The sequence below is a fragment of the Gorilla gorilla genome, chromosome 22 (genome assembly GCF_029281585.2).
Source record: "Gorilla gorilla gorilla isolate KB3781 chromosome 22, NHGRI_mGorGor1-v2.1_pri, whole genome shotgun sequence".
Taxonomy (NCBI): Eukaryota; Metazoa; Chordata; class Mammalia; order Primates; family Hominidae; genus Gorilla; species Gorilla gorilla.
Genome location: NC_073246.2, coordinates 16,246,001 through 16,390,179, shown reverse-complemented (window position 1 = coordinate 16,390,179; position 144,179 = coordinate 16,246,001). Strand labels below are relative to the sequence as shown.

General features: G+C 36.1%; 1 protein-coding gene and 1 pseudogene across 2 annotated transcripts; one reads left to right on the top strand and one right to left on the bottom strand.

Moving 5' to 3' along the window:
* Positions 1-29,828: 29,828 nt before the first annotated feature.
* On the top strand, positions 29,829-42,224 carry HSPA13 (heat shock protein family A (Hsp70) member 13). Its single transcript, XM_031005233.2, has 5 exons — positions 29,829-30,171; positions 31,752-32,092; positions 34,895-35,108; positions 37,497-37,664; positions 39,034-42,224. The coding sequence occupies exons 1-5, from the start codon at positions 30,069-30,071 to the stop codon at positions 39,699-39,701; spliced, it is 1,494 nt and encodes a 497-aa protein (XP_030861093.2). The 5' UTR covers positions 29,829-30,068; the 3' UTR covers positions 39,702-42,224.
* A 3,771-nt stretch (positions 42,225-45,995) lies between these two features.
* Positions 45,996-143,393, bottom strand: ABCC13 (ATP binding cassette subfamily C member 13 (pseudogene); annotated as a pseudogene). Its single transcript, XR_008674886.2, has 29 exons — positions 143,328-143,393; positions 137,856-137,917; positions 129,835-129,982; positions 128,986-129,128; positions 121,596-121,773; positions 113,737-113,980; positions 111,274-111,339; positions 109,080-109,217; positions 107,599-107,745; positions 104,959-105,043; positions 104,795-104,861; positions 104,304-104,430; positions 100,287-100,463; positions 97,061-97,228; positions 95,753-95,915; positions 89,793-89,868; positions 76,084-76,144; positions 75,324-75,543; positions 68,007-68,161; positions 65,137-65,298; positions 60,495-60,694; positions 59,643-59,769; positions 58,182-58,283; positions 55,476-55,619; positions 54,042-54,200; positions 52,344-52,506; positions 51,121-51,315; positions 50,555-50,695; positions 45,996-46,092 (listed from the first exon to the last, which is right to left on the bottom strand). The product of XR_008674886.2 is annotated as an ATP binding cassette subfamily C member 13 (pseudogene) (transcript).
* Positions 143,394-144,179: the final 786 nt, after the last annotated feature.

Below are 144,179 nucleotides of genomic sequence, written 5' to 3'. Positions count from 1 at the left end.
CAATACTGCCTTCACGTACAAAGTGGTACAAAAGTTGGATTCTTTATTTTCATGCATCTACATATATATTAATTGATGCACATTGACTAGAAAATTTGCACATTATTGGTTCAGTACTCCTGATTATTTAATTGTTTTCAAGTATATAATACAATGTATAGGCTGGGTGTGGTGGCTCACGCCTATAATCCCAACACTTTGGGAGGCCGAGGTGAGTGGATCACCAGCCTGGCCAACATGGCAAAACCCTGTCTCCACTAAAAACACAAAAACTAGCTGAGCGTGGTCGCACATGCCTGAAGTTCCAACTACTCGGGAGGCTGAGGCATGAGAATCTCTTGAATCTGAGAGGCAGAGGTTTCAGTGAGCTGAAGTCGTGCCACTGCACTCCAGCTTGGGCAACAGAGTGAGACCCTGTCTCAAAATATATACATATAAAATATATAATATATATATATACACAATGTGTTGTCTATGATTTTCTAGAACATGCCTTCTGTAAAATAAAATAAAAATAGTACAGGAAATATGACTTTCAAAAAGGAATAGAAACTGGTATCTTTTTTTTCATGATTTGATTTACAATATTTCAAAACATTCACATGATTGCATCCTCCTGAAATGTGTGATTAGGGAGGGTGTGAAAATAAAAAAAAAAAAAGAGGAGAGAACAATTTTTTTCTTGGAAGGTTGACTTTCTGTCTTGCTTCCAGGCTGATAAAATGACATACGACCCAAATGAGATCTCAGAGTCACTCCTGGATTTTTTGTTCTTTGCTACTTAAATCTTTTCAAGTATGTTCTAACAACTTACTACACTGTTTAAGCTGACATGTCTTAGCCCATATTGCACTCTGCACAATAGGAATTTTTTTCAAATTTTCGTGAAATGCTCTGATGGTCACAAGACAAATGTGATATTAGTCTTGATTCCTTTTTCTAGAACTAGATTCCTTTTTCTAGGTAGTTCATTTCACTGACCCAAAGGCAAATTTTGACCTAGTTCTCTTGCTGTATGTGTCTGACAAGTGATTAAATGAATTTAATTGTATGGAGCTTGTATGAAGCCAGGAACTCAAGGAAGCTGACTGGCCTGTAAAGCCCACCTCCCTGATCTCATTAACATTATACTCAAACTCAAAATATGCTAAGCTGTGACTTCCTGCACAACTTACGGTGCACTAAGGGAGTTTGTGTGAATTAAATCAATCTCAGCAGACCAGGGAGAGCAGGAAAGCTCAAAATTACATCTGTTCTAAACAAACGTTCTTTACACTAATAAGACACTTAGACAACTACAAGTTACATGTCAGCACAGGTGAGGGTAATATCTAGATGATGAGGCATTGCAATAGTTAGTAGTTTGGACTGCCTTAGAAGAATCATTTAACCAACATCAGCATGATCCTACATGTATTTTCAGGTTGTGTTTCAAACTCTTTTCTGATATATTTTCAAGACCACTCTTTTCTGATATATTTTCAAGACAAGGTGATATTTCAAAAAAGTTGGCTTTAAATTAGATGCAAAAATTAGAGACATTTATAAAAAGGAATTTATCAGTACTACCTAATGCTTTTATAATAAAAGTTGCCTAAAACACACATTCCACAAATGTTATTTTCTCAGTGCTACTCTAAGTTTAATAAGCAATATGACCACTCTTCCCTCATAGAGAAAGTAATTTAATTTATGAAGTAAGCAAAGAGATTAGAACCAACTAAAATTTCCAATTTTTTTCAAATCTAATGATGATCATCTTACTCAATGTTTCTCCATGGTTTTCACAGCACACTCCACAAGACCTAAATAAGCCTATGCATCTATTCACAGAAGCAGGCACATGTACACAGAAAACAAGTGCTAAAGGGAAAAGAAAAGTTATATTTCTGGAAGATCTCCTACTCTACACACTTATACACACACATGCAAATGATTCCTCTCTGCCCAAAAATAAACCTGGGAGTGATAAGTGATAGAAGATCTAATAAGAGAGTAGTGAGAAAAAAGAAGAGCAAACAGTTAAGAAGAAAACTGTCTGGAAATTTCAGAGTTATTTCATTCCACCAAGAATTAGTATGTCTCATCAAAAAGCTAATCTACCATGATCAAGTAGGCTTTATTCCTGGGATGCAAGGTTGGTTCAACATACACAAGGGAAGAAATGTAATTCATTACATCAATAGAACTAAAAATAAATTCTACCTGATCATCTCAATAGATGCATAAAATTCAACATCTCTTCATGTTAAAAACTCTCAACAAACTATGCATTGAAGGACCATATCTCAAACTAATAAGGGTCATCTATGACAAGCCCACAGCCAACATCCCATGGAATAGGCAAGCTGGAAGCATTTCTTTGAGAACCAGAACAAGATAAGGATGCCCACTCTCACTACTCCTATTCAACATAGCACTGGAAGTCCTAGCCAGAGGAATCAGAAAAGAGAAGAAATAAAAGGCATTCAAATAGAAAGAGAGAAAGTCAAACTCTCTTAGCAGATAACATGATTCTATGCCTAGAAAACCCTACAGTCTCTGCCCAGAGGCTCCTAGACCTCATAAGCAACTTTAGCCAAGTTTCAGGATACAAAATCAATGTATAAAAATCAGTAGCATTTCTATATAACAATAATGCTCAAGCTGAGAACCAAATCAAGAACATAATTCCATTCATGATAGCCACAAAAAGAATAAAATACCTAGGAATACAGCTAATTAGGTAGGTGCGAAAAATCTCTACAATGAGAATTACAAAGCACTGCTGAAAGAAATCAGAGAAGACACAAACAAATGGAAAAACATTCCATGCTCATGGATAGGGAGAATTGATATTGTTAAAATGGCCATACTACCCAAAGCAATTTACAGATTCAATGCTATTCTTATCAAACTACCAACAACATTTTTCACAGAATTACACAAAACTATTCTAAAATTTATATGGAACCAAAAAGAGCCCAAATAGCCAAAGCAATCCTAAGTAAAAATAACAAAACCAGAGGCATCACACTACCCAACTTCAAACTGTATTACAAGGCTATAGTAACCAAAACAGCATGGTACTAGTACAGAAACAGGCACATAGACCAATAGAATAGAGTAGAGAACCAAGAGAAAAAGCCACACACCTACAACCATCTGATCTTTGACAAAGCTGACAATAACAAGCAATGGGAAAATGATTGCCTATTCAATAAATGGTACTGGGATAACTGGCTAACCATATGCAGAAGATTGAAACTAGACCCCTTCCTTTCACCATATGCAAACATCAACTCAAGATAGATTAAATAATTAACTGTAAAACCTAAAACTACAAAAACCCTACTAGAAAATCCTAGGAAATACCATTCCGGACACTGGACTTGCCAAAGATTTCATGACAAAGACTCCAAAAGCAATGGTAACAAAAATAGAAATTGACAAGTGGGATCTAATTAAACTAAAGAGCTCCTGCATAGCAAAAGAAACTATCAACAGAGTAAACAGACAACCTATAGAATGGGGGCAAATATTTGCAAACTATTTGAGAAAGGTCTAATATTCAGAATCTATAAGTAACTTAAACAAATCTACAAGCAAAGAAACCGAATAACTCCATTGAAAAAGCAAAGGGCATGAGCAGACACTTCTTAAAAGAAGACATACACAGAGCCAACAAGCATATGAAAAAAATGCTCAATATAACTAATCAATAGAGAAATGCAATTCAAGACCACAATGAGATACCATCTCACACCAGTCAGAATGGCTATTATTAAATGGCCAAAAATTAACAGATTTTGGAAGGTTGCAAAGAAAGGGGAAGACTTATAAATGCTGGTAGTAATATAAATTAGTTCAGCCACTGTGGAAAGCAGTTTGGAGAGTTCTCAAAGAACTTAAAACAGAACTACCATTCAATCCAGCAATCCTATTATTTGGAATACACTCAAAGGAATATAAATTATTCTACCATGAAGACACATGCACATGAATGTTCGTTGCAATGCTATTCACAATAGCGAAGACATGGAATCAACCTAGATGCCCATTAATGGTGGACTGGCTAAAGAAAACGTGGTATATATACACTGTGGAATACTAGGTAGCTATAAAAAAGAACAAAATATTGTCCTTTGAAGCAACATAAATGGAGCTGAAGGCCATTATCCTGAGCAAATTAATCCAGAAACAGAAAGCTAAATACTGTCCTCACTTATAAGTGGGAGCTAAAACTTGAGTACAGATTGACACAAATAAGAGAACAGTAGAAAACAGGGCCTACTTGAGGGTGGAAGATGGGAGGTGAGTGAGGATAAAAAAAAAAAAACTACCAATCAGGTACTATGCTTATTACCTGAGTGACAAAATAATCTGTATACTAAACCTCTGCAACACACTGTTTGCCCATGTAACAAACCTCCACATGTACCTCTTGAACCTAAAATAAAAGCAGAAATAAAAAAAAGAAAGAATTAGTGCCTCCTAATTCCCCATAAAGAAATGCATATTTGAAACTATAGGTATGCAACTACATATATGTATATTTCTAAAAAAGATTCACACATTACATTTGCTTTTTATTTTAACTTAATGTTATTTTAATTTTTCAATGATCATTTTTCAATGTCAGGAAATACTCTCCTGGAAATCCTAACTAGAGCAATCAGACAAGAGAAAGAAATAAAGGGTATCTAAATTAGAAAGGAAAAAGTCAAATTATCCTTGTTTGCCTATGATATAATCTCATATTTAGAAAAACCTAAAGACTCAACCAAAAACTATTAGGACTAGTAAATTCAGTGAAGTTGCTGGATACAGAATACATATGCAAAAATCAGTATCTTTTTCTATATGCCAACAGCAAACAATTTGAAAGCCAACAGCAAACAATTTGAAAATAAGGAAAGTAATTATATTTACTATAGCTACTAATAAAGTAAAATATCTAGAAATCAACCAATAAGTGAAAAACCTCTACAATAAAAACTATTAAAAAATTGATACAAAAAATTGAAGAGGACACCAAAAAATGAAAAGATGTTCCATGTTCATGGATTGGAAGAATCAAAATTGTTAAAATGTCCATACTACCCAAAACGATCTACAGACTAAATGAATCCCAATCAAAATATCAATGACATTCTTCACTGAAATAAAAAAATCCTAAAATTTATATGGAATCACAAAAGACCCAGAATAGCCACAGCTATCCTAAGCAAAAAGAACAAAGCTAGAGAAATTGCATTAGCTGAGTTCAAATCATATTACAGAGCTATAGTAACCAAAACAGAAGGATATGGGCATAAAAACACATAGACCAATGGAACAGAATAGAGATTCCAGAAATAAACCCATACATCTACAGAGAACTCATTTTCAACAAAGGTTCCAAGAATGTACATTGGGGAAGGACAGTCTCTTCAATAAATGGTGATGGGAAAACTGGTTATCCATAAGCAGAAGAATGAAACTAGATCCTTATCTCTAGCCATATACAAAAATCAAATTAAAATGGATAAAGACTTAACTCAAAGACCTCAATCTATGAAACTACTACAAGAAAACATTGGGGAAACTCTTTAAGACGTTGGACCACGAAGAAAAGATAAATGCTTGAGATGACTGTGCTAGGCTGTTCTTGCATTGCTATAAAGAAATACCTGGGACTGAGTAATTTATAAGAAAAGAGGTTTAATTGGCTTAGGGTTCTGCAGGCTGCTTGCTCAGGAAGCATAACAGTATCTGCTTCGAGGGAGGCTTCCAATCATGGAGGAAGGCACAGAGGGAGCAGGCAAAGATTTTTTGAGTAGTAGTCCACAAGCACAGACAACCAAAGCAAAAATGCATAAATGGGAGTTTAAAAGCAAGTTAAAAAGTTTCTGCACAGCAAAAGAAACAATCAACAAAGTAAAGAGACAACCCATAGAATAGGTAAAAGTATTTGGAAACTATCCATCTGACAGAAGATTAATAATCAGAATATATAAGGAGCTCAAACAACTCAATAGGAAAAAATAATAATTTAATAAAAAATTGGCAAAAGATTTAAAGAGACATTTCTCAAAAAAGGACATGCAAATGGAAAACAGGTATATGAAGAGGTACTCAATATCATTGACCATCACAGAAATGCAAATCAAAATTACAATGGGATATCGTCTCACCCCAGTTAAAATGGCTTTTATCTAAAAGACAGGCAATTACAAATGCTGGTGAGGACATGGAGAAAAGGGAACCCTCATACACTGTTGGTGAGAATGTAAATCAGTACAACCCTTGTACACCGTTAGTTGGAAGATATATTAGTGCGACCACTATGGAGAACAGTTTGGAGAATTTTTGAAAAACTAAAAATAGAACTAACATATATTTCAGCAATCCCACTGCTAGATATATACCAAAAAGAAAGGAAATCATTATATCAGAGATATATCTAGACTCCCATGTTTATTGCAACACTATTCAGAATATCCAAGATTTGGAAGCAACCTAAGTGTCTATCAACAGATGAATGGATAAAGAAAATATGATACATATACACAGTAGAGTACTAGTCAACTATAAAAAAAAGTTAAATCCTGTTATTTGCAACAGCATGGGTGGAACTGGAAGTCATTACATTAAGTGAAATCAGCCAGGCACAGAAAGACGAACTTTGCATGTTCTCATTTATTTGTGGGAGCTAGAAAATTAAATTTTCTAAAAATTGAACAATTGGAGATATAGAGTATAATAATGGTCACCAGAGACTGGCAAGGTTAGTGGGTAGAGAAGTGGGGATGGTTAATGGGTATAAAAACATAATTAGATATAACGACTAAGATCTAGTATGATCTTAGTGTGCGATAGCACAACAGGTTAACTACAGTCAACAATAAGTTGTACATTTTAAAGTAACTAAAAGAGTATATTTGGAATGTTTGTAACACAAAACATATAAATGCTTGAGATGATTGTGCTAGGCTGTTCTTGCTTTGCTATAAAGAAATGCCTGAGACTGAGTAATTTATAAAAAAAGAGGTTTAACTGGCTCATGGTTCTGCAAGCTATACATACAGGAAGCATAACAGCATCTGCTTCCTGGAGGAAGGCACAGAGGAGCAGGCATATCACCCGGCAAAAGCAGGAGCAAGAGAGAGTGAGTGGGTTGAGGGAGGTGCCACACACTTTTAAACGACTAGATCTTGTGTGAACTCAGAGCAAGAGCACACTTGTCACCAAGGGGTTGGCCCAAGCCACTCATGGGGGATCCACCCCCACGATCCCAATATCTCCCACCAGGCCCCACTTCTAACATTGGGAATTACATTTCAACATGAGATTTGGGCAGAGACAAATATCCAAACTATATTACTGATGGATACCTTATTTGCCCTGGAGTGATTATTATGCGTTGTATGCCTGAATCAAAATATTTCATGCTCCCTATAAATATATGCACCTACTATGTACCCACAAAATTTTAAAATAAAAATAAATAAGTAAATAGTTTTCTATAATTTCATTTGTAGTTGCTTATTTGTATTTTATTATATTGATGTTACATGATTTAATTAGTTCTCAATTGTAGGATGCTTCAATTTTATACTGTTAAAGTGGTGTAGTGGTCATTTGTCACCTCACTTAACCCCTAACTTTTTTTTGTCTGCCCAGCTTCATTGTCCAGGCCCCATAAAACCTTAATTTTCAACAAAGGAAGCAGTTCTTTCTCACTGTTTTAAGTATTAGTAGAGAAGAATTCTGGGTGATCGCCTGCTACTACAGAAGCCAGTGGAAAGAAATTCTCTCTCCTCATTACTGTACATCCCGGTGTTAGCATGTGACCTAAATTTGGCCAGTTGGAGTCCCTCTCCTGGGACTTAGAACCTTGAGCTTTGAATCAAGTACTGGAGGGAAATGTTAGAGGTTGTTCATCCCAACAGGGGTGGAGTTCTGAGGGCATCCCAACCAGCTCTGCTGGCTACAAGCCTGTAACTGTACTTCTTGCCTCTTCCTCCTTGATAACTTGAGTCCCACTGAATCTGTTTCCCATTCTTCTGGAGACTTCCAGGGAGCCTCTTACCAAATACATTTTTGTAAGAGTTAGTCAGTCCGGTTCCGTAGCATTAATCAGGAATTTCAATGTAATGAAAGTCTATAATAAAAACTCTAAAGATCTCTTTTGCACTTTCCACTATTATTTCTTTAGTAAAAATCTTACAAATGCTAAGCCAAACATATGCAAAATTTTAGTTGAAAAGCAAATATTGTGTCGAACTACCTTCTCAAAATACAACATAGAGATTAAAAATGTTAGCAGATTTCTGACTGTATAACCTTTTGGAACTAATCTCTCAGCCTCAGTTTATTCATTTTACTACGGGATTAATCACAGCAACAATTTAACAGGGCCATTGTGAGGAAAAAATAAGAGAGTATATACAAAGTTTAGCACATAATAAACTGTGAGTAAGTGTTAGATTTCATTTTTATTAGAAAGAACGTAGAAATTATATGCCCACTGGCAGTGTCTAGATGTACTCTTTCACTCCTCTGCTTTCCTTTGGCTCTCTCTTGTCCCCCTTCATCCATTCATACATGCCTGGTCTGTGACTTAAATTCTTGGCAGGGGTATTTTGCATAATTCTTGGTTCTGTCTAGGCTTTTCATTTTATACAGTCATAGATTATACAAAATACAAACTAAATTTAGAAATTCCCTAAAAATAGGATTATCAGATTTTTCCCCAAACTTCTAAGAAAAATACATTTAATATATTAAGAAAACACTGCTGTAGTTGTTATTTAACTTTTAGTTATCTTAAAAAAAACTTCGTCAAACTTCCTGACAATTTCTTTATAGTTTACTATTTTTGATTTAATTAACATACGAGGAGATGTGATATTGCAAACTTTTCAGTGCTTAGGGCTTCTAAATAAAGATCTTAATCCAGCTCTCATTCTATAAAATGGTGCAAAATAAACTTAGACAAAGTGGGTAGAGGCCGGGAATAGTGGCTCATACCTATAATGTCAGAACTTTGGAAGGATGAGGCGGGTGAATCCCTTGAGTCCAGGAGTTTGAGACCAACCTGGGCAACAAGGTGAAAACCTGTCTCTATTATATTTTTTAAAACTATTTTTAAAGAAAAAATTAAAATAAACATTTAAAAAGAGGGTAGAAGTTAGATACTAAGAAATAATCTTGGATACAGCATTTTAAGAAAATAAAAACAGCCCTGATTAAACATATGAGAGAGGTAAGAGTTTCTTTATATGTTGTTGAAGAAGAAAGCAAATGTAAATGTTAAAATTGAAAAGTGAATTCAGTTAGATGGAGAAGGTAGGATTAATATTAGAAAAGCTTTGAGAATCTCATCTGCATTGTGTAACAGAGACACCTGCTGGTCATTGTATATTTCACTGTTCAAACACTCAAAATACATTTGCTCATTCACTTTTTACCTCCTACTCCCACAGACAGTCTCTAATCTCTTGAAAATTCACAGCATAAACATGACGGGAGATTCATACCAAAATGATAATAATTAAATCAACAGAGTGTATTTGTCACATTGAATCTGGAGAAAAACTTCTTCCAGCAAGACAACTTTGATAATGTCATTTTAATATATATTAAATCAAATCTGCTTTGTATAATAAACCACTAAAAGTTAGATTAAAGTCTATCAAACAACTCCTTAACCAGAAAAAAGAAACAGTTTTGTTTTCTGAAAGTACAGAATAATATTATGGTAATTGAAAAGATGAGGCTGGGTGTGGTGGCTTATGTCTGTAATCCTAGCACTTTGGGAGGCTGAGGCAGGCAGATCACTTGAGCCCAGGAGTTTGAGATCAGCCTGTGCAACATGGTGAAACCCCATCTCTACAAAAAAATACAAAAAAAAAAAAAAAAAGAAAGAAAGAAAAGAAAAACTTAGCTGCGCCTGTCGAGAGGATGAGATGGGAGGATTACTTAAGCCCAGGAGGCAAAGGCTGCAGTGAGCCCAGATCACGCCACTGCACTCCAGCCTGGGTGATAGAGCCAGCTCCTGTCTCAAAACAAAAAAAAAAAAAAAAAAGAAAGAAAAGAAATAAAAGAAAAAATAGACAAAAAAATTATAAAACAAATATATCTAAGATGCCAGATTAGGATATTTGTTTTAGAAAAGAAATGCAAATGATATTATCTAGAAATATTAAAAGTTTATCTTATAATAAACCATTAATAAATATGGGTTTGTTTTCTCTTAATGTTATAAAATTATCAAGATTGATGGGGTGTGTCCATAGCGACCAGAATAGTACTTAAGAGGGGTCAAACATGAAGACTAATCGGGTGATTATGTAGGATAAGTTGGGTCTCCTATCCCTAAGAGAATCTTGACTTAGTGAGAATACAGCCCTTTTCCTTAAATAATTCAAGTTAATTAAGACATTATGGATAATATACTTTTGGCAAGAAAAATATAATTTGGGTTTTATTTAGCACCCTCAAATTTCATATTTTGAAAACAAAGATTTTAAAAATATTCCAGAGACCAATAATCACAATCAGAATCTAAAATGGCATGTAGTATAAATTAACTTAGTAAGTTAAATATTGTACATGGCTAAATTCACAATGGGGGCAAATGTAAAAAGTGTTTACCATAATCAGTTAGCTCAGTAATTAACAGGTAGTTATTAACACTCTGTGCTCAATACTGTGCTTAGAATTATAAGAGATACAGAACTGTAAGATAATCTATTTTCAAGGCACCCACATTCTAATTGTATAGACCACTTTATTTCACATAAATAATAATGTATGAGAAAAGTCAGCACTTAGTTATGAACTACATAACATGAAGACCCAAAGTCATGTAAAAGTTTCTACATGATAGTTGGGATATCTAGAAACTAGTTAGGGAAATGTTCATGGTGGAAATGAGTACTGAATGGGCATGTGAATCCCAGGCTGGACCTGAGTACATGGAAATCTCAGTGAAAGTTATTTCAGGAAAAGGGAAGAACACAAGCAATAGGAAAGAAGCAAAGCCTGGTGACAACTGGTTTCTGGGAAGAGAATATATGTCATTAAAGGCAGAGATCGGACTGAGGGAATAGCAAAAAATATTTTGCTAAAAAGAACGAGATCAGTGTAGGGAAATTCTTGAAAGCCTGGCAGAAGAGTTTAGATTTGATGCATCAGGACATTAAAAAGATGAGTTTTTATAAATTCAAAGAGAGAGATTTGATAAATCCACTATTTAAAAAAGATTAGTTTGGCAGCAGCCTTTAGCATAAGTGGTCTAATATGGATTGGCTCCACTCGGGTAACTTTGCTAATAATATTTGGATTCAAACTTCAGCTACAAGGAAAATGGTTCATATATAACTTCGTACATTCAATATGATAATTAAATTATATACTTGGTGTCTACGCCAACAATAAATGAGAAAGAAAGCTAAGCAATACATTTAATTTCTATGGATAACCAACAAAGTAAATGAGACCCCATACCTACCCATCTACCTCTTTTGCTCCACTCCCTGATCAAAGGAAAAATATTGCTCAAGGCAAATGAATGGTTATTGTTCTCTTTTTATTATCTAACCCTGCTTAGGAAAAGGTGAAGAATTTGTCCTGAATTACACAAGAATCTAAAGTAGACACTAATAATGATAAGAGTTATAATAATAACTATGCTACTATTAATGAGTGCCTATTAGTTGCTAAGCATAAAAAAAGTTTTCTCTTATGTCATTCTTGCAACAGCCCTGCAAAGAAGGGATTGTGATCCCAATTTTTGTAGCTGAGTTGCCTGAGGCTCACAAGACCTGGAGAATGTTCTCTCAGATTGTGTATTGGCATGTGAAGGCAGGTCTGTCTGGCTCCAAAGATTCTGCTTTTTGCATGATCCCACCTGGCCTCTCCGGTGAGGACACCTGTCCCTGTTTCATTCTTAAGAAGCTAAATGTCAACATTGAAGGCCACTTCAAACTACATCCAAATTATTGCATGCCAAAATGTTAGTGGACTACTATGGTGAAAATGATAAGGATTGATAGAAAGATCTTGCTAAAAATTCAAATGGCAGAGTTTCAATTAATAATTTCAAAATTCATTCTCAGTATCCTAGAGTCATTATGAAGCCTGACATTGAATAATAGTTAACAACATAATAATCCTCCTGCTAGGTTTTTGTTTTATTTGTGTTTGCTTTAATTACTTCTTTGAAGGATATAATTCAAGCTACTCTACATTCTGGCCTACTTTTTAAATGCTCTTGACATAAATAACTGACATAGAGATTTTACTAGGCTGCCTCTCTCATTTTGGCATGGCTTTTCGCTACTATTGATTAGTATATCCTTATCTGGAAAACAAATCATCTCTGGTTTATAGTTTTTAAATAAGAGAGAAGGAAAGTTAGGGGCTGTTCACTATTTAGCTGTAAAGTTCTTTCCAATTCTGCAACAATGTACAGTAGAGAGGAAATGGGTCTGGGTCAATTGACTTTAATGGCAGAAGTTAAGGTGTTCAGTCACTTTCACTTACCCTAACTCACAAGTAAAAACTGTCATTTCTGAGGTCAACAGTTAATTCAAAATATGATGTTTTTGGCTCAGAGTTTTAAGGTTACAACATAAGAAATCTGGAGAACCTCCAGAATTGTATATTACATATGCAAAGCTCCCTCTCACTAGGGAAAAAAAAAAGAGCTTCCATGAAACATTGTTTTTATTGCATGCTGGGCTACTGAGAATTTCAGGCAAACCTGTAAGGGACAAAAAATAAAATAAGTTTGCTAAAACTCAAGAAGAAAAAACAAAAGAATCTCCAAGAGACAGTGATGCCTTTGGAGCAAATGCCAAGATCATCACTCCAAATCCTGGGCCAGTAATGAAACAGCGAAGATAAACTCGAAAATCACAGATGTAGCCAGGGGCCTATGACAGGCTTAATATAAAGCCAGGTTGGTTGCTCAGAATCAAGTTGAATCATCTTAAAAATTTTTTTCTAAAACTGACATAAATAATAAAAGGAAGAAAAATAGTCAACACACTCATGAAGAAGAGAGAAAAAGTGAAGATCTTTGTCCTGATTAACAGTATAAACTATTATAAAAATATAATAATTAAAACAGTATTAGATCAATTGGACAGTAAAACAAAATAGAGAGTTCAAAAACAGACTTGTGAGTATTAAAATTTAATATGTGATAGAGATAGCCATGCAAAACATTGAAGAAATTACAGACTATTCACTAATAGTGTTGGCTCATAGTTATAAATATGGGGGAAAAATAGGATCCTTACAGCACACTACATGCACAAATCAATTCCAGGTTGATTAAAGGCCCAAATATGAAAGTTAAAAAAGATAAAATAGAAGAATGTAGTAATGACTCATGGTAGGTTAGGAGATTTTAAATGATACAAAAGTTACTAATCATAAAATTGACCACATTATATAATTAAAAACTTATGTCGTTTAAGATATTATAAAGATATTTAAAAATAAGCCATAGAGACATTTGCAACATGTATAACTTGCAAAACATTAGTAACCAAAATATATAAAGAATTCCTAAAATTGGAAGGAAAAAAATTAGAAAAATGAGAAAATTTACATGAACAAGTATTTATAGAAAATAAAAAATGGAGAGTAAACTTATGAAAAATTAATTTCATTAACAATTAGAAAAATGCAAATAAATATCACAAACAGATGTCATTTTACTTTCATCAGACTAGAAAATATTGACCAGCATGATAAATGCTAAGTGTTGGCAAGTATGTAGCTCAATTAAAAGTCTATGTGGCTATTGTGAATAGTGCCAATATAAAACATAGGGGTGCAGGTATTCTTTTGATGACTGATTTCCTGTCTGCTGGATAAGTACCCACTAGTGGAATTGCTGGAGCATATGATAGTTCTTTTTTTAGTTTTTTGAGAATCTTTCATACTGTTTTCCATAATGGTTATACTAATTTATATTTCCACCAACAGTATAAAAGTTCCACCTTCTCCTCATCTTCACCGGCACTTGTCATTTTTTGTCTTTCTAATAACGGCCATTTTACCTGAGGTGAGATGATATCTCATTGTCTTTTATTTGCATTTCCCTGATGATTAGTGATGTTGAGTATCGTTTCATATACCTGTTGTCATTTGTATGTCTTCTTTTAAGAAATGTCTATTAAGATCCTTTGCCCACTTTTTGATGGGATTATTTGTTTTTTTGACATTGAGCTGTTTGAGTTACTTACATATTCTGGATATTAGTACATTGTTCAATGAATAATTTGCAAATAGTTTCCCAATTGTACAGGATGAATGGAATACTATTCAGCCATAAAAAATAAAATCCTATTTGCAGCAACATCAATGGAACTGGAGGTCGCTATGTTATGTGAAATAAACCAGGCACAGAAAGACACATATCACTGTTAGCACTCATCTGTGGGAGCTAAAATAGTTGATCTTACGGAGGTAGAGAGTAGAATGATGGTTACTAGAGGCTGGGAAGGGAATGGGGATGAAGAGAGGTTGGTTAAGGGGTACAAACATGGGATAGAAGGAATAAATTCTAGTGTTTGATAGCACAGTTGATTGACTACAATTAATAGTAATCTATTGTGTATTTCAAAATAGCTAGAGGGGAAGATTTGAAATGTTCTGGACATAAAGAAATGATAAATGGTTGAGGTGATGGATAGCCTAGAAACCCTGGTTTGATCATTAAACATTGCATGCATCAAAATATCACAAGTACTCCATAAACATTTACTACTATTATGTATCAATCAAAAGTCTACATGGCATTGGTGGAAGTATAAATTTCATAAAAAGAACTTTGGAAAACAATTTGGTACCATTTTGTAAAGTTGGACATCAGTTCTCCTATTTCTAAGCCATAGAGAAATGCTTGCACAATTACAGCACGAGAAATATAGAAGAATATCCACAGTAGCATTCTTCATAATAGCAAAACACTAAAAGCAATTGAAATGTCCATAAACAAGATAATGGAAAAATACATTTGAGATTTTTCACATAATGGACTATAATAGACTAATGAAAATTAAAGACATATAGCTACAAAACACAACTTGCAATGTAAATATTGAGAGAAAAAGTCACAGAACTCTATAAAGAGTGGATACCTTGCCACTTTGTCAATATAACTAATTTGGAATTACACGGCCCAGAAGTGCTTTCTCAGCGTGATTTCGAAATAACATTACTACAAAAGAAATCTGTCTAAGATTTAGAAGGTGAAAATTTTAAGTCTCGGAAGGTTGGTAACATTCATGTGCAGTTGCAGCTCACACACGTTGTCACTGATCTTGGCAGAGGACAGCAGCCAGCCCCGCAGCCTCCCCAAATCCCTCCAGATCTCCTCCTTCACCTTCCCTGATTCTGGCCAGGTGTGGCTCAGCTCTGTGGTGAAGAGAATCATCTTCTCTGTCAAGTTACCTACATCATCAAGATTGGAGGTCATGAGAGACAGGTGTGTCTCCTCGGTCTCTCCACCTTTACTCCAGCTTTAACTCCAGACTCAGGGACAGCTGGCTGTGAGCTGAGACAGGCAAAAACAAACAAACAAACAAAAAGACTACATATACTGGCTAATCAGCTCCATAACTGCCTAAATTCTAGTCCCTTTGTCTATATCACTCACATACTTTCTGCTTTTCTGAGCAAACCCTAACTGTATGATGCCAGTGTGGGGCCTTTTAGATAACTCAGAACTAAAAGTAAATAACGAATTGTTTAGGAATGCATCATATATGATAAAACTTTTTTAATAAAGAAAATGGTAGACATAAAATTCTCCTCTAAGAGGGAGGCAGGAATAGAAAAGGATAGAAAAGAAACACATTGGTAGGCTCAGTGGTATTCAGAATTGTGTTGACAGACTTCTCAATATGGGAGGAGGGATTCACTAGTGTTCATTTTATTATTTTGCTTCACAACTTAAATATATATTATATATTATGTTTTATTCTTTTTATTATTTATACATTTATAATTTTGTATGTATAAAACATAAGAAGGGCATGAAAACAAAATTAAGAAATCAGTAATTCAGCAGGAAAAGAAGGTAGTGTCCAGAGCAGAAGTTGCACCAATTTTCTGAATCTCCCCTAGAGAAAAAAGATCTTCAAGGACAGCAGAGTTTGAAAATGTGAGCAGGCCCAGAAGCAAACCACAGAGTAATTAGAATAATTTAGGAGTGGAGCATGCTCTTATAGTACCCTGGGTGCAAAACAGCTTCTCTGTCCTATGTGCTAGTAAGTGATACACAGAAATAATGGTAGAAAAAGGAAGGACAGACATAGAAGGATTTTATTGCATAAGAATAATACTAAGAAACTGGAAATAACCCTAGTCTCCAATAAGAGATATTGTTTAAACAAATTACAGTACATTAGTGTAATGGGAAATTATGTAGGTATTAGACTGAAACAAGATTATGTACAACTATATGGAAAGATATCCATGACATATTGTTAACGGAGGTGAGCAAATTATAGAATATATACAATTTTAACAAATTTCTGTTAATAAAAATGCATAGCTATGTTATATATGTCTATGCAGGAAAAAAAAGTCAAGAAAACACCACATGGGGAAGTTGGATTGTTTGAAAGGAGTTGTTTTCTAACTTTACATACTGCTGTGTTTACATTGTTTACAATGAGCTATATAAAGAAAATGTTTTTAGCTGGCCTAAAATTCAGGGGAAAAAATCACTTTACAAAAAGGAGAAACCTAGGGCATCATATATTTCACCTAGTCCTCTGAGCTCATCATCTTCATAAATAAGTCGTTGCTAACATTTGAAATTCTTAAAGTAGATGGCACTGAAATAAGCTTATGCCTATCCCTAGAATCTGGCAAAAGAATTTTTTTAGGAAAAGAGAAAATGAATTTTACTAAAAATATATTTAAAACATTAGCTGTAGACTGCATTACAAGTATTATTTTCTTTATTAAAATTTTGGCCCATTACCAATTAAATCTCTCTCTCTTTACAGGAAAAAACAAAAAAGATGGAAGTACTTCCCTTTAATACATGAGAGTAAAGGTGTATACACAAAAACATAAAATGATACACAAAAGCCCCCTTTCCACCAATGTAAATCTTTTCTTTGCAGCAGTTATCATACTTAAAATCACATCATTATTTTAGCAACTAGTTGTTAAAGGTCTGGGCTCCTCTGATTGGGCTATAAGCTCCCTGAGCTCAGGAATCCTATCGTTCTGGTTCCTTACTGTATTCACAGTGCCTAAGAAACGGTAGTTGTACAACTATTTGTGGAGGAAAGGAAGGCAGGAAAAGGAAGAGGGAGAAAGGAGGGAGGGAAGAATGAAATCACATTTTCAAAGAAAGAAAGGAATATCCAAGGCCATATCTGCTAAAGAGATGTTATCAGTGTCATGTTATCAATATTTACATGTAAGAGTCATGTAATCAATGTCACACAACTGACCCTGGAACTCTTTTCTAATAACTCACTCAGAATTCTTTCTGCTCTACTAGGCAACAGATCCTATTCTGTTTCAAGTTCGTGGGTTTCCTCCCAATTTGAATCAAAAGAATATTGCTGTATATAGTATAGTTAATTTGATCTAAATTTAGGCAAGCACTTCAACACCTATTACCAAAATGTCAGATATGTTACTGTAAAAACATTTGAATCAGATCATTTGATTAGGACAAAAAGACTGTGAACATCTTGACATAATTTCCCTTCTTTCCTTTGTCTCCAACCTGTGTGGAGGTGAGTCTAGAAAACTCTTTTATTTTGTGATGTTATTGAATTTCATCATATCAGGCAAAAATGTAAGGCCATAGCATTGTGTTCAGAAAAACTAAGTAAGTTCTTTGAAAATACCATTTTTATTAAGGCTTTCTTTGTTGAAAAGAGAAAACCACCTGAAAGCTGATACCTTTCCATATTCTATAATCCATTGTAATTCCGTACTAGTCCAGCTTTGAAAAATAATTTTAGCCATTGGGATAGTATTATTTATATATTCTAAAGTCATATCCAAAATCTAAAGATCTTGCTGAGGCTAAATATTGTTTTGGTGGACTGAGAAACAATGAAGATGAAAAGAGAATTAGACTACTGAAGTCTCATATTTAAGACATAATTAAGTCTAGGAAACCAAAGCTGAGTTTAGGCTTATTCTTCGAATTCTAGAGTTGCTAGAAAGAAAACTTAAAGGGTATCATTTGCATTGGAAATAGTGCATAATATATACTTTGGAGACCAAAAAAAAAAATGAAAATCATACAAGAACACACATCTGCATTATCATAACTTGTTCTTTTTAGGGATGGGATTCACTCCTTAATTCAACAGATATTATGTGTCAGAGAGTTTTTCAGGGAGTTAGTATTATATATAAGTCACAATGTAAATCACACCCAGAAGGCAACTGAAAGATAACATATTAAATAATTCCATCTTTATTTAAAAATTAAAAGAGTATATTATAGTGCTTAAGAATTGCTATGGACTGAATTGTGTCCCACAGAATTTATATGTTGAAGCCCAAACCTTCGATGTGGAATGTGACTGTATCTGGTGATAAAGGCTCTAGGAGGTAATTAAGGTTAAATGAGGTCATAAAAATGAGGTACTAATACCACAAGACTGTGACCTTATAAAAAGTGTAAGATCTCTCTCTGTCTCTCTCTCTCTCTAACATAAACACACACAGAGACACACACACAAACACACACTTTGCTCTCTCTCCCTCTCCCCCTCTGTATCAAGTCATCAATGACAAGGAAAGCAGCCATTTGTTAGCCAGGAAGAGAATCCTCAAAAACAAAAAAAAAAAAAAAAAAAAAAAAAACACATTTGGCCAACACCTTGATCTCTGACCCACCAGCCACCAAAACTGTGAGAAAATAAGTTTCAGTTTTTGAAGCCAACAGTCCATTGTATTTTGTTATGGAGGCCCAAGCTGACTAAGACAAGAACATAGATTGTTTTTTTAATAAGACAGATCTAGTTTTAAATTCTTCCCTAGCTAACCCTCTAAATCTCAGTTTTCTGTTTGTAGAAAGTTATGAAGCCACCTCCAAACTCTGCTTTCAGAAAGAAAGCTTATAATACATACAAATCAGTTATTATGGAATTAAATAAATGGTAACTTATTATTTTGTTTTATTCATTATTTACATAAACTGTTCAGCAAATCAAAGACTTTATAACTTAAAAAGAACTTAAATAATACATGTTTAAATGCTAATTAATTATTAATAATCACCTGTCCAGAAAGAAGTGATTTGTCTTTTATGAGTCTAATCATTTGTCTTGATCTTCAACTTCAAGGTACTGTGACCTTTGAATGGCTAGCAGCATGTCAGAAGGCACAAATGGCCATTAAGCAAGAAAAAAGATTGTAAAATTATTCTATTGTTGTTGAATACACTCTTTATGCAGCTTTTAGTGAAAACATTTTAAAGATATAGTCTCACTGTTTGCATAAATTTGAATGGTGCTATTAGTTTGAGTAAACATTGCCCTCAGTTACGGTATTTGATACAATATAAGCAATCAGTATAAACTCTCAGAATGAATGGATAAATCCAGTCATTTTAGCAATAATAGAAATATTTATGATTAGCTGCCCTAGTACACATTTACTCAATCACTCATTCAACAATATATAATTTCCATGTACCATATATAATCAGAAACATGTATCTCCATGGCATGCTGTGGAAATACTAAAAGGAGCTAGTTATGGTCTTAGTCCTTAAGCAGCTGGATCCCCAAGGCTTAGTGAAGAATTTTATCTACATACTTTCATATACACTCTTTATTTACTCTTTTCATTTATGCAGTTAATATATTTAAGCATCCACAAGGTATTTAGCACTGTTGTAGGAAGTGAATATATAGCAAAGAACAAGACAACAAAGCTCCTTCTTCCATGATGCCCCAATCCAGAGTCTGTGTTGTACTTCCCTGTTTACTTCTTTTTCTTCCCTGTGTCTTGGGCACATCCACCACCTACCAAAGATTTTTGCACACAGAAACAAATAGTGTAATTAGACAGAAGTAGGAATAGTATGAGTGCCATACTCTTGCATCCAATCTCATGGCAGATATTGTTAATTAATTGTGGCTCTCATTCCCCAAAAGTATGAATGTGATCTTAAAATCCTTTTTATCAGTATTTGTACCAGTCAGGACCAATAAAAGGTAATAAACTCATTAAAATTTTGGTCTATTTTAACCACTGAGTGGAATGAAGAAGGCAGGGTACAAGTTACAACTCCCACTTCAACAAATAGAAAAAAATGCATACATCCCAAAGTCAAGTTTGTAAGACATCGAAGTAGGGAGGATACAAAGAGGACTAAATGAACTGTTTCCAGAGATGGAATATTTCTTGGGAAAGATGAGACCAACAGTTTTCTTCATGGCAGCATTTGCCAAATCTGTGCACATAGTAAAGATTAAGCTTGACTTAAGCAAAGAACTCCTCTAGGAGAAACAGAAGCCCTCAGAGCTTTCGGTGGACACTGGAAGGGGAATCTAAAGGAGCCCCAGACATGAGTGCTAAGGTGGTGCAAAGCAGAGAAGGAACTCCTGTTTCTTGCAATGCTTAAGAGATAAAGTCCCTCTAGAGGGAGGGGTCTGCAGCAAACACAGGGCATGTCTGTACTTTAGAGAAGGACGAACTTTTTACTTGCGGTGGAATCCAACCCCTATGTGGCTAAATTCCCAGTTGTACTGAGATGATTCGTTCTCAGTCTACCTGCATAAGAGAAAAGGGAAAATCTTGTTTGAGAGGAAAGTAACATCAACCTCTCTCTCTCTATAGTTCTAACATGTATAGAAACGAGACATCTGAATAAACTGGAAAACGTAACGAAAGAAAATGAAAAAAAATTAGATGATATAAGGACACTTCCTCTTCTCCCTGGCTATGGATATCATTGGACTAAACAGACAAAAGCTTTAAAATAACGAACGAATAAATAAATAAAAGAGAATAAATGATGAGCAGAATGAAAGAAAAGACAGAATTTTAACATACAATTAGAATCAATATAAAAATCAAATGAAACATTCTAGAACTGAAAAATATAAAATACATGAATTAAAAACTCTAGAATGTGTTTAATAGCTGACTAGACACAGTAAAGAAATTATTAGTGAACATAAAGACAGAAAAAAATTCAACTTGAAGACAGAAGAGAAATGGAAAGAAAAGAACTAAGTATTAACAAATATAGGGCAAAAATTAATATAGTACATGGGCGAATATATACGCAATTGAAATCTCAGAAAAAAAGAAAAGGGACAGAGACAATATTTGAAGAGCTATGGATGAGGATTTTTCCAAATCTGATGAAGGCAACAACCAGAGATCCAAGAATCCCAGTCAGCCTCAAGAGAGACACATACAAATTAACCATATTTGGCACAACGTACTTAAACTTCTCAAAAAAAAAAAAGGGGGGAGCGGAGAAACAGATTTTTAAACCAGGCATAGAAAAAAGGCACATCTTCTTCAAAAAGCACGAATGAGATTTATGGATAATTTTACCAGACAAAAGCAATGGAATGGCATCTTTAAAGTGATAAAAGAAAAAGAGGGAAGAAATTAAAACTGCCAACGCAGATTCTGTATCTAAAGAAAATATTTTTCAAAACTGAAGATGATATAAAGATATTTTAGCCCCTCCTCAAAAAATGTTGCTGCCAACAAACCAGCACTACAAAAAATATTAATGAAATTTTTCAAGCTGACGGAAAATGGTCAAAAATGAAAACATGAAAGAAATGAAGAACACTAGAAAAGTTAAATATGTGAGAAAATTTGGAAAATATTGATGTCTTTAAAACAACAGTTGGCCGGGTGCGGTGGCTCAAGCCTGTAATCCCAGCACTTTGGGAGGCCGAGGCGGGCGGATCACGAGGTCAGGAGATAGAGGCTATCCTGGCTAACACGATGAAACCTCATCTCTACCAAAAATACAAAAAATTAGCTGGGCGTGGTGGCGGGCACCTGTAGTCCCAGCTACTCGAGAGGCTGAGGCAGAAGAATGGCGTGAACACGGGGGGCGGAGCTTGCAGTGAGCCGAGATCACGCCACTGCACTCCAGTCTGGGCGACAGAGCAAGACTCCATCTCAAAAAAAACAAAGCAAACAAACAAACAAACAAATAGTAATAATTATTACTTGTAGGGTGTAAAACGTAGTACATGTACAACATATAACAATAAATATTCAAGGTAGGGAGTGATAAGTAAAAGTGCTGTGAGAGTTTTGCATCCTTCAAGACATGATAAAAGGACTAAATGTAATTAGTCAAAGATATATGTTAAAATCACTACGATAACCACTAAACAATGAAAGAAAAAGATTTTTAACTGAAAAAATAAAAAATATAATGGAATAAAAAATACTGAGTGATCTAAAAGACAGCAGGAAAGAAGTAAAAAAAAGATACTTTTTAAATAAAGGAAGATGATAGACTTAAATCCGTGCATTGATCTATATCCATAGCTATAGTTAATGTAAATTGACTAAAGACCATAAATAAAAGACATATTATCCAACTGCATTAAAACATAAGCCCAACTATATACTATTTACAAGAGACACTATTTTAAAAAAATCTGTATAAATGTAAGGGGTACAAGTGTAACTTCGTTACATCGATATATTGCATAGTGGTAAAGTCTAGGCTTTTAGTGTAACCATCATTCAATATCGTACATTGTACCCATTAAGTGATTTCTCACCGCTCACATACCCCACCCTCTCACCCTTTCGAGTTTCCAGTGTCTATTATTCCACACTCTATGTGTATGTGTACACATCATTTAGCTTCCATACAATAAACATGTTAAATATAAGGAGACAAATGGGTGAAGAGATATAGGATAGGGAAAATGTACTTAGGATATACTAACAAAAGAAAGCTGGAGTTACTCTGTTAATATCAGACAAATCAGGACTGGAACAAGGGCAAGGAAAGCAAGTGCAACTGCCATAAGAGTGAATGCCTCTTACAGGATGAGGCATTTGGGCACAAAATTTAAGGGGGAGCTTACTCTCAGGGTCCTACAACTGCAGAGTCGGTATCAGAGAGTAGGCATCACCTTAAATTTTGCTATGTAGTTCTGTTCTGATCCTGGGACAAAGTAGTCTCTAAAACAAAATGTATTATTAAATATAAAAAGGAATATTTCATGCTAATAAAATAATTATAATCTTAAATTTGTACTTGCCTAAAAACAGAGCGCACACACACACACACACACACACATCAATTGGGAAAATCCACAATCATAGATGGATGTTTTAACCTACAACTCTCAATGACAGATAAAGCATTTAGAACAACAATAATAAGAACAAAACTAGGATACAGAAGCCGTAAAATACATCTAAATGATAGTTCCAAAATACTACACCCAGAAATGGCAGAACACACATTTTTCACATAGATATGGAATATTCACCAAAACAGAATATATTCTAGACAATAAAGCAAGTGTGAATATATTTCAAAGGATTAAAATCATACAGAATATGCTGTCCAACCACAGTATAATTATACTAGAAATCATAACAAAAACGTAATTAGAAAATCACCAAATGTTTGGAAATCGGGAAGCACACTTCTAAATAACCAATGGTTCAAAGATGAAAAGATAATAGAAATAAGAAAATATAGTAAAGACAGTAATAAGTTAAAGTTTAAATTAAATTACAGTGGACATAAAATGTTTATGCTATTAGCACATAGTTTAGGCTATCCACTCAAAGTAGTATTAATGTGTAATTAATTAATATGTGCTCCAAACCTTGATTGATTTTACTTAACAACACGGTTTAGAAACACTTTTTAGAAATACAACAATACAAATGAATTTCATTTTTTGTTATAACTCCACTGTTTGACAGAGCCATAAATGGTTGATTAGGTCATTTCCAATTATTTTTTGGGAAAGAGTCCTGCCATGAGCAATTAAGATGTGTACTTTCATAAGAATATTTATAAATTCCTAGCAGTAGAATACTTAGAATTTCTGGTGTTCTTCTTCACAGTTTTCAGGTATAGAAAATTTTATTTTTCAAAATAACTTTAAGTATAATTTACATAAAATAAAATTCATCCATTTTAACTGTGCAATCCAATGAGTTTGACAGAGATATATTTATATACATAAGTATTTACACAAGGAGATATCTATATAGAGAGATATAGATCTATATCCATGTAACCACTACCACAGTTAAGATGTAGAACATTTGCATCATTGTAAAAACTTCCCTTGTGCCCCTTCCCAGTCAATCACCTCCTTGCATCTCAGCTATCACTGCCCTGCTTTCTTTCACTGTGTATTAGGTATTTCTTTTCTAGAATTTCCTATACATTTAATCACAGAGTAGAAATTCTTCTGTGCCTGGGTTCTTTTGCTTAGCTCATCATAATGTTATTGTATTCATCAACGATTCCTTTCTGTTGCTGAGTAGTATTCTGTTATATGGATATACCATAATTGGCATCTCCATTTACCTGCTGAATTTGTATTGCTTCTGTTTGGAGGCCATTATGAACACAGATTCCCAAATCATTCATGTATAAGTCACTGTGTGGACATATTTTAATACTTCTTATGCACAATTGTACAGTAAAACTATTCACTCAACTGTTAATGGATCTATGATTTAGTTTGTGGCTATTGCAAGAAAAACTGCACATACATCCTTGCACAATTTTTTTTGATATAGTTTTATTTTTGTTGGTTAAATACCAAGTGAAATTGCTGAGTCATATGGTAAGGATATGTTTAACGACATAAGAAACTGTCAAACTGTTTTTACAAAGTTAAGGTACCATTTTATAATATTGCTGGTGATGTATAAGAATTCCAGTTTTTCCCTATCTATGTCAACACTTAGTGTAGTGAATCAACCTTTAAATTTTAGCCATTGTAGTGGACGTGTAGTGATTTTGTTTGTCCCCAGTGTTAAGTATCTTACCATGTGTTTATTGGCTATTAGTATATTTTCTTTTATGAAATCTCTATTACAATCTTACAACCAAATTTTAACTAGGTATTTTCTGTTATATTATTATTTAGTTGTAAGAGTTACTCATAAACTCTAGATACAAGTCTTTTGTTAGATATATGTACTATATTTTCTCAGTTCGTGAGTTGACTTTTCATTTCTTGATGGCATGTAAGGATAGAAATTTTTAATGTTAATGACATTCTATTTATCAACTTTTTTATGATTCATGCTTTCTATTTCACATGTAGGGAATCTTTACCTACAAGAAGATCACAAATATCTTCTCCCATGCTTTTTCCTACAAATTTGTAGTTTGAGTTTTGAGGTCTTACATTTCGATCTATGACTAATTTCAAGTTAATTTTTGTGTATGGTGTGAAGTAAAGGTATCCCAATATCTTGGGGATTTCTGGTATTCTATATAGCGCTTACCTCTTCAGAGACCTTTGCTGCAACTTCAGCCTCCTTCCAAAACGCCTGAACTCTGGTATGTGTCTTCTATACAAGGCAAGGCCATATACTCGGGACTTTCGTCTACACTGTGGTCTTGCATGTGTGTCTCTCAGTAAAAATACAGGATGACTATAGACTCTACATGGTTTATCTCTTTTTTCTCAGGGAACATAGTGTTTCTCTGTCTATTCTCCAAAGTCTGAAACTATTATTTCATCTAATTTTGTGCTGTTTTCCATCTCTTTCTCTGTGGAGAAAGGATAATTCTATTCATTATAATAATGGCTGTAAATGTAAGTCTATGTGCCCTGCATTTTAATCAATACTACCCTTTCAAAATGTACTCCACAAACAGGCCTATCATGAGCAACGGACACATTCACTAGCACTGCTTATCATTATTTAAATATTTTTCCAGTAAGATAGTATATAGTTTCCTAGGGGTGCCGTAACAAATTATCACAAACTGCATGGCTTTAAAACAACAAAATGTTATTGTCTCATAGTTTTGGAGATTAGAAATCCAAAATCAAAATATGAGTTGGGCATGTTCCCTCTAAAACATGCAGGGGAATCCTTTATTGACTCTTCGTAGCTCTGCTGGTTTGTTGACAATCTTTGACGTTCATTGGCTTGTAGCTACATAACTCTAATCACTGCCTTGGTCATCCCATAGCATTCTCCTTGTGTTTCTGTGCCTTTATACGGCCCTTTTCTTATAAGGATACCAGTAACACTGGATTAACAGACCACGCTATTTCTGTGTGACCTCATATTATCTGATTATATGTCCAACAACTTTATTTCCAAATAAGGTCACATTCTGAGGTACAGGGGTTTAGCACTCCAGCATACCTTTTTTGGAGGGGGCCACAATTCAACTGATAGGTAGAATGACATGTTATTATTCTGATTTATGTTTATTTAAATGTGACTAAGGTAGAATATATTTTCATGTTTGTTGGTTATTTGTATTTTCTATTGTCTATGTCCTTTCTTATTTTTCAATTGAGTTGTACACCTTTATACTCTGAAGGAATTCTCCATAAAGTAAGGAATTAAATCTCTTATAGATCATGATGTATATTTAGTATTTCTTCAGTTTGTCATTTGTCTGTTGACTTCATATAAATTCACATAGGTAATTCTGCCTGCTAGATAATCTTAAATTCTACATTATCAGATTTATCTGTTAAGTTTAGTTTTGCCTTATTTGTTTCTAGGTTTTAAGTCTTAATTTCAAAGACTTCTCCTACCCCTAAGTTAATGAATAAAACTACTTGTAGTTATTTAATTAAACATTTTATCTATTTATATTTATTTTGATGTTAAGGTATAACATCCCTTTTTACATTCAAAGTTATAAATAGCCAATTGCCCTGTTACATTTGTTGAATAATATAGCTTTCACTTATTTTGAAGAGATTGCCACTTTCTTCTTAGGTCTGTTTTATTTTTATTTCTTTTATTTAGCTTTTTGCAATAGGGTTCTTGCTATGCTGCCTAGGCTGGATTCGAAATCCTGGGCTCAGGTGTTCCTTCCACCTCAGTCTCCCGAGTAGCTGGGACTACAAGCATGTGCTGCTGCTGAGCCTAAAGTCCATTTTCTGTTTCCTCTGTAGTATTAAGTTTGTAGTTTTGTCACTTAACATGTGCAAGGACTATATACCCATTAAATTCTTATCTTAAATATTCCAAATAAATTTTATTGTCATTTTATCAAGTCATAAAATATCCTGCTGGCTTTTTATTTGATATTTCACTGAATTCAAAGATATAAAAAGAACTGGCACCCTTAAAATAATAACCCCCTGACATACAAATTATGGTCTCCAGATACCACGCTTTCTTAATAAAAGAAAGCAGGGTTCCTTAGACATACAGTTAATTATAAGTATGAAACAAAACAAAACAAACAAAAAAAAAAGAGGATTCTAGATATCTTTTTAGAGCAGGTAGCAAGGCAATAAGTAAAGCGATTGTGTCAAAAGCATTCATGAGTGAATTTTGAAGAGGCTGCCATCGTCCAAAATTAAAGCAATCTAAGTATCAAGAAGGATAATAATTGCAATGGATTGTAACATAAAACACCAAACAATAACTATAAAAACAACGAATTAATTGGTCACTATTGGAGACTGATAACAATGATTACTTCCCAACCCCAGTGCCTTGACTTTTCTGTTCTTTATAACATTACTGGAATAGTCTCACCAGCATTCTTATCTAAGTATTTCATTGTTCCTCTGATTGTAAACAAACAAGAAGGGATAAGTGGTATCAGTTACTACCCCATTTAGTTGATTTAGATAATGAGATGCGAGACTTTTGAACTGATGAAGTATAGATGAACTTTCTGGACTTTGAGTTCATGCTATAATGGGATGGGACTTTGGCGGATGTTGCATTTTGTATGTGGACAGATGTGAATCTGAGGGGCCACAGAACCATTTTAGTAGGCATAATAAAGGCCTCCTCAAACTGTTAGAACTTGTGAATAGTTACCTTACATGGCAAAACGGACTTTGCAGATATGATAAGTTTACAGGGTTTGAAATGGAGATTACGTTGAGTTGTCCAGATAGGTCCAATGTAAACACATGACATCTAAAATTTGGAAGAGCGATGCAAAAAGATGTCCTCTGTAAAGGACCTGACCCACTGTTGCTGGCTTTGAAGATGGAGAAAGAGGGTCTCTGAGCTAAGATATATGTATGGCCTCAGAAACTGGAAACAGCTCTCAGGTTACAGCCAGCAAGAAAATGAAGACCTGAACCCTACAACTGCAAGAAAATGAATTCTGCCAATAACTCAAATTAGCAGGAAACTGATTCTCCCCTAGAACATCCAGAAAGGAATGCAGCTTTGCTAACAACTTGCTTTTAGTTAAGTGAGACCCATACCAAATTTCTGATATACCGAACTGTAAAAATAATAGATTTGAGTTGGTTTAAGACACTAAATTTGTGGTAATTTGTAAAGGCAGAAATAGAAAATGAATACAACCTATTTAGTTCAATCTTAATTCTAAAGGCCTTCTACTCTGAGATCACATAATCTTTACCTGCTTCTTGAACAAATCAGGATCTTTTTAGCAAGGAGAAAGGAGTGAGTGGCAGGGAGAATCCCAATGACCAGTGCTTGCCACAGACGGCTAATCTTAATCTGGTTTAAGTCTCTAGTTCTGTCTCTCAGAATTCTACCTCATGCTTTATGATCCACCACTTTCTAATCTATGGAATAGATGATCTCTTGCTTCTGTGCTCTTGGTAATTCAGTTCCGTCTGCCTGGAACACCTCCAGCCCACTGCCCATTACAAGTAATACTTAAGAACTAAGTGCTTGAATTCTTCACTCCTTATAAGAATCTTATTGAACAGCACTCACTATAGACACACACTTTTTATATTTCGCATTATGAAATACTTAAAAATGCGCAAAAGTAGAGAGAACATTACAATGGATCCCTATCAACCAGAATTCAGCTTCCATAATCAAAATTCACATTGATAAGTCAGAAATAACCAGCGATGTATTTCCACAGCAGGCTGACGTGTTGTCAACAGGGATGGTTTGATTTCTATCTAAGCTGAGAAAATGGATTCAATTCTCCAGGATCTTAGTTATCGTGAACTCTAACAGCAAAAATGACAAAACCACTCTCAGAGGAGCCATTAAGTGCTACCAGTGACCAAGATGAGAGAAAAATCCTACTTCAGACTAGAACCTGAACAGCATGTCACAAGCGTCCTAAAATGGCTGTCACGTTGCAGGACTTGCCCATAAGGTCAATTTTGGCCACTTAAGACTTACTTGAAGAGAGAGGTAAGGGTTTTCTTTTTAATTTCGTTTTTTTGTTTTTGTTTTTAATGGCCCACGTCAGTGCTAGCAATAGAGAAAATGAGTCCCTGGTCCCTTGTAAATCGAACTGACTGAAGAATGCTTGAATTCATTTATCCCAAAACAAAGGCAGAGGGCTGAGGGTCACTGGAGTTTCAGGGCTGCTCCCAGCGTTGCGAGCACGGACGCCAGAGCCGACTTCCCTCAGGCCCCGCACTGCGGCAGGAACCCTTCTACGGAGGATGGCTGGGGCTCCGGGAGACTATACGAACGCCATCTAGAAGCTAGATCTCAGGCAAACGAACGCGCTTTAAAAGGAATTAAAACGAAAGAACACAAACTCGAATCCTGGACCTGATTAGGGGCACGACCAAAGAAAGAACTAACTAACGGTTCTCACCCTCCCTTTCATTCCCTCCCGCGGAAAGAGAAAGGCTGGAACTCCGCTTCCCAGAATGCAAAGCGCGGGGCGGGGCTAAAGAGATAGCCTGTTTTCCCTCAAGTAGGATCGCGGGACCACAGGTTTGATTATAAACGCCAGTCTCTCGCCACGGCGCTCCTCCCCCTCAGTCTCACTGGTCCTGCCGGCCGTTGCGTGGAAGGGGGACTCAGTCGTCACTGGCAGCGGTTGAATGGAGGCTCTTTGCCCCGCGCCATCACGGTAGATGAAGTCCTTGCTTTGGTCAGAGCGATAGCTTCTCCGATTGCCTCAGAGCAAGCGGACTACATTTCCCAGGGAGATGCGGGACTGCCGGGCGGAGTGGGGGCGGTGCCTCACGTCTGGTACAGTCATCACAAGCCTGTTCGGCGGGACTGTGATGGCCAGAGAGATGACGATCTTAGGTGGGTTCCCGGGGGTCCTTGTTGCTCTTGCGGGCGTAGAGGCGATCTGAGGATGCCAGAGTGGGCGGGGGTGGTTGACTCACCTCCTGGATCTAGCTGGAGCAGCGGAAGGGGAGTCAGAAAGGTGACTTAGAGACGGTTTTCGGCTGTTCGGAGTGGATGGGGGCGGGGACGCCTCTAGGAGGGCCCCGGCCCCTGCAGGCCAAGGTAGGATAGACGGCGACCAGCTGTGTCCATCCCAGGGACATCAGGCTTAGGGAGGTGTTCCTTTCAACAGCACCTAGGTTTTTGAATTGCCTGTTGAATTGGGGCAAGCTATGGAAGGCTGCGAGAACGTGCACCTCCAGGACCCCTTTGTGGAGGAAGGGGGAGGAGCTACATCCGGATCTGTCGGCTCAGGGATGCTGAATTTGGAGGGATTCAGGACTCTGATGTATAGCTCTATCGATGCTTTTTCCATCAAATCGGGTTTGGAATTACCTATCCCCCACCCACACACACACCCACCCCGCGTCTCCAAGGTGATGAAATGCTTCTGAAATGTTGCCTGTAGCTGGAAGTGGAAAGTGGGATTCGCACTTGGTTTTATTTCTTTGAGTTATGTGTTGATGAGGATGAGCTAACAATTAGTAACACAGAGCCCTGAAAATTCATGTTTTGGGTCATATGTAATATGAGCGGACACAGGTGTATAACACAGCCTCCTGATACCAAATACGAGATTCATTAAAAACTAAAGGGGCATCTTTCTTCGCTTATGTTTACAATCTGCGTCGCATTTGTTCCTACTCTTTTTTCTTTTTTTTTTTAAATTAGTATTTGCTGGGCATCTGCTATTCCTGGTCTGGGGGATACAACAGTGAACGAAACTTGTCTTCAAGAAGCTTTCATAGATGTTGCCGTCAGGGTTGCCCACCTTTATGCTTCTTCTCCCCTAAATATTACCACTGCAAGAAGGATGTCCCTAGTTCATACTTAAATACATAAAAAGTTAACTATGTTCTATTTTGAAGTGACAGTTTCATATCTAAGGAACTTTCAAAATCATTTTATCCCACTTATTCATTTCATCCTTTTGAAAGGGAAAAGGAGGTGAGATACGAGGAGAGAATTTTAGACTTATAAAATAATAAAGTTTTTCTTGTGAGAATTTTAATAATGGAGCTTTTAAAAAAAGATAATCGAAGCTTTTTATAAAGCTGTAAAATCTAAATATCAATTGATCAAGAATATTAGATTATATCTGGCTTTTGCTCCAGATAAATGTTGTTTCTTGTCAGCATCTGCACAAATATTATTGAAATATTTTTACATTTTATTACATTTATTAGAGAATGACACAAACATACAGTTATAGGGTTTTTTGTTGTTTTACTTCATTTTAAATTTTATTATAACCAGTTTACATTTTGAAAAACTTGCTGTCTGAGAGGAGTGCTATCAGCAGTCCTATAAAAAATTTTGAAATTTGTCTTTTTTAGCCTTGTTTCAACGAGTGATATTAAAGGGACTTTGCTACAGTAATTTAGTACATTGTACTAGTTTGATAAAATACATCTTTTAATTTTCCTTTATTTCAGGATCGGCTGTTTTGACTCTCCTGTTGGCCGGCTATTTGGCACAACAGTATTTACCATTGCCTACTCCTAAAGTGATTGGTATTGATCTTGGCACCACCTATTGTTCTGTTGGGGTGTTTTTTCCTGGCACAGGAAAAGTAAAGGTGATTCCAGATGAAAATGGGCATATCAGCATACCCAGCATGGTGTCTTTTACTGACAATGATGTATATGTGGGATATGAAAGTGTAGAGCTGGCAGATTCAAATCCTCAAAACACAATATATGATGCCAAAAGATTCATAGGCAAGATTTTTACCCCAGAAGAGTTGGAGGCTGAAATTGGCAGATACCCATTTAAGGTAAGTGATTAATCTAAAATCTATATTAATTTTAGTGTACTGTTTTAGTTAATGCTTTGGCTTCATGTCACAAAACATTCTATCTCATCTAGTTTTATCTATTAATACATGAAAGTTCTGTTATCTCACATAACAAGAAATTCCACAGCAGCTATAGGATCAGTTAATCACTGACTCCATAATGCTAACAGGTACTTAAGGCCTTGCCATTTTCTTGCTGTCCCATCCTCAGCATGTCTTGCTTAGCTCTTTCAAGGTAGCAGGAATGTTGATGAAGCCCTGTGTACCATAGATAGATATTCTGTGTGTGTATGTGTACATATTTGTATACATATAAAGAGAACATACCAGGTGTGCTATTTTTTGCTATTTAATATGTCATGGATAATTAATAGGGTCATGTCATTATCTTTAATGATTTTGTGGAATGACTATTCCATTATTAATTAGACTAGTCTCTATCAGTGTACTTTTTTGTGGTTTTTCACTAATGTTGGAGATTCAGGTAATATCCTTACACACTTATCTTTGTACACTTCTCTGAAAGTTTCCTAACTTGAATGCTAGAAGTCGAATTGATAGGTCAAATGTGTACGTTTTTAAGGCTTTTGATTTATTTTTCCGGTTTGCTCACCAGAAACGTTATATGCTCTTAACCATACTTTTTTAGAGTGGCTGTATCTTTACTAGTTATTTTTTTAAATCTTTAACAGTCAGATAAGTGAAAAATAGTATCCTGTATTAATTTTTATTTCTTTTGATTTTTTTAAGTGAGATCAGAATTTTTAGAATTTTATTGATATTTTAATTTTCTTTTGTGGTCCATTTTTCTTTGTCCTTTTTTGTTTTGGTGTGTTTTCCTTAGTGAGCTATAAAAGACCTTCATTATATGTTTTTGTTATCTTTTCCTTACCTTTTTTTTTCACTGATGTTTTTGAGCTGGATGTCAAAGTTTTAAATTTTTGATTTTAGACTCTTATCATGTTTACTGTAGCCTATCCCATCCTATCCACTGCTACTTTTTTTCCCTCTTAATATGTTTATGTATTTGTTGGTTTGGATTTTGCTGCTTTTTTTTTTCTTTTAAACATTTAAAGCTTTTTTCCATGTGGAGTTTTTCTTGGAAGTTATGAAGTGAAATTCTAAATGAAGTGAAATTCTAAATGAATTAGTTGTTTTTTTTTTTTTTTTTTTTTTTTTCGACAGTCTCATTCTATCTCTCAGGCTGGAATGCAATGGCATGATCTCGGCTCACTGCAACCTCTGCCTCCCAGGTTCAAGTGATTCTCCTCCCTCAGCCTCCCAAGCTGGCATTACAGGCATGTGCCACCACGCCTGGCTAATTTTTGTATTTTTAGTAGAGACGGGATTTCACCATGCCAGCCATTAATTAGTTTCAAAATAGATAGTTGTATCAGTGCTGCTTATTGAATAAACCTAGCCATAAAAATTTTCAAATTTTTCATCCGTTTTCAAAGAAAAAAAAATTGCTCCCTGCATTTCTTAGGTTTATTACTTTGTTGTTTCTTGACTTCTTTTTTGGGATTCTTTATTGACTTACAATCTTTAATGAAAAAATCATCTAAAGCTATATATGCCCTCTGAATTACAGCTTTGGGTACGTTACTTATTGACCCAAAAACTACTTAATGTTTCTAAGTGATCTGATTTTTTTGTTGTTGCTTTTGTTTCATGTGGGCACTGATGGTTCTGGTATATTTGTATCTTAGTTTAATATTGTCCATGTAGCTTCTTTATGTTTTCCCCAGACTAATGAAGTACTTTTTGGAAGGTCAGTTTTTCATGATGGAAACCTAACTATGAGGCCTAAAGTGAGAAAGCATTCTTATAATTTCTTAGATTAATTCTGTTTTTTATTTATATTAATAGAATCTTGGTAAAACTAGGATAGTATTTTTTATAGTTAAAATAGTTTTTTAAATGTACACCCACATTATCGGGGATAATGAGCTAGTGCACAATACATGTTTTCATGGGAAATAAGAATGTAAATGAGATTTGACTCTTGGATAAGTACATAATGATGTACTAAAATTATTCTTGTTAATATGTACTAGAAAACTCTTTCAGCTATCCATTACTCTTAGAAACAAGAAATTTGGGAAAAAAAAGGGAAAAGATTCTGAGTTACATACTTGAATGAGCAACTTTTATTTCTTACATTTCATCATTTATTCTTTCTTTATTCAGCAAAAATATATTGAGAATGTTTTGTGTTCTAGTAATGTGCTTGGTGATGAATTTTATTCTGCTGTTATTAAAAACTAGTGTGGGCCAAGCACGGTGGCTTTCACCTGTAATCCCAGAACTTTGGGAGGCTGAGGTGAGCGGATCACAAGGTCAGGAGTTCAAGACCAACCTGGCCAACATAGTGAAACCCCGTCTCTACTAAAAATACAAAAATTAACTGGGCATGGTGGCACGCACCTGTAGTCCCAGCCACTTGGGAAGCTGAGGCAGGAGAATCACTTGAACCCAGGAGGCGGAGGTTGTGGTGAGCCAAGATCATGCCACCGTACTCCAGCGTGGGCAACAGAGCAAGACTCCATCTCAAAAAAAAAAAAAAAAAGTAAAACTAATATGGATTCATTGTACAGATTTTAATTTATAACATTTAACAAGTTCTAATCTTGGTGAATGTACTAGATAGATTTCAAATGCATTTTTTGATTTTGTAAAGATAAGGGTAAGTTCTCATGAAGTCTAGTATTTATGTATATATGTATATCTGTATGCTTTTACTCTTTTATTTATTTACTTATTTGCAAATCCTATTCACAGGTTTTAAACAAAAATGGAATGGTTGAGTTTTCTGTGACAAGTAATGAGACCATCACGGTGTCCCCAGAATATGTTGGCTCTCGACTATTGTTGAAGTTAAAGGAAATGGCAGAGGCATATCTTGGAATGCCAGTTGCCAATGCTGTCATTTCTGTACCAGCAGAATTTGATCTAAAACAGAGAAATTCAACAATTGAAGCTGCTAACCTTGCAGGTAACAGTACCCTTGACTGAGATGCATTTTTCTCAAAATTGTGTTGGGTTGAAAACCTTCCGTAGTAAAGTTTACCACTTCCCAAACCACACAACCATAGTCAAAATAAACAAACTATATGGTAGGTGTAGTAGGGTTCTCTAGAGGGACAGGACTGATAGTATATATGTGTATATGAAAGGGATTTTATTAAGGTGTATTGACTCACACTATCACAGGGTGAAGTCCCACAGTAGGCTGGCTGCAAGCTGAGGAGCAAGGAAGCCAGTCTGAGTCCCAAAACCTGAAAAGTAGGGAAGCCAACTGTGCAGCTTTTAGTCTGTGGCCGAAGGCCCGAGAGCCCTTGGCAAACCACTGGTGTAGGTCCAAGAGTCCAAAAGCTAAAGAACTTAGAGTCCGATGTTCAAGGGCAGGAAGCATCCAGCACAGGAGAAAGATGGAGGCCAGAAGACTCAGGCAGTCTAATCCTCCCACATTCTTCTGCCTGCTTTTATTCCAGGCACGCTCTGGCAGCTGATTAGATGGTGCCCACCCAGATTGAGGGTGGATATGCCTCTGCCAGTCCACTGACTCAAATGTTACTCTCCTTTGGCAATACCCTCACAGACACACCCAGGAACAATACTTTGCATCCATCAATCCAATCAAGATGATAATATTAACCATCAATGTAGGTAGATAGATTTTTATACAGGTTTATAATTTTGAAAGCTCTATAGCACAATATAAAATGTGTATGTAACAAGAACCAATCAGATGCTACAGGACAAAGGCTCAAAGAGAAAATGGACACATGTTAGCAGTGAGGAGTTCTTTCTTCTAAATTCCATTAATGTTAAGGTGAATATAATTTTTTAAGTAAAATCTGAGATAGATCATTTAATGATTTAACATTTAACGCCATTGAACCAATATTGAGGGCCTTACTAAAAAAAGAAAGAAATCTTTGTTCTCATGGAACTTATGTTCTACCAGAGGGAAACACAGAATGAGCATAAAAGGTAAATTTAATAATATTTTCAGCCTCTACATTACTGATATTTTGGGCCAGATAATTCTTTATTGTGGAGGACTGTCCTGTAAACTACAAAATATTTAACAGCATCCCTAGCCTCTATTCACCAGATGCTAGCAGCACCCTCCTCCACCAAGTGGTGACAATGAAAAATGTCTCCATATGTTGCCAGATTTCTTCTGGAGGTAAAATCCTGCCTTGTTGAGAGCCACTGATACAATGTATATCAGAAAGTAACCACTATGAAGAAAAGAGCAGGCTAATGGGTCAAGGTTGCTTTTGGTGGTCAGGGGATGGATGACTTGTAGAATTTAAGTAGGGTGATCAGGCAAACCTCATTGAGAAAGTAACATTTAAGCACGTTTGAAGAAAGCAAAATAGTTAATCATGCAGACGCATGGAGAAAGTGTGTTGTAGGAAGAAGAGATGGCCACTGCAACAGCCATAAGCTGGGAATTTGCTGGTACATAGAGGATAGGAAGTTGGTCAGTGTGGCCAGAGTAGAATAAGTGGTAAAATCAGAGAGCTGAAGTGAAGGGTGTTATGATCTCTGGAATAATTCTTTAGAGTTTGAATGTTGTCATAGCTCCTGATACATAATGCCATACTACTTTGCATACCGCTCATAAGTATGGCATTTAGTTTAAAGCAGGAATTTCATTCAAAGAAACCTGATCTTCTACCTGCTCAACATAAGCCTCTTTAATTTCCATAGCACTTACTGATAGTATATAATGATTAAATTTTTTATTTTTTATTTTTTATTTTTTTTTATTTTTTGAGACGGAGTGTCGCTCTGCTGCCCAGGCTGGAGTACAGTGGCGCGATCTCGGCTCACTGCAAGCTCCGCCTCCCGGGTTCACGCCATTCTCCCGCCTCAGCCTCCCGAGTGGCTGGGACTAGGGGCGCCCGCCACCACGCCCGGCTCATTTTTTATATTTTTAGTAGAGACGGGGTTTCACCGTGTTAGCCAGGATGGTCTCTTGATCTCCTGACCTCGTGATCTGCCCACCTCGGCATAATGATTAAATTTTTATCGCTCATATATTCCAAAGTAGAATATGAATGTTAGAAAAGGCTGGGAGACTTTTTGAAAATTAAGTGTTAATTAATAAAGAGTAGAATGACTTATTCCACTGAACCTTGGATTTTATTTCTTTATATTGTAATCTTTCAGAATAATTTTAAAGATAGCATTTAGAAGAGCCTATGTTTATTGTTCCCATTTCATGCTTCTGTTCGGTTTGTGACTGCTCTCATTATTACTCAGTGGTGGAGTTCATGTCACAGAAGACACAAACATGCTGTAAGTGGGAAGAGATTACTTTATCACATCCTCTCATGAATTTTTCTTCCCTTAACCAATCTTACAGGACTGAAGATTTTGAGGGTAATAAATGAACCCACAGCAGCAGCTATGGCCTATGGTCTCCACAAGGCTGACGTCTTCCACGTCTTGGTGATAGACTTGGGCGGAGGAACTCTAGATGTGTCTTTACTGAATAAACAAGGAGGGATGTTTCTAACCCGAGCAATGTCTGGTAAGAAAAATGCAGGGAGAGGCCGGGCGCAGTGGCTCACGCCTGTAATCCCAGCACTTTGGGAGGCCGAGGCGGGTGGATCACGAGATGGGGAGATCGAGACCATCCTGGCTAACACGGTGAAACCCCGTCTCCACTAAAAAAAAAAAAAAAATACAGAAAAATGCAGGGAGAGTTGAAGAGGTTTGGGCAGTGCTTTCTTTCACATATCCAATGTGTAGTGCATCCTTTTTTTCCCCCAGAATTCTTTGACTTCATTTTGATAGTTTTCTGTATATGTAATTTTATACCACCATTTGTATATATTTACAGCAAAAAGTTAAATCTCAAAAAATGCTGGGCATCCTATTAGTCGCATAAATACATTGCCAGTTACCCAGTTTACGGCTCACAGAGCCAGTAGGACTGTTCATGGTGATGGTGAAGAAAGGGAACAAAGGGAAGAAAAATTTCTTTAAAATGAAGGGTGATCAGTATATTTCATTTAATATGTTTTATAAAGTAGATGTCTTTAGAAAGTCTAATTGTATTTTTCCCTAGGAAATGATAGGATTATGCATTCTAAACCCTTTTTTAAACATTTTTATTTTGTCGAATTTAGCTTAAGGGATTCAACCTGTTTGACACTTTGAGTTGTAAGTTACAGGTATTCTAACCTCTGCATTTTTTTTTCTCTTTTTCTAATCAAGTTAAATACCAGGAAATTATATTACATTACTCTTTTCCTTTGAAATTATTTATCTAGTTTTCAGGTAGAAAAGTAGAAAGACCTTTTCAGGTCCTAATCAGGCAAGAAAAAATGAAAGGAAAAAAAGAGATTGAATACCTACTTTTTCATTATAAGAAGCACTTTCTTCTGTTGAGAATGACATTCAGTGTTTTTAAATAGCTACTTATAAGCCAATCTGTATTCTTAATCTCTATTTACTGAAAAATTATTTGATATTGTGAAGAGATACTTCCTTTTATATAATTTAAAATTTTGACCCTGATGTGCACTACTAGTTTTTAAATAGTACTTATTTGGGTTAAGATAGCTTTAACCCAGTCATTATTTTTTTAATTTTTATTGATTGATTTATTTTATAGAGGCAGGGTCTTGCTATGTTACCCAGTCTGGTCTCCAACTCCTGGCCTCAAGCAATCCTCCCACCTCAGCCTTCCAAAGTTCTAGGATTACAGGTGTGAGACACCATGCCCAGCAACACAGTTATTTTTAACCAGTCTCTGTATGAATAAAATTGTAATGATACATGAAACAGGGATTTGTTATTCCCAGAATATAATTTTTACATATACATAATAACATACGTGTATACATACACACATATGTGCATAACTATATTAAACTTTTTTATTTTTCACTCAGGAAACAATAAACTTGGAGGACAGGACTTCAATCAGAGATTGCTTCAGTACTTATATAAACAGATCTATCAAACGTATGGCTTCGTGCCCTCTAGGAAAGAGGAAATCCACAGATTGAGACAAGCTGTGGAAATGGTCAAATTAAATCTGACTCTTCATCAATCTGCTCAGTTGTCAGTATTACTAACGGTGGAGGAGCAGGACAGGAAGGAACCTCACAGTAGTGACACTGAACTGCCAAAAGACAAACTTTCCTCAGCAGATGACCATCGTGTGAACAGTGGGTTTGGACGTGGCCTTTCTGATAAGAAAAGTGGAGAAAGTCAGGTTTTATTTGAAACAGAAATATCACGGAAACTCTTTGATACCCTTAATGAAGACCTCTTTCAGAAAATACTAGTACCCATTCAGCAAGTATTGAAAGAAGGCCACCTGGAAAAGACTGAGATTGATGAGGTGGTTTTAGTTGGGGGCTCCACTCGTATTCCTCGGATCCGTCAAGTCATTCAAGAATTCTTTGGAAAAGATCCCAACACATCTGTAGACCCTGACCTAGCAGTGGTAACGGGAGTGGCTATCCAAGCAGGGATTGATGGAGGCTCTTGGCCTCTCCAAGTCAGTGCTTTAGAAATTCCCAATAAGCATTTACAAAAAACCAACTTCAACTGAATTCTGTAGAAATAATGGTTATTTGTGATCTTGTCTGATGATCTCTTCCCATTTATCAGATTACCTTTTCCACAAAAGAAAGTCTCTAAAATATCACAGATTTACCTAGAGGGCAACATTTAGATACAGGAAAATTTTACATAGTGTTTTGTCTTAGGATTAGACATGACCAGATTGATCCTATTTGATTTTGGAGAGATGCTATTCTAACAAATACTCTAAAATGATAAAATTGAGGTACAACTCTCTTACAAGAGTATGGATAACTATATTTTCTGGATTCTGGAGGTTGATAACCATATGCACTTAACATTATATTCTATAAACATTAAGTAGTGCCAATTATGAGATTCCCAGTTCTTACTAAATTGTATTAGCAGGAGCTGGTAATTACTTGTATTATCACATGTAACTAATAATTTGAACTATACTTGAAGGACCGTGTTGATGTCAGGTATTTACAGTGGTTGGAAGATAGCAGTATTATTAGCATAAGCTGCATACATAATATTCAGTAACTGCCATATTATATAACAAATTTACATTCACAAATTCAGTATCCTGTTAAGTGTCATATTCTTGTAATCTGCATTCTCCAGGAGTTTTATGTGTTTAATAGATGAATTTATTTTATTTCTAAAGGTATTCAAATGTTTCAGCACCATATAGTAGAAATACCCAATTATGTTCTAGTTCCTTTATGTCCTGTACATCATTCTCTGCTTGGATTTCCATTATTCTGTTTGGTTAGAGAATAAAATTGGTAATTGTATTTGAAGAATGTGTTAATGTCATAATAAAGCCATGATTGCTATCTTATTTTTGTTATCCAAGACCTTTGCAAACATTGGCAAATAGCATCAATTACCTACTGTATTTGTTTCTTTGTTTATATTTTCAGTAAGCCCTGGAGAATATAGCATGGAATTGAGCTTACTAAATGGTTTTGGTTCCGTTTTACTGAGATTTTTCCTCATATTTAGTTTTGAATGAGGAAAATGTGCTCAATTATAAAAGCTGTGTTATTGTTTTCTATTATTATTTTTAAATAAACACACTTGGACTCTTTTCAAACATTAGGTTAGTTTGTGATGAGAGCAAAAAATTTGTGAATACTGGAAGTAACGTGGAAATCTAATGTGGAAGCCACTGTGGCAAGGTTTCTACAAATCGGCATTTGTAGCAGAGTTGTTTGTTTTTGTTGTTTGTTTCCTTTAAGAAAAACCACAGGGACCAAGAAAGAAAATATAACAGTTTGATTTCTGTCATACCCATTGTATTTGAAGATATATGGATACAGATTTTATATATATATATATATATATATATATATACATATTTTCCTTAATAGAGGAACGCTTCATATTATTCAAAAATTATATCCTGGTCACCTTTTTTTGTTTTTTACTGTAAAGTATCTCTGCTTTATCCATTGCTGAATTTGATAGGATGTTGAATTGCCGGTCACCAAAAAAGGAAACTGAGCAAATTCATTTCAACAACATCAAAACATTTCAGCTTCTCATAGTAAAAAGCTGAATGTTACTAATATTTTTCATATCTAAAAAAAAAATTCTTAGCAGCGAAATTGCTGTTAAAACACAAATTTCAATCAAATACTTTTGTGTGTAGAAAATATCTGTAGTAGGTAGATAGAAAAGTATAAAATGTTTGTTGAAGTATCTTATTTTAGAATGAATGGAGAAATGCCAAAGATGAATCCTTCACTGCATTATGAAAATATTTCACATGTTCTCTTGGACTTTATATAAATCTGTAATAGATTTTAGAATTGAAAAATTCTTTGTGCAGGTCTTCTAAAAGTGTTCCAATTTATCTCAAAATCTCCATATATAGGATCAGCTTAAAACCTAAAGAAAACCTTGAATTTCTCAAATGTTTGAGATGTTCAAGACAGTCTCTTAATCCGTTAATGCTTTTGGAAACAATTGACAAAATAGGGCAGGCAGCTAATCTCATGTCCTGAAGTTGGAATTTAAATAATTCCTATTTGCAAATTAGAATGACAGTGTTGGAATTTGGAGGCAGTAGTTGAGCATATTCTCTAGTATATAGCTACACCTTTAATAAAATGAAGGAATGTCTTCAATCATATTTTAGTGGGCTATTTATAAATAGTCTTGAAGTCAATTTAGTTTATTTATTTAAAAGATAATGCATCCTGAAAGGGATCATTTATGAATAACAATCTGAAGTCTTTTCATAAAAAAATTAATAAACTTTAGTTGTACATTTAGCCAGTGTTATTTGAAGTATGTAACTTTTAAAATATTAAGTGTCTTGTATGATTAGAATATGTGAATGAGTAACTTATTTTGTATCAGGAATGTTTTGGTACTGTGTTTTCACCCAAACCACTGACTTAACAGATACTGCTGTGTATAACATGTACTAAATATTACAGTTATTGTGCATAACAGATTGTTCCTCTTATATTTGTGTGTATACAGGCAATTCATGTTTTAATGTAAATAAATACCATTTTGCAGTTTGTTTTTTAAACTGTGTTCTTTTTCATTCAGGACTAGTCTGGAGTATACTTTTCAGGCATATAAATAAGAAAGTGAGGATGGAACTGATTTGATGCCAAGGCACTCAATCTCAGTAGCTGTTGCCTAGTTGTTCCCGAAATGTACATTTCTCTATATCCTTTCTATTGCTTATATGCTTTCCACTTACTTCTCTAATTTAGAAAAGACAACTTGTAGCATATGAACAGTATCTTCAGAATTCTAAATACTAATTCATGGCTTCTGACCACGATGGAGCCAGAAACTAAGCTAACCTAATCTAGCTAGTTAGTAAATAATCCTGCATAACAGGATTCCTTTGGTTGATGGTTAATAAATATTTCTCTAACAAAGTTTATATTAGTCTTTGGACAAAAAAATATATTAATTATGTTTTGCTTCTTTAAGAAACTCATTTGATTAATGTAATCTTCTAAGATGATCCTTTAGGTAATGACAGTAGACTTGACCTTGGAGAGACTCAAATATATGAGGAAATACAGCAATACTTCATATTTATCTTAATTAACAGATAGTGCCTCACTGAGGTAGGCAGCCTCTGATGTGGGACCCAATGATCCCACCTTGTGGAATTAACATCCTTGGGTAATCCTATTCTCTTGAATTTGGGCAAGAGATAATGACTCATTGCTAATGAATAATACGGCAGAAGTGCTGGGATGTCATTTCTGAAATTAGGTTTAAAAAAGATCAGCTTCCGTCTTGGATGCACCCTCTTGCTGGCTTTCTCTTTTGGATCCCAGCTGCCACGTAAAGAAGACCATGTGAAGAAGGCTGTTCTGGTGAATACAGGTGTAGAAAGACACCCTAGAAGATGAGAGGCCACATGGAGGCAGACAGGTACCCCCCACTGACAGGAGGCACGAATTTCCAGCTATGTGAGACAGGCTTCTTGAAATGAACCCTCCAGCCTTAGTAAGTCTTGAGATGATGCAGCCACAGTTGACTAGTTGAATCCACCTCATGAGAGACCTTAATTCTTGTTTTGGCAAGAATTATAAACAGTTTGCCTTCCATAATTCTTGTTTTGGCAAAGAATTATCATTCATTTCTGTTATTTTAAAGTTCTGTTATTTTAAAGTACTTTGGATTAATTTGTTACACAACAGCAGATAATAGAGTTCTTACTATGGCACTGCTCTAAAAACTTTACTAATACTAATCAATTTAGTTTAGTTCTAGCCACCATTTGAGTAGGTACTATTATCTGCATTTTCAAATAGGGAAATTAAGGCATAGATGTGTTAGGCAGTTTTCCCAGGATTACAACTATTAAGTGAGAAAGTCGGGATTCAAATCCAGTCTATGCTTGTAATCCCAGTGCTGTGCTGCCTTATCCATTACAGAATACAATCCCATAGTACCTTTTCTGTTCTGTTACCAAACCTGGATAGTATCCATGTAAGACCTCTTATTTACCAGCTAATATTAACATTGGAGATTTATGCTTGTTATTCCTTTATGTTTTCAACAACCAGGTTTAGAATGTACAGATTTCTTAAATACAAAATGAAATCAATAGCACCTATTTCACCTGGTTTTTGTAAGTGTCTGGCACATAGAAAGTGATAACGATTAATACATATGGTAGATACAGAAATGAACAAAGTTCAGTGACTGTCAATTTTATGTGGGTTTTTTAATTGATTGATTGAGATGCAGTATTGCTCTGTCTCCCAGGCTGGAGTGCAGTGGTGCAATCTCAGTTCACTGACGCCTCCACCTCCCAGGTTACAGCAATTCTCCTGCCTCAGCCTCCTGAGTAGCTGGGATTACAGCACGTGCCACCACATCCAGCTAATTTTTGTATTTTTAGTAGAAACAGGGTTTTGCCATGTTGGCCGGGCTGGTCTTGAACTCCTGACCTCAGGTGATCCACCTGCCTCGGCCTCCCAAATTCTAGGATTACAGGCATAAGCCACTGCACATGGCCTTATGTGGGTTTATTAAGGATGCCACGAATAGGTTAGATTCCCCAATATCATCAGAACCTAATTCAATGGGTCTAAAATTTCTGTAAATTATTGAGAGTTCTTCTGACGAACTATGAAAAGAAAATTTCTTTGGTAAAGCGTTTGCTTTGTTTTGACAAGAATTATAAACGATTTGCCTCACATTAAGTTATATGGATTTTAAAGCAGGAATAAATGCAGTTTGTTTGATACCTCATTGAATTACCTATTAATTGGCCTACCTAAAATACCTAAAAAATTTCAAATGCTCTAACACTTGTAACTCTGTAACTTATTTTATATATATTTTATGTATACATATATATGTGTGTATGTGTATGTGTATGTATGTAAAGCTAATATGATAAAAACACATTTTTTTTCTGTTAAGAGTTCATTCACCTTAAATTATTTAACATGGACTGTTGGAAACTGGAAACTGGGTCTCAATTATTAGGTGTAATCAATACCCTTCCTCTGTCTCCCAAGTTGCTAAACTAATAAGATAATTTTGACATGATTGAAAAGTTCTTTGAGTAGTTGTTGCAGATCCTGCTAAATGCTATCACAATATTTATTCTATTCATGCTTACTTCTGGACCCCACTTTTATTTGGAGCAGCAATATCCCTACTTCAAAAACTATATTTTCCAATTTCCCTTGCAGCTAGGGATGGCTGTATGACATAATTCTGGCCAATGAGATATAAGCATAAATCACTAGGTATAAACTCGGGCTTTTTTTAAATTTATACATCTGGATTGTACAAACATCTGCTCACCATTCATTTCTCCTTCTTGGAATGCAGACATGATACTGGAGATAGCAAGGGGTTTGCAACTACTAAGCAACAAACATGCTGTGGATGTTTGAAACAAAGATAGGTACAGCCCAGGTGATATGGAGCCACCTTAACCAACTTTGTACTCTCTATTTTGGGACTTCCTTCTACCTGAGAACAATAAGCCGTGTGGTTGTTTACGCTTCTTGTTTTACTTCTTTTCATACTTGTACTTTTCAATTTATGACCCTTACGTAGTTAACATTTGGTCACATTGTCCTTTGTTGGACTTCTGCTTCTGCCCAAGATGGAATAAAAGAAAACTGATTTTCCTCCTGCCTGTATTAACTAAAAAGTCAAACAGAATATATGAGACAACACTTTTTAAGACCTTATGTATCACGACTAATAATACTTGTTTGTTACCTCTCCAATATCATAGACAAGTATGGTAATATAGGTCAAGCAGTAAGATGTTCTGTAAAATCTGGAAATTGTTGCACAACTGCTCACGACAGAAAGCCAGAAGCAGATGTTCACAGGGCATTAGTGGTGACTGAAGCTGTACTCATATTTATGCCTAGTTCCTTTTGCCGTCCATAGTCTTGCATTGTAAATCATTCATCTTAGTCTTCATCTTGATCACCACATTATTTCTACTGTGTACATCAGAGTTTAAAAAGGCCATAAACCAGTCACCACAAGCGCATTAATGAAGATCTGAGTTGTTTAAACATGAATTCAAAAACTGATCCTATGTCACTTTCCTTGGCACACAAAAAAATGCATATGTGTTATTTTCTTTCTAAATGTTTGAAGCAAATTTATCAAAAATAATTTTCTATTTATGATCTATTTTACGTTTTCCTCATACGCCTATTCCTTTTCTCTTTTTGCAGCATTATTGAGATAAACAAAAGGTTACTACCTTTGGGCAACAATGATAACTAAGCTCAGACTGGGCATTCTGAAAATAACTAGTGAGAAACCTGGGTTACCTGGATAGCAATCATCCAGAAGCCAGTAACTCTTTATATGGTTCAGACCCATTACCTCGGCCCATTAACTCAGCAGCATAGCAGACACTTGAACTACCAATAGCCTTCCTTTTCATAAGAAGATTTAGCGACATGTCGATAACCGTACAGCCAGAAGTTCTTACTTCCTGTATTTAAAAATGATCTGCTTGCATCCAGGAAAGTAGGAAAGGAGAACTAGAAGGAGCTAGAAGAAGCTCCTAACTGCTGCCTCCTCATATTTGCTTGATCTCACTGAGATAATATTAGGCATCACGGAGGCCTATATCTTCTTTGAGTCTCCAGTTATCCCAAGGTTGCTGTGTATAAAATAGGCTTTTATAAACTTTTTGCAGTTTTTATTTACTAAAGAGTGTGTCCTGGGATGGGCGCGGTGGCTCACGCCTGTAATCCCAACACTCTGGGAGGCCAAGGCCAGCGGATCACGAGGTCAGGAGATCGAGACCATCCTGGCTACCACAGTGAAACTCCGTCTCTACTAAAAATATAAAAAATTAGCTGGGTGTGGTGGCACACAGATGAGGCAAGAGAATCACTTGAACCCAGGAGGCAGAGGTTGCAGTGAGCCGAGATTGCATCACTGCACTCCAGCCTAGGCAACAAAGCAAGACTCTGTCTGGAAAAAAAAAAAAAAAAAAGGAGTGTGTCCTGGCATGGTGGCTTATGCCTGTAATCCCAGAACTTTGGGAGGCCTAGGTGGGCAGATTACCTGAGGTCAGGAGTTCAAGACCAGCTTGGCCAACAGGGTAAAACCCCGTCTCTACTAAAAATACAAAAATTAGCCAGGCATGGTGCCACATGCCTGTAATCCCAGCTACAAGGGAGGCTGAGGCAAGAGAATTGCTTGAGCCCGGAAGACAGAGGTTACATTGAGCCGAGATCATGCCACTGCCCTCCAGTCTGGCCGGCAGAGCAAGACTCTGTCTCAAAAAAAAAAAAAAAAAAAGTGTGTCCTATGATGTGATTTTGTAAATATGAGACTACGGTTATAAGGAACAATGAGTGTTGGTGTTTAAATAATAGCCAATATGTTATTCAATGTTTTCTATATGCTAGACACTGTCTTAAGTGATAATATGTATTACATGATTTAATTTCCAAAGCATACTTAGGAGGTAAATAGAATTATGACTCCCAAATAAACACAGAGAAATATGTTAACTTACTCAAGTTTATACAACTATTAAGTGGTTGAGTTGGGATTTCACATAGGTATCCTGTCTTGAGATCCTGAACTCTTATCTACTATGTTTTTGCATTCTAGCTTTTAAATTTTCTTTTAAAAGAAAGTCCCTTTAGATCAGGTAGAACAATTCATTATTTATATGCATATTAAAATGCAACATTAAGTTTTCTAAACCCTTCTGTATCAAGGCTATGTTTAGAAGTAAATGAAATTGCCATTATTCAGCCATTTTTTGACCTACAGAAATGACTATTTTATATGGTCCAACCTAATACTATATTTAAAGAGGCATGGATCCCACCCCCACCACAAGCTTTGATTTTATTTAATATGCTTACAAAGATACTGGTTTAAAATCCTGTTTTTTAAAAGATTTTGAAACTTTTTCGAACTACAGACTATTTTTTAGTGATTCCTCTGGAATGAGACATCTTGGTAGAGAAGTAGAAAGAGCATCATCAGCTATGTAGTCACGTAAACCTGGATTCCAGCTCCTCTTGGAATCTTAGTATTATATTTGGTAAAATAGAGCAGATAATTCCTTTCTTATATTATTTAGTGAGAATTGAAAGTGACACATGTTCCAAATATATTGCACATTACCTGGCACATTGTGGGCTTTCAATAATGAACATTCTCATTATCCTCAAAGAAAGCAACTTAATGTTACATAGGATTTTTCTCTATCAGCTATGGTAAATATTTTGTCTATTGAAATTTATCATTATTTTATGAATCTATTTTGAAGTTATAATCTTTAAACAAATCATACAATCATGGAATAACCTTTTTTATTACAAACGTGCTACCTCTCTGTAATCCAATCATTTTGAGTGCTTTGTACTTTGCTTCTAGTGTACATCAACAATTGAACAAGCTTGATGTACATAATTGAAATAAGAATAAAATATTAATTTCTTAAAACAATAAAATTATCTTTGAATAACTTTGATTTAGTCACCTTTTGTGTTTTTTACTTTTGCTTTTCTTTTACTCTGTATTACATATGAAGATAATGTATATCTGTATATATATGCAGAAAACTACACATATTCTAAATATGCAGATTGATGAACATTCACAAACTGAATGAGTGCTCAGATTCACTTCAAGAAACAAAATGCTACCATTATCCCAGAAGTCTACCTTGTGTACCTTATTATAACCCTCCCCACCAAGGATAACCAGTATCCCAACTTCTAATAGTATAAATTAATTTTTCTTTTAAAAAAATTATATAATTAGAATCATGGAGTCATATAGCAATGTTCTTTTGTGGCTATTTCACTCAACATTCTTTGTGAGATTCATCAGATTGCCTAATGTACACAGTAGCTATTGTACATTCATTCTCATAGCTAGATAGTATTCTATTATGTGAATATACCACAATTTATCCAGGTTACTGTTGATTTCCCATTAGATTTTAAAATTATTCAGCTTCTCTGATTTACTAAAATTATAGGAGTAGGGAGCTAAAACATCTTTTAGCTCATATGAATGAAATATTTTGATTCCTTTCTTAATAGAATTCAACAGCTATTTATTCAATGTTTACAAAGCACTTCAGGGATTGTAAAGACAGGACAACACTTCGAGTAGCTTACATCCTTAAGGGAGGAGACTTTAGATAATACAAGTTTTCTAGTTTAAGGCAACTTTTCATAAATACCCTTAGGAAATAAAGCAAGGTTGTACAGGGCTGCATACAGAGGAAGAAATGAGGACAAAAGAAATGGTTGATGGGCTTTAAAGAACATGTTAAACTATTTTATTAAAATCTTCTTGAAAGAAAATCCTATTGAAGTTTAAAGACTTTAAATTTGAAGGGCAATTCAGAGACATAATGTTGCTTCCTTTAAATAAAGTTACTAAAGAAAAAGCCCTTCAAAATCTGATTAGGACTACAAAGCAACAATCCTCTCATAAATGTAATAAAATATCTCACTGAGGTTGATATATTAACCAAAAAATAATGTTCCAAAGAAAATATTAGGTTTTTTCTTCACTCAAAGGTAAATAGTAAAAATATAAAACATTATAAACAATTATAAAATTCTGTTAATATATAATTACTCTTTCCAAAAAGCAGCTGACTAGCTTATTTTTTTCTGTGATTCCTTCATCATTTCATAAATTATACAATAGCTCAAAATATATTTTTAAAACTTATTTGTTTTCATTTTTTTTTAAAGATGGGGTGTCTCTCTGTCACCCAAGCTGGAGTGCTATCGTGTATCATACCTCACTGCAAACTTGAACTCCTGGGCTCAAGCAATATTCCCACCTCAGCCTCCTGAGTACCTGGGATTACAGGTGTGCACTCATTTTTTTCATTATATTTACTTATATTTTTGTAGAGACAGGATCTTGCTCTGTTGCCCAGGTTGGTCTCAAGTTCCTGACTTCAAGCTATCCTTTCACCTCGGCCTCCCTAAATGCTGGGATTATGAGTGGGTGCCACAGTGCCCAGCCCACATCTATTTATATATAAATAAGTACTTATAGTACTCTAAAATGTCTAGCTATTCATTCTGCAAACATTTGTTGGGTATCAGTTATGTGAAAGGAACTATGCTAGGAACATAACATACAAAGATGATTAAAACTGGGCACTTGCCTTCAAGGGGAAAGCAGACTTAAAAATTAAAATGGAGTATGAGCCCTGCCATGATAAAGGTATGCACATGGGGCTAATGAAAGCCCAGAAAAGGGGCGTCTAGATCACACTGGAGGGCAGAGGGGAAGATCGGGGGACACGTTGAGAAGGGAACTCCCAAGAGAAGTCGGGGACTTAAAGGACAAGTGGCACTTGGCATTTTGGCCAATGTGAATAAGGTAAGCATGAACGGAAGAGGGAAATCTAGGTACAGCCCAGGATGGTTAGAAACTGTGGTGCTGGCCGGGGGCAGTGGCTCACACCTGTAATCACAGCACTTTTGGAGGCCGAGGCGGGCAGATCACCTGAGGTCAGGAGTTCAAGACCAGCCTGGCCAACATGGCCAAACCCCAGCTCTACTAAAAATACAAAAATTAGCTGGGCATGGTGGCAGGTGCCTGTAATCCCAGCTACTCGGGAGGCTGAGGCATGAGAATCACTTGAACCCGGGAGGCGGAGGTTGCAGTGAGCTGAGATCAAGCCATCGCACTCCAGCCTGGGCAACAAGAGCAAAACTCCATCTCGAACAAATAAACAAACAAAAACAAACAAACAAAGAAACTCTGGTGCCTATGAGTGTGTGTGCCAACTCATAGCAGGGGCCTGCCCTTGTGCATTTCTCTTCTGTCTTTGCTTTTTAAATACTAATGCACTGTAGTGTTTTTTTATTATGCAAATTAACATACAGCTGAAGTAATTTATTTTTTGTCCCTGAGTCTTGTATTATTCCAGCGTTCGTTGTCATTTCATAGAAAAGTCCTTTCTGACATATCAAATTCTGAGGCGCTTCGAGTTCCACAATGCTTCCTGAGTCTAGAACATGCACCCTGAAATGTGAAAAGAATAGTGTCAGGTAACATACAGTCTTCCACCTCACATTTTACTGGTCCTGCTAATATAAAGTTTAAACTATTCTATGAGTTATTTCAGTACAAAATATAGGTGCTAGTTAATTCAGGAACTATATCAAGTTCTCTAATAATTATTCTTTTACCTTTAACTTTTTCTTCCAATTATTTTGGAAAATACCTTCTATATATATCATTATCTGTATCAAGTTTTCTAATATTCTTTTAGCTTGAACTTTTTCTTCCAGTGATTTTGGAAAATATCTTTTATATCATTAGGGAAAATTTTGTATCTCTCAGCACAGATATAATTATTTATGACCGGCATGTAATCAGTGTGTTTCATATGCCCAATATTTATCTTGGCAGAAATGATTTTATTTCTGAAAAGAAAGAAAGCACACTTGTCTGAATCAATGATAGATTGCAGTCTGTGAGCAATGGTCAGGATGATGCAATCAGAAAACTCCTTCCTGATTGTGGTCTGCACCAACTTGTCCATCTCAAAGTCAATGGAGGCTATTGCTTCATCCAAGATGAGAATTTTTGTTTTTCGAAGCAAAGCATGAGCTAGACAGACCAGCTGCCGTTGTCCCATGCTGTTAAAATAATAATAATAATAATTTCAACAACGGACTTTATGGTAACACACTTCATGGTTTAAAATTCTGATGATACTGCTATTCATTTTTTTCTCACCCACAACTTCATTTGTTCTTTTATTCAAAAAATATCTCTTGAGGGAGTGCCAGACTTTAGACCAATGAGCAAAACAGACAAAAATCTCTGTGTAGCAGATACATTCTCATGGGGACACAGAAAACAATAAGCAAGATAATTGAGTAAAAAGCATAGTAGGAGGGGTATATGAGTACGGCGCAACATTATATGCAGTAATTCCATGGATAATATGTATATAATAAGTGTTAAGAATTCAAACACACAGAAGTGGGGTATAAAGTGTAGATGTGGGATGGGCATGTTAGATGGGTGTGCCAAAGAAATCCTCTGGAGAAGTTTCAAGGCAAGAACTGAAGGACATGGAGAGTGAGGCATACAGATTTCCAGTAAAAACTTGTTCCAGGTAAAGGAAATAGCAGATGTAAAATCCCTGTGGTAGGCGTGAATTGGCCTGGCAAACTCATGACACAGCATGGAGGCCAATGTCGCAGAAACACAGAGGGGTAGGGAGAAAGTGATCAGAGAAGGGGTGGTGGGAGTCTTGCCACGCAGGCCATTACAGGGATCTAGCTCACTTTTCTGGGGTCTCTGATCACATGAAGGGGGCTATCGTAAGGCAACAAACAATGGTGAAGGCAAAGTAGCCTCTTACATTTTTTAGGAACAAGGCTTTTAGAGTAGCAGTCTTGACAAAAGAAGATTCAATTAAATAGTGACTTTTCATAGGGCATTGCTCTTTTTTTTTCTTTCCTTTCTCTTAGTCAGTGGTTTCCCAGCCTAGAGCTACCAATTTATTTTTCCTTCCTCTTCCCTAGAAAGAATCAGCCATGGTGTACTTTAAACAGGCCCTGGTGGCTCAGGAGCTGTATTTCTCTTGGATGCCAATTCGAGTTTCTAAAGAGCTTGGAATGAATAACGTGGACAAGCTCTGCTCTTAGCAGCTTACCTGAGGTTCTCGCCACCCTCTGAAATCTCAGTAGCTTCTCAGGAAGGGACTGCACAAATTGTTTCAAGTGTCACAATTCCAGCACTTCCCACAGCTTGCTATCAGAATATTTGTTTAGGGGATCCAGGGTCATTTGAAGGGTTCCAGAAAATAAAACAGGGTGCTAAAGCAGGAAATAGTCCCGCATAATCTTACTGTCATGAGGCATAAATACATTTTAAAAAATCAGACTCAGAAAACAAAGCAGGAGAAAGCAAAATTATCAGACCTAATACAGTCATCAAATTCATTTTATATTTACAACAAAAACAGAAGACAGTCAGAATAAACTATAATTCATATTAAGTCATCATAAGTCTCCTGATTTTCTTTCTCCTCTTCCTATTATTGAAAATAATAATGAGCACTGAAATAATGATGATAATTAATGCCATGTAGTCAAGGATATACTATAACATATAATAAATATGAAATATAGTATGTATATAATATTATCAATCAGTATACCAACTCAGAAAGATAGAAGTTAGTATTCTTATTTTACAGAAAGTGAGCTGGAGGTTCCAAAGAGTTCTTGTCTACACCACACGAAGGTAAGTTAGTGGTTGAAGAGAATTCGAAGAGGATTGAGTTCATTTTCTTTATGCTACACCAAGATGCCTAGTGAAACTATATTTTACTCTATCTATAAGAGAGGAACAACTGATGTCTCTTTTTTTCCACTAATTTTTTTCCCTTCCAGAATTCCAGATTTTACTCAAATTTGTTTTGAAGTAAATGCATGAATACAAGTATACGTCTAAACAATATGACATTTTAATATATTAAAATTAGTATTTTAATAGATTTTTAGAAGACAGTACAATTATTATTTTTTTTTTTGAGATGGAGTCTAGCTCTATTGCCCAGGCTAGAGGGCAGTGGTGCAATCTCAGCTCACTGAAACCTCCGCCTCCCAGGTTCAAGCAATTCTCCTGTCTCAGCCTCCTGAGTACCTGGGATTACAGGTGTGCACCACCATGGCCGGATAATTTATGTACTTTTAGTTGAGACAGGGTTTCACCATGTTGGCCAGGCTGGTCTCAAACTCCTGACCTCAGATGATCCACCCGCCTCGGCTTCCCAAAGTTCTGGGATTACAGGCGTGAGCCACTGCACCCAGTTTCAGCTGAGTATTTCATCTTTGACTTAAGAGGCGTATTTTTAAGCTAGTTTGCATGCCCCTTAATGATCAAGTTCCTTTGGTTCCACGGATGGAAAAATCAAAGAACTTGAGAAAAGAGAACTAACTGAATTACTGTTCTTTTTTTAATGTTTCTAAACTTCAAGTGAAAAAGAGTCAAAATTCTACACTCTAACAACTAAGCAAAAACTTCAGTAATATTTCCTTCAAAAAAAATCAATGTGTTTCAGTCTGATCTATTTATTTGAATTTTATTTGCACTTACTATTATGAAGGAAATTTTATCAAAAAGATGTACTGGTTTTTCAAATAGATAAATGCTCTTAGGAAGAATGCTTTATGATAAGGGTGTTTAAAGAGGATTCAATTACATAGCAGTTTTTCATATATTCCATTTAAAATGATATGGCTTCAAACAATGAATTTATAGACTTGGAAGGAACAGATTTTTAAAAAGAAAGACAACAGATTTACTTGGAGTGGGTTAAGAAAGCCTATGGCAACATAGGCTTTACCTGTGGAATAATATTAAGTTTGCCACGAAGGTCATGAAGTCCAGTAGTTGATATATCAATTCCGTCAATAATAATTTTGCCTCCTGCTCTCTCCACAATTCTAAATAAGCAATTTGATAGTGTGGATTTGCCTGCTCCAGTCCTGCCCACAATTCCAATCTGTAATGAAATAATCATAAACTCTACTTTTTGTAAGGAAACAAGGCCTTTGCACTGGCAACAAATGTATTAGGTGTCAGGTCAGTGGGATCCAATTTTGTCAGCAAGACTAACCTTGATGGGCGTGGAAGATGTCAGGTGACTTCTAAGGACCAGTCTTTATCCAAATACTCTTTACTTGCTGGAAAGGCTCTGACTAATCTGTGTTTTTCCTTTAGTTCTGAGTAATTTAGTTGCTTCCTCACCAAAGATCCCCAGCAGACCCAGGAAAAACAGATCATTCCTGAACCACCCCTGAACTACCCATTAAAGGTTAGGGCAAAAGAAGCAATGATAATGAATGGTTTCATTGAGATTTTCAGAAAACAGATTTTCTCTGTCTTCCCTTCATTGAAACAAGCAAAGAAACAAATAGGGCACTGGAATCTTTTGCCAGATAGACTAGAAAATCCAAAGGAATGTCTGTAAATTTCCCTGGTGTATCAAAGGAACTCTGCATTAAAACTATTATGGGCAGCCAAAAATAGTGTTTAAGGATTTTGACTCCTGGCCAAAATAATCATTTTGTCATAAACATTCCAGTGATTAAACGTTTCCCTATGACCATGAGAACTAAAGAGCAATATCTTCTGGTTGCTGATTTGTGTCTTGGTATTAATAGGAATGTTAGGCAGATAGAATATTAAAGTGGTTGGTTTACCCTAATATAAAATCTTAAGTCTAACAAAATACATCAGAAAAAAACAGAAATCTGTTGAATTCATTGGGGTAATGAAAATTTCAGAATGATTTGTCTGTTCCAAAAATATTTCTGCTCCAAAAATATTTTTGCTAATGTGTCTGTTTGCTTTTTAAAACATAAAACTAATATCATATACTATCGATAGTTTTGTAGGTTGCTTGTGTTAACTAAAGTGCATTTCAAGCATTTTCCCATCTCTTTAACGGTTTTGGAAAACATGATGTCTTTGAGTATACAAATAGTCAAACATATGGATTTATTGTGTTTGGGGTAACGATTTACTTATTGTTGCAATTCATTTCATAGAGGAAGTAAAAACTAAGTACACCAAAGTTATGTTTCACAGTAGTACATGGGCAATTTAATTAAGAAATGTATTTTTTATAGAGGGAAAACTTATTCAGTACACACCAACCACGTCTTTATTACTTTTGTGTAACAAAAGGCCACCTTATATTCAATATCATATTATACTCAACAATGAATGCATTCAGATAAAAGGGAAACCAAAACATATGAAATATATATGATACCTTCTCTTCCCCATGAGTCTGGAAAGTGATATCTTGCAACGCTAAACCAAGATCATCTCGGTATCAAGGCTGATAATTAATAAATTCCACTATACATTTATTGGGCCATTGTAATGGAGGTCTTCTAGACATTATCCAAGGTGACTTAAAACAAAAACAAACAAAAAATAAATACTTTAAACAACAATTATAATTTAAAAATCCCTACCCCCAAAATAATTCTTATGCAGGTAACAAAAGTAAATATAAATGATGAAAGACATTTGTGGATATTATGATTTTCTGAAAATAGTTTTAAATGTTACCAACATGAAACTTATCCAGCTATAAGAAAATATTAGAAATAAATATTTTGAGGTAGCAAGACTTCTCATCTCTTATCAAGTTATTAAGAAAAAATAACTTGAAATTTTAGCTGAGATAAGGACAGCTTGTCATTCATTCATTCCTCAAAGGTTTGCTGTGTCAGTCACTATTTTAGTCGCTGGAGGTTCTGTGGTGAGAAAAACAGATAAAAATTATTTCCCTTATGGGGTGTAGTGGGGACAGACAAAAAGAACCATATAACATATGCAGCCATGTTGGATGATAATAAAGCTTTGTAAGACAAGAAACAGCCAGGGTTGGGAAAAGCAGGAGGTGTCATTTAAAGAAGGGTAGTTAGGAAAGGCTTTGCTGACTGTGGTCAGAGAAAATGCTAGGTGGATACCAATGGAAGAACATTCTAGGCAAAGGGTTTAATAACTAATTGGATCTAATTAGTTGTGCCCAAGACCTAAGACAGGGGCCTGTGTGAATACTGGAGGAAGCACGAGGTAAAAGAACACACAAGACTGTGTGATGCCTGGGCAGTGAGGTAAAGTGTTTCATGGGAGAGAGAGTGATGGTTAACATCAAATGATAGATCAGGTAAAGTGAGGACTGAGAAAGAACCCGTTGTGATTTTCATGAGTCAAGGTTTAGTGGAATAGTGGGATCAAAAGCCTGTTTGGCGAGGGTCCAAAAATGAATCAGAGAAAATGAAATAGAAAAGCAAGTATAGGCAACTTTGCAAAAGAATTTTTCTGTAATGGAAAGCAGAGAAACAGGTGTAGAGGGCTGAATAAGGTTATTTGAACACGTTTATCCTTCCACATCAAGAGTTTTTGTAGCAGTATTTGTCACAACTTGTGTCAAAGTACACAAAGGTTTTTGTTTGTTTGTTTAAATGTGTGTACACACATATTTTTGTCATCTTTTTCTAATGTGAAAGAAATATATTTTATGATCAAAAATTTAGAAAATATAGAAAAATAATATTTGATATTAGCCATGAGATGACAGACTGAACAAGTTGAATATTGGTAACTACAGATTGTGAAGGTAGACTAATCTTTCATGAAATTTCTTTGTGAAGGAAAGACAAGACCTGGGGAAAAATCCAGAGGAAAATTCAAAGTTCAGGTAGGAGTTGGAGAATGTAGAAAATATTTTGGCTCAGTTACAGGCTGAGAGGAATTGCAAGGGAGTGGGAATTAGAAGAGGTGGTTAATGGAGTAAGATCTGAGAGAAGACAGGAAGAAATATTACCAAAAATGCAATGGGAAATGTTAGATTTTTCTTTGGAGGAGGTACCTGTTCCTCAGATTCATGAGCAAAAGAGGAAGAGTTACAAGATAAAAAAGAAAGATAGCTTCCTAGGTGGATTGAAGAAGGAACAGAAATTCAAGTCATCTTTGTTATCGGCCCTGTTAATTAATAGAATTTGGAAGCAGAAGTAATCCAGATGAGTAAAATATTTTAGAAACTTAAATATTATACTCTGTCGATAGTTGAAATAACTCTTCACCCTCCCAAATTACAGTTAGAGGGAACAAAACAGACTGATTTATTCTCCTCTCCCTTCCCATTCACAGAGATATTAATGATGAGTAAATACAGCAAAAGGCATAAGCAATAAAATGTAATTAATTTAGAATTGTGCAGAATCTAAATAATTATGAGTTGACTATATTAAGACACTTTTATCACTGTAAAATCCCCACAAAGTTATAATTGCAAGTTGAATATTTTACTCTATACATCAGTAGAGGACAAATCACTGTGCGTTTTAGAAACAAGATATCATCTTGCATTTTTATAACTCATTGAAGTAGGGATATATCTTATAATTTAGGGTGTATCCTAATTTAATTAGAAGTATTTTTATTTCTATTTTGATGATATATAAAATAATAGGCCACTTTGTAACAATTTTGGTTTTAATTTCATTGAAACACTGAATGTCATATGAATTTGGAAATGCAGGTTTGCTTAACATTTTTTTTAATGTCAATTTATGGTACATTACAATGTCTTACTCCTGCATCCAATCCATTTATTGATTATTTAGGAGTGCTTACCTCTTTTTTTTCTCATACTTTTTTTTTTTATTAGACAGGATCTTGCTCTATCATTCAAGCTAGAGTGCAGTGGTGTGATCATAGCTCACTGCAACCTTGAACTCCCAAGCAGAAGGGATTCTCCTACTTCACCCTCCCAAGTAGCTTGAACTAAAGGCATAAGCCACCATACCCAGCTTACTTACTTACTTTATTTATTTATTTATTTATTTATTTTTGTAGAGACAGAATCTCACTATGTTGACCAGGCTGGTCTTGAACTCTTGAACTTAAGTGATCCTCCCATGACTCCCAAAGTACTGGAGATTACAGGAGGCGTGCTTACCTCTTTATCCATATTTTCATATTCACAAACTCTTTCAACAGCAACTGCATTGGTTTCAATTTCACATGCTTTCTTCACCCAAAAATTCAGAGAATGAGTTATCTGGGGGGTATGGGGGAGGAAACAAGAGCTTAATGGATGTTCTTTAGTTTTTTATGTAATATAAATAATACTTTATTTTTTATAGAGTTTCACTTTTCATTTCTTGAATCTGCTGAGAGCTCGTCACATACTATCTCATATACTTTATATCTTTTGATTATTATTTAGCAGCTCTAGAAATAAGCATATTTCTTCATATGCATATTTGTGTTTAAGGATACAAACTCATTAATATCATAAATAATGGAGTTACTTGGGATAAGATAGACCATAATTCAGCATATATGCAAGAAGTGCATAGTGGGTATAAGGAATGATGAATACCAAGACTGATGGGATATGCCTCAAAAAAATGTGCATCCTAAATGAGAAAAAAAATAGTGTGCAAACACTTTGGCATTCTTCACTACCTTCCATCAGAAGGAAGATTCTCCTAGCTTTCTAACTATTCCTGCTCCCTTATTAAAAAAAAAAAACCTATATTTTCTTCTCACTCCATTCCCAAATGTAGATTCTCTAAGGGTGTAACTTTGAACAGAATTCTAAAAGTCAAAAAACTTGTACAATCCAATTTTTTTCTTGAGTTTGGTGCCAACTCATTTGATAGACCACCTGACTTGAAGTGATGTGGGGCTTTTCAAAGCGTTTACTTAATCCAGTTAGGGTGTACATGCAGTAGTGTTTGATTATGGGCTTCTGAACGAGGCCCTGGATATGGCTATGTACATATTTCCTTTCTAGAAGCCTAAATTCTGAATTCTGAAATGCAACTGGCTCAAGGTTTTTGGATATGGGACCAAGAGTATATAACACAATCACCTAGACTTATCTTCTACATAATGTGGAAGCAGTTTAGGGCATTTGCTATTTTACAAAGGGGGCATGCATCCTACCACTAGTGCATTGCAGTGTAATATCAAATAGGGTTTATTAGGGAAAAACTTACAAGCCGAAGAGAAACAGCAAATATATTCTCCCTAGAGAATTATCTTCTTGCTTAGGCTGAGCAAATGAGATACACCAGCTGTGTTGGAGAGGGACCCTACCCTTGTAATACTCTATAAATCCACCAGGACAGAAGAGCAGGAAACTTCTGAGTAACTACAGAATATCAGGAGTTTCCTGGTCTTTTAACACTCAGCCTTGAGTATCAGCCTATTCTTCCTATAAGTTAACTTAGAATTGCTGAGCTAGCTTCCTGCTACTAACAACATAGAGAAGGAAATGAGCCTCCAGGGCAATCCAGATTTGTCTCTCATTACTTAGTTAATATAATATATAATTCAGACAAGCAAAGAAGAGTGTTTAATTAATTGGATTATAAACATACCATATACCACAAAAATCATTATTACTTACATTTAGGGCATAGGATACAGACAAACCAACTATTGCTGAATCTATAGAATTGCCAGCCAGCACAGCAAGCAGTGCAGCAAAAAGCACCATTAAGTTGCCAAGAAATTCAAGTCTAACAGACAGCCACCTGTGATAGATGGAATATATTCCTGAGTAACTGAGATGAAAAAGCTTTGGTGCATTTGGTACTAACCCTCTCCTCCGGGAAATTGAGACATAAACAGCAATAGCTGCTTTCTTTTTTCTCCCCGACTTACTTGGAACTCAATCAAACATAGGATCATCACATGATAACTTAAAGAATTCATCTGCATGAAAATGCATTTTACTTTTGCAGAACTTTGCTTTAAAACTTGATCCGAATTTAAAAGCAAAATAACACCAGCTATAATGATGTATTGCATTTTTTAAATCCTATTGGAAAATCAATTCCCTTTCCAATTGTATATACTTTTTAATATGATAAAATTAGTCTTTAAAAATTGAAACGTGCTCTACTGCTATTTAACTCATTTTTCTCCTTTATGTGAGATTATAACTTCAAATTCAAAAATTTTACAAAACAGTGTATACAAATAAAATATATTCTAAAAATATAAAACACAATGTAGAATTATGTCATGAGTAATTCTAAAAGCACCTTTTTCATATTAAATAGTATGTACCTTTCATGTGAATATAAATAGATATAATTTAATTTAAATGTACATTAAATACTGGAAAATATTTGTCTTATTAATACATACTTCTAAAACTTGGATGAAATGCCATTTCAAAACCCTCTGTTTAGAAGTCAGTGAGCAAGATGTCTAAGAAGAGATTGATCCTAGGCTAGGTCTTAACGGGACTTACAGGTTGGAAATTACATTATTGTAGAAACAGACCAAGTTTTCATTCACCACCTCTTTGTATTGCTGGATAAACCTCTGTTCATGTCCAAATGCTCTGATGGTGGACACTCCTGATAAAGTCTCACTAAAGTGGGAAATGACAAGAGAACGGGACCCTCCTGTCAACCTCCGGATTTGCCGAGAGCTTGCCACATAGTATCTCTAATCAGAAGACAGAAAGAAGCAGTTGGAAAAATGTAGCAGAAATTGCTTCAATAGTTCAAAAACCACAAGACCCTTGTGTTGTGATTTAAAGAGTGACCCCCCCAAAAGTCAGATACAAGTCCTAACCCCCCGTATCTGTGAATGTGACCTTATTCAGAAATAGCATCTTTACACATGTAATTAAGTTAAGGATCTCAAGATGACATCACCCTGGATGTAGGGTGGACCCTAAATCCAATGTTGAGTATCCTTATAAAAGACAAAAAAGAAGACATAGACACAGGGAAAACACCATCTCTGCCAGTGGCAGAGATTGAAGTGATGTGTTTAGAAGCCAATGAAAATATCAGGATTGTTGACAGCCAGCAGAAGGTAGGAGAGGAGCATGAAAGAGATTTTCCCTCAAAGCCTCCAGAAGGAATCAACTCTGCCTATATATTGACTTTAGACTTCTGGCCTTTAGAACTGTGAGACAGGCCAAGTGTGGTGCCCACGCTTATAATGCCAACACTTTGGGAGGCCAAGACAGGAGGGTTGCTAGAGCCCAGGAGTTTGAAACGAGCCTGGGCAATGTAGGAATACCTTGTTTTTACAAAAAGTTATATATATATATTATATATTTATATGAAGACTTCGTTTTTACAAAAAGCAAAACATATATATATTATCCAGATGTGGTGGTGCATGCTTGTTGGCCTAGCTACTCGAGAGGCTGAGGCAGGAGGATCACTTGACACTTGAGCCCAGGAGGTTGGGACTGCAGTGAGCTATGATCATGCCACTACACTACAGCTTGGGTGACAGAGCCAGGCCCTGTCTCATAAAAATAAAATAAAATAAAACAAACAGATTTTTAAAAATTGTGAGAGAATACATTTCTGTTGTCTTAAGCCACCCAGTTGGTAGCACTTTGTTACAGAAGCCTTAGGAAACTCATGTGCCCTTGTAATGGTAAAAAGCCCAAATTCTGAGGCTGGGAGCAGTGGTTCACGCCTGTAATCCCAGCACTTCAGGAAGCTGAGGCAGGCAGATCACTGGAGCTCAGGCGTTCAAGACCAGCCTGGGTGACATGGTGAATCCCCATTTCTACCAAAAATTCAAAAATTAGCCTGCTGCGGTGGTGACTGCCGGTGGTATCAGCTACTCAGGAGGCTGAGGCAGGAGAATCGCTTGAACCTGGGAGGCAGAGGTTGCAGTGAGCTGAGATCATATCATGCCACTGCACTCCAGCTTGGGTAACAGAGTGAGACCCTGTCAAAAAAAAAAACAAAAAAGCGCCAATTCTGGACAGCACAGCAAGAACATAATTGGGCAAAATTTCACTTCGACAATGCTCTCAAATGACCATTATTGAGTCCCTTCTATGAAGAAAGCTCTATGTTACATGTTGAATATGTGACCGAACAGTTAACTCATTGAATGAGGGAAGCAGACCAAATGCACAATGATATTTTGTACTTAAACATAATTATAGAAAAATAATATTTTTTATTTTTTTCTTCAAATATTTCCACGACAGTCACAATTATAAGTTATCTATTTCCCCTTGGCTTGAAGTTGAGGACAATTAGGATAGGTAAGACTGTTGGGAGCTGGATGGAGCATGCCCTGTATTAACCGGATTATTAATCAGCCCGGGAAAATTGCTACCAACTGGAAATGAAAATCAAGAGCTATGCGGTCTTGCACAATTTTCAGGAAAATTTTAAATCTGGAATTTTATGTAAAATCCCAGATTTTAAAATGTCTACATTTGGTAAAAACACTGAGCAAGCTAAACAAAACCATATCTCAGGTTACATACAGCCTGGTGGTCTACAACTGAACTCTATGCTAAGTGCTCTGCAGAATACAGAGGACTATGGCATTCTGAGGCTGTAAAGGATTTAAGAGATTGCCTAGATTAGGGAATATGTTATTGGGGTCACAGACCATGTGAGTAGAAAAATAAGGGTAAAATGCTTTCCCTAGACAAATGTAAATACGCATACACACTTGGAGCTTCTGATAAATTTTCAGTGAATTGTAGTTCTTTCATGCAACTCTCTGGGGAATCTGGTTTAAGAAATTTTATCTAGATCAATGCTTCTCATACTTTAGTAAGAATCATCTGCCTGAAGGGTTTGCTGAAAGGCAGGTTTCTGGGCTCTACCTTGGGATATTCTGACCCAATAGGTCTGGGCTATGGCCCATGGGTCCAGGAACTACACTTTACACAGCACACATCCAAACCAAACCTTTTATTTCACAGGGGAAAGAAATAGAGCCTAGAACGGGAAATGATGTCCCAGGCAGGTAAGTAAGGAAGATGACTAGAACCCCAAGTTCCTGCATCCAAATTCAGACCTCATCCTATATTACTGCCCCTAATGAGACACGATTTCTAGACTCCTTTTTACTCCTGATAACTCTGTTATAGTTTACCAGACAGGAGACCAACACATAAAATTTCATTTGCCACATGAGTGCTTTTTTTCTAGACTTTTACAATATATATAAAACATAGTCTCTGCCCCCAGAGCACTTACATTTTCATATATTCTGGATTTATTATACCATCAGTATATGCCAGCAGTGTAATAAATCCATAATAGTAGATATTAGAATAGTAGATAAGGAGTCAGTTCTTTTTGCACTATTGTGATAGAGAATGCTCCACACAGAAAATGGAAAATGACCTAGGCCATCAACGTCAAGTAAGATCGGGACAGACAGAACAGGGAAAAGATGTGAAGTAGGAACAATAATGGAGTATAGGTATGGAAATGAGAAAATCATTTGTAGTCTGGCTTGAGCAGACTAAACTCTAACATGAATTTTAAAACTTGGGTTTTTGAAAAGCATTAAATTCTAAGAATCTTTTTGTGAAAAGAGCCTCAGATACTTCTATATTTAAAATATGCTTCAGCATTGATTTTACCTTGTATGTTATCAGTTGAAACTGACTATCAGGATAAAGAAATCATGCTTTGGAATAAATATTATTTCAATATAGGAATTTCACTGAAAATTTAGAAATAATGGGTAATTTTCTCTGCATTTTATACTTCATTTAAAATCTCCAACAAATGTAAGGATTACGTTTTCATAGTAGATTGCATATTTGAGGATAATCAACTAAAATACGGAGTGGAAAAATATACATTCATTATTTTGGATTCAGTCTGAGCTCCATTTACACCTATAATCTACTTTTGTTTTTCTGTTTACTTAAACCAATTTCATCTTTTACTGAAGTCCTTATTGCCAAGACAAATAAAATAAATGGGAAATAGTTATTTCTGCAACTGTCTTTAAATTTCACTCTTTATTTGTGGATTAAGCCTGTAATAAAAAATTGCACATACTTCGATAAAGGCAATGTAAAAAGATGTTTAAAATGTTTTATAATAATAATCTCTTGATATCATACATTTGAAAAATTCATCTATTTATAGTTCTTGCATGTTTGACTAGTACCTTGGTATAAGTGTCAAAAAAAGTTGTGGGAACAGAAATAAGGTGTATAAATCTGTGAATATGAAAAGAACTTTTATGTCACAGTGTAGGAGCGAGCTGGAGAAATTTCTTTTATGTGAGTCATTTCTGTATGAATCTATAAACTTTTTTTAAACCAAAAGCTGTCATGGTTTCTTGTAAAATAATAAAGATAATAAAGACATCCATTTTAATTGATTCTTTTCATTGTTTAATAAAATTGCTTTGTTTGATTGCTGAAGAAAAAATGCTAAGAAATTTTGTTTTCCACTGAAGCCTTACAGTAACATAATTTTGCAAATGATATAATATGAAGATATCATGTAAGTATCATGAGAAACATATTTAGCTCTTCCAGCAATTGTTTGTCTGGAAGAGACAGGTGATGTCTGAAAAAATAGGACAAAAAGGCAGTATCTGTTTCTCTCTTGGATATGCAGGGAAATTAATCTTCTGCTAAAATTACAACATACAGGTTTTGTGGCGGGCATAAAAATGCAGGCCCCAGCTCTCCTGCTGCAGGAGCGTAGCTGACTGACAGCCCCTGCGACTGCACTGATGGATCCACTGCTGTATTAGCATAGAGGCCAACCAATGACTGAGTACTGGCACAAAGTGCACATGAGACCCTCCAATGGGCAACTGTGATTGAGAACTTCCTGTTGAACCTGTTGTAGAACTGTCCTGTAGTCCAAGACCCTTGTTACCCAATCCGTCTTCTTTCCTTTTCTCCCTCACAGGGATTCAGGCTGAGTCGCTGTCTGAGGGCTTGCTCAGCCCAGCCTTCTTCTGCTCCCTCTCCTTTATCTTTTACAGGCATTTCCCCCAGTAAAATCTCTAGTACATGTATTTCTTTCTTCGACTCTGCTTCTTAAGAACCTGGACAAAGAGGAGGTTTAAGTGGGTCTGAAACATATTTGATTGTGAACTTATAAGTTATTAATACAAATAAAAATGTATGCACTTATTTGTATAGAGAAATAGAAGAACACTAAGGGAATAATCCCCAGAATGAAGAGGGGCAAAGCTCCCACAATGACCAAAACTGTTCCAATAACATCCAATGTACAATTCACCCACAGCCATAAATAGTAATGCAAACGCATATCAATTATAAATACGTCCTGAAAAATTTGATATTAGGTCACTTTATTTTTAACTTTTTACAGTTTAAAATGAGAGAAAGAAGAAATATATTATTCAATGGCAAAATTAAAAATGTTTACCCAGGTATGACAATCTATTGATTTCATAAATAAATCTAACTACATGATCTTTGCTCATCCCCATATATTTTTCCCCTGTAGTCAACTATAACAATTAAAAGGCTGTTCTGATTTCAAGATACTTATCATCAAGCAATTTATATTTCCCAGTGACCACTACATGGCAATTAACTATACAATTAAAGTCAGACTTTGATCAAAAAGCAAAAACAAAAACAAAAAAGCAGTCCATAATTCAATAGCTGTTTTTTTTTTAATTCCAGTATTTGGGGCATTGGGCTACCATTATTTATGACTCAAAATTTGTAAATCACTCCTGGGGCATTGTTATCAACTAAGAACATGTTCAGTGGCCTTCCTGGGTAACTGGATCCTACTCATATCAGAAGAGACAGGAAAACAAGATAATCTTCATTTATAAAATTATGAACTGAAAGATGAAGTGGCAAATAGGAACGAGAGAAGGACAAAGGGAAGGTCATGCATTGATATATACTTTTTTTTTTTTTGAGAGAAAGTCTCGCTGTGTCACCCAAGCTGGAGTACAGTGGTGCGATATCGGCTCACTGCAAACCTCTGCCTCCCAGGTTCAAGCAATTCTTGTGCCTCAGCATCCCATGTAGCCAGGATTGCAGTCATGAGCCACCATGCCCAGCGAGTTTTTATATTTTTAGTAGAGGAGGGGTTTCGTCATGTTGACCAGGCTGGTCTCGGTGATCCACCTGCCTTGGCCTCCCAAAGTGTTGGGATTACAGGCGTAAGCCACCGCACCCAGCCTGTTTTACACTTTGTTGCATATAACTTAATCTGTTTGTGGCACAAGGTATGACCTGAGAGATGCCAGGGAATACTAAGACACTGAACCTTGACTGGATGAACTACTCAGTTCAGGACAAAACTGATATGAAAAATAGAGATGAAATTTTGTTAATTCTACCCTCTTTTGGGAGTTCCCTGGTTATTTCATATACCAAACAATGTAACAGTATTGTATTCACATGGAATTTCCTGTTTTGAATTTACCTGCCCATACTCCCATCTGCTTAAGACTCAATCATTTGAAATTTTACTATATAAAAATGATAATAAATCAGTAGGGTTGTAGTCAGAAATGTCCTCTGGGAGAAACAGAATGGTGGTGATCAAATTCTTCTATAATTTTTCAAAAGACAGTATGTACTTTGGTACAATTAAGCTTGATTTAATATTACGTTAGAAATTTATTATGTTAGGTACTTTCATTTATGTTTTTGTGTTTTATCTTCACTTCCCTTTATACACCCACCATGTTTTTACATATACATAGAAATGTGTTTATACACTTTGAGGTTATGGACTTGCGCATCTTAATATAGGGACCACTAGCAATATGTCACTACTGAACACTTGGAATGTGGCTATTGCGAATTGAGATATGCTATAAGCACACGATAAAAACCAGATTTAAAACACTTTGTACAAAAAAGTATAAAGTTTAATCCATAATTTTATATTAATTACAGTTGGGAATAATGTTTTGGATATACTGTGTTAAATAAAATGTATTATCACAATTAATTCTCTCCATTGTGTTTTATTTTACTTCTTTATTATGGCTACCAGGAAATTTAAAATCACATACGTGGTTTGCATTTTATCTTTATTGGACAGTTCTGTTAGAAACATTTTATAGTAGACACAATGAGAAAACTCCTACAGATAAGCAGAGACACTCTGAAAATCTCAACTCATTCCACATTCACCATAAGTGACGTTATGTTTTCTTAAAGGCAGGATGTTTTTAAAGTCTGGATATCTCCACATTGACTTACATTTTTTCTTTCTTTCTTTCTTTCCTTTTCTTTCTTTCTCTCCCTCTTTCTTTCTTTTTTCTTTCTTTCTTTCTCTCCTTCCTTCCTCCTTCCCTCCCTCCCTCTCTCTTTCTTTTTCTTTCTTTCTTCTTTCTCTCTCCTTCCTTTCTCTCCCTCCCTTCCTCCCTCCCTCCCTCCCTTCCTTCCTTCCTTCCTTCCTTTCTTTTAGATGGAGTTTCGCTCTTGATGCCCAGGCTGGAGTGCAGTGGCGCAATCTCGGCTCACCACAACCTCCGCCTCCCAGGTTTAAGTGATTCTCCTGCCACAGCCTACCGAGTAGCTGGGATTACAGGCATGCACCACCACGCCTGGCTAATTTTGTATTTTTAGTAGAGACAGGGTTTCTCCATGTTGGTCAGGCTGGTCTCGAACTTCCAACCTCGCGTGATCCGCCCGCCTCGGCATCCCAAAGTGCTGGGATTATAGACGTGAGCCACCGTGCCTGACTGACTTACATTTTCTTTCCCTTCTTAGCCTAAAGCAGTGATTCTCAAACTCGATGTGTGTAAAGAATTAGAGTGGTACATCTCAAAGCATGTGTTTCTTGGATTCTTAAGTAATTTTTCAGTGTTATTTTAATTATATGTACAAAATGTGACTCTGTTGTACATCAATTATATACGTCCTAACGCTTAGAAATATACTTAACAATGAAATCTACAGAAAACACATAATATTTTGTACAAGTGAGCATATAAGGTACTAAATATGGGTCACTTTTATGTATGCTATTTAATAACGTGTGTCTTTGCTTACCTTGGTGAAACGACTGATGATCTGGCCTGTGGAATTTGTTTCAAAAAACTGGATGGGGAGGTGCAGTACATTATTTAACAGCTGAACATACATGGTTCGAGAGGCAGCCAGGGATCCTCTAGTGATTACGTAGGCTCCAGAGCAGACAAAAAGACCTAAACACACATAGTTATCACAGTTACATTAACAATATAAGGAAATTTGTGTTTTAGCTTTCAAAAGATTGCTGGAAAAAGACTAATTATAAAAGCTATTTATATTATTTTAACTGAAAACTCAAATATTATACCTAAAATGTGTAATTGTAGACTAAAATAAATATAAACATAATATATGATGTATGTGAAATAAATACACATTTCTGATGTTTTGCCATGCTGCTGCTACAGCAGAACGCTCCCATTTGTGGTCATAGGTTCCACACAGAAATGTACAGAAGATAAAAAGTCGATCTAATGCACAGAAGTTTAGCAACCTATTACCTTTATGATGTTCTGTGGGACAATATGTTAGTTACCAGTGCTTTTAGCCAAATATTTCCATTCTCCCAGGTTCTTGGTACATAGTAGAGTTGAACTTTCTGGCCCCCTTTTGGTTGATAGACCCAAATGAATAGTTTTGAACCATGAATTATAAGAGAAATGATATATGACACTTCCGAGTTAGAACATTTAATTGCTGGTGTCAGTCCTATTCCCTTTGCACAGTGCCTGCCAGCATTTAAAATGGTGCTTGGCTTGTTTCCTCAGCTGGAGTCCGTAGGATAAGCAGAGTCCCTTTCCTGACCCACAGTGGACACATAAAATGAGTGAGGGCTACAATTTTTTTGGTGTCCTAAGCTCCTGAGAAGTGGTTGATGGGAGGGTTGTTCTTGCATTAGCTACTTAGCAGGTAAACTTGCAGCTTTAGTGGAAGAAGCTGAAAAACAGTTATTAGCACACATAGAAACAGAAGAAAGTTCTTTGAAAGACACATTTCCATCAATATGTGAAGCCTGGGAACAAAACCAACCAGCACAAAATAAGTAGATCTGCAAAATTAAGAGAGTTGTGAACACTTTATTTGAACCTCTGGATCAAGTGTGTTTAAAAATCGATGCCTGGGCACTTTACCTTTGGGTGTCAATACACTTCCATGTTACTTAAGCCAGTTTGCTCTTGAGTCTTAACAGATACACAACTGTTCCATTGCACTCTAGCACACAAAACTGCTAATAAAAGTGTGTTGCCAATATGATCCTTGTTCCTTTGCAGGTATCATGTTTAAAACAAAACAAAACAAAACAAAACAAAACAAACTAGTTGCTTCTCACGATCTTATATTCTTTTAGCTAATTTCCTTATATTTTTGAATAATATATCATATGGCTATTAGCTTTCTCAGTCTTGTGTGTTCTATTATTTTCCTCCATTCCTCCCATACTTCCCTATTTCCCTTCCAACAGATTACCCATTTTTTCTCAAATATTCAATAAACACATATTGCTCATGAAGGTCACCAAATATGTAGCTTGTGTCACTATTTTTCTGTATGCTTAATTTTCTGTATAACTAGGGCTAATTTATTCCCAAACACTTCAATAGCCAAAAGTCTCTTCTGAATACACTCAAACTCATCAAATATCCTACTGTTTCTTTAATCTTATTTAGCACCAGCCCTCTGCAACATAAACTACTGCCTTGGGACTCTCGGTCTTCCTGCTCTAAACTAGAATGGTTGCTGGAACAGGCATTTCTATTCTTCAGTGTGGGAAGTTTTTCGTTTTTTATTTTTTATTTTATTTTATTATTATTATTGTTTTTTTGAGACGGAGTCTCGCTCTGTCGCCCAGGCTGGAGTGCAGTGGCGCGATCTCAGCTCACTGCAAGCTCTGCCTCCCAGGTTCACGCCATTCTCCTGCCTCAGCCTCCCGAGTACCTGGGACTACAGGCGCCCGTCACCACGCCCAGCTAATTTTTTGTATATTTAGTAGAGACGGGGTTTCACCATGTTGGCTAGGCTGGTCTCGATCTCCTGACCTCGGGATCCACCTGCCTTGGCCTCCCAAAGTGCTGGGATTACAGGCGTGAGCCACCACGCCCAGCCAGGAAGTATTTTTTAAAAATATTATGTATTTAGTATTTTTTCCCCATTTACTGAAACTCTTTTTATATACATGTTAAACTTCTTGAACTGTACCTGTAATTTTTTCTTATCTTTCATTTTCCATCTCTGTTTATAATGTTGTACATTTGGGATAATTTCTTCTAACTTATGTTACATTTGTACAACCTTTTAAAATGTTTTCAAGAGCTTTCTTGTTCTCAGGCTGAACTTATTTTAGCACATTCCACATTGACTTCATGGATGCAATATTTTGAATCTCTGAAAGCAGTAATTAGACATTTTGAAGGTCTAATTATATTCCATATATGGTTGTTTTACTTCTGGGCCTGACTGCTGTATTTGTTGACTTTTATTTACGCTGTTGGTTTGAGTGAAATGTATTCCCTGGATGAGCATTATCAGTTTAAAAATATGAGACAAAGACATGGTTAATTAATATAGGTACCTGATGTGACTTTCTTCTGCCGTTGCATATGTTAATTTCCCCCAACATTTCTCTCCCCTGAATGGAAGAGTTTGCTTCAAGTTCTGCTTAAGTGGGAAGGTATGACCCTGAAAGGCTTCATACTGGGATGCAAGTCATGTTGGCTGAGCCTTCTCCAAAAGCCGCAATAAGGAGGCTTCCTTCTATCTGTGTCACACATGCTAGAAACCCTAATTTCCTCTTTAAACATCAGCTTTCTAGTTTTCATCATACTGTTACTATCACAGTGGCTGTATACGTTGGTGGTGGTAGCAGTGTTGTTCTAAAAGAGGCTGATGGGCCATCAGAACAATGTTCTAATGAATTACTTTGATTACTTCCATGAAACTCAATTCTTCTCTCTGTACCTGTGAACATAAGTTTAGTCTTTTTCCATGGCTGAACTGAACATCTCCCTCTTCTGTTCCAGCTTCTCCAGTATCTGTTCCTGGCTACAGGTTTTCTTCTACCCTTCATTTTCTGTCGTGTATATATTCCCGTATATAGAAATGTATTACTCTGAAGTCTCCTGACACCTTTCCTTTTATATTTATTCACTGTCCTTTCAGTGGAATTTAGTGAGGTAAGTAAAGTAAATGAACCACTTAGCCCTCTTAAACTGGAAGCAGCAGTGTGCTCCTTAATCATCACACTTTGAAAATAAGGTGCCTATATTTTACACATTGGATCGGAGAAAGGAAGTTCCCAACAGTGAGACATAAAACACGATACATTAGAGATTTGCCAAGTATCCTAGAAATTTGAAGCAAATAGCTGAGACTCAGGGAAAAAAACTATTCAGGGCAATTTCTTTTTTAAAAAATGAGGTAAGATCTTTATTAGTGTCATAAAATATGGATGTAGCATTTTCAGTTTCAGTTCTCCAGTTTTGTTTGAATGCTAGCCTTCTATATTTTTTGTAGTGGGCTTCTAGTATTAACATGTGAAAGTTCTGTTTATGCTTTAAAGTTCCAAAAAATAAAAAATATAAATGAGCTATGATGATGTCAGTGAATATAGCCTGCCCTCAATTAAATCAGGTTCCATAAGAGAGCTGAGTTCTGCTAAAAAAAAAAAAAAAAAAAAAAAAAAAAAACAGAAATTATAGACTTTTATTTCTAGGCTCACCTTACTTATGGAAACATAATGTGCAATTGCACTTAATAAGCCTTAAAAATTAAAAAAATTTTAAATGTAAAAAATGTGAAGAAGCAATAAATCAGGGAAGATTAATATTCTAACAACTGCAGACCACTCTAAACAAAAGCCAATCAGGAAAAAAATCTTTATGATAATACTGTTCATAATCTGTTTCTTTGGTTATAAAATCTTTCTATATTTACTGACAGTTAACTAAAATTAAGACTTTACATAAGTAATATTATGGACACTAAAATTGCATACTTTATATGTTATAGAAATGCTATTTACTCACTTAAAATGTTCTTCAAAGGTTATTGCATCTACTCTGAAGCTGTAACATAATTTCACTGAATTGGTGTGAATTTAGCCTTCATATGTACATGTGACTTGCAGAGATATGGAGATTCATGTATATATGGATGTTTCTCTCGCTATAATTTGAGACCTCTACATCTATACCTTCCTCACTGAGTTGCAAACTGCAAGTCAATAAATCTGACTCTCACTGACTCAAAAGCAAAGAAATTGTAAAGTCCTGCTCTTCCATACTCCAGATAATTCTTATATTTCATTCGTTATGAACATCTCTTTTCCCAGTGAATGTTAACAAAATGACAGAACAAACATAAATCTGTCTCATAATATCTGCCTATTTTTAAACGGAGACAGTTACAAGCAGTACTATGGCCAGACAGTAAAAATAAGGTAAGAGAGGAGAAAGGAGAAGCAAGATTCTAAGTTTCATAGTTTTTGTTTTATCTGACTTTTCCATTACCAAAATCATGCATCTCTCTCTGTTTTCCCATATGGATATGAATATGAAGATATAACAACTTCCACATAGATGGCTCTATTATTTTCTTATTTGCATTACTACCAGTCTCACTCTAGGTGCGCCTGTTTCACTTGATACAAACACAAGAAATTACCTCTAAAAAAACTTCCCTTTAGTTATACTATACTTTTGAATTTTCCAAACAGTTATTTAATTAACTACAATCTATATTCTTTTTCCATTTCTCTCTTGATCATGTTTCCTTGACTATAATCAGGAATCATTTCTTAATTTTCTTTGTTTTTAATAGATATGTAACATTTCGGAACTACTGAGAATTTACTTCAAACAGTATTTTTTTTTTTTGCCTTTGTTACATCATACTTTTCTGTTTCTTGGAAGGCAATGCTCACAGTTTGGAATTTCTCAAAGTATATTCTGTGGAACACAAGTTGCTCCAAGATATTAATGAGCAACACAAGGAAAAAAAAATCATGGTCAAATAAATTTGAGGAGCATTGTGTTAGAATTAAACAGGTCATTTTATTGTAGAATATCTCAAAACCTTTAATGAAGGAAAGAAAAAAGATTTCAGATTCATGGAGGAACTCAGTTTCCCAAACCTATTGAAATAGAACCTGGTGTTTGTAGAATATCTCATTACTGTCCATGTAAATGCCAATTTAGTTTTTAAGAACATTGGCTTGGGAGTAAGCTGGACATGGATGCAAATCCGGCTCCAAAACTTACCAGTCATAGGGCTTTGTCATAATTATTTATCTTTTCTATTGTTAAATAATAGCTAACATTTGTTGCACTCTTGAGGTATGCACTACACATATTTGATGTAATCAAGGAAACAATATCTATCCTTTACAAGTGATAAAACTGAAACCATAAGCAACAAAGTTTAAGTAAAGAGTGTCAGAGCTCCCTCATTAGGATACATGCTAAATAAACTACTGTGTCAGCTTAAGCCATATGAAATTGCCATTTTTGTGGGTCAGAACAAGTCAAATACAGGCATTTTCATTTGTTTCAACTTCAACAATGAAAACATGCCTGGGTTTCCAGACATGGAGCAGGCATTCACATCATTGTGGCTGTTGTTCTGTCTCCTTCTCTCCCTCTGATCATCTGACAAGGAACTTATCTCTGTTCAATTTCTGTGAAGTTAGTCCACTAATCAGCTCTATGCGGACACCCCTCAAGAATCTGTCATTCACTCTCATGGCTCTTATTCCTCATTCATGGTGATCCTATCTACTCCTATGGGTTCACTGATTATCTCTACAGAATAATTCCAAGAGTAAGTAGAACTAAGAGCTCTAGAATGTTAGAATTTGACAGAAATGTAGAAATCATCTAGTTTAAGCCCCTCATTTTACAGATAAAGAAGCCAAATTTCCAGACTTACAGATGTGCATTTTTAGTCTGCCAACTGGAGAAAAAAAAATGGAAGAATTCATCAACACTTCCCATTAAATGTGTCCAACAATGAACTCACCATTTCTGTCCTTCACTAATTAAGGCTCTGGTTTAATTAGTGGTTTCCTATTTTTTTTCCTGGTTTCCTTATTTTTGTCATCATTGCTATCCCAGTTACCCAACCTAAACCTCAAAAGCATGATTGACTAATGAATGCCCTTTCCTGACTCACCCTCAAATGGACAATTCTTAGGTTTTTCACTGTAATGTCTTTCCTATTCATCCCTTTTAATCCAATTCCATTGTAGCTCTCTGGCCATTCATTCACTCTTTCATTCGGTATTTATTCAATTCTCTTCTGCTTCTTACCTATTGGTTATTTTGGGTGACACAGCCATGGATCAGATAGGAGATCTTTCTGTACTAGACTACCTTTCATCTGGACTCCCAAATACACTTGATTATTCTTTTTCTACCAACCCCTGCTTCATTCTAGTCTCTCTGACTTTAGTCCCTCCAATAAAAACCCATCTTTCTATTATCACTGCTAATTTATTGTTTGAAATACAAATCCAACTATGTCACTTCCTTCATCAATTTCCCAAAATCCTCCACTTGCCTTCCCAATGATCATCTCTGACATATCTCCAATCTTCCTTCTCACCTTTAGCTCCCCTACTTTTCTCTACCAATAACCTGAAGACCACTCAAACTGGCACCCTCACTCTTGCCAAATCCCTTCTTACCTCCCCATCCCTGTCTTTACTCACACCTGTCTATCTGCCTCTATGACTTTCTCTCCTTCTCTGTGATCTCAAGCTGATAAACTTCTATTCATCCTTTTAGTCTCCCCTCAATTGTCAAGTACTCCTTAGAAATCACATTAATATGGCAACCCAATACAGCCTCCCCTTGCTCTGAATTCTCACAGTGTTTTCTTTCACTATCTTTATAGTGTTTAATGCTGATCATGTAGTTTGATTGTATACCTGACCTAGGCTCACTAGGCTTTAAACCCCTTAATAGACACCTATTTATCTTCACATCACCCACAACCTTCACATATACAGAGTGGCCATTTTTGAATCTTTCATGACTTTACATAAAAGCCTCAGTTTCCTCAGCTGTAAAATGAGGACAACAACACCTTTTTAAATAATTATTTTCAAGATTAAGTAACTATGTGTAATATAATATTTAATGTGAGCCATGTAGATGACACCATAAGTTTTGGATTATTCTCTCAAATATGGTAAAGTTGAAACATATGCATTTGAGTTATCCCCAGCTATTTGAAAATTATGGCCCAGATTTTACTTGAAATAACATGGTGCCATAAGTTTGTGTTTGAATCAATTGGGTCAGAAAAAGAAAAGAGAAGCAGCTATACATTTTCTTTTACCTTTTATTAATCCCAATAATCCATAGATATTAAGTTTACTGCTTCTTATTTGCTTCCATTCTGTGAACTCATTCATGTTTTTTGCTTCTTTTGCCCGTGAACTAAGCCATAGATTCTGTCCAATGCTTACCAAATTCTGCCCTAAGTAAGTGACCACAGTCAGCCACACCCAGAGCCAGCCAAAGGCTTGGAGGTACTGCAGAATGATGGAGAACTTCAACTAAAGGCAAAATTGATATAAAATTAGATTACCAAGAGATACCGGAACATGACATGCCATTTCTGAATAAGTTCCCTTATTGATAGCTTCTGATTAGCATCAATTAAATACGTAGTAAGATATAGCATTTCAAAGATGTACTTTAAAGTCACACCTCGATTTAAACCCTATTCTGACGTTTCCTAAGCTTTGGGATCTTGGTCAAGTCACTAACACCTGTAATCCTCAGATGAATCACCTGTTAATTAGAAGGACAGTAGTCCCCATATAAGTATATGTAGAGTGTCAAGCACAGTACTGAACCCTTAAAATCTCAATTAATGTTAGTTGCTCTCATCAGTGAAAAAGAATATACATAACTAAATAACAGGTAATCCTAACTAATCACCAACAATTCCATTTCATTCAACTTCCTCAAACTATTATATAGCAATTCTCCTTAAATTAAATGAGAAATCTATAGTATTTATCAATAAGGCAAGGTAAACTTTTATGTTTAGGTGGTTAATAGCAAATAACATTAGTTCTTCTGGTGCTTACCCCACCAACAGGGATCTTTTCTTTTTTCATTGAGAGCTGTTTTCCTTGATCCAACGAGGGCCTGATAAAGCAAGACAATGTTTGCTTTTTAGGTTTTGCATGAAACTAACATAAAAAAAATTATACATCCTTAACCATTTTGTTGCATCTTTCTCTACTCCCTTACTCTAACAGCAACTTGGTTTTCCCTGATAATAACTTTGCATCTTTTTGGTCTTATCAGAGGGAGACTCTTCATTCTACCATATCCCACATAATTTAGGGCCAGGGCTTGTGGTCTATTTTTAACTGCTTCTTCTAAATAATTATCCCTTAAACTCGAATCAAGTCTTTAGAGCATTTAAACTAATGCCATCTGGCTGTACCATACTCTGTCCCTTCTCATCCTGGCCTAGACTGGCATCTACTCACTTCTTGGTATGTCAGAAGATGAACTAACATCACGGTTACTCTTCTCATTTTGTTCTGCCACCACCCTGGGTAATGTCATAGATTACATGAAAAACTGTATTAAACTTAAATCTCTTTTCCAGCTTCATGATCTTCATAGCTCCATGTCCTGCATGTGCACCACACTTTGACCATCAACTTTCATGACCTTAAACCATGAATCTTATTACTTACAACTAACCCATCTCTGAAAACCCAACTCTAAGTATTTCAATCTCTGATCACAACCTCTTCTATTTATAACTTTTAAATTCAGTTATTCTCACTACATTTGGTTTTTATTTTACTTAGATTCCCAAATCTAGCCTTCTATCATCTTTGCTCTCTTGGATAATCAATGATCCTGCTTTACCTGAGATTTACCTGGTTTTAGCATTGACTATCCAACTTCTAGAGAATTCCTTAGTCCCAGGCAAACCTATATTCGCTCTCTTTTCCCTGCATTCTCCATGATTATCATTTCATGCAAACTTTGGTAATATTTTTGAACCCCCATTCCCTGCTTTTCTTCCATGAAGAAAAGGTGAGTTCTAACCTGTCTCTTAGAACTTGCATGTCAATCCTGGTCACCTCGACTTCTGTGAAGTGCTGCTTCAAAAAATCAGGCAACCCTGAAAACTGGTTCTACCATCACTTAACATCTTCTTTCTACATGGGTTCTTAATAGTGCCTAGAAATCCTTGCATAACTCTCAGAAGGGGACTCATATCCCACTTCATGGAGGAAACAGAAGACAAGGAAGTCAGTCACCAAACCTTTACGTTTATTGCATTCCACCCAGTCTTTCCCAATTCTCTCCTGTAACAAACACAGACAGTTAAAAATACAGGTTATAAGACTTCTCTTCTAGAAATCTATCTTTTAAACAAATGATAGAAAGGGATCTTATCTTATGGCAAGTCTGAAAAACACTGAGTTGTTCTCTTTTCTTATCTTCACCTTCTTCCTTTCTACCGACTCCTTCTCATCAGCTGACAAAGAACAACACATTCTTCTCATTTTAAAACCATCATAAAATGACAACAATAACAACAACAACAGTTATTATCCTTATTCAGTTACCATCCTACTTTTTGCTGCCCTTTTGTAGCCAAATATTTTTCTGTCAAACCACATTTTCCTCCTTAAAGTTTTTGGCACCTGGTTGAAATTGTTTCCATCAAGAGTGCTAGTAAACTACTTATTGCTGTGTCTATTAGACACTTTGAAAGTTATTTCACTTAAACTCTTCATCACATTTGATATTGTTGACCACTCACTTGTTTAAAGGGCTCCTTCTTCACTTCCTTTCACCACTGTACTTTCATATTCTTTCCACCTTTCTGGCCCTCCGTTAGTTTCTCTTTAGGTTCCTTTCTCTGTCTTCCCTCCAATGTTTATGTTTCCTTGGGCTCAGTTCTAGGAATTATTTCCTTTGTATGCTTCACACTCTCCTGAGCAATCTCATCCACTCCCATAGTTTCAATAACCTGATTCTTTGTGGATGATTTTCAAATTGGTATCTCCAGTCCATAGCTTTTCCCTGAGCTCCAGATCCATGTGTCAAATGCTTTCTTGACATCTACTTTCTTTCTTTGCTTATTTCTATCATAGACAACCTTAACTGAGCGAGTTATTTTCCTATCTCCCCTAGTGTTTTCTCTGGCTTTGCAAGGAGCCACAACACTTCCTCTGTCTTGATCATGGGACATTTCCATCTATTCACCAAGTATTTGTCAATTTCATCTTCTAAATATTTCTGGAATCATATTATTGGATAAATATTTAGAAAATAACAAACAGCAAGAAGAAAAGTGAGAAGAAAGGAGGAGGAGAAGGAGGAGGAAAAGGATAAAAGATGGAGAAGAGGAAAAGAAGGAGAAGAAAAGATTTACAATCCTACATTTCAGAGACAATCTGTGGTAACACGCTTGTGAGTATTTCAGTAGTCTTGCCTCTCTTTGTGTGTGGTATGATAATATTGTTAATATTGCTCTTATATTATATTATGTTATATTATATAATGTGTATAAGATATATATTACTATTGCTCTTATATTGATATATGTCAATATTGTAATTATTAATATGATTGTCAATATTAATAATATTGATAATGTTGTTCTATAACCAGTTCATACTTTTTTAAGAAAATTACACATTTATAACCCGATTTATAAAAAACATATTCTTCTATAACACCATTATATTTTATAACATAATATTTTATCATTTTACCATGATATGATTTATTTAACAAAGTCAATGCTTATACTGGTTGTATTTTTTTCCTACTTTATTGCTATAGTGACCATTCTATTCATACATCTTTTATTGCCTCTTGTACTAAATTCCCATACATGATAACATGCGACATGATCAATTACAAGTCATTTGATGTATCCACTATTAAACTGACCTCTAGAAATGCTGAACTGATGTACACACCTCTCAGCAGATTATGAGAAACCCCCATTTCTTCATGGTTTCCATTGTATTTTTCAGAATAAGAAATGCCTTATTTGGACAGCCTGGTAGTTCTTCCCTTCCTATCTCTGGAAACTAGTATCCAGAAACATTCTGTGGGAGGTTGCAGTGCATGTCCTTTGTAGGATCAGCCTCAGCATCAGAGAAAGATACACTATTTAACAGACACTTTCATTGGAATAGCTCCTGGTATATGATTTGGGTTAATTACTGTCATCATCCTTCAAGCTGTTGGCATGGCTTCTGTTTGGACAAGCAAATTTAGCATGGGTGCCAAGCCAAAAAATTAATTCTTAATGTAGCTGGACATAAAATGCTATGAAATCCAACTGTTAAAAGGGAATTAAGCCTTCCTAATTAGATATAACTAACAAAAACCAATAATTTATTGGATACTATATAGAAAGGTATTGCTTTTTCAAACAAAAATGTTATTCATCATTTTTTCACAAAAAAATACCTTGCATTTGGTTCTAGGCACTTTGTTTTGAATAACAGGCTTTATTTGAGTCTTTTAAGAGAGAAATTATTTAATCTTGGTAGAGAAATTTTGAACATGAGTCTTGTTCTGTCCTTGAGAAATTCTCAGGAAAATTGGCACAATATCCATTTACATATTTTGTATAAAATATGTAAAATCATCATATTGAAACCATTGTCTCTGAGCTAAGCCCAAAATTACAAAGTGTGGAGTACATATGGGAAGACAAAAGTGATTCAGTGTTGCGCATGAAAGACAAAAGGGAGCAGCCTAGGTAGTAAAGTAAAATTTCCAGTTTATTTTATTCAGGGAAGACAGTGATAGAGATTTAAGATAGTAATTAATAGGCATAATATAAATTTAGAAAAAAACGTGGAAACAGTTTGAAATAAATATTTTAGTTCTGCTAGAAAAATAATGTCATTAAACTAACTTTAATTCTTAAACTTTGAGGGGAAAATTTTTCAGAAATTATTTGGTTCAACCCCCCTACTCCTTCTTTTCAACATACTCCTGATAGGCAGCTAGACAGTTTTCCCATGAGCCTTTTCATGAGGAAGACTTATTGTATTCTATTTTAGTAGATCCCATTACAGAGATCCCGTATTTGTTGAAAAGTTCCTGCCAGCTTGTATCTTCCAATCCTTACTCTTTTGTTGTGTGGAGCGGGAGGCGGTGGAGGGGGTCAGAGTCTCACTCTGTCACCCAGACTGGAATGCAGTGGCACAATCTCGGCTCACTGCAAACTCTGCTTCCCAGATTCAAGCAATTCTCCTGCTTCAGCCTCTGGAGTAGCTGGGACTACAGGCAAACACCACCGCACCTGGCTAATTTTCGTATTTTTAGTAGAGATGGGGTTTCCCCATGTAGGCCAGGCTGGTCTCGAGCTCCTGACCTCAAGTGATCTGACTGCCTTGGACTCCCAAAGCGTTGGGATTACAGGCATAAGCCACCATGCCTAGCCACAATCCTTAATCTATCTTAATTCTGCACTAATTGGAAATGATTGGAGAATTTGAAAAAAATAGAAATTTAGATTGAAAAGTCAGGAAAACTCTCTTTATGTAATATTATCTTACCAAACACTAAAGCAGATAAAAAATGAAAGAGAGAATAGAAAATAATAAACTAGTATAGCCAAGTAATTGGAAAAATTATAATAGGCTTCTCAAACATGAGATTAAAATGTGATTTGTTTAGTTGTTTGAAATTTCTTATTTGAAAAATTTAGTGTATTCTTTAAAAAGTGGGCTTGACTCTGGGTTGTGTTGATAAAAATATGACATATTGGACCTGAGGTGATCTTACCAAAGTATTCTTTTCTCCCTCCTCCTTCCCTCCCTCCCTCCATCCTTCCCTCCCTCCATTCCTTCCTTCCTTCTTTCCTTCCTTCCTTCCCTTCTTCCTTCCTTCCTCTTTCTTTCTCTCTCTTTCTCTTCCTTTTTCTTTGCTTCCTTCCTCCCTTCTTTTTTCTTTCTTTCTTTCTTCCTTCCTTCCTTCCTTCCTCCCTCCCTCCCTCTCTTCCTTCCTTCTTTCTTTCTTTTCTTTCTTTCTCTCTCTCTCTCTTTCTTTCTTTCTTTCTCTCTTTCTTTCTTCTTATTAGATTCCATGTGTCAGTTCTGGCTTTTGTTGACATTGCTTTTGGTGTTTTACTCATGAAGTCCTTGCCCATGCCTATGTCCTGAATTGTATTGCTGAGGTTTTCTTCTAGGGTTTTTATGGTTTTAGGTCTTATGTTTAAGTCTTTAATCCAACTTGAGTTAATTTTTGTATAAGGTGTAAGGAAGGGGTCCAGTTTCAGCTTTCTGCATATGGCTAGTCAGTTTTCCCAACACCATTTCTTAAATAGGGAATCCTTTCCCCATTGCTTGTTTTTGTCAGGTTTGTCAAAGATCAGACGGTTGTAGATATGTGGTGTTATTTCTGAGGACTCAGTTCTGTTCCATGGTTTTTATATGCTGTTTGGGTTACTGTGGCCTTGTATTATAGTTTGAAGTCAGGTAGTGTGCTGCCTCCAGCTTTGTTCTTTTTGCTTAGGATTGTCTTGGCTATATTGGCTCTTTTTTGGTTCCACGTGAAATTTAAAGTAGTTTTTCCTAATTCTATGAAGAAAGTCAATGGTAGCTTGATGCGGATAGCATTGAATCTATAAATTACTTGGGCAGTATGGCCATTTTCACAATATTGATTCTTCCTATCTGTGAGCATGGAATATTTTTCCGTTTGTTTGTATCTTCTCTTATTTCCTTGAGCAATGGTTTATAGTTGTCCTTGAAGAGGTCCTTCACATGCCTTGTAAGTTGTATTCCTAGGTATTTTATTCACTCTGTAGCAATTGTGAATGGGAGTTTGCTCATGATTTGGCTCTCTCTTTGTCTATTATTGGTGTATAGCAATGCTTGTGATTTGTGCACATTGATTTTGTATCCCGAGACTTTGTTGAAGTTGCTTATCAGCTTAAGGAGTTTTGGGGCTGAGATGATCGGGTTTTCTAAATATAGAATCACATATTCTGCAAACAGAGACAATTTGACTTCTTCTCTTCCTATTTGATACCCTTTATTTCTTTCTCTTGACTGCCCTGGCCAGAACTTCCAATACTATGTTGAATAGGAGTGGTGAGAGAGGGCATCCTTGTCTTGTGCCAGTTTTCAAAGGAAATGCTTCCAGCTTTTGCCCATTCAGTATATTGGCTGTGGGTGTGTAATAAATAGCTCTTATTATTTTGAGATATGTTCCATCAATACCTAGTTTATTGAGTGTTTTTAGCATGAATGGCTGTTGAATTGTATCAAAGGCCTTTTCTGCATCTATTGAGATAATCATGTGGTTTTTGTCATTGGTTCTCTTTATGTGATGGATTATGTTTATTAATTTGTGTGTGTTGAACCAGCCTTGCACCTCAGGGATGGAGCTGACTTGATCATGGTGGATAAGCTTTTTGACGTGCTGCTGGATTTGTTTTGCCAGTATTTTATTGAGGGTTTTCACATTATTTTCATCAGGGATATTGGCCTGAAATTTTCTTTTTTTGTTGTGTCTCTGCCAGACTTTGGTATCTGGACGATGCTGGCCTCATAAAATGAGTTAGGGAGGATTCCCTCTTTTTCCATTGTTTGGAATAGTTTAACAAGGAATGGTGCCAACTCCTCTTTGTACTTCTTGTAGAACTCGGCTGTGAATCCGTCTGGTCCTGGGCTTTTTTTGGTTGGTAGGCTATTAATCACTGCCTCAATTTCAGAACTTGTTATTGGTCTATTCAGGGATTTTATGTCTTCCTGGTTTTGTCTTGGGAGGGTGTATGTGTCCAGGAATTTATCCATTTCTTCTAGATTTTCTAGTTTATTTGCATAGAGGTGTTTATAGTATTCTATGATGGTAATTTGTATTTCTGTGGGATCAGTCGTGACATTACTTTTAACACTTTTTATTGCATCTATTTGATTCTTCTCTCTTTTCTTCTTTATTAGTCTGGCTAGTGGTCTATCAATTTTGTTAATCTTTTCAAAAAACCAGCTCCTGGATTCACTGATTTTTTTGAAGGGTGTTTCGTGTCTCCATCTCCTTCAGTTCTGCTCTGATCTTAGTTATTTCTTGTCTTCTGCTAGCTTTTGAATTTGTTTGTTCTTTCTTCTCCAGTTCTTTTAATTGCAATATCAGGGTGTCGATTTTAGATCTTTCCCACTTTCTCCTGTTGGCATTTAGCACTGTAAATTTCCCTGTAAACACTGCTTTAGCTGTGTCCCAGGTATTCTGGTATGTTTTGTCTTTGTTCTCATTGATTTCAGAGAACTTATTTATTTTTGCCTTAATTTCACTATTTACCCAGTAGTCATTCAGGAGCAGGTTGTTCAGTTTTCATGTAGTTCTACTGTTTAGAGTGAGTTTCTTAATCCTGAGTTCTAATTTGATTGTACTGTGGTCTGAGAAACTGTTATGACTTCCGTTCTTTTGCAGTTGCTGAGGAGTGTTTTACTTCCAATTATGTGGTCAGTTTTAGAATAAGTGTGATGTGGTGCTGAGAAGAATGTATATTCTATTGATTTGAGGTGGAGAGTTCTGTAGATGTCTGTTAGGTCCGCTTGGTCCAGGGCTGAGTTCAAGTCCTGAATATCCTTGTTAATTTTCTGTCTCATTGATCTGTCTAATATTGACATGGGGTGTTAAAGTCTCCCACTATTATTGTGTGGGAGTCTAAGTCTCTTTGTAGGTCTCTAAGAACTTGCTTTATGAATCTGGGTGCTCCTATATTAGATGCATATATATTTAGGATAGTTAGCTCTTCTTGTTGCATTGATCCCTTTACCATTATTTAATGTCCTTCTTTGTCTTTTTGATCTTGATATTTGTAGGTTTAAAGTCTGTTTTATCAGGGACTAGGAATGGCAACCCCTGCTTTTTTTTTGTTTTTTTTGCTTTCCATTTGCTTGGTAAATATTCCTCCATCCCTTTATCTTGAGCCTATGTGTGTCTTTGCACATGAGATGGGTCTCCTGAACACAGCACCCCAATGGGTCTTGACTCTTTATTCAGTTTGCCAGTCTGTGTCTTTTAATTGGGCCATTTAGCTCATTTATATTTAAGGTTAATATTGTTATGTGTGAATTTGATCCTGTCATTCTGATGCTAGTTCATTATTTTACACATTAGTTGATGCAATTTCTTCATAGTGTTGATGGTCTTTACATTTTGGTATGTTTTTGCAGTGGCTGGTTCCAGTTTTTCCTTTGAATATTTAGCGCTTCCTTCAGGAACTCTGGTAAGGCAGGCCTGGTGGTGACAAAATCCCTCAGCATTTGCTTGTCTGTAAAGGATTTTATTTCTCCTTCACTTATGAAGCTTAGTTTGGCTGGATATAAAATTCTGGGTTGAAAATTCTTTTCTTTTAGAATGTTTAATATTGATTCCCCACTCTCTTCTGGCTTGTAGGGTTTCTGCAGAGAGACCCACTGACAGTCTGATGGCCTTCCCTTTGTAGGTAACCTGAACTTTCTCTCTGACTGCCCTTAACACGTTTTCTTTCTTTTCACCTTGGTGAATCTGAAGATTATGTGTCTTGGTATTGCTCTTCTTGAGGAGTATCTTTGTGGTGTTCTCTGTATTTCCTGAATTTGAATGTTGGCCTGTCCTGCTAGGTTGGGGAAGTTCTCTCGGATAACAGCCTGAAGTGTGTTTTCCAACTTGGTTCCATTCTCCCCATCACTTTTAGGTACACCAAACAAACATAGGTTTGGTCTTTTCACATAGTCTCATATTTCTTGGAGGCTTTGTTCATTCGTTTTCATTCTTTTTTCTCTAATCTTGTCTTTATGCTTTATTTCATTAAGTTGATCTTCAATCTCTGATACCCTTTCTTCCGCTTGATGGATTCAGCTATTGATACTTGTGTATGCTTCATGAAGTTCCTGTGCTGTGTTTTTCAGCTCCATCAGGTCATTTATGTTTTTCTCTAAACTGTTTATTCAAGTTAGCAGTTCCTGTAACCTTTTATCAAGGTTCTTAGCTTCCTTGCACTGGGTTAGAACATGCTCCTTTAGCTCAGAGGAGCTTGTTATTACCCACCTTCTGAAGCCTACTTCAGTCAATTCATCAAACTAATTCTCCATCCGGTTTTGTTCCCTTACTGGCGAGGAGTTGTGATCCTTTGGAGGGGAAGAGGAATTCTGGTTTTTGGAATTTTCAGCGCTGGTTTTTCCTCAACTTCGTGGATTTATCTACCTTTGATCTTTGATGCTGATGACCTGTGGATGGGGTTTTGTTGTGGTTGTCCTTTTTGTTGATGTTGATGTTATTGCTTTCTGTTTGTTAGCTTTCCTTCTAACAGTCAGGCCCCTCTTCTGCAGGTCTGCTGGAGTTTGCTGGAGGTCCACTCCAGACCCTATTTGCTTGGGTATCACCAGCAGAGGCTGCAGAACAGCAAAGACTGCTGCCTGCTCCTTTCTCTGGAAGCTTTGTCCCAGAGGGGGACCTGCCAGATGCCGGCCAGAACTGTCCTATATGCGGTGTCTGTCGACTCCTGCTGGAAGGTGTCTCCCAGTCAGGAGGCATGGAGGCCAGGGACCCACTTGAGGAGGCAGTCTGTCCCTTAGTAGAGCTCGAGAACTGTTCTGGAAGATCTTCAGAGCTGACAAGCAGGAACGTTTAAGTCTGCTGAAGCTGCGCCCACAGCTGCCCCTTCCCCCAGGTGCTCTGTCCAAGGGAGATGGGAATTTTATCTATAAGCCCCTGACTGGGGAGATGCCCTGCTCAGACAGGAGGAATCTAGAGAGGCAATCTGGCTACAACGACTTTGTAGCCCTGAGGTGGGTTCCTCCCATTTGAACTTCCCCACGGCTTTGTTTACACTGTGAGGGGAAAACCACCTACTCAAGCCTCAGTAATGGCAGAAGCTCCTCCTCCCACCAAGCTTAAGCATCCCAGGTCAACTTCTGACTGCTGTGCTGGCAGCGAGAATTTCAAGCCAGTGGATCTTAGATTGCTGGGCTCCGTGGAAGAGGGATCTGCTGAGCAAGACCACTTGGCTCCCTGGCTTCAGCCCCCTTTCCAGGGGAGGGAACAGTTCTGTCTCGTTGGTGTTCCAGGCGCCACTGGTGTACGGAAAAAAAAAAAAAAAAAAAAACTCCTGCAGCTAACTGGGTGTCTGCCCAAACAGCTGCCCAGGTTTGTACTTAAAACCCAGGGCCCTGGTGGTATAGACACCTGAGGGAATCTTCTGGTCTGTGGGCTGTGAAAACCATGGGAAAAGCATAGTATCTGGGCTGGAGTGCACCGTTCCTCATGGCACAGTCCCTCCTGGCTTCCCTTGGCTAGGGGAGGGAGTTCCCCGACCCCTTGCACTTCCCAGGTGAGGCAATGCCCCACCCTACTTCTGCGTGCCCTCTGTGGGCTGGACTCACTGTCTAAGCACTCCCAGTGAGATGAGCCAGGTACCTCAGTGAGAAATGCAGAAATCACCTGCCTTCTGCATTGGTCTCATTGGGAGCTGCAGACCAGAGCTTTTTCTATTCGATCATCTGGTCATCTTGCCCTGGACCCTCCCCTCCCCTCCCATCCCCTCCTCTTCTCTCTTCTCTCTTCTTTCTTTCTTTTTCTTTTTTTCTTTCTTTCTTTCTTTCTTTCTTTCTTTCTTTCTTTCTTTCTTTCTTTCTTTCTCTCTGTTTCTTTCTTCCTCCTTTCCTTTCTTCCTCCCTTTCGTTTGTTTTGAGACAAGAGTCTTGCTGTGTTGCCCAGGCTGGTTTCAGACTCCTGAGCTCAATGGATCCTCCCAGTTTGACCTCCTAGTAGCTGGAACTATAGGCGTGCAGCATCATGCTCTGCTGTATTCTTTATTTGAGCTGCTGCAACTTATAATTTTTTAAAAAAACAATTTTGTAAACAAATATTTATAGAGACTGGAATTCTTTTTTTAGGGAGAAAAGGAAGGAATGGTTTCCCAAAATTGGTTTACAGAAATTTCAAGAGATTCAATTTAGATATTATATTAACAGTGATCTTATAAATAAGGAAAATTGATTTGCTGTAGGGGAAAGGGAATGATTAAGTTTACAACAATATTTATTAATTTTTACATTTTAAGCTTTTCTTAAGCTATTTACTGAGTGCATAGTGATACTATACACAGGCAAATATGCTCTTTAGGATTCAGAGATATGTATACCCCATAGCAAATGGATTTCAAAGTATGTTTCAGTGCTTCTGGATTAGCTTTTCTTGGAGACTTAAAAAATTACACTCATTTAAATGAAATATATTAAGTCCCAATGGCCAAAAAATAAAAGAAATGATGGATCAGAAGACTTTTCAGTGTTCTTTCAGTCTCTAGTTATTTATCCACCCTTTCAACAAATACTTATGTATGTGCCATTTGGTGTTCTAGCTGATGGCAATGGAACAAATAACAAAAAATCCTGCCCTTATAAAACCTTATAATATAGAGTTAGGAGGAAGACAAAATAAAAAACGAACAAGTAAATTTCCCAATCTTATGGAAATTAATAAGACTTATGACAAAGTAAAGCTGGGAAAGGAGTAGGAAGTGTTGAGATATGAAATAGGGTGGATAAGCAAGTCTTCATTGATGAGATGACATTTAAGCAAACACCAACAGAAGGCGGATATGCAAGCCATATGTTTATCTGAACAAAGTCTACTTTATGCAGTGAATCAGAAATGCAAAGGCCTTGAAGTAGGGGCATGCCTGGCTATTCCAGGAACAGAAAATGGTCAGTGTTGCTGGAAAGAGTTATGAAGGGTGAACTTCCTAGGGTTCTGAGATCAGAAAGGTAAACAGGTCCAGGTCCTGTAGGATTTTACAAGTCAGTGTAAGGACATCAGATTTTTCTCTGAGAGGTGAATCTTTTGGAAGTTTTGGGCAGAAGAGAGATATGCTCTGACTTACATTTATAAAAGAAACTCTCTGTATACTATGTTGCAAATAGCCTGTGTGGGGTAAGATGGCAACAGGAAGGCCTGTAAGCAGGCAGTTACAATAATGGCAAGTGAGAAATAATACTGATTGGACAGAGGGGGCAGCTGTGAAGGTGATGAGTAGTGGGCGAATTCTGGATTCTTGGATATATTTTGAAGATCGAGCCAATGGGATTGGATTATAGATTTGATGTAGAGTAAGAAGGGTCTAGATGACTGCAAGATATTTTTTACCTGAGCAACTGGAAGAATGGCATTGCCATTAGCTAAGGTGGAAAAAATCACATGTGGGACAGGTTTGTGTGTGCTGAAGGAAAATCAAGAATCCTGTGTGCAACATGTAAATTGGAGATGTCATTTAGACATTAGAGGGGAGATGCTGAGAGGGTCTGCCGGTTCAACCCTGGAGTTCAGAGGAGAGATCCAGACTAGAGAGATTAACTTGGACATATTAGTGTATGGAAAGTAAAGCCATGAGACAGTATAAAAATACTAAGATAATAGACAAGGAGAAGCAGTCCAAGATCTTTATGATCAAGGAGGAATGACTTATTATTAGTTTACCTACGGAGTCAGCTAAATCTGATATGCACAAAAATCTCCAACCTGCAATGTCCACATCATCCACACATCCTTAGGCATATCCAATTCTTAAAAAATAATTATTTCAAGACTCATTCTTTCATTCAAGATCAAAACTGCCACTATCTGAGCTTTTGGATCCTAAAGTGCTTGATTCCCTATAATCTGTCCCAATGCTCAATTTTAGCAATTATAAGCTCTAGGCACTTATTTTATAATCTCTCTTTTTTTTTTTCTTTGAGACAGAGTCTCACTCAGTCACCCAGGATGGATTGCGGTGGCATGATCTCGGCTCACTGCAACCTCTGCCTCCCAGGTTCAAGCGATTTTCCTGCCTCAGCCTCCCAAATAGCTGGGATTACAGGTGGGTGCCTACATGCCTGGCTAATTTTTGTATTTTAGTACAGATGGGATTTCACCATGTTGGTCAGGTTGGTCTCGAATTCCCGACCTCAGGTGATCCACCTGCCTCAGCTTCCCAAAGTGCTGGAATTACAGGCATGAGTCACCACGCCCAGCCCATAATCTCTTTATTCCTATTATTTCCTATTATCTTTTGGCTTCCTGTTTAGGCAACTGATGGGAAGAAACATTGGGGAAAAAAACTGATTAGATTAATTTACTTCAATCACTGTTCATTTTAGTCAGTTATAAAAAAAAAGCATAATATAACAAAATCCAATCAGGACCAAAGTTTTGCCCTTTTTTTTTTTTTCCTGTCTCCTCCCCTCTTCCTTCCTGCCCTCCTTTCTACTCTTTTCTTTTCTTTTCTTTTCTTTCTTTCTTTCTTTGTTTCTTTCTTTCTTTCTTTCCTTTTTCTTTCTTTCTTCTTGCTTTCTTCTCTCTCTCTCTTTCTCTCTTTCTTTCTCTTATTTTTCTAGGCAGGTCCTTCAGCTCCTATACTGGTCTGTATGTCTAGGTCACATATCCTGTCTTGATAATCATCCCAATCCATCGTGAAATGTTTATGTCCAAAGCCTATTTTTCACATTCTCATCTGTAGAGTCTGTGAATGCTATGGGATGGGGATGTTTTTGGCAATCAGATTAAACTTCTACCACTAGAATTTGGCTAGAAATAGTGAGGAATCTAATGAACATATGTTTCCAAAACTAAGTCTCATCCATCTCACTTAAAAATTTAGACACATCCATCTAACTTCTAGTTTAGAATTGGAATCCACTAAGTACATTTTATATCCATTATAATGTATGGATCTTTTTTATAGGATGTGTTCAAATGCTATAAAAAAGTAATTAATCAGTCCATAATCCCAGTGAGCCTGGCATTACCTGATACTCACCTATGTTTTTGCTCCAGGATTTTGTCTTTTGGTCTAGTTCTGGAGTTGATTGCACTGACTTGCTTTAGAGCATGAGCTGGAGAGAAAGACAGTGAGTGCTTTTATATCCAAAATTATAAGCCAACAATAAACAAAATAGAGAGAGGTATAATGGAGGATTACACAAATTGGAGAGGTTTTTAAGTTCTAGATCTATAGGTTTACTGGGAACCCTTGTATTTTCTCCATTATTTCAGCTTGTCCTAAAATGTTCTGTAATCTCATAGTAAAAGTGAGATTTCTTAACGAGAAAACCTACAGAGAAATTATTTTTTTCTCTGAGAAAGGGATGCTAACTCTCTCAGTGTCCCTCTGAGAGGGCTGCTAACATATTTCAGATCTTCCACAGAAGGGCTAAATATTTCCCAAGAGGAAAACCACTCTAGCCTTTAAAAGAAGCATAATTTCATGCAGCCTTTATAACAATGTGATTCTTGTGAAGATTAGTAAGAAAACACAATGGTAAATTCCCCAAAGCTGTCACTGTCTTGCAAGTGTCACTAACAGTGATAATAGCATCCTATGTGACAGGCATTGCCCTAAGGGCTTTGTATCCCTTTTAATTTTCAAAATTACCCCTAATGAGAAAGGTACTACAGTTATTGTCCTTATTTTAGGGGTAAAAAGACTGAGGCACTGAGCTCTTACACAGGAAACACAAACCAAGGTCATACACCTAGACCTATCAGCTACTGAGGTTCAAGTAACCTTAGTGAATTTGATGGTAAATGGGCTGGTGGATTTGATGGTAAATACCTCAGCGCTAGACAGATTTTTGTCTTTGTTCACAGTATGATACTTGAACTCTTTGAATTTTAGATTTCTTATCTCTAAGCAGAAGGAATTGGATTTGGAGATTTCTAAGTTCTCTTCTATGAATTCTATGCTTGCTTTTTTCTAGAAGGAACCATCTAGCCCCTAATGGAAGAAATTGATTGATCTCAAACATCTCTGTGAAACATGGGGATTCCATGGCTCAAAGAATGAAATTTCAGTTAGAAGATGTTTCAGCCTCTCCCTCTAAGGCACAGTCTCATCTTTATAGCCTTTAATAATAATATTTAAATTTATTTATTTTCAATTTATAAGATACTTTTACATGCATTATATAAATTGAGCTCACAAATGACCTGATAAGATATGAGAATAGGTAAATGTACCTATATTTTGCAGGAGAAAAAATAAAACTCAGAGAGGGTAAGTGGCTTGCCTGAAACCCAGAATTGTTTAAGACAGAGCAAGGGAGGAGACCAAGTTTTGGGGAAGAAGCAAGCATCAGTAAACGAGAGTGAGCCACTCCTGCTTTTCACACTAAGTCAGTACTGAGTCAATGTACTTGTTCCTACACATTTGATACAATGTTTAAGAGCTTGGTTGTTCTCTGACATGAAACAGAGGTAGCATGGAATTCAAATTCTGTCACTTGCCTTCTGTCTTAATTTGAGCAAGACACCTAATCTCTGTAAAATGAGGACCATGGTAGCCTCTGGAGTTTTGGGGGTTGGGGGAGGATTAAGTAAATGTAAAACTCATGAATATATTGAGATCGTTACTATCCACGACATACAAGCTATCATCAGTATAATTAGTTTGTGCAAGAATTAGCCTAGGCTGGGCGTGGTGGCTCACGCCTGTAATCCCAGCACTTTGGGAGGCCGAGGAGGGCGCGGATCACGAGGTCAGGAGATCGAGACCATCCTGGCTAACACGGTGAAACCCCGTCTCTACTAAAAAATACAAAGAATTAGCCGGGTGCAGTGGCGGGTGCCTATAGTCCCAGCTACTCGGGAGGCTGAGGCAGGAGAATGGCGTGAACCCTGGAGGCGGAGCTTGCAGTGAGCCGAGATGGCGCCACTGCACTCCAGCCTGGGCGACAGAGCAAGACTCCGTCTCAGAAAAAAAAAAAAAAAAAAAGAATTAGCCTAACCTAAATCTGTAAATATGTAAAATTTATCTTTAGCTTTGTTATATTTTTCTTCATAAACCCATTTCTCTCCTCTGATTTGATTATCTTATATAACATTTCCGTAAGGCAAAACTCTTAGATTTTTTAGAGTTAGATGGAATCTTAGGGATTTGATATATCCAAACCCACATTACACTGCAAAGTGTACTTTTTACCATTTACTTTCTAAGCTACCTGTTATTGACTTCAGCAATGAGAGTAAGAATGATAGGAAAGAAAAAGAAATGGCTAATAAGCAGTTTGGGGGACAGGGGAGAGATAATAATGTACATTGTTCAGCTCCATGTCTGCCACTAGGAAAAACAGAGCAAGCTGAAGCACTATATTTCACAAACGGGAAGAACCACAAGAATGAAGTCATTTGATGAAGACCGATATGGTTATTCAGTGAGAGAACTAGATTCCAGGATTCCTAACAAGTGGTCCACTGTTTATTCCACAATGTTGTGCTGATTTATACACTAGTTCCCCCTTACCTGCAATTTTGCTTCCTGCGGTTTCAGCTACCCACGGTCAACCGTGGTCCAAAAATATTAAATGAAAAACTCCAGAAATAAACAATTCATAAGTTTTAAATTACTGGCTATTCTGAGTGGCCTGATGAAATATTTCACTGTTCTGCTCTGTCCTGTCTGGGAAGTGAGCCATCTCTTTGTCTAGCACATCCATACTGTGTGGATGCTCCCCACACATTGCTCACTTAAGAGCCTGGGTTATACGATCAACTGTCGTTGTATTAAAGTGCTTGTGTTCAAGGAACTCTTATTTTTCTTCATAATGGCCCCAAAGCACATGAGTAGAAATGCTGGCATCTGGGTCTATTTTATTATTAGTTATTGTTGTTAATCTCTTACTGTGCCTAGTTTATAGCTTGAACTTTATCATAGGCATATACATCATTTCAAAAAGCATAGTATATAGAGAGTTAGGTACTATCCAAAGTTTCATTCAACCACTGGGGGTCTTGGAACACATCCTTTGTGGATGAGGTGTGCCTACTGCACTCCCATTTTAGTGACACATAAATTAACTAGAATTTTGAAACTGAAGAATTGTGTACCTTTTAAAAGAATTTTTGAACAGACTCAAGACCAAAAAGTGTGAATTATAATAACTAAATGAAAGATCACAGAGTGATTACACCTCTTACATCCTGCTCTCTGCCAGGTAATTTCTTTCCCCTAAATCTCAGCAAAAGTGTGCTCAAACAGAACCTAATTTCCCTTGATATTTATGCAAATAACAGAAAGAAATTCCCCACAGGGACAGACTTTCACCTAAAATCTGTGGAACCAGAGCAAGAATGCAAATAAAGGCTCACATGTTGCATTTCCAATTATTTAAAAGTCATTGATGGAACTAAAAGACTCAAGTTCTATTGCTTTCTCTGACCAATACACCTTCCAAGCCACCTGGAAGGCAAGGATCAGATGAGAATGTCTGGATTCCTGAGACTTCCTCTGGGGGACATGGCAGTCCTTGATGAGTCAGTCTCAGCCAAGGCTTTTGCTGCTCTTCTCCCCCTCCCAAGCTCCCCTTTGCACTCTCAGAAGCTCTGTACATCTGCAGATACCTCAGCTGCCACGTCCAGACTCTGCCCACTTTCCCACCCGCAAGAGAAACATCCTCAGGCCAAAGAATGATGCATGCCACAGGGCAGTCTGTCCATGAGAGAACAAACCTGAGGAATGAGAATCCAGGTCCCAGGAACAAGCTTCCATCATTTGAGCAGAGAATTCTGGGACCTGAGTACCTAGATGGTCAAGAAGCAGGAAATGGGGAGGACACTCCTAGGCAGAGAGCCATGCAGGGAAGGCTAGAGTGGGAACTGACTAAAGCATGAAGTACAGGGCCAGGTTCATTTGGCCCAGGTTTAGGGGGCAGCATTGCAGGACATCATGCTGAATGTAAGCTATTACTTAATGTAGTGTTTGATATCAAGATCTATTTTTGTCTTGCTCCCTACAGTGGCTAAGGAAATCATACTCTATAGAGCTAATCTTTTACAGATTATCTCTTGATCTAGTTATCTAGTTTTTATTGTGAGTATAAGTCTTTATGTTTTTTTTATCCGGCATTCAAAAAATCAAAATTCCAGAATATTCACTTTTAATAACACATTCTATTTCTGGCATAAAAATTTTCTCTATTTTCCACCTTTCTGATTGTCATGGAAAAGACAGAAATATTGAGGCAATTAGAAAGAAGTTAAAGTTACATTTTTCTAACTCTGGCAAATTTCTGATTGTGAGTTGGTAACATCTATTAATAGAGATCTATTAACATCTATCAGCCCAACTTTAAGAATATTACTGCTCTTATTCTGCTGCAGTAGAGGGCACTTGTACCTAAAAAAATTATACAAATGCAGAAAAGGTGGGATTTCTGTTTCCAAAATTGGATATTTAAACAACAGCAAATTCCACAGGTTTCAAAAGACATACTGTTTATATTTTATGGCAAATTACATATTTAACTTAAAGCTTACACTCTGCCTACTTTTGGAACTATATTTTCTAAAGTCATTCAATCTATATTTCATGTGACCTTTAAAATAAATGGCCACACACACAAGAAAGACACTGGCTCATAACATTCCATAGCACCTTGTTAACTCCTGAGGGGATACACTTTCAGATTCATCTGTTTAACAAACAGCTACTGAGTGCCTGTAATTTGCCTAGCATGAGGCTACCTAAGTGACAGGGATAGAGAAATGACAGACTCCATGCTTCTCCTAGTCTAGGAGGCACTCCTAGACATCTGTTTTCTACACAAGAAGCATAAATTACTACTTAACCTTTCTGAGAAGGCAAGGAATCATTTCCAAAGTGCTAGACGTTAAGCAAAGAGGAAGTTCTTTTGTTAAGGATGCCAACAGTCGTCTGACAATGCACCAAATAATTTTGCAAATAGAATATTTGTAATATGAGAAAGGTGGAAAAACAAGGAATTTTAAAAATAGTACTACAAAACTAATGTGTGTTAGCTTAAGTCCGAAACAGAAACATCAGCAAAATGACTTTGTTGTTGAATTTCATGGCATTAAAATAATAAATTGTACTGATCTTGTTATAAACCAATTTCATATTTTTAGGACTTTATATCCAGGACAAGTGTCAGGTGAGCTAATGGATACTAGTTCATGTAGAAAATAATGAGACATAGTTCTATATTTCTTCTTTTATCTTGAAATTATGAAATAGTTAACTGGTTTTACAGTTAGTTTGCTGCGCTGCTCTGGAAAGGTATAGGAAAAAGATCTAGAAAAGTACAGGAAAAAATATGATGGTCTCTACATGACAAACCATCTACAGCTGTAAAAAGAGATGATGGTACATTACCCAACTTTAGGATAATGCTGGATATCAAACATTCTTGCATCTTACACACTGGATAAGGATCAAACCACTTACTTTATTTTAAAATGTCCATACATCTTAATTTAATATTCTAGGGCTAGAGTAACAAAAATTGATAAATAAAACTAAATAAATAGTTAATTCTTAAAAGTTGAACAAACATCGATCCCTTTTGCCTTTCCCAATTTCTTTCGTTTTCTCTTCGTCAATGTGCTATATTATATCTAGATGTTTAAAATATTTATTATTTATTTCACATGTATGTTCCCTGTTCTTAATTGAAAAGGAGATATAATGTTTAGAGTGATTATGTTCTCGACTTGGACTAGAGTTTGTAAGTAATCTAATTTCTTATTTCGTAAATGAATAAACAGGCCCCAGGGAACTTAAAACTTTTCTTAAAAATCACAAATGAGTTTGATTTAACTGATGTGTCTCACTGTATTTGCTTCTTTCCTGTGGAAAGGAAGGTGCCCCGCCCCTGACTTAAGCAGGATGAATGAAAATTTATAGCATGAAATTATGCAATTAATGAACTTTCAAAATGGGTACGTATACTGTATCTTAAGTTTATTTTTTTATTGTGTCCTTACCTTTTTCTTGTTCACTGATGACTTGGTGCAAATTAGTGAGATTTTTGGTTTTACACAGCAGCTCCTGGTATGTTCCCATTTGAGTTATTCTGCCACTTTTCATTACAACAATAAGATTCATTTGTGGCAGAAGTGTGAGATTGTGTGTCACTGAAATACAAGTCTGAAAAGCAAAGTGTTTTATCTCAGAGATTACGAAAAATGGCTTTTTAAAAAAAGCTACAGTGACTTTTTTCCTTTACTATTTCAGAGTATGATTTTTGGTAGGTGCCAGTTTAAGGCAGCATCTATATATTTTACGAGGAATAATGACATGCTGCTGGATGAGAAAATAGTTTCTAAATGTGATTTTTAACACTTTAGTTCAGGCATTTTTTCGTTCATTAGAAATGAATCAATTTAATTGCAAATTTAAAACAATTTCATATATGTCATTCTTGCTTATTTTTAAATATACAGTACCATTACAAAAAAGTGTTTAATTCAAGTCATAATTCATAGTCCTTATTTTTAAATCATTCATATTATTTTATACGTATACATACAATTAAGTGTGACATTTTTAATTTTGGGTTTATGTCAATATATAAAGACGTTTGTTTATTTTTACTGAGACATATATTTTATAATTTTATACATATATTTTCAAAGTTCTCTATATTAATAATTTCATAAACACATATTATGAAGAAATGAATGTGGCTTTGGAGTCAGACATACTTTTAAAAATCTCTATTGTTCTTAAGTTGAGCAACCTATATCAAGTCATTGTGAGCCCTGAGTTCCTTTATATGTGAAATAGGGATAAATGAACTAATTTACCCTGTGAAATATGGCATGTACTGGTAAATACTAATTTTCATCTTCTTGGCCCTTTAACAAAACAGCTGAATCACTATGATTGCTGTGATAATAATATCAAATTGCTATGTTAATAATATCAAATTTTACGCTTTAAATAATCAATAAAATAATTCTGTTTTTAATAACAGTAGTGTGCACCAAAATACCATTGTAAAAATCACTTGAGTCAACAACAATTCATTATGGCACATAAATCCCCTTAGGATATGTTATTAGATGAAGAGATAACAATCACATAAATTGTCACCAGAGTAAACTTGTAAGTAAAACTTTAAAAATTACCCATTGACATTTGCCTGCGAAATTGCAATCTGAGCATCCCATTTTTTTCATGTGAAATGTGACTACTTTGCTTAAACAAATAAACAAAATAAATGGAATTTTAGGCACAGTGCTAGATAGATCCCCTGCCCCACAAGAAAGCATAAATGAAACTATGGCTACCCGGTTTTTCAAAAGGCCCAAGGACCCTATCACTTTTTCAAAAAGTTGCTTTCCAACATGAACATCAATAGCAGACAAGTGATCATCCAGAACGTAGATGTCAGCCCCACTGTAGACAGCTCTGGCCAGGCTTACTCAATGTTGCTGGCCCCCACTTATATTCACACTCTGAAAATGGAGCAGAAGAAAAACAAGACCAGAGGAAATGTGTATACATCTCAAAGCACGTGCAGTTACATCCAAATGCTATTCTATAGCATGGATAGATAGCAACCCAAGATGAACGCTCCAACCTTTCTTTATCTACGACTTTCCAGTCCTAGCCCCATCTCATTTCCTAGCATTACTAACTTGCACAAATTAGAAGATATATCTACTTTCTCTTAAGTGCTTACTCTTAACGATTAAGGAGATGCTAACGATTAAGGAGAAAAGAATTTCCGAATCTCTAACTTTGAAAAGTCGTGCCTGTAGAATATTAAACAAGACTTTTGGCTGCCAACCATATACTGGCCCTAGTGATTATTTTTAATTTGACACATAGGAAATTGAAAATAATAGCTAAATTACCAAAGAAGTAATCAACATGTCCTATTTTCTCCTATAGAAAGATTAGTACAAGTCTTGTTGGCAAAAGTACAACTCTAAGAAGCAAGAATAGGGAATATTCATCACTCCATGTGAGAATTAAAGTTGACACGTACAACCATGTATGAAGAATTATGGAGCCAGGCCCAATTTACTTGATTTATTTTATATTTAGTGTTTACAGATCTGGTTTAAAATCTCTCAGTGCAGCACAGAACTTAGCCAATGACCTGTAATTATAAAATGCCATTGCCTCTTTGCATTTTTCATCCTTCTCCTACTCAGCAAACATCTTCTGGGTATGACTATATTTTGAGTACTATGCTAGTGCTTGGGATTTAAAGATAAGTGAAATAGTCTGTCATGAGGAGGTCACATTTTAGCAAGGGGCATAGGCATTATACACCCTCCTCTCACACACTTATATACACACACATGAAGGAATGTAATATGTGTGTGTGCATATGCTTATAATAGCACCTAAGTCATATGTTTGTTGGGAGCATTCAATAAGATTAGAGTAAAAATTTTAGGAAAAATCCAACACTCAGTATGGATACAATCAACATTAGCTATTATCATCCAGTTACTCTTCTTTCCAATTCACCCTCTACCTTGTCATCACTTTTCTGTAATTATGTCATCATCTTGCATGAAAACCTTGGATATCCGCAGCTCCCTCTTTTCATCACTCATGAGCAACAGCAAAAACAACAAATTATTTAGTATAAATCTAAGATGCTTATATTCTGGCATTAACTCATCTCTTCACCGACTCTCCCAATGTTGCCTGCAAGTGACTGTGGTTTGCCAAGCAGACTAACCTGGTCTTTCATACTGGGAAGAGGCTATTCACTCTGCTTGGGAGACCACATCCTTCTGTTTTAACTTAAGGGCTGCTCACACTGAAATGTCCTCTGAAGGCAACTTTCCATCAGGTGTCCCAAGTGATTCATTCCCCTCCTTCCTGTCTTGCTGCGCTTTGTGTATTCATCCCATTGCTAGAATTGGCAATATTTATCTCAGTCTCTCTCACTAGCCTATGAGCTCCTACCTAGTTAATCCTTGTGTTCCCGACACCCAGCATCTAACGCTAGATGATTCATAAATATTGATAAAGACAACTGATTAATATTATTGGCAGAGGTCCACCAGACTGCAAATCCCTTGAAGGCAGAGTGGTAGAGCTCTCACTCACCATTGTGTACCCCATAGCAGAATAAGGGCATATAAAAAATTAATAAATGTGGTCAAATGAAGAATGCCAAAAGAAAAGATGAATACAAGTAGGGGAAAAGTCTACAGTCATTGCCTTTATTGTCTCTTAAGCACCTGTAAACAGATTTCATTTTGAAATATTCAATTAAATGTGCAAAGTTCAAATGCAGATTGGGATAAATTTAATCATAAAAATAAGACGTTATGAATGGCAATAGCATTCAATGCCTGTATTAAATCTATACTTCTTAGTTTGGATTTATTTCCCTTTTTAAGATTTTTTATAGTTACAAAATATCAGATATTTCATATTTTTAGAGATTGGGTTTATCAGCATCTTGTTCAACACGTATTAACAAGTTTGAAGAAGAATTCACATTTCTGCCTTTTAGCTATGGAATAACTTTGCTTAGAGATGGTGAAGATGCAAGAAGAAATCCAAGGGTTGGAAAAAATAAACCTATTTGAAACTATTGAGAATATACATCTGTAACGTTATAGATTATAAATGAAGTAATTCTAGTTACAAGGTAAATTCTGGCTCATCCGGGATTTTATATATTTCTACGTTCTACAATTTTGTTATATATTTCTTGTATTAATCTCTATAATGGGCTTATTAGATAACATGAGGGCAGGTGTAAAAATGTCTAACAATTGTATGCTCGCTCTCTTTTCAGAGATTCAAAGCACTCAGTAAGGATTATTTATTCATCTTTATAGCACACATGAATTGTAGGCAGAGGCTACTTTTGCATTCATGTTTAATTAATGGAGATTTTAGTCAGGGAGTGGAGATAATCTCTCGGGGTTCATACTTCGGCTCATGATATATATATTTTTAAAATCCAAAACACTGAGCAGAGTAATGACTATTTACTAACACAATGAAAACGAAATAGAACAAAGAGAGACGACTGGGAAACAAGTTCCACTTAAGCAGGAATGAGCAAATGTGGAGAAGGCACGTTCATAACAGTGTTGTTATCAGAGCTTCTTTAGAATCTGGACTCGGGTGCCACTGCTGGAGACTGATGCTCTTTTGCTCCTGTTTTAGCCTTGACTTTGCACACCAGAGATACAGAAATAAACGAAACTATTAGTCACTCTTTAGAAAGTGAACTGCATTGTGCCAGCCACCAAAACAAAAGTATGATGATCTAATTAATGGGCTTTTATTCCCCCACGTGGATACTAACAACAGAATTTCCGACTGATTTTTAATCTGTTTTCCAAACAGTCAATTATAAATAATTACTTGTCCTTAATACTGCCATCTCTTACATAGGAATTACATAATACTTTTTTAAAATTATAGTTGTGTAGCTCTTTGAGACTTCAAGAAAAAGGCCATAAACATTTTATTAGCACAGCTGAATGGGATTATATTTCTTTACATGATAAATTACAGTTTCCTTACTCTTTCTCCAATCTCAGTTTGATCTCCCTTTGGCAACTGCTCCAAATCTGTAAGGAGAGCACAGGCTTCCAATACTTGCTCATAAAACTCTTTCTTCATCATGGAGCCAAAGAGAATGTTTTCTTGCAAAATGCAATTCTGAATCCAGGCCTGCTGAGAAACATAAGCCACAGAGCCCTAAAAAAGAAACAGGTTAAAAAAAAATTCTTAACTAGAGAAAAGGAGAAGTTGCATGCTCCACAGTAAAGGAACATATTTAGTTCATGGTTTTGCCTTCTTTAGCTTTAAAATAGAAATAAAAAATTTAATATAGGTAAGTATAATTATATAGATCATGGCACCATATTTTATGTTTTATTGGAATTTCCTCCAAATGAGTTACTTTGTGCTTCTTATTTACTTTCACTGTAGCTTCTATCTAAGTTATCTGTCTCTAGTGGTATTCTCTGGAAGCAGATGCAGAGTGTGGTAGTTTGCTAGAGCTGCAATAACAACATACCATGGACGGGGTGGCTTAAACAATGGAAATTTATTCTCACAATTCTGGAGGCTAGAAGTCCGAAATCAGATGTTAGCAAGGTTGATTTCTACTGAGGCTACTCTCTTCAGCTTGTTGATGATTGTAATTTTCTTGTGTTTCACATGGTCTCTCTCTCTCCCTCTTTGTGTGTGTGTGTGTGTGTATGCTAATTCCTCTTATAAGGACACCAGTGATATTGAATTAGAACCCACCTTAATGAGCTTATTTTAACTTAACTAGCTCTTTAGATACCTTGTGTCCAAATACAGTCACATTCTGAGGTACTGGGAATTAGAACTTCAACATATGAATTGTGGGGGAACACAATTCAGTCTATAACACTGAATCAGATTTTGGGGCTCAAGTTGTTTATTTGGGATCAACCCCTGTGGAAGGAAAGGAAGAGAGAAGATTAGGCAGAGGGAGAAGCCACAGGTGCAGATGTGATACAGAACCAAGAAAGCTTTGGCCAATCCTCCAGAGTGCCATGGAAGAGAACTGGTCATCAGAGCTGTCCCAAGTCAGGCTGAGCAAAACTGGGACCCTGGGACAGGCCACTATCTGAAGTCCAGGCCAACCTTGAAGGAGATGACTTCCTGTTCATACTCCCACAGCTGGGACTTGTAGAAGTCTTAACTAATAGGAGGATCTGGGTGGCAAATCTCCGTGTGTTATACATTAACCACTGATCCCAAATTTATTTTTTATGATTTTATACCTTGAAATGATTTTTAAATATATGACAGTCTGCTGCATAAAATATCTTCTCAACTAACCCTTCTTTTCTAGAAAAAGAACCCACAGTATTTGCACTAGTGGCCTACCTTTCAATCTGCCCCATGGACTCAATCCAAACATTGATTTAGTATTTTAAATACTCCACACTCTGTAACAATACCAGACACTTAAAGTACTTTCTGATATACACACATGTGCAGCCATTATTAGCCTTTTGATTTCTACCTACTACTTTAAAGGTGAAAGATTAACTTATAATTCTTCTTTGTTGAGTACGTAAGACACAGAATGGCTTTTGATCAAAAACAATATAATTCTGATCTGACCTGATCTTGAACACAAAAGGAATTGTTCTCAAATTGCCTTGTGAAGTGAATAATCTAAACTTTGCTTTGAATTGCATATTAAGTCAGCATGTGACTGATAAATATTTTCAATATTTGCTATGTATTAAGCAAGTTGAGCAGTGCGGAGGATAAAAAACAAAGGAGAAGAGATTGAAGAACATGAGAAAACAGAAACTAAGTACTACATTAAGAGGTATGGCCTTTTATTGGTATTAAAACAGTTGAAAAAGTTGATCAATTTTCATAGAGATGTAAATGTTCTTTTTTATTATTTCCTTTCACATACAAATGAAAACATTTTGTTTCATTCTTAATAATGAAACTATAATAGAAGTTTTGTGAATTCAAAAATGGTCTCCATATCTCTGATGTTTCTACCACAGAACACTGAATACTGAATACTTTTCATGAACGGTGCCTGGTGTGAGCTTTTGATACTGAGAAGAGTAGGGAATCTACAGAGAAAGTTTAGCAATAATAGGCACTTAGAGTTTGAACATTGTGGATTAAAATATGCCTCAAAAAAGTAATCATCTGAAAAACCGAAAAATAGAAAGTGCACACAAAAGCACTTTGAAAATGCTGCTATAATGTTAATTTTACTTAAATAGAGATAATCAAGATGATACAAATTCTGAATAAAAAATATTTGGCGAAGTAATTCAGAGTGTGATACTTCAAATCCTGCCATTGATCCAGGCCAAAATCTTCCTGAAGGCCAATGACCAGTTATAAAAACAGATAATATCTTTTTACTTGGGCATCTGTAATTTAATATAAACAAAGAATATCCTCTCTGTTTTATCACTAATAATGGCATTATTACAGTTTCTTTCATCACTAGGAATACCTTCTTAATTAAAAACATTCAAAGATATCAGAAATAATATTTAAATCTTATTATGAGAGCCTCAACAATCGTAATAAAGAAGATGATCATCATACATATTCATAGAGAGGAGCTAGGCTAGGTCTTTGCACATTATCCTGTGCAATTCTCACCCCAGCCTTTTCAGCTTATTACTATTATTAATGAATTAGGTGAAATCTAGAATTGACATTATTTTTATCTTTATCAATTTCTAATTATTTTTCAAGATCAAGTAAAGGGCGACCTCCTCTCAGATTCTTTTTCGAACTCTTCGAAGCAGAATTTGTTGTTTTTTTGCTTTAATTCATTTTTTATATCTGATTTAGACCTTTTTATAATTGATTATTGCATTTCCCTCACTAGACTATGACCTTTGAAAGAAGAGGGGCATATCTTATTCACGTTTACTTCTCTGGCAGAAAGTGCTAGGTACATAGCATGGGCTCAGTAACTGCTTAGTGAAAATAGCTGAAAAAACTAAATAAAAATAAAATTAATATGACACTCATTATGTTTGTAATGTACACCCAAGTAAAAGGTACAGCTATCTTGAACTGCAGAGAAATGGCTAATTGCAATTGCTACAAACAGCATAGTGCCACAAAGATAGTATATTTAAGGCTTAAAAATAGTGGTGTTCATTAAGTGCAATCTTATTAGAAAAAGTCATAGGAATCATATTTGGCCCTAGACTAGGTAACGGTCATGCCGAGATAAAAGAGAATAACAAAAAATTAGTCACCAAAGGACTGGAATCAGGAAAGATATAAGAGTATAAAGAAATATATGAGGAAAAATAAAAGGAGTTAGAGTTGATTTTTCCCAGAGAGGAAAGAAAAAATAAGAGAGTGAAGAGATACTGATCTCAGGATACACAGAGCTTATTCATCTTCTCACAGGTAAGAAGAAAAGATTGGGCTACTTAGTATTTTACCTAAGAGTTGATTACATGTAAGGAAAAACTCATTGGGTAGTCTACTGTTTCAAAAAGAGAAAGTTGATTAAGAACTTGTTCAATTCTTATTCTTATTGACCTTTAAGAATAGAACAATTAGTCAAGAGTAGACCTCTTCGTGGTCCTAATGCTGAATCTTAAATGTAAGTTATTAATAACTTTATTTTTCTGAAGTTTCTTTTTGGTCAAAGATCCTACCCGAGATTGGCTGCAAGACTTCTTAGAAATGAAATGGCTGTAATTACTTAGGGAACCTTGCTGAATAATACATAGAAACCTAATCAAATTACAATATAAATCACATTCGTTTCTCTATAATTGGTTGCAATTCAGTTAATATCATCAAACAATTACCATAAGCATTTATAAATGATTTGCTGAAGTATTTGGAGAACAGATTTCTGTCATTAATCTACCCAACATTCATCAATTTCTATGGAAATTGAAATGTTTGTTATAAACTAGAAATGCCCATTAAATGCTTGCATCTTCAATTCAACTTGATAAATTCTTATTGACACTAATGACAAGTTGGCTATAGCTTGTTACATTAGGAGATGTTGAAAGAATGTATTTTTTATTTTACCTTTCTTTGAACTACTCCGGTAAGTTTCTCCATTTCCTCTAGAATGGCAGAAAGCACGGATGATTTTTCAGACCCAACTTGCCCTACAACAGCCACTAAAGCTCCTTCTGGAATCTTTACGTTCAAGCTGCATGAGAAGAAAGGGAGACAACATAGGAAATTCTTTTTATGGTTGTTTTTAAAATATATTCCTAGATAAGTCACTGTATGCAGCACTTAACATCATCCCTGAAATTGTTGCTTTTCACCTTTTTCTACAAACACCTACCCTTCCAAAATGCAAACAAATGAACAATAAAGTGCTGCAGACAGAAGAAATAATAGAAAAAAGGACAGCAAAATCACCACGAAAATGAAAGGTAAAATGAGAGGTTAAAAGTCTTATTAATTTCAGTATATTAATCTTATTAAAAACCTCTAAGAAATAAAAATATGGAGCATTTTAGAACCTAATATTAACATTAAAAAAAATTCTCCAAACCACGACTTACTCTTTTAGAACTGGCATTCCTGTTTTATCCCAGGAGAAAGAAGCATCTGTAAACCCAATAGCATGATCTAAGGAAGAAAAAAATTATACAATGATGCATTTTAGAACCAATTACCTTCAACCCAGAAGTCAAATAAGTAATGAATGAAAAGAGGAAGTGCTGACCTCCTGTATAGTTTGTTTCAATACTTTGAGGAAGAAGCTCCTCAGTGTTGAGAAAGTCTTCCAAACGGCCCAGGGATATATTTGTCTATCAAAATAAGCACAGATGGAATTTATCTGGGGTTCAAGTAGAATTTAAACTAAAAAATGTTTACTACGTTTTACAGGCTAAGTAGAATTTTTACGCAAATTAAAGATATTGAGATAAATATAGCAAGCATAGTTTGAATTGATTTAATGTTATAAATACATTCATTTCTAAAGACAAAGGGCAGTTTCAAGAATCAAAGATCAAAGCTAATGTCATCTATGCAGAAAGTTATGAGAAAAAGAAATGAAAATCCTATTTATTATTCTAGAAAAGCCATAATAACTCTTAATTATTATAGAAAGATTGATTTTTTCCCAACTTCTTTGAGGTATAATTGAGAAAAATCATACATATTTAAGGTATACAACTTTTTTTATATACATGCACATTTTGAAATGATTACCACAATCAAGCTAATTAGATTATGTATCACCTCCCGTAGACACCTTTATTTTCTTGTGTATATGAATACCTAACATCTACTCTCTTAGCAATTTTCAAGTATACAATACACTATCATTAACCATAGTCACCATGTTGTACATTAGGTCTCCAGAACATATTCATCTTATAACTGGAAGTTTGTAATCTTTGATCAACATCTCATTCACCTCACCCCACCCCAATGTCACCCTTGAGCCTTAATAAGCACTTTTCTTCACTCTGCTTCCGTAAGTTAGACTTTTTTAGATTTCACATATAAGTGAGATAATAGAGTATTTGTCTCTTTGTGCCTAGTTTATTTCACTTAGTATAATATTCTGCCATGTTGAATAATATTATATTGTTTGTATATTTTCTTTATCAATTTTTCTGCCAATGGCCACTTAGGTTGTTTCTATATCTTGGCTCCTGATAATGCTGTAATGAACATGGGAGTGCATATATCTTTTCAACATAGTAATTTTATTTCCCTTGGATATTTTCCCATAAGTGGGATTTCTATCTCATATGGTAGTTCTATTTTGAATTTTTTGAGGAACTTCCATACTGTTTTCCATAACGGATGTACCAATTTTTGTTCCCACCAGCAGTACACAAGGGTTCCCTTCTCTTGACATCCTTGCCAACATTTGTTATTCTTTGACTTTTTGATAATAGCCATCCTAACAGGTGTAGGGTGATATTTTCTTGTGATACAGAAAAATAAGGTTTTAAAAGCAACTTTAAGATTGGTGAGTGAATTCTGCAACTTTAAGATTGGTGAGTGAATTCTGCTACTGATGATAAACAAAACTATAATGTTGATAATAATAACATTCAATTATAGTAAAATAGGAAATAGTAATATAGTAAAATAGCTATGAAATGTTTAGCTACATTAGGAAAAATAAAATTACATTGTTTTCTGAAAACTGACTTACATACAATTTCTAGTACATTTTTATTTACTTTGTGCTAGGGGACTTGTATCGTTAACACATAAGATGTAATTGGGCTGTAGTTTTGTTTACCAAGTGTGTCAAATCAGAACATACAGTTAGCTTTTTCTTTTTTTCCATTTTGGAAAAATGGTCTCCTTAAATGAAGGTAGCAGAGTACTGCTAGCAATTGGAAAAGGCTTTGATATCGGACCTTTAGCTAGATTCTAATTTCAAAACTAGAACCAAACTGTTACTCTAAGAACTGACATTTTCTTTATGAGAAGCGTGCTATGAAATCAAAGGCTAAAAGCATCACATCAGCGGTTCTTCTATGCCCTCTGTTGGTTATTTTAAGAAAAATAACATGAAAAAGATGTAACAAAAATAGCTTAATTGGTTTTTACTATTCAATTATGTTACTCCTTATTCAAATAATATTTTTTTAAAGAGTAAAGTTCTTAGATTAAAGGATGATTCCAATAAGCAAATATTCGCTTTGTTTATGAATCCAGACTTGAGGAAAATAATTGAATGGAGGATGGCCAAACCTGACATCCAAAAAATGTAACCATAAATCTCAGGGCAAAAGGATCAAGGAACTTTTCTGGGTTTCTTGTGGCTTTAGCATCCATCTACTCATTGTATCTAGCATCTAAACAGCCTCCAGGAACTGGAGATTACAACTAAAAGCAGGCTGACCCAGACATCTCACACTTGGCTTGTTGGCTGACTGATATTATCAATGTGCTTTTCTCCCTGCTTATTCATTCAGTATAGATGAAATGCTGCTGAACCCTGGGAAAACATTCGATCTACTTTCATACAAAGCACCTAATTATAACTTTTCCGTTGGAAACAGGAAATGAATCCTGTGATGGCACAGTGGCTAACACCAGCTTTAAAAATGCTAAGTAGAGAATCTAACACTTAACAAGAAAACAAAATAACATATTGAAATATTTAAAAGTCACTTTGATGGAAAAAAAGCACAAGCAAGGAAGACATGATTCTTTTTATTCTATAATGTTCTCTATTATTCATTAATTCAGGAAAACTAATTTTGAATGCAGTGTTAAACAACTACATAAAGTGAAATAAAATAAAATTAAACAGACAAAGAAATAAAATGTCATAAACCATAGACTCCAGTAAAGGAATAATTCCTAGTTTAAGGTATTCTGTATGTACCTGGACCACAGCTGAGATCACGGTTGGTAACTCAAACAGAGGAATCCTTAAAATATTAAACAAAGACATCGATGTGAACACTTTAGTGGCTGTTAAAATGTTTCCTTCATCCAGTAAGAAATAGACACACAAGGTTGCCAGGGACACCTAAAAAATAGAGATGTGTTATTTTCTTCAAATTTCTACTGATAACAACATTATTAATTACAGTCCCCAAAATTAGAAAATAAAATCTAAATAATTGTGTTTGTTTCCTGAAATTTAGTACTCTTGCTGAAGAACATAAAATATATTTTAGTAAGGGTCATAAACTCATGTATCTTGGACAATGACATCCTTGAGACCATGTGGTCCAGCGCTTTTCTTGTAAGACATGTTATATTCTTACCACAGTTATTATTCCCATTTACATTGTAAACCAGTTCATCATTTCTTTAAATTCAGAAGTTTTATGTAAACTTATATTCCAGTTGCATACATTCTGACTTATATGTAATAATTATTCTTTCTTTGTGTCATAAGATTAACTGAGGAAGATATGAATAAATCATGGCTAAGACTTATATTCGTTCTTATAAGTTTCATCTAGAAAAGGCAGGAAAAATTCATTCATGCATGAGAATGGACTTACTATCATGTATATAGTACTGGCTTAAGCAAATACATCTTGAATGGTCTTACCAATGTATTCCAAATGTAAATATTGCATTCACTTCCATAATACGTTTGTTGAAATACAAAAAAATTAATTATCAACATAGAGTGGCAACTTTGATTAAAACTGATGCTCCGGTTATACGTGGCTTGTTTTTCCTTTGGCTTTTGTCCATGGCTTCATATCCCAAGGCAATTTATATTCTAGTTAAAATAGCATGGGATTCCCAATGTTTATGGCGTAATAGAAAGAGAATAATGTCGCTTCATGTCAATTTGCCTCTAAATACTAATTTTATAACTTTGAGGATGTTTCCAACTGCTCTGGACTTCCATTTCATCTTGTGAAATGAGAAAAATAATGCCTTATTATTGTGAGATTGAAATAAGGCAATGTATGTAACTTCCCTGACATTCAGTAACAGCTCAATAAATGTTGCTTCTCTTTTCATCTCCATATAATATGCCCTTTGAGTCTGCTTAAAAGGAATCAGTCATACATATCAAGCTTTAAAACTGGAATGAAACTCTGAAATGTAGATTATATTTTTAAGAGATATAGGCATATATGAAAAATCTCTGAGAAATTTACAGAGAAGTAAATCTTATTGTGTTTAAAAAATACAGACCAATGAAAACACATACAGTATTTTCCCTTTCTTTGTAACTTTTGTTCTCTAATCCACATAAGTTAATGAATGCATTTCTTTACAATTTTAATTCAGATACATAATATTTAACTTTATACATCTTAATTCCAAGTAATTTGGAGGTAAATCTGTAAATCAGATTTGAAAATCAAAACAGGAAATATGACATACACTCACCAAGAATGGAATGCAGGTTAATGTCAACATGGAAAATACAGTAAGATACCTAGCTGATTTTTGAAATTCCAATTCCTGATCTCGAATTTTGATAATCTTATTTTTATAGGAGGGTTCCCATGCATAAAGTTTGAGGATCTGTAAATGAGTCACACGATAATGATCTGACAATCTATATCATAGAAGAAAAAAATGCACACATACAAACAAATAACACACACACACACAATCGTGAAGATAAAAGATGATGGTACAACCATAAAGAAAACTAAATTGCTTCCACTTTGACTGAATCAGAATATTTTCTTAAATTGTGGTATTTTGGGGGTGGGAGCAGAGCAGAAGGAGGGAATGACCATTCCCCAGCCTTATGTCTCCACCACCCCCAATAGCTTATTTCTGAGCCAGACTCTGGCAACATCCCAGCTGTAAGGCACGAACTCCATAGAACTCCATAGACAGTTTCCGTCTAGCTCAGTTCTATCACTCTTCCTGCTGACCCAACTCTCACTTCTGCCTATTACCTTTTTCTTTATAGCTAAACTCTTCTCCCTGCCTTTCTAGTTTCTTTACGACAGATGTTTTGGTACTTCAAACCATTCTCTGAAAGCTGATTAGTGTTTTGAGATTGTAAACTATTTTCTGAGACAGAAAATTTGGGGAAATAGGATCTTACACTGGCTTATTGCAAACACTTTAGAGTGAATTGACTTACATTCAAATTCCAGCTCTATGCGATGCTTATTTTATTTTATTTTATTTTTTATTTTTATTTTTTTTGTGGTGGAGTTTTGCTCTTGTTGCCCAGGCTGGAGTGCAATGGCGTGATCTCAGCTCACTGCAACCTCCACCTCCCTGGTTCAAGCGATTCTCCCACCTCAGCCTCCCAAGTAGCTGGGATTACAGGCATAAGCCACCACGCCCAGCTATTTTTGTATTTTTAGTAGAGACGGGGTTTCTCCATGTTGCCCAGGTTGGTCTCGAACTCCTGACCTCAGGTGATCTACATACCTTGGTCTCCCCAAGTGCTGGGATTACAGGCATGAGCCACTGCGCCCGGCCACAATGCTTAATTTTATGTGACTGCTTGACTGGCTATGGGGCCCAGTTGTTTGTTCAAACAGGAGTCTAGATGTTTCTGTGAAGGTATTTCTTAGATGCTGTTAGCTTTTCAATCAGTTAAACTCTGAGACAGATTACCCTCTGTTATATGAGTGGGCCTTATCAAATCAGTTGGCAGCCTTAAGAGAAAAGGCTGAGGTTCCTCAGTGGGGAAGGAATTCCCCTTCCAGATTGCCTTCAGATTCAAGATTGCAGCATCAACTTCTGCTAGAATTTTCTGTTTACCCACCTGTTCTACAGATGTTACACTTGCCTGCCCCCACAATCAGATGAGCCAGTTTCTTAAATCTCTCTTCATATTTCTCTATATCTGTATTTCTCTATATGAAATCTATTGATTCTCTTTCTGTGGAGAACTCTAATATACTCTCACTGGTTCTGTAAATTCAGACCTGACCCTTAACTGCTCAGTGTCTTTGTTTCCTAGTTAATAAAATGGAAATGGGAAATCTTCTTCTTGAGGTTTATAAGAATTCCATGAGGAAACACATATAAAGTAATAAGCACAGCATTGATGCATAGAAAATATTTAATAAATGGTAGCAATTATCAGTATTGTCAGAGAGAGGCTTTATGACACCTGTTATCAGACCCCAAGGATACTGACTGCTCTCACTTTTAAACTATCCCAGCTTTTCTAGAGAAAAATAATTTGCAACATACTATTTATAGAATAGTATTTATGTGATCATTTGTATCCCACATAAAATAACCTAAATGATACCTCATCACTTCCACTATATGAATCTGCCTTTGCACTGATGGATGTATTATTACCACTCTTGCCTGCTTCATCGCATCTTTTCAACACAATACCTTAAAATAAGTAACATGTTGTGACTTTTAGGATATTTGTGTTTATTTGTGTGAGAAACAAAAAGAAATGGCTGCATTTTATTTGGCTTTGCATTTAAATGTTATTTTAGTGATAAGAATTCCTACAATATCTGAAATCTGAAATTTTCTGCCAACAATTATTATCTACCATCACTCTGAGATATTGAGAACACTACAAACTTCATTTGTATTACTATACTCAAAATAGATCAAAGGCATATCCCTTTCATATTACCTTAATTCCATGTAGGATTTCTTTGAGTAGTTTTGTCTGTTTATCTTTGTTCTTTCTTTGGCTTTTCTATTTAATGGAAAGGAGATAAAAGAATATTTGACAAAATCGGTAATACTTTTACTGATATGTCCACAGCTATTTTAAAAATATGGTCTATTTTCTCTATTTTTACTTAAGATTTAATGGAGAAAAGCATCTTACAATATTTATACATTATTCTACTGACAGTGTTGGAAGATAGTTATAAATAGGTAACTTGAATATAGCCAACAGGAGAACAGTAGAATAGTAGAAAATATAATATTTATTTAAACATAATTTGTTTAAAATGAATAATAAAATAACACCCACATCCTACTAAAATAGAACACATTTCTAAAAACTCCATTAACTGTTTATATACATATTTAGAAGTGTCACAAGAATAAAAATAAGGTTCTCTATAAATTTTATTTGTTCTTTGGGAATTAGAATAATTAAAATGTATATTTTCAAATACCCTTCCTCTTCTTTTTATAAATGTTATGCAATTATATTTTTATTCAAATATTTAACAATTATCATAATATTTTATACTTGTTTGGGTATCATTTCTTAAGTGTTTTCTCCATTAACATTGGCACTTTATATGTCATAAGTATTTGTATATCTTATGAAGAATGCATTACAAGCTAATCCGTCATATTCTGTGTGCGATTTAATACCACTAGTATTATGTGTGTGATTTAAAGGCATATTTTCTTTTTCTTTTTCTTTTTTTTTTTTTTTTTGTTTGAGACGGAGTTTTGTTCTTGTTGCCCAGGCTGGAGTGCAATTGCATGAACTCGGCTCACTGCAACCTCCGCCTTACAGGTTCAAGTGATTCTCCTGCCTCAGCCTCCCGAGTAGCTGAGATTACAGGCACGTGCCACCACGCCCAGCTAATCTTATATTTTAGTAGAGACGGGATTTCTCCATGTTGGTCAGGTTAGTCTCGAACTCCCGACCTTAGGTCATCTGCCCGCCTCAGCCTCCCAAAGTGCTGGGATTACAGGCATGAGCCACCGCGCCGGGCCTAAAGTCATATTTTTTATTTAGTATATTTGGATATAATATTAAAATATCTTTGAAGGTTATAGGACTCTAGATTAAGGTTCAAAAAATATTTTTCCATTCTTAATAATGTGCCTTTAAATAGCAGTTTTTAAAATCCAGAATATATTTTTTAAAACTAGTTAAAAGTATTTGTTATAAACAAATCTGTTATTCTAAACACTAGCAAGCTAAGTACCTTTAGTTCATAAATATATGCTATTTTCTAGTATTTATGTTTAAAAACCAGTCATCTTTTATTTGAAAAATTAAGAAAAATATAAAACACTATACAATTTTTAGTCACTTGGGGTATTAAATTCAGAAGTAAAAATCTATCCTCCTTCTGTCTAATTCTACTTTACAGGTAACTATTCTTTAAAGACTGATGCTTTATCTCTAGATTACTTCTATGCTTATGCAAATATATTTATAGCTATGTATCTTCATCTATTTACCTCTCCATTACACACATGTGTATAGGTATATTCACATTTTAATAATGGATCAATGATATAGCTACACATATGCATGATATACATGCATATATTTAATCTCCTTTTTGCTTCAAAATATGATTGACACATTTCCATGTCAATATATATTGTTAATCTTTGATCCATTTAAAATTATAAAATGTCTTCATAAGCAATACATCCACCTCTGTTAATTTAAAATATGAAAGCATCTATCTCATTGCAGTGTGATTTCCTTCAAGGCAGTGAACTCTGTGGTTTCTCCATTTCTTACAGAACAGCATAGTGCACACTGTCTAACACATGGTGGGATGTCAAAACGTATATTGATGGTAAGATGAATGACTGAATATAAAGGAGAAATATCAACATTAATTTAGTGAAGCATTTCCTGTCTGCTTGCTGCAGTACTTCACTTTTCAAACAACAAAGCATACCCCTACCTCCAGGCTGCATGCATACTCTTCCCTTTGCTTGGTATGTCTTTCCCTCAGATGTCCACTTGAATTACTCCTTCACCCTGTTGATATACCATTCCCTTCCTGAGGACTTTCCTGATCCTAAATGTAAAATGGCATCCTTTGTCTCTTCATCACTGTATCTTTACTAAATCTTCTTCATATGCAAATGTTTTCTCTCTATTTATTTACTTGCTTAATGCGTGTTTCCTCCACTACACCTCATGAGAGCTGGACTTGTCATTTCCCCTCACTGCTGTACTTCCTGTGCCTGGAACACTGGCTGACATAGGATACATGCTTGTTCAATACTGGTTGAGTGAATAAGTAAATGATAAAATTGGATGACTTCCATTTGTAACTCTCTCTATATAATTAGCGAGATGGTGATTGTTAACTCAAGTCAGAAAACTCAGCTCCTGTTTGACACATGTGACATGAGGCAGTCATTTTCTTACCTTTAACTTTTTTATTTTAGTTGCAGCTAAAGCATTTATTGGTGTAACAAACACAAGGAATGCCACCCCTGCTAACACTGCTGGACCCAGCTCTTGCCAAAGGAGATATACGGCCATTAGGATTTGAAAAGGGGCAGACCAGAGGAGATTGAGGTTTGCTGTCAAGCCCATGAGTTGCTGACATCAAGTTAATAATTTCCCCAGTGGAAAACTTTTGTCGAGAAACATTTGATAAAAGTAGGGCCTATAAAGAGAGAAGCAAATATTTTAGAGTTCTGTGATTATGGGGCATCTTTATAGTTAAGCAATGATAACTTTTAATATCAATGTTTAATATAATTAGGAAAATGTACAAGGTTCTTTATGTATTGGGGTATTATAAAATGAAGAGACATGATTTTTAGGTTAGGAAATATAATTAGTGATTAAAGTATATACTTTTGGAATAATGTTTATTGGTAGAGAGTAACATTTGGGTTTCCAAACAATAAGAATTTACGGCATACTATGCAGCCATAAAAAGGAAAGAGATCATGTCCTTTGCAGGGACATGGATGGAACTGGAAGCCATTATCCTTAGCAAACTAACACAGGAACAGAAAACCAAACAGCATGTTTTCACTTGTAAGTGGGAGCTGAACAATGAGAACACATGGACACCTGGGGGAACAACACACACTGGGACCTGTCAGGGGAGTGGGGGCAGAGGGAGGGAGAGCCTCAGGAAGAACAGCTAAAGGACACTGGGCTTAATACCTAGGTAATGGGTTGAGCTGTGCAGCAAACCACCATGGCACATGTTTACCTATGTAACAAACCTGCACTTCCTGCACATGCACCCTGGAACTTAAAATAAAAGTTGAAGAAAAAAAAAGAACCCTTAATAACTTGTTAATTACCTATATATATATATATCTTCTAGATATATTAAGGCTCTCCTCAATTTGGTGTTGTCCCCATAATGCTACACCATCTAAATGTTATCAATACAAAGTACACAAATGAATCAGGACAATTAAAAAAGGACACAGTTTTATTTCTCAAGGTGATTACTATCTATCTGTGAATCTACACACATACTCTGTTTTGCTGTAAGTGTAAAAACAGCTAATAAGGGCCATGGGAACTTAGAGATGAAAGTACTGAAAAGGTGTCATAGAGCAGATGCAAATACATCTTTTCTTCCAAGTCCCAATTCTCACTTTCCACAAGTGCATGCTACTTAATATATGTATACTGAATCCAATATCCCCAAGCATAATTATTGGTAACTTCTTACAAAAGACGCGGATAGAAATTTATTTATTTAATTATTCCTCCACTTAAAATTCCCAGTGAAATACATAAACAACTGTAAAAGTAGTGGGAGATTTGTATTTGTACTGGAAACTGGACAAAGGTTCATTTATATATCAAAAAATGTATGGAATCTTCACTGCATTGATTTAAAGAGACTGAGAGTTGGGGATAGCAAGAGAAAATGACATACAGGAGTCACTCTAAATCTATCTATTCAATAAACTAAAAAAAAAAAATGGAAAAGTCCATCTGGAATATAGTAGTTTGGGCCCACAGTGGAACATATAGCCAGGAACATATAGCCAAGTGTATGTCATTAGCCGTTTATATGTCTTCTTTGGATAAATGACTATTCAGCCTTAAAAAAGAAGACAACTCTGAAATATGAGACAACATGGATGGACCTTAAGACGTTATGCTAAGTGAAATAAGCTAGACACAGAAAAATAAATACTGGATGAGTTCTCTTACATGAGGTATCTAAAATGGTCAATTTCATAAAATCAAGCACTGCAATGGTGGTTCCAAGGGTGGTGGGGGGAAGGGAAAACCGGGAAGTTAGTACTCAACAGGTACAAAGTTTTAGTTAACCAAGACGAGTAAGCTCTAGAGATCTGCTGTAATATATTGCACCTATAGTTAGCAATAAATCCTTTTTAAGCTTAAAATGTATTAAAATGATAGATTTCATGTTACTTTTTTTACAATAATAAAAGAAAAAATCAATTGCTTTTAGACTGTTAGAGAAAATACTGAAAGGTATTATATAATTGAAGGTTGTTTGTATGGCATTTCTAACACTAGGGGAATTTTTTCAAATTTTTGGGTTTTTTTCTTCAGTATTTTTTTTCTGCCAAATAAGCTTTTACATTTCTGAAAGGGACAAAATTCACAAGCCACGAAGGACAATTTAGTTACCATTTATTGCTAAATTATACAATCTAAGCTGCCTTTTTGTTATACGAAACAACTTGAAAGAATACTGTAATATGTGCCAATTACAGCGGATGGTGTAACATTTCTAGAATTGTCTGGTAGGAAGTACTTTAGTCTGTTACAGGAGGAAAAATGTGATTCAGGTGAAAAGAAAGGAAATCTGCCGGGCGCGGTGACTCACGCCTGTAATCCCAGGCGGAGCTTGCAGTGAGCCAAGATCGCGCCGCTGCACTCCAGCCTGGGTGACAGAGCGAGACTCCGTCTCTAAATAAATAAATAAATAAATAAATAATAAAAATAAGTAAATAAATAAATAAAAGAAAGGAAATTTAAAACAATGTTAAAAGTCTGGAAGCTTCTAAGTACTTTTCAATCAAAATGAAAATTAGCCAGGTCACTTGTTATCTAATCACTTTTCTAAGAAGCTGTTACTTTAAAATTCTATCCAAGTTTTAGATTTGTTTTCTGCAGTATTTTCATATCATATACATCTTAATACACTCACACACTCACACACACACGTAAAGCTGTGTGACTCATCTCTTTTCAAAACTTCATTCATTTCCCTAATTGAATTATGCTCTAAGAAAATCAACATGAACCAGATATAGTTCCAAGCCCCACAATCTTGATTATCACTAGTTCAGTCCTTAATATTTCATTTTATGAACCGACGATGAAATTTGTTTTGCAATTTCACATTCTCCTTCTTACATATTTGTTACTTTCTAGACTCCATGCCATGACCCTAGTTCTTCATTTCTTTATTTCTTCAATTATTGCACTAGCTCTAAGGGTCTCCTTCTTTCCCATCTCATCTGTTTTTAATCCTTTTGTCCTGATCATCCATCTTATGGCTCAGCTGGGTCCCAATTTCCTATAGAATTCAGGTACATTTAAAAAATATAGCTTTCAAGTTTTTTTTTTTTTTTTTTTTTAAGCAATCCCTTCTGCCTTTACTATCTCTCCCCACCATTCTGGACATGAAATATTGTCTCAAGCCAATTTAATCTACTCACCATTTTCTGAGCAGGCCTTGTATGCATTTCTGTACTTTTTTCTCCCATGTTATTCTAACATCAGAGCCTTTACCCCATGCAATGTATCCTTCCATTATTCCATGACCACATCATGCAATATTAACCATGACACTTTTCCTGACCATCCTATCATTTAATGTAGAGCCGCAAGGGCTCCAAAAATTCACATCCCAATGATCTTCAACCAGAAGTATGAGAAATGGTAAAGCTGAAGGTGGTAGCACATAACACTTATAAGAATGCATTCTTCAATCCCTTGTGTGCCAATAAATATGCCAGGATTCTCTTTCTGACTCTAAGGGCAGGATTTGGATTCTGTCTCTCCTTCTCCTGACTATACTTAAGTATCTCTACTTTAAGAATGTAACTAAATTTTTACCATTTTTTTTTGCGTTTTATAATTACCATAATTAAAGTAAGATAACACCTTTAAACTACAAATGGAGACAGTGTAGACACCATACTAGCCAACATGGTAGCCACTAGCCAGATGTGGTTATTATATTAAAATTTAAATTAATTAACATTAAAGATGGACTTCTTTAGTTGTACTAGTTACATTTCAAGGGCTCAGCAGCCATATGTGATTAGTGCCTACCATACTGTACAGTGCAAATACAGAACATTTTAAAAAAATCACAAAAACTCTATTGGACAACGCTTAATGGAGGAATTCCCCCAGACTGCCCACATTAAACCCAGGTTTAATTGATGCTTCTTTTTAAAAAAAGTTCTTTTTTTTAATTTTTAATTTATAGATTTGGGGGTACAAATGCAGTTTTGTTACATGGCTATATTGGGTCACGGTGTTTCTCATCCCTTACCATCACCTACCCTCCCAGCCATCCTAGTCTCCAATATCTATTATTTCACTCTGTATGTCCATGTGTACACATTATTTAGCTTCCACTTATAAATGAGAACATGTGGTATCTGACTTTCTGTTTCCGAGTTATTTCACTTAAGATAATGGCCTCCAATTCTATCCATGATCTAGCAAATGTGACATGATTCCATTCCTTTTGTATAACTGAGTAGTATTCCATGGTGTGTGTGTGTGTGTATATATATATATATATGTATGTGTGTGTGTGCGTGTGTGTGTGTGTACACAGACATATACAGCACATTTTCTTTATCTGATCATCTGTTGATGGACACTTAGGTTGATTTCATATCCTTGCTGTTGTGAATAGTGCTGTGATCAACATACAAGTGAAGGTATCTTTTTGATATAATGATTTCTTTGGAGTCATGTTTTGTTTTTTAGTCTCCAAGAATTTTCATGGAGCTTGCACCTGTGAACTAAGGGGTAACAGAATCTGAGTTTTGAGATCCACAGAATCTTAAAGTCATCAAGTGGAAGGAGGCCCATGTTCTTTCTTGCAAACCTAAAAATGATATTCCCTGAACTTTATTCCAAACTTACACTAGTAATTGTGGGTGGATAAGGAACAAAGCACATCCTGATACCTTCACCCCGATATAGTTTTGTTCTGTGTCCCCACCCAAATCTCATCTGGAATTATAAACCCTATGTGGTGAGGGAGGGACCTGGTGAGAGGTGATTGGATCATGGAGGCAGTTTCCCCTGTGCTGTTCTCATGGTAGTGAGTGAGTTCTCATGAGATCTGATGGCTTAAAAGTGGCACTTTCCCATTTGCTCTCTCTCTCTCTCTTGCTGCCAAGTAAGAAGTGCCTTGCTTCCCCTTCACCTTCCACCATGATTGTAAGCTTCCTGAGGCCTACCCAGCCACGCAGAACTGTGAGTCAATTAAACCTCTTTCCCTTGTAAATTACCCAGTATCAGATAGTATCTATATAGCAGTGTGAACATAGACTAATACAACCCCTCACCAAGAAAAGGACCTGAGACCAACTTTACCCTATTCTAGTCACAAGTCCCTGATGAAGTATGGCCAATTTCAAACAAGTATGAGTCATCTGGAATTCTAAAACCTGTAAAGAAGAAGGGAAATTTAACAATCCCTGTTCACCTCATGGAGAGAGACTTGTGTCTCCTGTTACACTGTAATATCCACTACAGGGTCCACAGAGTAGGCTTGATAGCAATACTCCTTTGATCCTTCAGTGTCCCTTAATCTTAAACAATCTTTAAGGAACTATACAAGGTCTATCCCCTGTAGTCACTATTCCCACTTTGCAAGACTCAATGATGACACTTGTTTCTCTTTTTAATTTCTAACAGCTTGCTCTAATTTCTACTTCAGTCCACTCTGTTTTTACATTTAAGGTGTTTGGACTCAGAACATGATACCCCAAAATGTGGCACCTTGGCATGCTGAGCACTTGGAACTGAAGAACACTGGGAAGCCCTCAGAAGCAAAGTCTCTCTGACCCTTTCCAGCCCTTTTGTCTCCCACTCCTCTTTCTTTCCTTTTCCCAAAAGTGAGTCACAGAACTAGAACCCCTCTCAAACAAGCCCCAAATAACTTAGAAAGATAACACTTTTTCCCGTCTCTCTTGAAGATCATCATTCCAGAAGGGTCCTGTCCAATATCCAGGGAAAGGAATACTATACAGAGAGGCCAGGAAGAATTTGAATGGAAAGGCCATGCTGGGTTTCTCCTCTCAGTCCCTTACTATCAGATCACACCCTTTTGTCTGATCACATTTCTACACTGCTGTCTATTCTCTATAGAACCTAAGCATAAGAACAGACAGTTTTCCCTGGATCATTGGGTCTTACTTCTGAAGAAGTAAATTTTAATTAAATTAACTTGTTTTATTTTTCTCTTTTCAACCTGTCTTTTGCTATAGGAATGTCCACTGCAACTCTTATGATGGATGAAAAGAGGTATTACACCTTTCTGCCCCTACAAAGGACTGCTTTTGTTTAGAGCAGTTTTAGGTTCACAGCAAAACTGAGAGAAAGGTACAAAGAAATCTCATATACTCCTTATCCTGCATGTTCATAGCCTCCCCCATTATCAACATCCTCCACAGAGGGGTACATTTGTCACAGCCAATGAAACTACATTGACACATCATTATCACCCGAAGTCTATAGTTTGCATTAGGGTTCACTCTTGGTGTTGTACATTCTGTGGGTTTGTACAAATGTATAATGACATACATTCACGATTATACTATCACACAGAGTGGTTTATTGCTCTGAAAGTGATCCGTGCTCCACATTTTATGCTTCTACATTCACTCTTTCATGGCAGTTTAGTCTTTTATGTTTGTAAATCCACCTGCATCTCATGTCTAAACTCCAATGCTCTAATCATAGAATAAAATCCTGTTCCATATGGACTATATAACAAAACAAGTGTCAGCATTCAAACCAGTTTCTAGATTCTTCTGTATCTTTATTCCATATTGGAGGCAGCACATACTGCCTCTAGAATTAGGACTGGGACAGCCCCTCTAATCCTGTACGTGGACTGAGTTCTACAGAGCTAAACTCTGCTGCAAGTTCAGTTACCATTTACTGCTCAATTTGTACTTGGCTTTCCAAGATCCATAAAACCACTTCATGCCCCCATTGTGGCCCAAAGAGCAAAATGGCCTGTAATGCTTTATGTCCAGCTCAGCCCAAATTATAATACTTCCTTCCCCTTACACAAAGTCAATAGCTCTCTCAAAGACCTTTTCAAGACTTCCTATGTGAAAACTTCCTTAACTATGTACAACCCCTTGTAGATTTTCTGTTCATCTGATCTCCTATAAAATCTGCATTTAGTTCCACATGTTTGTTATGTATGCTAACACTTCCCTCAATTTATTTGGAAAGCAGGGGCTCACTTGTTCATTCATTCATTCATTCAGTAATCCAACTTTAATAAAGTATAAAAGTCATTGTCTTATATGATATGGATACAACAGCTAAATAAATTTCTATTCCAAATCCTGATGAACCTACAATTTAAATCAGAGTGCAAAGCGGGAACAAAGTACACTTGTTGCTTGGATAATTACTTGATAACTAGGGGCGGGAGGAAGCTCTTTAACTGTTTATAATTATGTTGTAAATAAAAGACCCTGCATGGTAAAGAGGTAGTGTTAAAAAAAGGACTAATTAAACTTTAGGGTTATGCCAGGAATAAAGATCAGCCAACTTTGGGAGGCAGGACTTAGAATAAGAGAGAAACGGAGAATGACAGTATAAAAATGAGTGACTTTACTGCATAAAAATGAAGTTCCCAGAGGAGAAAGGAAAAGGTAATATGAAGACTGAAAATAATATTGTGAAAAGGAGAGCTTTTATTGATGCATACATATAGAAAACCATGAAAATATTCAATTCCACTCACTTTGTGAGTAGCAGTTAGGTGGCATAAGATTAAACAAAGATTATCTTTAATGTAATGGATTAGGGCTGACTAGAAGTTGTAAAGACCAGAGAGAGAGAAAGAGAGAGAGAGAGAGAACATGCACTAAAGAGAAATTAATGCAACCAGTATCAATGAGCCAAAGTTCTTTTAAAGCAAAACAAATGTATATACAAAGGATTTCCTAAGGACTTTTTGATATACTCCCCTATTTTTCTAGTCCCCTTATTTTAAAGCACATAAGGGAGTAGTCCACCCAGAAATGGAGATTCCTTGGAATTTTTACCTTTTTGTAGATCAGTCCATTTACAGCTGTCTTAACTTTTGCTGAGGTGAGCGTGTTAAAATGTTGATATTGCTGAAGAATCAGAGTTTGCAAAAAGACTACAACAAGAAGTGCCACTGCATAGCCATAGCCATTCCAGCCAAAATCTGAGCTGTGTTCACAGAAAATGATAATTTGGCTGCACGTCATAAAAATTGAGAAAGGGGCAGAAATGTTAAACATCTGAAGTGTTAAATGCTTATGAGAGTTTCGTATTGTCAAAATGTTACACACACACACACACACACACACTCCTACCTGTTCTTTTTCTCTACTTGCTTAATTTGATATTTGTCCCCGCCGTCTCTTTTTTTTTTTTTTTTTTTTTTTAGTAAAATCAGGAATGCCTTCCACTGGCTTGTGAGTACGAGGTTATTTTCTGGTTTTCACATGGCAGGGCCATCAAATAATTAACTTTCCTGGTATAACTTCATCAGAAAAGTCGAGACATAGATACATTTAAAACTTTATTTTTTCTCAAAATTATGTGTTTTATCAAATACAGGGAAACATGACAACCAGAATGTAAGTAGGGGATCTTTTAGTATGGCTCACAGGTGCTGCTTTTTTTTTTTAAGCTTGATTTATATCTCATGTTTTATTGTCACTTTTATTCATAACCAATTTCTTTTTTCTCTACTTTTCCTTATTTCCTCTTAAGTTTGTGACAGCATGATCAGGATGATTAGGGCCAATGCTGGGGAGCAGAAAAACAGTGGGGATGGTTCTAATTACAAGTATCTTGGCTGATAGTCCCTCAATGATAAACATTGTCTAAAACTCAGAGTGCCTGATGTTCACTGGTAATAATATTTTAAGCATGATTTCACCTTTTTAAAACTGCATCAATGTGACTGAAAATAATGTTAAATTTAAAAGACTACATAGCACATGCAATATGGTGAAAACAATCTGGGCATATACTGTGACATACTACAAGTTAACATGTCATTTATTTTGCAGGCTTACCGTTTTGGGTTTTATTTAGTAGCCCCTTCTATTTCACATGTAAAGGTATAGTATTAGAGGTTTGATAAATGGACCTTTTTCACTGTAAACTCTGGAGATGCAAAAATGTTCTATATCATTGTAATGAGTCATTTTGAGTGAATCCATAGGTTAGTAGAACTAAAATGAAACCATATGCAATTAGATTTGACTATATCTACCCTTTTCTCAAAAAATATTATATTTAAAAACTCATTCTTTATAAAAGTTTAATTTTTTTTTTGAGACAGGGTTTCATGCCTGTTGCCCAGGATGGAGTGCAGTGACGGGCTCTTGGCTCACTATAACCTCTGCCTCCCAGGCTCAAGAAATCCTCTTGCATCAGCCTCCTGAGTAACTGGGATTATAGATGTGCGCCACCATGCCCAGCTAATTTTTGTATTTTTAGTAGAGGCGGAGTTTCGCCATGTTGTCTAGGCTAGTCTTGAACTCCTGACCTCAAGCGATCCACCCACCTTGGGCTCCCAAAATGCTGGGATTACAGGTGTGAGCCACCACACACAGCCAAAAGTTTAAATTTTTAAGTGGTAAGTAAAGCGTAAATTTCTAGGCTTTGATCTATTTGTTGACAATTTGGACAGCTACTGTGTGAAAAATTAAAAGTAACTTGTTCAAATTGCTTTATTAACCAAGTACTTAAAATATTAACTTTATTAAAATCAGACTTTAGAATAAAATATATACAAGTGTCTCTAATAGTAAAACCTCTAGGTATCAACAATTATTTGGAGCATTATATATTCTCAATGAAACTATTAAATTATCCCGCACCCCACATATACATAATAACAGCAGAAAGTTCTGTATTTCTTAATTGATGTCATCCATTAGGACATCTGCTTTTTATGAAAGCAATTTGCTAAATGCCTTCCTGTTCTAGGAATTACATTTCCTGAAAGAGTAGCACTATTCTTATTAGGCATGTATCTACCAATTATACTTTTTCCTTTTGCATAAAGACAAAACAACTAAATGACTAAAATCAAGCACTGTAGTGGTTCTACACACATTAATTGAGAAATATTAAAGAAATATTAAAAACAATCTGTGCCCAAGGCATGATAAAGACCATAAAACAATATTCATGATATTAGATATGAATACTTCTTTTTTGTTTGATATTAAAGTAAAATCCATAAAGGGAGGAAGAGAGCCAACACAACAATCAACAAGAAATGTATGTAGTAAATAATGAAAGTATAGTTTTACTAATGAATTGATAAAAATATTCCTTTTATATGTTTTATTTTACACGAGTCATAATAATATGACAGTGTGCTGTCATCCTTAAAGATAGTCCTTTCCAGCAAGTTTTTCATATAAAAAGAATATATATATTTTGAGACTGGCTATGTACATATATACATTTTGAGACTGCATATATACATATATACATATGCAGTCTCAAAATATACATATTCTACATATGTATATGTGTGTGTGTGTGTATATATATATATATGAGACTACACATGTATATATGTAGCCTCAAAATTAGCTTATAAAATTAGTTCTTCCATGACCAAATTATGATCATACAAGCTCTGCAATTCTTTCTGATCACTCAATTGTTACTTATTGTGAAAATTTTAAGGTTTTTCAGCTGCTGCAGAATAAGGGTACTTTGGAAAATTGTAACTTTGGGTTAAGTCCCATTTGTTCTGTATTTTTTTCAGGGAATTCATTTCGGTTCCAAGTGCCAGACTTTGTGCTAAGAGCTAAGGACACAATGATTGAATAATACAGGACAGTTTGCCTCTTTCATCACCTAGGCAGGGAGAAAGGTGTGACTCATTGCAATGCAATATTAAAATTCTTGTTTTGCAGGTTCGATCAAACCTGTGTGAGGCAAAAGTGTCTCAGAAAGTAAAGGAGACTGTTCTCTACCCCACAGACATTCTTTGGTAATTCAGGTACAACTTTTAGGGAACATAGACACACTGAATTGCTATGACCTACAGCTATTTTAGGAAAGACCATGGCCATGGTGAGATTCTCTCACAAGTTTCTTGAGCAGTAGTCATTGGCAAAGGGGAATCAGAGTATGACTGAAAATCCCTTGCTACTCCTCTGGTTGAGAAATTGAACCTCTTTTCTCTAATTCCCTTCCCTTCGAATGTGGGCTGATTTAGGGAATCTCTTGACCAAAACAATGTGGCAGAAGTGACCTTCTGAGATTTCCAAGCCTATGTCGTGGGAAGACTTGTCTGAGCCTCTTGTAATACTCACTCTGAGGAAATCCAGCAACCATGTAGGAAATTTAACTACTCTAAGACCTTTGTTCTCAAGCTAACCATTCAGAGAGGCTGTAGAAACAGAGAGAAGGAGAGAGATGGTGAGGGCGGGGTGGAGAGAGAGAGAGAGAGGACAGAGGAGAGAGAGGACAGAGGAGAGAGAGAGATCTGACCATTTCCAGCCATCTTAGCGCAGGCCTCAGATGTGTGAGTCAAGGAGCCATTTTGGGCATTCCAGAACCAGCACACAGGGAGAAGAACCAGGGTAACTCAGCCTACAGTTAGAACCAAAGCACCAGCCATATGTCTCCATTTGAGCTGCTTCAGCTGTCTCCAGTTGCTCTAGACACTCAGCCAAGGTCGCAATCATGGTGGAGCAGAGAAAAGCAGTCTCTGCCTTAAGTTTTGACCACCAAAATCACGAACACAATAAAATTGTTGCTTAATGCCACCAAATTGTGATGTGATTAGTTTTGCAGCATTGGATAACCAGAATAGGGCAGGAGAGGAAGATGCTGGCCAATTTCTCTGATAGAAAGATTTCTGGTCACACATAAAATAGTGCTATGGTGACTCCTGGGATATGCTGAGGTGAGGGGCAGAGGCAAGGGGAGGGAGAAATTTGTCATTTTGTAGGGAGGGGGCAGTTAATCCAGGAAACATTTGACTTATACTTCTACAGACAAGGGAGCCAACAAAGAATTTGGGGTGAAAAATGTCAGGAACAGTTTTCTGACAGCAATATCCACCTTGCTTGGATTCCCTGGTTCCATTATCTCTTGTTTCTATTTTTATGTGTTTGCGCTGGCCACTGCTTCTCAATATCCTTTGATAAATTTCCTCATCTTCACCAACTCTACCCATTGGAGTAGCTGATAGTTTTGTTTTGTTTTGTTTTGTTTTGTTTTGTTTTGTTTTTTGAGGACATCTTTACTTTTCTTCACATATGTTAAGGTGATTTCAGCCAGAACAATGACTTGACATACCCAATCCAATTTAGAACAATTCCAGTTTGTCACTCCAGCCTGTATCTTTCCTAATACCAGTTGTATATAGACAGTTTCTTACTCAATCTTTTTTTTTAGACGGAGTCTTGCTCTGTTGCCAGGCTGGAGTGCAGTGGCACGATCTTGACTCACTGCAACCTCCGCCTCCCAGGTGCTGGGATTACAGGCGTGAGCCACCACACCTGGCCTACTCAACCTTTTAATCTAGACGGCCCCATGTCAGGGATCCCCATGACGAGTCCCCAGCTCAATTATTTATTTTAATAACTTACAGGACTCGGCATATAGTTATCCTTATGGCTATATTTATTATGGTGAAAGGATACAAAACAAAATCAGCAAAAAAAAAAAAGCTATACGGGGTGAAGTCTGGGAGGAAACAGGCACAAGCTCCAAAAGTCCTTTCCCTGTGGAGTCACACAGAGAATGCTTAATTCTCTCAGCAACTAGTTGTGGCAATACATGTGAAATGTTGTCTACAAGGCAAGCTTGTGAAAAATTCAGCATCCAGGGTTTTTATTGGAGGCTGGTCAAGTGGCCACCCTTTTCTTAACACACTCCAAAATTCGAGACTCCCAGAAGGAAAACAGATATTCACCATGAACCATATTGGTTGGATAAACAACCTGGAGATATTGAACCATTCTTATCAGTTAGGGTAGTGGGTACCCTCCTGAAATGTAAGTTCCAGTTGCCAGCCAAAGACCACTCCTGTAAGCAGGCTTTCCAAAGTCCATAGGCAGGCCTGCTATGTTAATTCTTTCTTGCACAATAGCTAATAGATCTTTCAAGGTTAACAGTCCAGAAGCAAACCCTATTCTCTCCTCTAGTCTTTCTTTCATTTTCTATATCTCAGGATATGCTGACTCATTTACCTGATGATCTAAACAAAAATTTTGAAGGCATCCTTAACTTCTCGCTTCCTCTCTCAACCTACATTCAGTCCACCAGTATATTCTGTTAACTCTACCTTTAAAACACAACCAGAGTCTGACCACTTCTTATCACCTTTATTGCTACTACCAGTTGAAGCCACCATTGACTTTTGCTTGGATTATCGCAAACAAACTTCTAACTGGTGTTTCTTCTTCCACTCTTGCACGTCTTGATTTTATTCCCCACATAGCAGCCAGAGTCATTCCTATAAGACTTAAGTCTAAGCAGATCATTGTTTTTTTGCTCAAAATCTTCCAAATTCTTCCCTGCTAATGTGGACTAAAAGCCAATATTCCCATCATATTTCATAAGGTCCTTCAAAATCTTTTCATCTCTGCACCTTTCTGACCTCAGTCTTACCTTTCCAGCTCTCTGCTCCAACCTCACTTTGCCTCCTTGCAGGCCCTCAGAGATACCAAGCATGAGCTTCTTCATGACTTTTGCCCTTCCTGCTACCTTTAATCACAATAGATATTTTCTTGGCTTCCTCCCTAACTTCCTTCAGAACTGTGACCAAAAGTCACCTTATCACCAATGTCTTTCATAATTACCTTACATAAAACGGTAACTTCTAACTCCTCAGACTGGCATTCCCTTACCCTACTTTACTTTGTTCCTAAGCACTGATGGTATCATTTATGTTTATTCATTTCTTTGGCTTTCCTCTCTCCCCTCTAAGTGTCATCAGAGCAGGTTCTTTGTTCTGATTTTTGTTCTGTCCCCGCAGTCAACCTAGAACAGTTTTGGCATGCATAGGTGCTCAATAAATATTGAATGAGTATATTCCTGAATATCATATGGGATCTAGGTAATGCAGGATTAATGATATTTTCATGAATTAAATGGTTATTAAAAACTCTAACAACTTGGAAATTTTTTAATACTAAAAATATGATCACCAGTTAATGAAATATATGTTTCTTTGTGTTTCCTTCATATGACAGCTAGGTATAAGTCAAGGTTTCCTTGAAAAAGGTGGCACAGTCAAAAGATCAATTTCATTGTCTTCCTGTAAACCATTGCAGATAGATATTATAGAAATGTTTCAAGTCATTTTACTATGTCTATATCTAGATATAGAGATGCACAGAAATATACATATATTAGGTAATAATATATGTTCATATATGTTATACATAGTAATTGTGTGTGTGTGTGAGTGTGTGTATGTTTGTGTGTGTGTGTAATTGCCATGGCTGTTAAAGCTCAACTCTCAAAAGGCCACAACTAAGTATCGTAGTGAAAATATGTATCATTTCCTTTTCAAAGCATACATTCAAGCGAGACTTCCTAGATTTCAATTACGACTCTGGCACTTTCTAGCTGTGGGGACTTGGACAAATTACTCCACCCTTTCTGTCTGTTTCTGCCATTGTAATACTGAATGTAATAACACTGTCTACATTGCAGGAGTGTAGTAAAGATTAAATGAGATTACCAATGTGATGGTTAATTTTACGTGTCAACTTGACTGGTGAAGAGATGGTAAAACATTATTTCTGTTTAATAACATTTAAATAATGTTTTACCATCTACCAGATGTCTGGGTGTGTCTGTGAGGCTGTTTCTGGAAGAGATTAGCATTTGAATCAGTAGACTGAGTAAGGATGATCCCAGGGCATAGTGCCTCATCCAATTTGTTGAGGGCCTGGATAGAACAAGAAGGTAAAGAGAGAGTGAATTAGCTCTCTTTCCTGGAGCTGAAATATCCACCTTCTCCTGCCCGTGGACGTCAGAACTCAAGGTTACCTGGCCTTTGGACTCAGACTGCATTATGCCACTGTCTTTCCTGAGTCTCTAGCTTGCAAATGGAAGACTGTGGGACTTCTTGGCCTCCATAATTGCAAGAGCGAATTCCCATAATAAATCCCCTCTTATTTGGGTTTATATATCCTATTGGTTCTGTTTCTCTGGCGAACCCTTGCTTAATAAAATTAATATTAGATTTTAGAGCAGTGCTTAGTACAGGGTTGACTTTATTAGATATTGACTATATTATCCTAATTCCCATTTATATTGTAGATAACCCTAATAGCATATCCACATCCTAATAATATTTGCAATAAGAACCTTCTCTACTCTTTTGTATTAGAACTTTTATGTTAGAATACTTACTTTTCATTTATCTGTGAGGAGGGAAAAAAAACCCACCAGACTTTAACTTACTTCATTATGAGTGGGCTAGTGAAGGACAAAATATCAGCAAACACTTTGAATAAGGCAACTTGAATCAGGAAGGATTTAAAGGTGTTCCACAATGCATAGAGTAGAGATGGTTTCTTGATATGTGCCTCTTTATAACAAGATGCCTACATAATTAAAGAAAATAGAAACAATGAGAAAATTGGACACAACCAATATTAATAAAATGAAATATAACTAAACTAATTATACAATTAACAATATTGCTCTAAAGACAATAAGGTAATAAGAAAGGAATAAATCAGTTAAACTTGAAATTATGACCCATATCATTGAGATGGTAGGTGGTGTTACTTATACCACATGGCATAAAAGGACAAGTGCAATAGTTGCATTTTATTATTTTTATGAGTTTTGAAACTATTTAATTAACATAAATACAGTTTTTATCTCCAAATTATATTTTCTTTTGCAGAAGTCTGAAAATAATATATATGCATATGATGCTAGAGGTGGAGTGTCTGCTCCTGCTCCCATAAACTTTAATTTTGGCCACCATATAATTTGCTTTGACCAATAGACATGATGCTCTGAGATACAGAAGCTATCTTTGTCACCACTGGCAAGGAGCCAAAGATATATACATGCATATCAACACATTTGCTCCTGAACATTAAAGAGAAGGAATGCTGAGTAGTTTGAAGACAGAAATGGGCTGCAATAGCAACAAATTATGCTTATAAAAATAGATTGTCATTTCACACATTTTACAAATTTCTATATTAATAATAGTATCTCACACTTGAAAAAAGCTTTATCTAGTTTTCAGGCAGTAATTACTTCAGGATTTTATAGAACTTTGTAATTAATTACCTTTACTTTTTGCCTCTCTTGATTCCTTTAAACTTCCTTTCTCCATTGTTTTTCAAAGATGGAACACACAGTGTAGGAGGAATCACTTTCCTTTAGTTCAAAAAGATCCTCTCTTTCCAAAGGTCTCTTATAGCCTAAAGTAATTACTCTAAAGATGAAAACGTAAGGTAAACAAGACAGCAAAACAAATAATCTAGTTAAAAATAAATTGTCACACATTTATTACTTTCTTTGATTTTTACATTATTTTATTGATTAAAATACAATGACTAGATTATGTGTTTAAACAAATCATACAGTTTTATCCTGGAGGTCAATAATGTGCAATAATCATTTATAGTTTTTATAAATGCTGTTTAGACATCCAATTATTCAGTGAAACACTGACTTCATTTATTCATCTTATATTTGGGAAATGTACCACTCAGCTCATTAAAATTTATGTAGCAAATTTTCCCAGTAGAATATTATTACCCTTACCACTCAAGTACCCAAATTGGCTTTTAGGCTTCTATTGGAGGGAAAACGAATCCAACCTCTGCATTTGCAACTTTCTTCTGTTCTACTAGGACTTTCTGTACAATTTGCCACTTGACTTTATAGATTGTACAACTGGATGTGGAGTACTTGTCCCTATCCCATAAGCTCTGGCCTTGGCCTTATGACCAACAGAATATGAGCCAATGTGAGAGTGCAATTTCTGAACTGATGCCTTAAGAAGCAAGGCAAGTCTCCACCAGCCTCTTAGTTTTTCCACCCTCCTCCATTCAATGAGCTTATCCCAGGTGACACTGCAAATAATTATGCAAGAACAATGGGTCTAAACTGGGAGGCAAACAAGATGCATAGTGTAGTTTTACCACAGAAGTTACCGTGGGAGAGAATGAATTGTACTTACCCACAGCTCTGCTCTGCTCTACCATCTTTCTGCTAACAGGGATCTGATATTTCTTCAGTTGAAAATCTCTTGAACTCATGGTAAGGTCTTATTTTAGCCACAGAGTTATGAATTATAATTGATCTAAACCAGTCCTGGTACTCTCATTACCCTCTGCTTGGGATTAATAATATAACTGAGTTATGGCTAACAATACCTAAGCCAATATCTGCTAGGAAGAACTTTCTTTTTCAAATGAAAGCACAGAACTTCAAAAGGAGAAAACATGTTGCCTCCCTTCTCTTTCCCTTTTGTCCTTTGAAGCCATGATGCTTTGAGATATAAAAGCCATCTTTGCCACTATGGATAAAAAAGCCAAATAATAAGGATGGGAAGCAGAAAGACGGAAAAAGCCTGAGCCTTTTTGTTTGTTTGTTTCCACAGACTCTTGCTCTTTGCCCAGGCTGGAGTGCAGTGGAGCAATCTCTGCTCACTGCAACCTCTGCCTCCTGGGTTCAAGCAATTCTCATGCGTCAGCCTCCCGAGTAGCTGAGACTACAGGCACACACCACCATTCCTGGCTAGTTTTTCTACTTTTAGTAGAGACAGGGTTTTGCCCTGTTGACCAGGCTGGGCTTGAACTCCTGGCCTCAAGTAATCAGCCTGCCTTGGCCTCCCAAAGTGCTGGGATTGCAGGTGTGAGCCACTGTGACCGACCTAGCCTGGGCCTTTCGTAACATTTCTGCGATAGTTCAACAACCTATTTCCAGTAACACCCTCTTTCCAATAACATAAGAAAATAAATACTTGTTTGTTTAAACTATTATTATCTGGCTATTCTGTTACTTGAAGCTAAACTCACTCTGAAGTGATTTAAATCAGATATAGTTTGTGACTTTGGTGACATGACTTGTTCAATAAGAAATTAAACCCATACTTAAATCCAGGCCTTCTGACTGGCCTAAGTTCTGTCCATATAAAGTGTATTAGCCGAAGAGGCGGTAACAATGCCTTAAACTACTCCAAATTGGGACTGCTTTCATTGGCCTTGTTACTAAATAATCTCAATTGATTGACTCTGGGATGAATTTAAACCCTATGGTAACAAGAGATTCCACTAGATTTTATTTTACTTTTAGTATAATACATAATATCTTACCACAATTCATATCTAACAAAAAGGTTTAAATGTAATAAGAAGGGACTTTCCGTAATCATGTTTCTGTTGGCTCAAATATGCTGGACATTTTCCTGCAGTGCACTTTTAAAAACATATTAAGCAATAAACTACTTTCTTGTCATATTAAGTTCTATTTCATTCCATAAAATAAATATTCATTTTCAAAACAAGACTGCATTGACTTTCAGAAAAGCATTTTTAATAACATTTACTGCCTCAGCATTTTGAGTTAGAACTGTGCAAAACTCAGCGGTTTCGGTTCAGGGAAAAGTGACCTCTTGCTTTCATGCTGAGTCCCCAAATAATGCAGCATCTAAAAGTGACACTTAAGCTGACTTGATTGTGACTCTCATGGCTTAGTGGTTTAACTACCTTGACTTTTTTCCCAGATGTGTGTTCCCCTCCACTATCTTTTGCTCTCTTCTAACAGACTCTGATCACATGGCTGGCCTTACCTTCCCACACAAGAGTTTGGAAAAAGAATAAGCAAGGAAGTGATAACGAAGTGGTATTTATTTAAATCAAATGTTGAGGCAGCTTTTTGGGACACAATGAGGACCAAGAGTTGGCCCTCTCAGTAAGTGAAATGTGTAACACATACTAGGTCCCATCAACCTGTGGGCTTTATTCCTAAAACGATAATACAGTTTACACATGTATCTCATATTTTTAGAACGATGTTTCTTTTCAAAGGACATTCACATCAATGAATTTGATTCTCACAACTCCCCAAAGCTGGCAGAGCAGGATTAATTTCTCATTTTTACAGGCAGTTAAACATTAAGAACTTCAGAGACTGGTGATGGTGTTTTATACGTAAAATAAACCAGGGCTAACTTAGCAAAAAGCAGACAGTGAAATGTATTACTTCTGATATGGTTTGGCTTTGTTCCCACCCAAATCTCATCTTGAATTGCAGTTCACATAATCCCCACATGTCATGGGAGGGACCTGGTGAGAGGTAACTGAATACCCCATGCTGCCGTTCTCATGATAGTGAGCGAGTTTGCACGAGATCTGATGGTCTTATGAGGGGCTTTTCTCTCTTTGTTTGACACTTCTTCCTGCTGCCAGGTGGAGAAGGACGTGTTTACTTCTTCTGCCATGATTGTAAGTTTCCTGAGACCTCCCCAGCCCTGTGGAACTGTCAGCCAATTAAACCTCTTTCCCTTATAAATTACCCAGTCTCGGATATTTCTTCATAGCAGCGTGAGAACTGACTAATACAATTTTCACTCTTAAATTTTATTATCTTAGAGAGAATTTTGACTATATTTAGAATTAATAAATGTGCATAAATATCTCAACCAACTCATGTGAAGAGAATAGAAAAACAGTGGCATTCTGTTAGGAAGATGAGCTGAAATATAACTTTTATAGATGAGTAATATTTGAATACTTAGAAAGTACAAATATATAGTAGCATTATCAATTTTATTACTATAAATAACCTTTTAAAACATTTCTGGAGGGAGGCCAAGGCGGGTGGATCACGAGGTCAGGAGATCCAGAACATCTTGGCTAACATGGTGAAACCCTGTCTCTACTAAAAATACAAAAAAAAAATTAGCCGGGTGTAGTGGCGGGTGCCTGTAGTCCCAGCTACTCGGGAGGCCGAGGCAGGAGAATGGCGTGAACCCGGGAGGCGGAGCTTGCAGTGAGCTGAGATCGCACCACTGCACTCCAGCCTGGGCGACTGAGCAAGACTCCATCTCAAAACAAAAACAAAACAAAACAAAAAACTATTTCTGGAAAGAGGTATTATGTTATGGGAAAAGGAAAGAAATCAATCTGGCCAAAAATTATAGGTTGGGAGAAAGTTGTTTAATGTACAAATTTTTTTAGTATGTGAGAAAAAGGACATATTGAATAGTGTATCTGGTTAAAATAATGACACGATTGTGACCTATGAAAACTCTTACTAGATTTTTCCACGTATATCTCTGGCCATGATTATTATACACTGGTGACAGATTATATTTGCTAATAAAGGCTTGGTAATTATTTGATCATCAGAATGATCTAGATAGCTATTGTCTTAGGAATTAAGGCTCATAAGTATATAATTTTTTAATTATTGTGTCATCTGAGCACATTTTAATTGAGTTATTCATACAATTATTGATGCTTGAATTTGTTCTAGGAAATAATTTGACACTATTCTGTAACTCCAAAAATAGATCGGAGAATACAATTAATCTTTGTCTTCAAAGGGACATTCTCTTAAACAATAGTTAGGTTTCAAATACAATTGTTTAGTCACCACATAAGAAATCAGATTAGATCCATGCCAATGACAGTTCTGGATAACAACATCCTATGAAAATATTTTGTATCTAATTCTGAGATATTCAAATTAAACAGAAAATAAATGTGATATTCACAGGGTTTGATGGTTTATTTGATTGACTTAAGATATGGATTTCAAAATACTAGGTTGTCATATTTGAAGATTTGCTATGTCTTATCTTGCTTATTAAATTTAATTTCAGCGTCTTTAGGAATGCTAAAATAATGTTTGCAATATTTAACACATGCATATAGTTTTTATAGTTTGATAATCAAACTTTAAAACTACATTTATTTAAAATTAATTTTATTTGCATTACTTAAATTCTGTGATACCTATGGCTTTAAAATGAGACTAGAATTTTTTATTTTTTATTTTTATTTGTTTAATTTTTGAGACGGAGTCTCGCTCTGTCGCCCTGGCTGGAGTGCGGTGGCGCGATCTCAGCTCACTGCCAGCTCCGCCTCCTGGGTTCACGCCATTCTCCTGCCTCAGCCTCCCAAGTAGCTGGGACTACAGGCGCCCGCCACCACACCCGGCTCATTTTTTATATATTTTTTAGTGGAGACGGGGTTTCACTGTGTTAACCAGGATGGTCTCCATCTCCTGACCTCATGATGCGCCCGCCTAGGCCTCCCAAAGTGCTGGGATTACAGGTGTGAGCCACCACGCCCGGCCCGAGACTGGAATTTTTTAAAGCTGGGGTAGGTGTCACTCTTCCTCTCAACTCCCCCTTAAACAAAATTCAGGTTTGGAAAACATTTCTATACATATACAAATTTGAAGCATTAAAATCATTAACTGTAAATAGCTCACATTTACATTTCTAGCTATGCTTTCACTTTTCTAGTGTGCTGCTTAATGTTACATAGTTTTGCCATCCTCTGTAAGAGATTCTTAGATTTGTGTAACTTGGAAATTTTATCACAATTTAACCCCTTCTGCCCAAGTATTTGCTCACAAGTATATACATTTTCTACTTCAATTGCTTTAAAAAACTCCCCAGTGATCTTCATGTTGCCAAATTTAATGGAGAATATTTAGTTATTATTTTAATTTACCCCTTTGCAGTATTTGGCCCTATTGACCACTTTATTTTTCTCCTTTCTTAACAGTTTCTCTTTTCTTACCTGTCACTCATACTATTTCATCAGATACTTCTCTTAGAATATATTCTGAACACCTTTACTTAGCTTTTTTTGAAGACTCCTCTTTCTCTTGCTATTTAAATACTGAGGATTACCAATGTTCCATTTGTTCAGCCTATTCAGTGGGTTCTTTCTCTGGGCAATCTCATTCATACGCATGGTTTCAACTACTGTCCTCTAGTCAGTGACTCCCAAATCCATATCTATAGTCAAAGGTTTATTCTAAGCCTAGAAGCCACATATCCAAACTCCTGTACATGTGATGCTTCATAAGTGCGGGGAAAAGAAAGAGAGATCAGATTGTTACTGTGTCTGTGTAGAAAGAAGTAGACATAGGAGACTCCATTTTGTTCTGTAGTAAGAAAAATTCTTCTGTCTTGAGATGCTGTTAATCTGTAACCCTACCCCTAACCCTGTGCTCCCTGAAACATGTGCTGTGTCAACTCAGGGTTAAATGGATTAAGGGTTGTGCAGGGTGTGCTTTGTTAAGCAGATGCTTGAAGGCAGCATGCTCGTTAAGAGTCATCACCACTCCCTAATCTCAAGTACCCAGCGACACAAAATACTGCAGAAGGCCGCAGGGACCTCTGCCTAGGAAAGCCAGGTATTGTCCAAGGTTTCTCCCCATGTGATAGTCTGAAATATGGCCTCATGGGAAGGGAAAGACCTGACCATCCCCCAGCCTGACACCAGTAAAGGGTCTGCGCTGAGGAGGATTAGTAAAAGAGGAAGGAACGCCTCTTTGCAGTTGAGATAAGAGGAAGGCTTCTGTCTCCCGCCCGTCCCCGGGCAATGGAATGTCTCGGTGTAAAGCCGATTGTATATTCCATCTACTGAGATAGGGGAAAACTGCCTTAGGGTGGGAGGTGGTACATGCTGGCAGCAATACTGCTCCTTAAGGCATTGAGATGTTTATGTATATGCACATCAAAAGCACAGCAGTTTTTTTCTTTACCTTGTTTATGATGCAGACACATTTGTTCACGTGTTTACCTTCTGACCTTCTCTCCACTATTATCGTATTATCCTGCCACGTCCCCCTCTCCGGGAAACGCCCGATAATGATCAATAAATACTAAGGGAACTCAGAGGCTGGTGCCGTAGTGGATCCTCCGTATGCTGAATGCCGGTCCCCTGGGCCCCTTTTTCTTTATACTTTGTCTCTGTGTCTCTTTCTTTTCCAAGTCTCTCGTTCCACCTAACGAGAAACACCCGCAGGTGTGGAGGGGCAACCCATCCCTTCAATAAGTATCTCAAAAATTAAAAATTTCTCAATCTGAACCCACAGTTTTTCACCACATCTGAACTTCACAGCCAGTTCTTCCCCACCTTTTATTGTGTGGTTTTCACATAGTATTTGCTCAATTTGGGATACCACATTTCTCACTCCTACACATCTTTAAATGTTAAGTGAAAGCATTGGTAACTGTGAAATAGTCCCTAATTGTGCAAACTTGATTAGATGATATTACTGAAAATTTGTGTTTGTCAATTATGCTTACGTTGCCTTTTCCCTTTTTTTGTAATGGTGGTATACTTTTTAATCTTTTTAATTCTACTATGAATTCCTAGAAGACAGAAACTAAGTCATTTATCTCTGCATTTTTAAAGACTATTTGAGTTTGGGGTATCTAGTACCTAATCATTTTTTTAAAGATTAATCCACTCTTGGGAACATATCTGTAGATAAAATTGAGCAGTTTTGTTTCTGTGAACTGCAGAGCAAGGGGCATAAAGCTAGAAACACAAATTTAACTTCATATTATTATGGAATTTCTGTTATGGGGGAAAAAGGAATACATTTCTAAAGAAAGCTTCTGAGTTTATAAAATAAGAAAACATCAACTCTTCCCATTCAATACCATTTAATTTCTGTGTTAGAAATCAGAGTTCACAATGGTATCTCCTGAAGAAATTCTGAGCCCTCAACATATGTTATGGGTGAATTATTCTATGAGAAAAACCATAATATATGTCTTATAAAATGCTTAGGGCTGTGTGTGTGTGTGTTTTAACAGTAGCATATATTAGTATAAAAGAGAGCATTTCTAATAAAAAGTAGATCGACATAGCAAAAATAAAGCTTGAAACATGAACTCATCAGAAATCGGTTTACAACACATACTTACTCCTACATGGGTATCAATGGACAGGTGCTTTCCTTTCCTGAGCCTAAATTTTTCTCATGCAAATGCCTTTCTCATAGCACTTGGAGAGGAATTAAATGAAATAATAAACACAAAGTGGATAGCATATACTTGATGCTAAAAAAGAAGTTCATTTTTCTGTTCTTCCCTAGTGGTAATGAGATGAAAACCCGACAAAGAGATAGACATATTGGGGGAATATTAGTACTGTTATCTGTGGAACTATTTAGTATGTTTTTACCTGTGATTTCTGTGTAATAAGTAATATGAGACAACTTTGTACAACTATTCACTTTGAGATTAAAGGAAATTCAGGTGTCATTTCCCTTGGGATCTTTTTCAGTGTGGTACACTACAAATATATTAGTAAAATTCCTACCTGCTAAACCAGGAATATGTCACTTTACTGAAAAATGAGGCACTTTTCTCTGGACTGCATTTCTGAAAAGAAAAAATATACAGAGTAGTGTATAAAGTAAATATTTTAAATTTACATTTGAAATATTTTTTGTCGGGGGTAAATCTGAAATGATTTATTCTACTAAGAGTTACGGATATGTTGGTATCATAATTCTTAAGAAATATAGTTAAGTGAAGATATTCTTGTATGGTGGTTGGACTAGAGGAATTTCAAGATTTCTCTCAATATTACGATGGTGCATGTAGCAGTAAATCATGTTGGGAAGGAAAATTGTATGTATATGTACGTATACATACATAGAGAGATTTTAGAACTGTAAATTTACAATTATATGTATTTGTATACATATATACATATACAATACACATACATATACATATATATGTACACATACAGTGGGACAGTTCTTTGAACTTAGCCCATATTGTCTATTTACATTAACACAATTATATGACAGTATAAGTGAATAATTTATACACATATGTGTTATATATGTATATGTATATATAAGATAAATGTAAGCATTTAAATTGCTAAAGGTAGTTTTCTTTTTCTGAGAAATAGAAAAGAGAATATCATAGTTATTTGGTATACTTCTGTGTGTGTTTACATATTTTAAAAATTATATACACAATTACATATTTGTCACAATTACATGATATTTTGGGGTGGGTTATAACAATTCCATAAAGTTTTCCCACTTACTGTGTTGGTTTAACCAAGAGAAAAGAGGTTTAAAAATAGAGGACTCAAAAATAACCATTTTATGTTTTTATAGTCAGCATCAATCTCTTTGCATTTTAAAAAGTAAGACTGGTCACCAAGTTAATTTTGATTTTTAGAAACTGTCCAACATTTAAGAAATTTCCTAGTGATCTTCTCTAACTCAGTTCTGATTCCATAATCAGTGTTTACCAATTTAAAAAATTCTGAAGCTAGAAGGAATGACTAAATCCAAATTTCATCGTATACAACAAAATGCCAAAAGTAGAGATGAGAAAATGTATTTGACGCCAAATGTGTTGTCTGTGTTATAACAAATTATATAATATAAATCATTTAAGATATACACAATTTACCAAAATGGCATTTATCATTATAAGATTGTTGCAAGAACTAATATAATGATAAATATAAAATACTTATCACACCATTAGCACAAAACAATGACTCAAATATATGAACAATAAAATTGTCATCACTATTGTTACCAACATATTATTTAAAAAACAAGTACATAAATTATTGGAAAAAATATTCTAAAAATTCTCTAATTAACCTGGAGGACATATTTTATGTTATAAGTTCAAATTTCACAGGGAGTTGCTAATGTGAAAATTTGCTACCAATGAAAGGATCGGATTGGTAGCCGAAACACATATATTTCTGTGGAAAACTGTAAATGTCTACCAATTCTTTGCAGCTTTTCCCATCAAGAGGTGGAATCTATTTCCCATCCCTTGTATCTGGGCTGACATTGTGTCTTGTTTTGGTCATAGAAATACAACAGGAGTGACACTGAAATTCTAAGCCTCAAGAAGCCTTAATGCTTTGGCTCCTGCTGCGCTTAGAACACTGAGTGCACCATGTGACTGAGCTGGACCTAGGCTGCTGAAGGATGACAGATCACGTGGAGGAGAACTAAGGCACTCATCTGATGGTCTATTACCAGGCCAATAGCTTGAAAACTGCCAGATATAGGAATAACGTGGTTCTAGATTATCTGCCTACCAGCCCATCTGCCAGCTGATTCTACAATCATTGTAGAATTACTGTCATTGTATTTAGTTCTCGCAACAATCCTATGCATAAAAGAGCGCAGGAGTTATCCGTCAAACTGACCCAAACCAGGACACAATCCAGCTGACCTAAAGAATAATTAACTAAATAGCATGGTTGTTGTTTTAGGCACCTAAGCCTTGCAAAGCTACTGCAGATGGCTACTTTAGCAGACTAAGAACTCAGTATTTGGTTTAACATTCCCTCTAGGAGCATTTTTTCATGTGAAAGCATCTTATGTGATGCCCTGTATATTTTCTGGTACATAGCCTCCTTAGATGTGAACCAGGTATCTTATGCTGAAGCACAGTAAAGTCCAACCATACTTTACTTCCCAGAAGGAATAGCAGCCAGGTTTATAAAAAAAAAAAAAAGTCTGATAAAGGGAGTTAATCCTTACCAAGCACCAAGAATGTGCAAATGACTTTTCAATACATTCATAATTATTGAATTCATATTATGGATCTCATTGAGTTGATTATATACTGCACATAGTAATTTCTATGTAGAAAAATAGAACATGACAATTCTGAGTATCTTTGAATGTTCTAATTTACTCCCATCTTCTCCATTAAATATTTATCATTTTTCTAACTCATTTGTTCTCAATCTGACAGCAATTCTGGTCTGCAGACCTAATTGACCCCAAGTGAGTTTCTCATTTCGTGTGTCCCCATGTCCACTACAGACCTTGTTTAAGCTGTTTTATTATCTATTGTATTTATTTACTATTGAGCTTATAGTAGGCATTCCATAAACATACCTCGACATTGCTGACTTAAGAGCAATTTTCACTAGAATGGAGGTCCTGTTACTTCTGGTTTATGGCAGAAAACAAGAATTATTTAGACCACTGGATCATAGCACAGCCGGGGTTCTGAAGTGTGCTGTTTTCAAACTTCCTTGGGTTTAATGTCGAGATGTGGCCTCATGGCAATACGGTTTGTGTGACAGATTGCTGTGTTTACTGATATCCCATAATGCCTAATTTCGGAAGCTTCCTATGTGGATTTTATAGGGGGATTTTGGGAAAAGTGGAGGAAGTTACTGGAAAATGAAAGTAGATGCTCATGGAGAAGGGAACACTTCTAGAAATTAAAAAAAGAAAAAAAAAAGGAGTCTTGCTCTGTCACCCAGGCTGAAGTGCAGTGGTGCAATCTTGGCTTACTGCATCCTCTGCCTCCCAGGTTCATGCGACCCTCCTGCCTCAGCCTCCCAAGTAGCTGGAATTACAGGCCTCTGCCACCAGGCTCTGCTAATTTTTGTATTTTTAGTAGAGACGGGGTTTCACCACGTTGGCCAAGCTGGTCTTGTACTCCTGACCTCAGGTGATCCACCCCTCTTGGACTCTCAAACTGCTAGGATTACTGGTGTGAGCCATGGCGCCCAGACAGATAAAACTTACATTTTTTTAATCACTTAAAAGATGCTAAATTCTGTACTAAGTATATTATTTCACTAAATGTAAAATACCTTTATGATGGAATAATTTCTGTCACCCCTATTTTATAGAAAGGGAAACTAACACCCAGAGTTTAAGAAACTCGCCTAAGATCTTGCAACAAAGTATTGGAAACAAGATCTAAACCACTTAGTTTATTCTATACTCCAGTTCTAAATCCACACTCTCAACTCTTATCCATGCAACACTGTTTTTCACTACTTAGACCTTTCCTACTGCCCACATCCTTCTGCCTCCCTTCTCCTGGCTTTTGTGCTTCAATCCTATTCAGGTTACAGTGGCTTTTGTAATTTCTGTCCTCTCACTCCAGTCCAAGGCTCTGAAACAGGTTCTGTATTACCAGAGCAACCTTAACATACTCCTCAGGGAGGACTTAAGGGCTCCTTCAGGTTGGCACTCACAGAATTTACCCTCATATTACCCAACTCTCTCATTATTTCCTGGAAGGTGCTTCTCTCTTACTAGATTTAGTGTAGCTGGAAGACAGAAACTATAGTTGGTTTATCTCTGTATCGCTAGCTTCTGGAGAAATCTCCAGTTTCTCAAGGCCCAGGGCCAGCTCATAATAAACATGTTTCGGATGACTGACTGAATGAATGGATGGATGCTAATCACTACCAACAAAAAATATTTAGAAGAATCTATTCACAGGTCACCATGTTAGTCATAAAAATTCAATTAAAAAGGTATGTTCTTAGCTTATAGTTACATAGGGATTTTTACCTGAGATCTGTTGTATTAAAAATATGAAGCCAATATGTAAGTAAACAGAGGTTTTTTATACATTTTGAAGCCATCAATTTTTTTTTGAGATAGTGTCTCACTGTGTTGCCCAGGCTTCAGTGAAGTGGAGCGAACATGGCTCACTGCAGCCTCAATCTCCCAAGCTCAAGTAATTCTTCCACCTCAGCCCCCCCAAGTAGCTGGGACTGCATGAGCATGCCTCCATGCCTGGCCTCCCAGAGTGCTGGTATTACAGGCGTGAGCCACTGTGCCTGGCTGCCATCAACTTTTTAAAAAAATTGGCATCATAGAAATAACAAATAGAGAATGAAATTAAAATGAATATTTTCGACCTTGTTTAAGTGGATTCCTGATCTGTGAAGGCTATCAAAGTTGAGTAATAATCAAGGAAACAATGGGTGTTTGAATACTAAAGGAAGAGTCGACTAGAATTTGGGGTGACAAAATTGAGTTTTATAATTTTTCAACTACAAGTTTATAATTTACTGCCTTTGATCACCTTGACTGTTACACTAATGATATTAAACCAGTTTGCGCAATTGAGCCTGCCATCTCTACAGTACAGTAAAAAGAGGCATGCTGTAGTGATGGAGCTTTTTCACATTTTCAAGGAACTTATTCAGCCCTTCTATCTTATAGGTTTTTATAAAAGTACTTTACATATAACCTAATTTTAAATAAATTTATAGTTTGATTTTGTATGTGATCAGAATAGATGTCACATATATTTGACACTCAGAGTTACTAAAAAAGCCAGGATTAGAACAAGTCCCCTGAATCGGAATTATATATTTTTTCTTTGTTAGGACAACAGGGCTGTTTCTAAGCCCATGTCTTGTACAGTGATGATAAGTGAAACAAATGGAACTTTTGTTAGGGGAATTGTTGCTAATACTCAACTGTAGGGCTCATTTCTCTGACTACCGCGTTAGCACGTGACTCCCATTGTAGAAGCATGAGTTATAGTGCGCCAGAGGAGAGCACAATTAAGTGTCTGAAGTTCCTGGATTTGCCCCAGACCTGGGTCCCAAAATTCACACTGAGTGTTATTAATCCCCAATGCTCTGCGGTTTTAATGGGATCATTCACAGGTTGTAGAATTCCGCTCCAACCTGCGTTCCTTCAGCGATGACAGGCCCATCCACGCTTTCTGCTTATGGGGGAGTTACTTATCTCTTCAAACAAAGATGCCTCTTCCTCTCCTCCAGCCCTACCAAGACTGAGCTCCTCTGGTTCAAGTTGCACCCACCCCGATCTCTGATCTCTGCTCTCAGGATTGAGTGTGTACGCGGGTCTGTCTGTCCCGTGTGTGATGGCTACTGAAACAAGGGCTCGTCAGTCCACATTCAGGGTTCGAGGACTCACCTCTCCCCACTTCCACTCCTGCACCCACAGTGGTCCCCACGACCCGCCTCTCCTCTCCCCTAAGAACCAGAGAACTTCACCTGTGCATCAAGCCCCCCGCGGACCCGCTGATAGGAGCCGCCCGAGTTCCGCGGACTGGAGAGCATGGTCCGCGGGGCGCCCGGCCGCTGGCTGAGAGCCTGGCTGCGGCTGTCACTTCCCTTGGCAGCGGACTGTCAGTTCAGCGCCAGCACGGTGGGAGGACACGCACTCCGCCCCGGCAGAGTCAGCTGTCACCTTAGTCCCTGCCTTTCAGTCCTAGCCAGTGCGCCTGGGGCGGGGTGCTGGTGGAATGGGGTTGGGCCCAGAGGAGGGAAGGTGTGGAGGGAGACGGGGAGGGACGGTTCTACAGAGTCAGCTGCTCTCTGCCTGGCGGGGAGTTTGCACTTGACTCAGTAGTTCTCCCCTTTCCACTTCCTATTAGAAACCTGTGTCTCTTTTATGACAGAAGCACAAAGCTAGTTTCTCGCTGGGATGATATTTATACGTTTGTAAACAATGTTACAGCTGTATCTTAAAAAAAATTAAGAACAAGTGTCAGTAGAATTTTAAGGAGCAAATTTCTTGCAATGGCCTTAACTTTAAAAACAAATGAAACGCTCCCCGTGGTATTAGAAAACCTTAACAGTATACTGCATCTCATCTACACTTTACTCTTCAAAGTAATTACGAAGCAAGTAAATAAATGAAAAACTTCTTAATAACTAGGATGAACAAAGAATTAAAGGTGACACATGATGTACAAAGGGGAACATAAAAATTAAAGAATTGCATACTGATTTTTAGTAAATATTAAGAAACTGTGAGCGTGTATATAGAAGTAAAGAGTATGCAACAAGTTACTTTGAGGCAGATACTTGACACATGATGTATGTCATTGGTTTGATGAAGCA

What these genes read in the sequence shown, in the direction of transcription:
- HSPA13 (XM_031005233.2), top strand. Translation starts at nt 30,069, where the DNA reads ATGCGGGACTGCCGGGCGGAGTGGGGGCGGTGCCTCACGTCTGGTACA. An exon ending in TGAAGCTGCTAACCTTGCAG is followed by an intron (nt 35,109 to 37,496) that starts GTAACAGTACCC and finishes CCAATCTTACAG; the next exon opens with GACTGAAGATTTTGAGGGTA. An exon ending in TCTAACCCGAGCAATGTCTG is followed by an intron (nt 37,665 to 39,033) that starts GTAAGAAAAATG and finishes TTTTTCACTCAG; the next exon opens with GAAACAATAAACTTGGAGGA.